We start from the raw sequence: 144,179 nt of genomic DNA, 5'->3' as shown, positions 1-144,179 counted from the left end.
GGGACCTAGAGGCTATGGCCAGGGTGTTCCCACTTGGTCACCCGATGGCCTTGTTGTGGGTTAGTGGCCAGGGCATCTGCCCTGATTTCTGATTTTCAGCCATCGCTTGGTTTTGGCTGCAGATCTGGCTATCAGCAGTGGAAAATGAGTTCCCTTTGGGACTTCTGGTGTCTCTGATCAGTGAGGAGCTCTGCACGGTGGGGCCTCAGAGATTAAGCCTGGCAGCCGGCGAGGTGGGTTGAGGGACTAAGGCAGCCCTTAGGATGTTGTCACCTGCAAGGCCAAGGGATTTCCCTGTAAACAGCCTGACATTTCCAGCACAGATACATGAGGGGAGGCTGACCAGGCTTCTGAAGCTGTCCTCTTTTTTCTTCTTAAATTTTAAATTTTGTATCAGGGTACAGTGGATTTAACAAGGCTGTGGTGGTAGTTTAGACATTAGGTCGTGTCTGACTCTGGGACCCCATGGACTGTAGTCTGCCAGGCTCCTCCTTCCTGTACCTATTCACAAATTTTTAAAAAGCTGTTAATTAGCAAGATAGGATAGTTGCAGGTGAACAGCAAAGAGACTCAACCGTACATACACACGTCTCCATTCTCCCCCAAACTCCCCTCCCATCCAGGCTGCCACATAACATTGGGCAGAGTTCCCTGTGCTATGCAGTAGGTCCTTGGTGGTTATTCATTTTAAACACAGCAGTGTGTACATGTCCATCCCAAACTCCCTAACTATCCCTTCCCATAGCCTTCTCCCCCACCCCCCACCATGGGTAACATTAAGTTCTAAGTTTGCTAAGTCTGTTCTCTTTCGCTGAGTCTCTCCTGTTCTGTAAATAAGTTCATTTGTCTCATTCCTTTTTAGATCCCACATATAAGGGATATCACACAGTACTTCTCTCTGCTTACTGCACTCAGCATGACAGTCTCTAGGGCCATCCACATTCCGCAGCTGTCCCCTTGACACATGGCTCCGACACACGTGACACAGAATTACATCACGGCAACTCTGCCACGAGGACACATGCCTCCGCTCGCTGACGGTGATGCAGGAGGAGGATCCAACTCCCCACCCCGACCTCCTGAAACGAAGCTAATGATCTCATAGGAACGACGGATGTGAAAAATGGTGTTGGCAGAATCGATGGGTTTGATGGCCAGGGAACCCAAAAAGGTCTGAATCCTGCTCACAACCCATCTACTTCCCTGGGGGGCTCTGAGGGTGACGGACACCCTAGGAAGAAGCACTGCTTCCCTGTTAGCTGGACAGGGGTCCTGAAAATTCAGCCTGAGAATCCAGACACCTGGGTGCTACAGAAAACCCCTGCGCTGCTAGTCTCTCCCACCTCTCCACTGCCAAGGCTCAGCCGTATGAGACACCACTGTGGCTGCTTGGAGGGCAGAAGAAATAAGACAAAGATGTCGACTTTTAGCACTTCTATTCAACCTTGTGCATTGAGCAAAAAAGAAAGAAAAATATAATGTGCAAAGAGTTGTTAAGGAAAAAGAAAACTGTTTGCTGTGAAATGAAAAATGTTTGTGTGTGCAGAAAATGCAAAGAAATCTACATACACACACAGAGAGACAAACACAATAGTAGAATTAATATGCAAATTTAGCTCAGTTACAGAGCACATGATCAATTGATAGAAATTATCTTTCTATATACTACCAATTGTTCAACATCATTTGCTGAAGATTATTCTTTCTCCACTGAATTGCCTCTTCATCTTTGTTAAAAATAAATTGATTGTATATGTACACATCTATATTTGAGCTTTCTATTCTGTATAATTGATCTATTTGCTTATCTTGATACCAGTATTGAATGGTTTAAATATCATAGCTTCACAATAACTTTTGAAGTCCAATAGCTTCTCTAACTTTTTCTTTTTAATATTGTTTTGACTATGGGCTTCCTGGATAGCTCAGTTGGTAAAGAATCCACCTGCAATGCAGGAGACCTGGTTCAATTCCTCGATTAGGAAGATCTGCTGGAGAAGGGAGAGGCTACCCACTTCAGTATTCTTGGGGTTCCCTGTGGCTCAGCTGGTAAAGAATCCACCTGCAATGCAGGAGACCCTGGTTTGATTCCTGGGTTGGGAACATCCTCTGGGGAAGGGAACAGCTACCCACTCCAGTATTCTGGCCTGGAGAATTCCATGAACTGTTTAGTCCACGGGGTCTCAAACAGTTGGACATTGAGTGGCTTTCACTTTCACTTTAGACTACGATAGGTTGTTCGCACTTCAATATGGATTTTAGAATCAGCTACAAAAAAAGAGAGTCTACTGTGACTTTCATGGGATTGCACTGAATCTGTAGATCAGTTTGGAGAGAACCAACATTCCTTAACAATATAGAGTCTTCTGTTTCAGGCATATATATCTCTCCTTTTATTTAAATTCATGCAGCAATATTTTGTAGTTTTCAGTGTATAGGTCTCGCATCATAAATCTTGTCAGATGTATACCTAAGTCATTTATACACTTGATGCTATTATAAGTGGTATTTGCTTTCTAAATTTCAATTTTTGATTATTCGTTGTTAGTATGTGGAAATACAATTGACTTTTTACATTGACCTTATGTCCTGCAACCTTGCTAAAGTTCCTTACTAGTTTTAGTAGTTTTATAGATTTTATAGAATTTTCTATAGAAAATCATCTTATCTGCAAACAAAGTTTAACCTCTTCCCTTCTAATCTGGATCCTTTTGTTTCTTTTTTTCTTGCCTTATTGCATTGGCTAGAACTGCCTGTACAATATAGAACAGAGCAGGTAAGAATGGAATTCTTGCTTTGTTTTGAATCTGATGTGAAAGCATTCTTTCACCATTAAGTATGATGTTAACAGTGGGCTTTTTTTTTTCTAGAGGCCCTTTATCAAGTCAAAGAGATTTTTTGAAAATTTCTACCTCATTGAAAATTTTTGTCAGAGTTGGACAGTGGATTTTATCAAATGTATTTTCCGTATCTGTTGAGATGATCATATTTTTTTTATTTTTTACTCAATATAATTGTATTGATTGGTTTTCAAATGTTAAATAATCAATTGCTAGAATAAATCCCACTTGATCATTATCTTATATAGGTAGATAAATTGGAGTTGATGCCTAAACTGTTGTTAAAAATTCTTACATCTATATTAGATGAGTGATATTTGTAGTTGTCCTTTATTATATATCTGTTTTTGGTTTCGTTATTTGAGTAGTGTTAGACTCACAGAACAGGAGAAGGCAATGGCACCCCACTCCAGTACTCTTGCCTGGAAAATCCCATGGATGGAGGAGCCTGGTGGGCTGCAGTTCATGGGGTTGCGACTGAGCAACTTCACTTTCGCTTTTCACTTTCATGCATTGGAGAAGGAAATGGCAACCCACTCCAGTGTTCTTGCCTGGAGAATCCCAGGGATGGCGGAGCCTGATGGGCTGCTGTCTATGGGGTCGCACAGAGTCAGACACGACTGAAGCGACTTAGCAGCAGCAGCAGCAGCAGACTCATAGAACACATTGGGATGTAGTCCATTCTCTTTGATTTCTTTTGGGAAGAGTTGGTGTACAATTGGCATTCTTTTTCCTTAAATATTCACTGGCGCTCACTAGGAAAGTCGTTTGGACCTGGATTTTTCTTTATGGGAAAATGACAGCATCATCCAGAACTTTCTCTTACAGGAAACCAGATCCAAGAGGGTTGCTGTGGTTGCTGCTCTCCCCGCCTCCGCTTCTGCCTGCTTTGGATTGGTTTAAGTCTCCGTCTCACCCCTTTTGTTGGTTTATGATCATAACTCCTTGTTGCGCCATTTTCTCTGTGTCCCCAGGAGTGGGCCCCTGTTTTCCCCAGTCCTGTGAGGTTTACTACGTCTTTAACCCATAGTCGATGAGCCCTACAACAGCCTAAGAGACTTGAAAAATATCCCCCCCCCCAATTTTTATATTTACTCATGTAGTTAACATTTCTGATATCTTTTCTATTTCCCTCATCTCTCTTTTCGGGGAGTTTTATGACACATACATTGAGCTGCCTGAGGTTGCTGTTCAGTTTATCGATGCTCAGTTTCAATTTTCTCTCAGCCTCCTTTGTGTGGTTCATTTTGGGTGTTCCTATTGCTGTGTCTTCAAGTTCACGAATCTTCCTCCAAAGTGTGTAACATTGTATTCATCCCGTCCAGGATATTCTCATTTCAGACATTATAATTTTCATCTCTACTTTGGTCTTTTCCATGCCCCTATTTAACATGTTGTCTTTTTTTTTTTTTAAGCTTCTTAAACATATATAGTTTTAATAATGATTGAAAAATTCTTAACCACTAATTATATCACCTGGGTCACTTCTGGATTAGTGTCAATTGACTTTTCACCTCACAACAGCTCACATTTCTCTTTTTGCATACTTGGTAATTTTTGGTTGGATGCTGGACGTTGTGAAATTTATTTCATTGCATACTGGGTATTTTGTATTCCTGTGAGTTTCCTGAGCTTAGTTCTGGGATCTGGAAGTGATCTTATTTATCTGGGTCTTCCTTCTAAGCTTTGTTAGATAAGAGTGGCATTTTGTTAGGACTCATTTACCCCGACTTCCCTGGTGGCTCAGACAGTAAAGTGTCTGTCTACAATGTGGGAGACCCAGGTTCGATCCCTGGGTTGGGAAGATCCCCTGGAGAAGGAAACGGCAATCCACTCCAGGACTATTGCCTGGAAAATCCCATGGATGGAGGAGCCTGGTAGTCTACAGCCCATGGGGTCGCAAAGAGTCAGACACGACTGAGCGACTTCACTTCACTTCACTTCACTGAGGTAAGACCCTTCTGAGTCTATTATCTAGTGCTAAGTGAATAATGAGGTTTTCCACTTTGGTTGATAGGAACCAGCACGAGTTTATGGCCTGGAGTCCTTGGGACTTTGTCTCTAATCCTTTCATGTTGCTTTTTCTCCAGACACGGGATTTCCTCACACATGTGTGCTGATCAGTGCTTTGTGCCGGAGACACGTGCAGAGTCCAGAATTCTCCCTGCACACCCGTCTTCTCCGGCGCTTCGCCTGGATGCTCCTTTCCGGTGCTGTGACCCGTTACGTTCCCTGGGCAGGAAACCGGGGAGGTTGCAGGATTTACCTCATTTGTTCCTTGAATCTCAGGGGTCACTGTCACTTGCTGTTTGCTGTCAACTGTCTTGAAAAATTGACTGGATTTTTAGTTGTTTCAGAAGGAAGGTATATCTGGTGTTTAGTAATTCGTCTTCCTGGAAATAGACAAAGTCAGCATCCTTGGAAACAAAAAAGAATTCGCGGGCCAGTATCACGCATTTCTACAATTTCTAGAGGAAAAGAACTCGGAAACAACCGAGAATTAGAGGGATCGACTAATTTTTTCGAAAAAGGCATTACGGCAGCAATTTCACAGAAATATAATGACCCATCCAAAAGGACAAGTGATCCTCAAATTTATGAATTCACTCGTAAGTAGCAACTGAAAACCATGACCAATTCAAGGCAATGCTGATGCTCACTGGAGAAAATCTGGCCCTCGTCCAAACTTCAAGAATCCCCACTCTCCTGACAGCTTTGATGCAGTGGAAAGTCTCATGATAGCTACAGATCTCAACAGGGACCTAGGGTTCTCTGTAGATTTCCCCCGTGCTTTCAGTTGGGAATACCTCAGATGGGTAACCTTTTCTAAGGCATTTTCCTCGCATGTGAAGGAAACCTAAGGAATTCTGTGTTGAAGGAAAACTTCCGTTTTTAGATCCACAGACCCTTCTAGAGGATGTTGCCCAGAGGTTTGGGAACTTGGTCCATCGCTCTGGCATCGGTGACCAAGATACAGGTTGAAACAGGTTTACTTTAAAGATGAGTGGTTTTGTCTTCCCCTCTAGTCCTCTGCCCTCTCCTACCCATCAATCTGGTGTTAGTGAAATAAACAGGAGTCGCTGTCGGACAGCATTAATAGACTCACAAGTGGCAACGGGTCACCGTAACATAGGCCCCCATGGTCCTGTTTCCCGTTACCAGGTGGCTAAGCTGAGTGGACTCTGACTGTTCTATTTGTTCTTGACAAAAGTTTAGCGGGTAAGACAAAATAAACATCTTTGATTAAGAATCCAATTGGAAATTCAATTTACTTGCATAGATTAGCTCTATCTGCTCAGGCAAGTTCTTCTTGTGCCCTGATTGACATTAAACGATGAGTAGAGCTGGGGTCCTTTCTCATTCCAAATTCCCTAATCCAATACCTTTGGCACAAAATACTCCTTTATAGAGCTTCCCTGGAGGCTCAGTGGTAAAGAAGCCGCCTGCCAATACAGGAGACGTAGGTTTGATCCCTGGGTCGGGAAGATACCCCAGACAAGAAAATGGCAACCTACTCCAGTATTCTTGCCTGAGAAATCCCATGGACAGAGGAGGCTGGTGGGTTACAGTCCATGGGGCTGCAAAATAGTCGGATACAACTGAGCGACTAAACAACTTTATAGGCAAGAAGAACCACTGCAAAGAGAAATGAGTTTGAGAGGAGTCCAAGGTACATTCTGATTTTATATCCAAGAGTGGATGGACACCATCATGAAAAGGCTGATCTCTACAACAAAAATCAGACTAGAAGCTTCTTCGGGGCAGAGTTTTAATTTCTGTGTATTTGCAGTTTCCAGTTTCAGGCCCAGTGCACTTTGAGAGAGCTGGCTTTAACATGGATGAATGAAAAGCGAAATCTCTCCTTCGTGGGTGCCATTCCACTGGGGAAACGTGTGCAGAGAGGGCATTAGGGGCACCCAGAGGCACTTAGGGACTCATGTGGGTGAACAGCCACCACCCATGGTTTGCACCTTTGAGCGACAGGCACCTGTGGAGCCAGAGTCTCAGACGGCCCACATGTTCCTGCTGCCCCCTAAGACCTTCCAGGACTACAGGGACCCACGTTACAGCTAGAGTCCCAGGATGCAACTTTGAATAACTGATTCTCAGGGCCCGTGACTGAAAATGTGAAGATAAAACATTTACCACAGTTTGACTGTGGTTATTTTTCTTATCCAGTGAACATCTATTGCACAAGCTGACCTATCTCGCATATCTTTTTGAGTTGTAATGCTCTGAGAAACATTTAGCTCTGGGCAGTCAAGCTCATTTGTTTTGGAGTATATAAACAGCTAACAGAGAAGAGCCTCAGAGCTTGCAACAGACTCATTTTAGCTCTTCGATTATTGTCATATACTGAGCACAAGGCTCCTTATGTGCAATAAATGAGAAGTAGGTCAGGTATGGGGAACTCAGGCTGCTGTGCTCAGTCTAATAAGTGAGGAGAATAATACCAGCTTTACACATAACGTCTCATTTAATCCTCAGCAAATCTGGACAAATATATTATCATTGCTCCCCTTTTTAAAAAGCACTCCCCTTTTTATATAGGTGAAACAACTGAGACTCAGAGAGCCTAAGTGATTTGCCTGAAGTCACACAGCTAGGATGGAATTCTAGCCCAGAATTCCTTGTGTCCACACGATCTTAACCAATAAACTCTACTTGCTGGATTGAGTCACTTTCTTCCCATTTTTAGGTCTGAATTCCTTTCTGTATTGAGGATGGAATTGAACAGGACCATTTTCAGCCCCTAAATGCTACGCTTCTTTGAGTCCCACCGGGGCTGGCTTTGCTGCGTGCTAAGGCCACAGGAGGGCCCACCTCCACCCAGAACACACATCTCACAGCCAGCAACACACTTGGTGAGAAGAGGGCCTGTGGCTGGGGCAGTCGGACCCACTGCCCACCAGGAGGAGATGTGACGGGTGCGCCGTCTAACGAGGGCCCGGCCGTGAGACGCACACAGGAAGTAGGACACGTGAGCACATGCTTGTGGACGGTGACCACCAGTGCCACCATCTGCAACACTGGCCACTTGGCTCGAATGTCTCAGAGATGATGTTTATTCCTGTTTCCAGAATGACTCAAGATGAAGAAAGCCGCAGCTGTAGACAGGAGTCGGGTCAGGGGGCGGGTCAGCTGCCCGAAGCCCCAAGGGGAGACGAGGAGCCGGCCTGAGTGCAGCTAGGAGCAACTGCTGCTACTTGATCAAAGAGAGGAGCATGGTTCTCGTGGGTCCGGGACAGGAGGGCTGGTGGCAGAGGTCTGGGCTGCGCTGCAGGTAGAAACTTGCAATTACAGCAGTTTCGTTTCCCTACACTGGGGCACATCTTTGTTCCCTAAAACGCAGAGCATGAAAGCGATTTGAAAGCAAAACAGCCCAGGACTTGAGAATTCTAAGTGCTTCTGAAAATGCCGGGTGGTGACAGCCAGGCTGTTGCATCGGCTCACACGGCTCCTTCTGTCAGCTGCAGCCAGTGATTCAAAATTTGGCACCGCGGCCCTTCCTGCTCCTCCCGCACCCCCCGGGCCAGCTGGAGGGCTCTGGGATGGGCAGATTAGCAAGGGGCGGGGCTGGAGAGGAGCATGGCGGGTGCGAGTTGTGGATTTGGCGGCTCTTACTTGCAGGGAAACTGTAGCCTGGATGGGTGTGTGTGTGTGTGTGTAGCCTGGACAGGTGTGTGTGCATGCATGTGTGCGTGTAAGGCTTGCACCCTCCTGCACCAGGATGAGTCAGGCGGAAGCAGGGGCCACGTATCTTTCAGCCTGAGGCCTGTCCCTCCTCAGGGACTGAGCAGATGAAAGCGTGGCAGGCTGTGCCCAGGTGGGGGGCGCAGGGGGCAGGCACGGGGGCTCACCTGCTTGAGCTGGGCTGCCACAGCTCGTGGGCCTCTCGCCTCTCCCCGGGAAGCCACTGGTGAGACTCCCGGTGATGTGCAGGCACGGCCTAGTGCGCACCTGCTCCGAGAGGCGTGCAGCCTCTGCCTGCTTCTAACTTGGACGGAGGACACGACCAGTTGCAGCTGGGAAGTCTCAGGAGGACAGCTTTGTACCCAGGCCTCTCTGCGTCTGGCCTGTGCCCCCACACGCTTCCCAACGTCACCTGCCGCGGGCCACAGACAGCGAGTCCAGCCCCAAGCAAGCACTGTCCAGGGATGCTGAGAACCTGGGGGCCACTGGGCAGGGTGGGAACCACGGGCCCAGCGACTGCAGTGATGCCTGTGGGGAGCTCCAGCCAGCTTGCACAGAGAGCCAAGAGCCAGGCCCCCAGCTGGGGGACGCTGTGTGGCCCTGGTGTGATCAGTTGGCTCCACGCTCCCTGAACAGCAGCCCTGCCCCAACCCCCCCCCCCCCCGCCCCGTGTCCTCCCCTGCTGGGTTCTGGCTTCAGGTGGGGTGGGAGGTGGGGAAAGGAACTCCTATTTGCTTCTGGAAAGTCATCCTGGGTGGCTTCTGCCCACAGTTCCTGACTCTGCCGCCCTGGCCCGATCGGGGGCTGTGGACAGACAAGGTTGACCCGACCTCTGCCCGCACTGAGCTGAAAATTGGGGGTGCAGGGGGAAGAAGGCATGGAACAGACCAGACAAACCAACAATCCACCCGTTCGACCGATGAGTGATTGTAACTGCGATGTGGGCCTCAAAATGGCAGCAGGGCGGGACACAGTTGAATCTGAGCAGGGCAGGCAGCCCGGGGTGGGGTGGGGGCTGCCGGTGGGGGAAGCAGAAAGATTCAAACTGAGACCTGCAGGGTGAGTGGAGGGCCCAGCAGCAGAGATGAGTGTGGAAGAGCCCTGAGCAGGGAGGGAGGCCCACCGGCTGTTTGAGGAAGAGAGAGTACAGAAGGGCCTGCAGAGGAAGGTGGTGAAGCAAGAGGGGGCGGCTGGGGCAGGCGGGCCTGGATGTGTGACCCGCAGGCCACAGTAAGGATTTCCTTCTCGCACCTTCTCGATAGCAGGGATGGTTGTGAACACCACCGAAAGGAGGATGAGCTCGGCCCACTGCGACGCGGGGCCCGAGGCTCTGGCCAGCCCCCTACACCACCCCACCCCACCCCGCCTGCACAGACTTGCTCTCCGCAGCTGGTGATCCAGGGCCACAAACAATGTGGAGAATCTCCGGCTGGGGTTGTGGGATGGATGGGGTTCTATTTATAAGCACAGAGGGAGGGGCTGAACAATGGAGCCACTGCCTCCTTGGTGGGTCTGTGGCTGACCTCCTGGGGGACTCTGGAAAGCCTCAAAGACAGAGCCCCCCCACGCCACCCCAAGAGACAGCGCAGGAAGGAGGGGATTAGCCGGCCAGAGGGCGTGAGGCCAGCTGCTTCCTCCAGGGTCTGATCACCTTCCTCCGAAAGCGGCTGGCAGGTTCCCATCTGTGGACGGCGTGTGCCAACACGGGCTCAACGGACTCGGCCCCTGCCCCCACCCCGCCTCCCCGGGGGCTGCGGCTTAGACAGGTGATCACGTACAAAGTTGGAGCCAGTAAGCGACTACACGACTGGCAGAGCATTTACCGGAGTCCATATCCGTCGTCGTTCCGTGGGGTGGACGCGATAGGCGTGTGAGGGGCTTGGCAGGGTCCTTGGCACAATTGGGCAGGTTATTTCTTCTAAAAGGAGTCACCAGCTTCAGGAAGAACGATTGTGAGAGCCAGTGATGATGGCCTGGCCTAGCTGAGGGCAGGGGGCTGCGGGGTGGGGCAGGCAGGAAGCACCGCCCGGGGTTCCTTTCTGGCTCCACTGCTACCCACGCTTGGGACTCAGCAGACTGCTTCTTCACTTGGCCTCATTCGTATCTGAAAGGCGTAAGTTACACCTGAAAATGTCCATGAAACACTCAGGACAGGCAGTGCCTGGCAGCCGGTAATCACTGCATGAATTCTCACTCCTGTTATCATCAAATACAAGAGAGGAACGTCTTGGAAACACAACCCTTGGGAAGTAAATAAGCTCTGCTTTTGTCCAGAGACACCCACGACGAAGCAAAGATAAGCTCCAAGGAACCTGGCTCCAGAAGGAAGGTTCCACGGTCACAATGTTTGGGAAATGGAGGACTATTTCATCTTACTGATTTACAAAGCAAATCTGCATATTAAAGACACACACACAGAGTCCTTCAATAGAAAGATCTGTTAAATCTTGTTCTGTTCACTCTTTTCCCCAACTTATCTGACCCATGGAACCCTTTATGTTTTGGATGAATATACAAACTTTCCAGGCTTCCTGGGTGGCGCCTAGTGGTAAAGAACTCGCCTGCCTAATGCGGGAGACATAAGAGACGCAGGTTCAATCCCTGGGTCGGGAAGATCCAGGGAATGGCAACCCACTCCAATATTCATGCCTGGAGAATCTGCTGGACAGAGGAGCCTGGAGGGCTACAGCCTGTGGGGTCACAAAGAGTCGGACACGACTGAAGCGACAGCCCGCAAGCACAGTCTTCCCACAGGAAACATTCTGAAGATAGGGGAGGTTTGGGGGCTAAAACTATTTCAGTCTGATTGCTCCCCCCACCCCACCATGTGAGTGAGGAACAGACAAATCGGAGCGAACCAGGGTAGGAGGAGGAAGGAACTGATGGTAGAAGCTGGGGCCTGGAGGTGCATCCGCCCTGCTCTCCTCTCAGCAGGCGACACCTCCTAACAGAAGGAGCAGAAGTCGGAGAGCCGGCCCGTGCCTGGAAGCGCTGGACAGGGGCTTCATGAGACTGAGTGGGAACCCGGGGCTGATGGAACTGGAGAGGAAAGCATGACAGAGCTGCCTCTCGTCCTCCTCCGGTACTTTGTCTAAAAGTATGACGTGGAGACAAGAGACAGCGGGGGTGAGCGGTGTGGCAGACAGGATGGAGTCGGGGAGGGGGCCCCCTTGCGCCCGTTGAGCGGGGACACTTCACCGAAGCGGCGGTCAGACACTGCCTCCAGGGGAAGGAGCTGACGGCCCACCTGTGCCTTCTCTTCTGAGCAGGTGCCCAAAACGCAGCTGAAACATAAAACTCGGTGCTTCTCATCAGTGATTTCAGAAAGATCCTTTCACCCTGTCGACTCAAAAAATAACATGCAACCTAAAAGTTGAGGGTTCTGCTTTACTTGGTGGAAATTTTTAGGACCTAAGGCCGGGAGGGAGTCTGAATGTCAAGAGTATTTTTGTGAATGAAAGAAAACCAGATAATCCTAGGTTAAGGAATTCAGTGCTTTTCTCTGTATGGGACGAGGCAAGCGTCTGGGCTCCCTGAAATCATCCCTTTCATATGCACCTCAAGCCATCTGGGGCCGGTTTCCTGTGTTTTTCACATTCTGAGCTTCCTCCAGGCTCACTGGAGGGAGTGGCTGCGGTCTGACGGCTGCTAGATGGCAGGTGTTCTTTCCTCCCTGCGTTCCCTCAGGGCTCACCAGCTCACCTTCCCTGGCGGCTGCAATTGCCGGTGACTGTGATGTTCGTTGTCAACTGATACGGCGGGAAATACGCCACTGCTCAGTTCCTCCTTTTGGTCCAGAGTTCGGCCAATATTTGGGAGGCATCTCATGACCAATTTTTGTCCCCCGTGGTGCTGGGAGGCTCATCCTGGGTCAGGCAAGATTCTCACGGATGCGTCACTCCAGGTGTTAATTTTTGGATTAGGCTCATTGGGAGATAATCAAAGGGCTTCCCTGGTGGCTCAGCTGGTAAAGAATCCGCCTGTAATGCAAGAGACCTAGGTTTGATCCCTGAGTTGGGAAGATCCCTTGGAGAAGAAAGTGGCAACCCACTCCAATATTCTTGCCTGGAGAATCCCATGGACAGAGGAGCCTGGCGGACTACAGTCCATGAGGTCACAGAGTCAGACACGACTGAGCGACTAATGTTAAAGCTTCTCTGGATCCTCTATCTACTAACCTATTATGGTCCAGGAGATATTTCCCTTGTTGCTTCTTCCCATATCTAGAATCACACTGTTATAATTATTCTATGTTATACACGTGATCTATTTCCTCAAGATGTTTAGCCATCATTAATTTGGCCAGGGGCCTGGTTACACATCGTGTAACGCAAGAGACAACAATCTTCTGTTTTTTTAAAAAATAATTTTATTTATCTTTGGCGTGCTGGATCTTCACTGCTTCTGCGGGCTTTTCTCTGCTTGTGGAGTGGGGGCTGCTTGCTAGTTGTGGTGCACGAGCTTTTCAATGCAGTGCCTTCTCTTGTTGCAAAGCACAGGATCTAGGGTGTGTGGGCTTCAGCAGTTGTGATCGCTGGGCTCTAGAGCACAGGCTCAATAGTTGTGGTCCACAGGCTCAGCTGCTCTGGGGCACGTGGGATCTTCCTGGATCAGGGATCAAACCCGTGTCTCCTGCATCGGCAGGCAGATTCTTTACCAGTGAGCCACCAGGGAAACCCGACAGCAATCTTATAAAATAGTTCCGGCCAAAATCTTGGCTTTCTCTGTCCACCAAATAAAAAATTATGGAGACAGGGTCTGGAGGAAATAGAAAGATGGCTTTAGTTCTCAGCTGGCTGAAGGGAGAACGCAGCAGGCTAGCGCCTCAAGAACCGTGCCCCTACGACGGGGAATCTGCGGGGATCACACAGATGGGGCTCGCGGTCTGGGGTAAGTGATAGGCGCAAAGCAGTGAGTCTTCATTCTTCTTGCATTGTTTCAAAACGGTTAGAGCTAGCATCAGGTAGGCCGGTACGTGGGTCTGTCTCTGGTTTACGGTATTGCGTCCTTTTTTCTAAAATGCAAAAAGCCACAGCGGTGATCTGCAAAGAAGCGTGGGGAAGGTGAGCACCAGGTACAGGATGTAATCTGCTTAGAGTCAGGGGAGGTCGGTGCAGGATGCAACATGCAGAGCTGGGGGAGGTCGGTGCAGGGTGTAACTCATGCGGAGTTAGGGGCAGTGGGTGCAGGTTAGTTTTGAGAGATACAGAGCACAGATTAGTAACAGTTAAAGTAAAGCCAGGAGTGATCAGCTCTTTCAGGCCCATTTGTTTCTTCTCTAGTCTGCTCACAGTTCTCTTTACTTTCCTTGTTCTCAGGAAAAATTCCACTTCTATTTTTTGCTGCAACAAAATTGTGAGTAATACAGCTAGTAATGTTATTAAAGTTACAAGCAGGGATTTGAGCCATGGGTTTCCAGAGCCAAACCATCTTCCCAAAAGATCACCAAGGTTAGGAAATGGATCACCTCGGGCAGCCATCTGATTTTTCAGATGAGTCATTAAATGTGTTGCATGAGAGGATTTGTCTGGTGTGTAAACGCAACATTCAGTTTGAATTATGGCATAGGTGCCCCCTTGAGATGCTGTGAGGATATCAAGGGCTATTCAATTTTGTAAGACAGCTTTCCTCATCACAGAGACCTCAGAATTTAGCAGGCTAATAGCCTGGTTGCTATCATTTAAAGGCTTCTGAGTGAATTTTGTTAAGGTTTCAATGTGGGAAATTACATCTTCCAATCCTAGCGAAGGCACAAAAATAGCTGCCAAATGATCATACCAGTGGAACACAGATCTCTCAGTTCGTCAGGCTCGGATGGATGGTAAATTTGCTGGAGTTACATGTAAATTTGTACATAAGGGGCCCTGAGCCCAAGGGAATCCGAAAGTACACCTTCCCAGCCACCCAGGGCCACAGATTGGACCCACAGAGCCACTGAGTCCTGTCAGATGCCACCCAGCACATTTCTGGTTGTCTGATCCAACCTGTTCCATACCAATCACTATCTTTACGGGAAATGACATACTGGCATTTTTCACAAGGCGCCCATTCTAATTTTCTAGTGTTATCAGGCTGGTTAGTATGATTTGACTGTTCCCAGCAGAGGGAGGCCTTTAGAGAGCTTACAACAATAGCCTGGTGTTTCAGCCAGACAAATCCATCCCACAGCTGGGGAAGGGTCCCTCCTGAGAGCACAGAATTTACATTTTTTGACTGAAATTTAGCTTGTTGTTCTGATTTAGCTTGAGTAACCTAACGCGAAATTTTGTATTTATGGCCAGGGTCAGAATAGGTGTGTTTGATTGGCCGAGTGAGTGGGTCCCATCTAGTGATATCAATGGTGGCCCAGACAGAACTATAATTCCTTTCTTCTAAAATAAACTAAGAGCCATCCAATCAGAGCCTCGGAGGGGAGAAACCCACCGTGGTAAACCAGGAGTACGGGATGCAGGCAATTGACCACAAACCCAACAATCTGATTTAAAATCTGCATAAGATCATGTCCATTTGATTCATCTGTAAGAGTCCAAGAAACCGAGAAGAAAACGTCACGAACAATCATACAGGTCAGGTCCAGCATCTTGGGGTAGCAGTCTCTTTTTGTCCGGTCCTGGCGTTGGTATTTCTACCTCATTAGGGCGACGTCTTAAAGTGAGTTTGAGGTCAGCAGTTCTTGCTACATACCATTCTGGTTCAGGAGCCCTTTTTAGGTGGGAAATAGGAATTCAAGAATCAATACCCTTCAGCTTTGCTGCACATGAGCTAGTTAAAAGACCCTGACAAGGGCCCTCCCATCTAGATTGGAGGGGGTCCGTTAGATTTGTCTTTTCCAGTACGCACAATCTCCTGGTTGTAAGTCACGTGACATCTGATCTTCATATGAGGACAGATTACTGTGATAAGCTTCAGAAACAAGCTTAGGATGTCCTGCTAATAATTTGATTAAAACTTTGCAATTATGTAATATATCTCCCTTTAGCCACATAGGATCATATAACCCTTCATCCATTCTCACTGGTCTCCCTGTGATAATCTCGAAGGGAGAGAAATGATGTTAGCCAAAAGCAGTGGATCTGAGGTTGGGGAGAGCCAATGGAAGGGTCACAGGATAGGGAAAGGAATAAGCAACCATTATTTTAGCCAACTGAGTTTTATTTGTTCGATTTGCCCTTTCTACTAACCCAGAAGACTGGGGGCGATGGGCACAGTGGGTATGCTGCGTAATAGGCCAAATTTTACAAATTTCCTTAACCATCTGTCCAGTAAAATGAGTCCCTCTGTTGCTGTGTAGTTCTGAGGGGATTCCCCAGATGGGAATCGCTTTTTAAAAGCAGCTTCCTGACTGACTGTGCCGTGGCCCTTCTGCAGGGGAATGCCTCAACCCAGTGTGAAAACACACAGATCATGACAAGAACACCCACATCGTAACAAGAACACACTGATAACCTTGCAAGGGAGGCTTCTGCTCTAAAATCAATCTGCCATACTTCAGAAGGACTTGCAGGTCACGGCAAACCTCTCTGAGAACCACACACGGCCTTTCCTGGGTGATACTTTGGACACAAATCGCATCCTGAATAGACCTTCTGAGCTATGGTAAAGAAAGGCATCCAAAAATATTGTTTACCCCACAACACCATCTTATCTGGGTTCCAAGGAGTTTACTCGTGAATGTATTGTAAAACAGGATACTGGGCTGAAAACAGAAGGACAGGTTTCCCATTTGGCTCTACTCTCTGCTGCAGTTGAAACCTCCCTTCCTTCTGTACACAGGTGTCTTTTTCTTGGCCTGCTACTGTTCTCTGAAACTTGGACAACGTGTTAGTGGGGTTACTGGAGACTGAAAGGGAAAAGGCAGTGGTTAGTTGGCTGTTGATTGCGAGAGAGGCTGCTGTCTCGGTGGCACCATCAGCTGAAGGGTTTCCTTTGGTCTGTGCAGCGTCAGCCTTTCAGTGGCCTGGCATCTTGACGAGAGCAAGGGCGCACGGCAGCAGGATGGCATCTCCCCGCTCTGAGACCTGCTTCCCGTGTTTGATGGGCCGTCCTGAGGGTGCCAGATATCCTGTTGCCAAAGCATACCAAAATCACGTGCCGCTCCCAAACCACAGTGGCTGTCCTTGCAGATACCGGCAGACTTTCCTCTTGCCAACGGACACACCCGGGTCAGTGCTATTAACTCAGCCTGTTGGGTGGAAGAGACATTAGGCAAAGGCCCATTTTCGAGGATGGACACTGGAGACACAAGAGCACAGCCAGCCTGGTATTCTCCCTGAGGTCCTCGTAAATATGAACCGTCAGTGAATAAAATAAGATTAGGATTATTCATCGGACTATCTCCAAAGTCAATCGTAGGAAATAAAAGACTGTTAGTTGCAACAATACAATAGAGCTTTTCCTCATCCAACTTTTCTGAGAGCAAGGTGGCGGGATTAAGCTTGTTACACCTGTGGAGAGTTCTGTTTGGCGAGAGCAGGACAATCTTACGAGAAGTTAATTGACTTGGTGAATAACGCTGTGCGTGAGGAGAGTTTAGTAAGGCTTCCACAAAGTGTGGAACAAAGATAGTGACAGGGTGACTCAGAACTCTCTCTCCTGTGGTTCAACACATCATAGCTGTTGCAGTGACAGCTCAGAGACACGGAGGAAGGCCACTGGCTACCGCATCTAGCTGCAGGCTCTAATATCTACTGGCTGGAAGGAGCCGCCATGCGGTAGGGATAATACCCTAGCGCAGCACTCTGGTTTCCAAGGACAAAGGAAAAAGGGTAAATCCTAATGTGGATGTCCTAAGGCTGGGGCCTTTACCAGGAGGCCCTTAAGGGTCTCCATAGCTTTAGAATGTTCTGTTTCCCAGCAAAGAGCTTCAGTTTGGTCTTGTTTAACTAAATCATAGAATGTTTATGATTTAGTGGAAAAACTTGGAGTCCAGTTCCTGTAGTAGCCTGCAAGGTCTAGAAAGCCTCTCAGTTGCCTTTCTGTTCTCGGGGCAGGGAAGGCCAGCAGGCCCTTTACTCTGTCTAGATCAATTAATAGCCACCCTTAGCTATCACATGTCCTGAATTCTTTACATTAGCCTTGTGAAAGTGTTAGTCACTCAGCTGTGTCTGACTCTTTGAGATCCCATGGACTGTATCCCGCTAGACAACTCTGCCCATGGACTTCTCTAGGCAAGAATACTGGAGTGGGTAGCCATTCCCTTCTCTAGGGGATCGTCCTGACCCAGGGATCAAACCGGGTCTCCTGCGTTGCAGATGGACCCTTTACTGAGCCACCAGGGAAGCCCAGCTGCGGTTTCTCTTGGACCCCGTATGTTCTTTTGAAGCTGACTTCTGGAGCAAGTACAGGGTGTCTTGCTGACTATCTGTTAAGGAATTTGAACACAACAGCGAGTCATCTACATATTGTATCAAGACTGATATATGAGCAAAAGCTAGATCATCTAAATCTGCTTTTAATACCTGAGAAGAGCAAGTGGGGCTTTCAGTGGAGCCCACTGGCATCACAGTCCACGCATAATGCCATTCACTCCAAGTGAAGGCAAAAAAGATACTGATCATCGGGATGTACTGGGATACTGAATAATGCACTTCGGTATGTAGAGATACTATCCCAGAAAAGAAATCACTGTTTTTAGGGATATAGGACAGTAAGGTATGGGGTTAGGTACCACAGAGTGACAAGGAATAAAAATAGCGTTGCTAGATCTCAAATCCTGTGTCAATCTCCAACCTTTGCCATTAGATTTTCTAACTGGCAGGATGGGAGTGTTACCAGGGCTAGTGCAAGGGACAGTGAGCCCTTCCTTAACGGAAGCTGATAATCAAGGGTTTTACTTCCTCTATGGGCTTCCCTAGTGGCTCAGCAGTAAAGAACCCACCTGGCAATGCAGACGTGGGTTCGACCCCTGGGTTGGGAAGATCCCCTGGAGAAGGAAATGGCATCCATTCCAGTATTCTTGCCTAGGAAATCTCATCGACAGAGGAGCCTGGTGGGCTACAGTCCGAGAATTTGGAAGAGTTGGACACAGCTTGGTGACTAAACCACCACCACTAGGGTTCCTGCTATAGCTTCCTGCTTCAAGGGATACTGATGACTTGGGCAGGTGTTATTGTGGTCTAGGGTAATGCTTTAATTACTATGCCAAAGCCTTTGACCGTGTGGATCACAATAAACTGTGGAAAATTCTGAAAGAGATGGGAATACCAGACAACCTGACCTGCCTCTTGAGAAACCTATATTCAGGTCAGGAAGCAACAGTTAGAACTGGACATGGAACAACAGGCTAGGTCCAAATAGGAAAAGGAGTACATCAAGCCTGTATATTGTCACCCTGCTTATTTAACTTATATGCAGAGTTACATCATGAGAAACGCTGGGCTGGAAGAAGCACAAGCTGGAATCAAGATTGTTGGGAGGAATATCAATAACCTCAGATATGCAGATGACACCACCCTTATGGCAGAAAGTGAAGAGCAACTAAAAAGCCTCTTGATGAAAGTGAAAGAGGAGAGTGAAAAAGTTGGCTTAAAGCTCAACATTCAGAAAATGAAGATCATGGCATCTGGTCCCACCATTTCATAGGAAATAGATGGGGAAACAGTGTCAGACTTTATTTTTGGGGGCTCCAAAATCACTGCAGATGGTGACTACAGCCATGAAATTAAAAGACACTTGCTCCTTGGAAGGAAAGTTATGACCAACCCAGATAGCATATTAAAAAGCAGAGACATTACTTTGCCAACAAAGGTCCGTCTAATCAAAGCTATGGTTTTTCCAGTAGTCATGTATCGATGTGAGAGTCGGACTATAAAGAAAGCTGAGCACTGAAGAATTGATGCTTTTGAACTGTGGTGTTGGAGAAGACTCTTGAGAGTCCCTTGGACTGCAAGGAGATCCAACCAGTCCATTCTAAAGGAGATCAGTCCTGGGTGTTCTTTGGAAGGACTGATGCTAAAGCTGAAACTCCAGTAGTTTGGCCACCTCATGCAAAGAGTTGACTCATTGGAAAAGACTCTGCTGCTGGGAGGGATTGGGGGCAGGAGGAGAAGGGGACGACCGAGGATGAGATGGCTGGATGGCATCACCGACTCAATGGACGTGAGTATGCGTGAACGCCGGGAGTTGATGGATAGGGAGGCCTGGCGTGCTGTGATTCACGGGGTTGCAAAGAGTCGGACACGGCTAAGCGACTGAACTGAGCTGCATGTTAATGGTGGTTCTCCCCGTGTCAGCAGGGTCACATGCCTGTAATTCTTTAGGCACTAAGCCTAGCAGTTTTCCTTGCTCTGCATCCCCTTTATCATGGGCTATAAACATTATAAGAAGAGAGAAACCTGATTGATCTTTTACACCTCAAAACATTTCTCCCTTAGGAGTAAAAGAAATCTGGGCGCCATATATTTCTAATGAATCTCTACCTATCAGGTGACTAGGGGTACTTTCTACTGGGAAAAAGGAATGTTTTTGAAGTTCTGCTAAGTTAAACTCTAAAGGTAATGATTTAAAAGCCTTAATGGGTGCACTGGAAATCCCCACTATTTGCACTGAGGTATTCCTCTGGGGGAGGGAGCCTTTGATTTTGGTAGGGTTTAAAACTGAGAAGGTGGCTCCTGTATCTACTGGAGTTTTAATCGTTTCTCCTTGTATATTCATTTCTACTTCCCCAAGGGTGTTAGAAAGGAGGAGGCGGAAGACTCTCCAGGTTTCCTCAGAGCAGTCCTAATTCCTTTTTTCCCCTAATTCTTGTTTCACTTGAAATTCTGGTCTGAAATCTAGTCTGTCCTCGATTTTTAAAAATTTTCTGCAGTCCCTTTTTTAGGTGACCAAGTTGATAACAGTAAAAGGAAACACTAGATTCCTTTATGAGTTACGGATTGGACCAAGAGTTGTTAACCACCGACAGACCTTGATTACTTAATTGGCACAAGTGAAGGTTCACAATTTTTATAGAAGTGTCCTTTTCTTTCTTTTTAGTGGTTTTGAAAAGTTGGTCTGCCAGCATGACAAAGGCATCTGTGGCGGCTCAGAGGGTACATAACACAGAGCACCCTAGACCATGTCCTTTAATCAGAGCAGCCAATTTCTCACCCAAACCTTCTAAAAACCTCTTGATATCAGCTTACATTAAGAAAGAGCCCATCGTGCCTTGCACTAGCCCTGATACACTCCCATTCTGCCAGTAAGAAAACCTAATGGCCAAGGCTGGAGATTTGCACCTGATTTGAGATCTGTCAACGCTATTGTTATTCCTCGTCATTCCGTGGTACTCGATTTCTCACCCTGGACTTGTGACAAAATAAACACGGCCATGAGAACGAGTCTCTTTTGAATGTTCCCTCGGGAGAAAGTATTTACTGTCTCTAAACGTGGAGCACAGACCATCTTTGTGGGAATCACCTGTGAAGCTTGTTGGAAACAGAGGTTCAAAGCTGGGCCAGCACCTCAGGCGGAAATGGACCCACTTGTGTTAGAGCTTCGTTAAGCGGGGATGACCCCTCACCCAGAGTGGTCCCCTATCTGCTAAGCCTAGGGCTGGACAGCCAGGTGGAAGATGCCCCCCATCACAAACCAGATGAGGCTGACGTGAGGATCTATCTAAAATTGTTTACCTGGGATGTAGGGTGAAGTCTGTAGGCTGAAGAGCCACCATTTAATGAGAACCTACTTTGTGCTGGGTGCTCCAGGGGTGGACCCTACTTTCATCCTCACAAAGGCCCCCAAGGTTGGGATTTCACTGCCAAGGGAGACTAAAAGGGAAAACTGGTCCCGGTCCCAGAGCCAGTGAGGGTGAGAGATCAGCCTGCAACGTATACCCTCTCCACAGCGCCAGAAACCTGACTCAGAAACATCTCTGGGGGCTTCCAGAGACGGAAAGGAAGGCTGAAGACAGAACCAGGGTGCTTGTGGGGACAGGGCGGGGTGGGGGGGGATCGGATGGAGGGGCCACCCGCTCAGGTGCTGGGGGTGCTACGGCCACAGCTACACACAAAGGGACTTGGTTCACGCGTCCAGTTTGTGAGCTGGGTTCATCTGGCCCCTGAGAAACTCAATTTCTGGCCTCAATCACTGCAATGCCTTCTGAAGCACCAATTATGAATGAACGACATTTAGGTCTGGAAAAGTCTAGCAAAACACAACCTAGCTCATTAAACTGCCACCCTCCTCTTCCTTCCTGCCTTTCCTGAGTTACACAAGCAGAGATACAAAGCCGGCCTGCTGTGACTGCCCATCTCCTGCTGCCACTGGCCGCTCTGCGAGAGCTGAGGGCACCCCCGTCCTGGGCTTCTTACTGGGGCACGACCCCCCTCCCTCCACCGGCTGCTCTCTGTCTGCCCCTACTTGGGAAAGGCGCAACCCTGCCACCTCCTCCCTGGGCAGGCTGCACTCCCCGCCTGATATCCTGGGAGCTTGGGTTTCAGGGGATGCATGTTGGCTGCGTGTTGAGATGACCCCTGCCACCTACCAGCGAAATCGACCCCAAAAAAGGAACTCGCAGGGGCTCTTACACCAGCCGCGCATTCCTCAGGGCTGCCGCCCTCCGGTGAGTGCAGGACCTTATCTGGCTGAGCACAGCTGATACAGCCTTCTGGAGAGATGTCACATGCCACCTCGATGGGGGATTAAGCAGAGAATTTGAGGTCAAGGGTTTAGGCCAAACCAGCTTCTATTTATAAAAAAGTGCCTCTGGGGGGGAACAGAAGGGCAGGAGATGGCTCTGTGTGGGTGCTGGTCAGCAGGGGGACATGCTGGGGCAGGTCAGCACCTGTCACTCAGTCACACTGCTCCGTGAAAGCCAGGCCTGCCACTGGCCCACCGCCGTGACAAAGGTCCTTTGTCTCAAGATGGCCCCGTTAGGAGCACACGCGCGGGAGGAAAGGACCCTGGGCCAGGCATGTGGACGTCTGGCAACCAGCTCCGTGGCTGAGGGGCCTCCCGCAAGAACAGGTGGAGACGAGCTTTTCAATTCCTCGAGGACCAAAAGGGTCCCCGTGAAAGGACTGAAGTCCAGGCTCTCTGAAGGAGGCAGTTACCCTGTTTAGTGCAACGGACGGATAGACGCTCACTCTTCTTTCACAAACTGCACAGAAAACAGGGGAAGTCACCAGGGACCCAATCCTGCGCTGGGCTCCTGAAACCCAGCGTGCTGCGCCGGCAGACTCCTCTTCTGATGAGCGGCAGGAACTGCTGACCTCAGCCCGAGGCGTCCAGGCCCCATCTCAGTCAGGCTGAACCAGAAGCTGCCGGCCTGGGGCCTGTGGGTCTGCGTCACCCAGAGCCCCTGGCAGAGTTGGGGCCGGCAGGGCAGGCTGTGGCCCCGGCTCCTGGCCGAGGTCTACCCTCCCCACAAGCCCACATTAGCAGCGAGGCCATGCTGGCTGCAATGTGACACACTAAATCGCGTGGAAAACTTTTATTAGAATGTTTCAAAATAAAACTTTCCAGTATACGAAAATCTAAATAATTGTCCCTTTCCACCCTTCCCCTGCTAATGGCCAGGCTGTCCCACTCTGAGCCTGAAAGGTAACATACGCTTCTGCCTGTGCCTGGTGCAAGGCAGTGTCTGTCAGAAACCGCCTAGGGTGTCACAGGCCTAAGAACTAAATACGCCCAGATCTGAAGAACTCTGCCTCACAAGCACTTCAGCAAGACTGAACTCGACCTCCAGGCCACGCTAGCACACGCGTGTGGTGGCCGAGGGCAGCAGCGATGTCGTCGCAGTTCCTGGGCCTACCCAGGTCTGCAAGCACTGCAGTTCACAGACAGGAGCCAAGGGCGGTCAACCACATCACCAGCGCCTGCTGGAATGAAAGCGGTTTCTCAATCGACTGCCCACCTCCTCGCCAGAGCATGAGAATCACTTGTGGGATGCTCAGCGCCCAGAGCCAAGTTGGGAAGAGGGGCTGAGGGCTTCCCAGGGCGGTGCCACCATCGCAGGCCCTGCTGCTTCCATGCTCCTCACAGCCGCCCGCGCTCTGAGGGGCTTGTGCCGCTTCCAAGACTTGGCTAATGCCCGCGTCGGTGAGCTTCTTTCCCTCCAACTAGTCGCCATGCTGGCACGTCGAGGGGCCTGATGCCGAGCAGCAGAAAGAAGTGAAGAAGAGACAGCAAGTCACGGCCTCAGAAAGGCGCTGGCCGGCACGTGACCTCTTCCCCTTGGGGGGCCGTCTGGGAGAAGCGCCAGCCTGGCCACAGCCCACGCCGGACCCTTCTGGAGGCCGCCTCTGCAGAGAGACACTGCTGGCTACCGGCAGGCGGTGCAAGCTCCTCAGAGCCCAGAAATGGGGGACCTTTCTCCCTGCCTGTGACTGGAGGAGGCCCGTACACATTCCGTGTGGATACAGACCGAATAGTTTAATAGCAGGGGGGGACAACCAACACAAAACGCAACGCAGAACACGCAGTCAGGCATCTCTGGAGTTTGGTTTCTGCTGTTTCTTTCAGGGGGTGGTGTATTTCAATGAGAGCATCCAGTTCAGAGGACTGCTGCAGTTTCTCAGAGAAGGGGAGCTGAGAATGCACCGGGTCACAGGGATGGAAAGGAGTGCCAACACCCACTCAGCTTCTCCAGCCACCAAAGCCCTGGACAGACCTGCAAGGAAGCGCCGGGAGAGGCAGGTCAGCTACTGCTCTAGGAAGGGCTCCGGAGCTCATGCAACTGCCTGTGTTCAAAGAGCAGGACTTGGAATTTCCAGTGTCAGGCAGTTCTGCACAGACGCAGAAAGCGAGGACAGAAAAACAGGACTTGGGGATGGGCTTGGAGCCCAGGGCACTTCTGAGAATGAACAGGGAAATAAGGAAAAGCATCTCTCGGGTTCTGCCTTCCAGGCTCTGCTCAGCAGAGGCACCGTCCTCTCTCTTACACATGGCCCAGGAGAAGGCCAGGCCTGGAACCTCCGGCCACATGCCTACTGAGAGCAGCAAGTCCACACAGCCCAAAACCTGCTGCTGAAATGCCATTTCCAGAACAAGATTTTAAACAGGAAAAATAGATACCAAACTGTACAAACAGACCAAAACTACCGTTTTCACATACCGCATAGGCCTCCACCCTTACTTAATGACTCAAAAATGAAGAGCGGTACTTACGAGTTAGAAGATCCAAAGGCGAATCCTGAAAAAGAGGAGAAGGGTGCAGTTAGAACACACAGACACCTGAAAGGCAAAGGTGGTCTCTAGGGCGCCTTGGCCCCCTCCCTGTGTCTCCATAGGAAGCCCTCCTCCCATAAGACGCAGGCCGGGAGGGGGTGGGGGCAGGAAGGGGCGTGGTCTGCTGGCTGTTTCAGGGTCTGTCCCATCTCCACTGTGGCCAGCAGAGGGTCACGGCAGGCCTCCTCTCACTGTTGCTGATGCCACACAAACTCATTTCATCAGGAAAATGTGCTTTTTCTACTTTCCCCATCCACTTGCTCTCTCTTCTCCTTGAGGCCAGAGCAGCTAGACACTCGGTTCGAGGGCCAGCCCTGCTGCTCACTGTCTAGTCCTTTGAGCAAACTGGCCCCTTGCGGTTTCTGTGTCATTTGTAAAATAATAACAATACCTAACTTTTGCATCTCATAAGTGTGCTGCAAAGATATTCTACTATCTGAAGAAGTAGGGTGTCAAATGAAAGACATTTTGTAAAGTTTCTACCTCTTATTTTTACTTTCTTCTATATCTTTTGAGTCTTCTGGTTTAGACTTTTACGTCAAGGTCTAGTTAGAATGGATATTTTTTGGAGTCCTCAAATCTTGAGAGAAAAGTCAAGTCAGCCATTTCTTTATTTGGTAAGAAAGAGCACAGTGTTACAAGTCTAATTAAAACCTAAAAAGAACACTGTGTCTTTCCAGCACTTTCAGCTTTTCAAGTACCAGACTGAATAGCCAGGTAAAATCACTCATTCTTTTGGAGGATCAGGGTAGGGGTGAGGGTTGTCAGACATTTACTGGGGGAACAAAAGGAGAGACCACAGTGTAGGGAGAGGTCAGGCTGCCCACCTCCTCCGCCTGATCCGAAGCCTGAGAATCCGCCGCTCTGGCTCCCAAACCCAGCAGACTGCTGGGACAGCGATCCGAAAGTCGGTGCGTTCTGGCTGGCGAGGGTGCCAAACGACGTGGTGTTGCTGCTGCTCCCGAACCTGCGTCCCGGTGAGAACGGAGACTGCGGTTAGCGTGGCCACACGGTCCCTCTGCTGCCCGACAGCCTCGGCCCCCCTCCCGAGTCTCAGGATGCGCGACATACATGATTCGAAGTGATGAGCTTGGTTTAAACTGGCAGCCTCTCAGAAAAAGTAGGCTAGAGCCCAGAGCAAACCTTTGCCTCAGCTTCGTGAAGAAAAATAAAGGGCTGCAGTACGAAACCCCACTTGTCCAGTGTTTGGGTTTTCCTCTGCTGTCTGGAACTTCCACGTCACTGGTCCTGGGCTAATCTCACCCATGCCTCGGGCCTCTCATACACGGCTCTGGGAAGCCCTCAGGTGTCAGCCAGGGTCAGAGACAGACTCACGACGGGGATCTGAAGAACGGTGATGGGCTCTTTGGGAGATGTCCCACCAAAACTGGTGCTTGATTCTGCTGGACAACTCGGAACTAACCAGCCAGTCAGGATTTATGTGGGCGAGCCCCTGGCCAGGGCAGAACCTGATCCTTTTTTTTGCTAGTGAAGAAAATAGCTGGTTTCAAATAAATAAATAAAAACCTCAAGATTCCCAGTCAACTACAAACCTTCCAGCAACTTTGTAATATCATGTGCTGGGTGGCCACTGCAGAAAATAGTATCTGTCAGAACCTGCCAGAAAACTGGTTTAAGTCGACCCCAACTCTCCTTTCAAAGCTTTCCTTAACTTCGGGTTTCCTGACTTCCTGGGAGCAGCTTAAGAGACCCATCAGTCTCTACATGAAATCCAAGAAGCAATGGATCAACTCGCTCACTTTCCTTGAGACTTGCCAGCATGTCTGCACCAGCCTCTTTCATGGAGAGGTGAGGAGGTAGTGAGCAAGGGCTCCATTTGAGTTTACTTTCGAGACAAAGATGCTCCCGCTTTGCCAGCACTCATCCCATGTGCCCTGACAATGCTCCCAAACGGCCCCGGCCCCACCCGCCAGCTCTGTAGTGTTACAAGTCCCGAGCCAGGGTTGAGGGCTGTGAAAGGCCCAGCAGACAGTAACTTTAGACATCCATACTTCCTTCGAATGAGACACTTTGTAGTCATCACCACATATATTTCACTGGGATTTTGTGATGTGGTGAAGGCTATTTTCTCCTTGGGGTTTTGGTAACCAGACTGAATTTCTGGGGCCCTCTGGAGCAAATCTCTACTATGGCATTTTCAAGTGAGCATATACACCAAGCAGTAAGAGCAGCCTTGAAGGCAGAACGGCCCTGGAGACTCTGCAACGTGTCCAGGGCCCAGACGGTGCCTGTGGAAGCTGGCCCGGGGACTGTGGGTGGGAGTCCTACGCTGGGGGTCTGCAGTGCAGCAGGGGGCTTAAGGAGCTGTCTGCTCAGGGACAGCAATCGCAAGAGAAAAGAATTTGGTAAAAACTGTTCATTCGGAATTTCCTAACACAAGTCACCACACGAGGGGCAATCTTGCAGTAAGGGCAGACTGTTTTTCTTCCTTTAACCAATCCTTTAGTTCTGCTAGGAGAGCAGGGATCTGCCAGACACCTATCAGGGGACAGGAACGCGGCTCATGTCCAGTAAGAACTGGACAGGGTCTGGCCTTATCCCTGTAGAGAACAGGAATCCCGGAGTGACTGGTTTGCGGATTTTGAGGAAGGGAATTTCAGCTTAGTCAAGAAAAGGGGAAACAGAAGAATTTTCTTTTCAAAACAGGAGTACTGGGCCCCAGTGCTTCTGCTGACCCGAGCCTGGGGGCTTCCTCTGGCCTCTCCCGGGGGGCTTACCCGAATCCTCCCGCGCTGGCGGCAGCAGTGCCCTCTCCGAACACTTTGCCTCCCGTCGAGCCCAGAGGGCTTGTAAAGGCTGGGGCTGAACCGAATGCTGGCACCCCTCCAAACCCAGGGGATCCCCCAAAAGTAGGAGGGCTGCCAAACACTGGAGCAGCACCGAAGCCACCTGAGCAAAACAGAGGCAAACAAAGAGAAACAGGGAGAAATAAAGGAGACAGGAAGAGAAGACAATGAGCAGTGAGAAACCAAATCAAAAGAGGAAGAAGGAGAAAGGGGAAAATACATTAGAACTTCAAATTCAAAAAATTATAGCAAAGGGCAACACCCCTTCTATCAGCAAAATAATAAACCCAAACCCAACCAAACCGCCACCCCCTCCATTTCCAGCAGAAGGGTCTGCGGTCCACGTAGGAGCACACCTTGGAGTTCTAAGAACCCAGGAGACCTCATGTTTGTCTGTGAGCTCCCCGGGCTTTCCCAGAGGCAAGCTGGACTCCTCAGCTCCACGTTTTGTGAGATCCAACTGCCATGAAGAACCAGCTTGGCCACATCAGGCCCCCACCTGGCCCCCCTGCCATGTTTTGAGACTCTTCACTGAAAAGTCACATGCAAGAGATTCAATCCCTACCCAGCTGTCAAAATGGTCAGAGTTTATGACTTATCATCACATAGGCAAGGTCTCTAGCTTCACAGAAACACGAATTAGAGGCTCACAGTCCCCTCTCAGGGAGGACCTGCGAGCTGGGTTCCGAGGAGACGCAGCGCCGCGGGGCGCTGGCACTCGGCCAGGAGCTCGTTACTTATTTACAGCCGGATGCCTCTCCGTCTCTCTCAGGAGTCTCCCTCTCCCTGCACAGAAGAATTAACAAAAAGCTCTCTCTCTGCAGTCAGGAACTACTCCTCAATAAAAAAAGGCACACTGTGTTTCTTGTCTGGAGGACGGCTGCTGTATGAATGAGACAGAACCCTCCATCAGTGGGCAAGGCGAGCCCTGAGTCTACCAGCCCATGGGCAGGCTCCCGGCACTGCTGCTCACGTGGACACAGGCCCACAGGGGCGGCACCCATGCAGGTGGCCGCACATGAAGGGCCAGGTGTGCCCGGGGCCACCTCCCCCGACCGGTAGATGCCTGTCAAGTGGCAAGACAGAAGGCCCTTGCCTGACTGTTCTTCCTGGCCCCGAGGAGGATTCCCAAACCCCAAGACTCTGCTGGCATCGTTCTAGGACATTAGCAGAGACACTCGCCGAGCGTCTATTGAACAGAACACAGCAAAACGGTACAAGAGGTGTGCTCTGAAGGGAGAAATGGTGGTCCAGGCCAAGTCAGGAGGTGACTGGACCAGCGAGATGGGGCCCTCATTCTCGCCCAAGTGGAAAGTGAATCCCGGTGTTAGAGGGATCACCCAGGCCTTCTTATTATGAGTGTAATCACCCACAAGCTTCTGCTGCCTGCATCAGGCAAGAGCAAACGCTGGATGTGAAAGGCTGGCAGCTGAACGCCTTAGCTAGCTGCTGCTCTCTGGTTCGGTCATTTGCTCGTTCACCAGGAACAGCAGGAGCACAACTGAGAAGGCGATTTCCGTGCAGGCTCACATTTGGGTCTATAGTCTGTATTTTAAAACCTCGAGTGAAATTCCAAGCCATGATAATGGAGACTGCTGGGTTACAAATATAACAGACTGGAAAACAAAAAGTGCTAAAAAACCCTTGCAGTTGAATTATTTAAGACTGATCATGGATCTGGTTACACTTTCTTCCTGGACACACAGACCTTCACCTAGTACTTTGTACTCAATATTGTTCAGAGTTCCTGGTGGAAGGTGAGTGAAAAATGAGAAGTCACAATGATACAGAAAGTACACTGGATGGAGAGAGGAGATTACACGGGTACACACAACGCCCCAAAACAACGGATCCACCTCACAGCTAGACTAGAGAAGAGACTGAACGGTGATCCGGGCTTCACTGTTGGAGACAGACAGCTCACTCCTGATGCTGAGGGTTCCAATTTTATTAGATGCTGACATTTTCATGATTTTCTTCTCCAAAAGAGACAGGAGTTTAGTACTCAATAAGACATCCGATTTACTGAGGGCCCTCCATGTGCCGGGTACTGTTTACCAGTTTCAATCCTCCCTGTAAACCCGGGACCCTGACTTCACAGGGGAGGACACCGAGGCTCAGAGAAGATGCCCCATGTCTAGAATGAGCCACTGGTGAGCGACAGAGCTTGGATGGGAATAAAGGCAGGGTGACCACACGACCACCCAGCACCTCACCACCACGCTGCCCCCTCCACTGCCACCAAAGCCAGTAACTCCGGCGGCAGAACATGGCGTGACCCAGTGGTCTGGGGCAGCAGGTCACTGTCAGTCTGTTCCACTTCCTGTCCTCTGTTCAAATCATCTCCAGTGGTGTTATTTTTTACTGCAACTGTACTCAAGGGAGGAGGGCTGCTTCTGGAATTTTTTAGAGACCCACCCAAACCCACAATCTGAAATTCCTGGAGTCCTCAATCGAGGTGGTTCCATGGGGCAAGTCATCAAATAGGAAAAACCAGTCTGAAAAGTGGGTGGATGCATTTTCTCTCAGACTGAAAAAATAAAAGGGTCAGTTCTCAACTCAACTGGAACGTGACCCCAGGATAAGGAACAACAGAGAAGACACAAGAGTTGAAGAAAACATGATCAGGTTCCTCAAAAGATAAGTTAAAAGGTCTTGATGATTAATAAACTAAACTATCTTAAAAAAAAAAAAAACTATCTTAGTCAAGTTCTATTTGCCCTGTTAACTGGGACCAAAAGATTTGCAGCCCTTTTGTTTTTAAATCACTCTCTGCAGGAAGTGTTTTTAAATCACTCAAAGCTGCAAAATGCAGCTGTGGTGCTCATTCCTATTCCACTTCAGATTCTAGGAGAGAGCATCAAAAGCTAGCAAAGACTGACCCACGCCAGGCACAGGTCTGAGTACAGGTGCCCAGTGCATTAGGAAACCGCAGTAACTTCAGTTCTGAAAGGTGGGATTCCAGGTACTAATTCGGGGCAGCCACGCTCCCCTGTCAGAGGCATCCAGGCGGCTGCTCCTTCGGGAGGGTCCTTCCTCTGCGATCCCCACACAGAGTCCCCAACACACGCCTGGGGAAGCATCCTGCCTGCTCACCTGTGGGGCATTTGCTTAAACGAACTGCTTGCTCAGCAGGTTAAGGCTCCTTGCCCCCAAAAATCTTTTCACACAATTTTCCACAAGACAAGGGCAGGTATGCAGCCCCTCTGTAGAGCTCAGACACAGAAATAGGATAGATGGGGCAGCTGACAGAGATGAAGGATTTTTTTTTTGCAGGTAAATATATACTGTTCTTTAAAATCTTTAATTGCAAGTATAATAATACATGATTATAAAAAAAAGCCACACAGTTTCCAAATATACATTTTACAAGTGATGCTGGGATAAAAAGTAGTACTGCAATGTTCTTTATCCCTAGGCAGGTATATTCTAAAAGTGAAAATTAATTGTGTTGTATCATTATGCTATGCAAACTGTATACATACAAGAGCATGTGATATAGTTATGTGATTATACTTGATAAAAAGTTAAAAAAAAAGTGACTTGGGTAGGACAAAATGATATAGACATAAGAAATTACACGGACCATCTGTCTTACCCATCACAGGTAATGGGCATCCAAGCAAATATGACTCAGGATGCTTTCCTGTTTATGCTTCAAGTTACAGTCTTATAGGCTCCCTTTGGTTGTTAAATGCAACTGTAAATATCCACAATGTTTTCTTCCCTATGAAGACACTACACTCTGTTAAGGGCTGCATGACATGCATTCTGTGCTTAGTACATCTCCGGAGACAGAGAGCAGTGTCAGGAATGTAGTAGATGCTCAATGAAGAGAATGAATTTGGCGGAAGAGTATCTTCATCTGCATTCCAGTCACCTCCCTCAAGAACCAGCCTGGAGAGCTCTGCTTCCAAAAGTCTATGCATATTACAAACACGTGTAACCATAAGCATAGCAAATAGGCAGAGCAGTACCTGTTTTATTCGGAGTGGAAAACCCAAAGCCTTGGGAGGCCACGCTTCCTCCTCCAGAGCTGAAAGTGCCAGCAGGCTTCTGGTCTCCAAATGATGAGCTGGCAAATCCGCCGAATGTCTTGGCTCCACTGTTTCCGAACAGGTTAGATGTATCTGAAGAGATGAAGAACATGTGTGAGGGAAGTCAGAGGAAGAAAGATGTCCTTATATACTCCTCAAAACAGAGAAGGAAGAAATCTCACTAGGCATTTGGGGAGAAGGGAGTGACAAAGAAGTCTAGGACCCAAGGATGCTGGGTGGCAGTGAGACAGAAACCTCCTCTGATGTGTATGTATCTTCATGACAAGCTTGTAATCATTCCAGTGCCCAGGCTCAGGATTTCCTGATATGATGTTATAGGCACAAAACAAAGGGAGGCAACAGGTTCCAAGGAAGGGCTCTTCTGCAGAAATGCACCTGTGAGCCGACAGGTAGCAGATGTGTCCAACGGGGGGCCCACCCCGCGGCCACACGAGACTCGGCTTCTGAAGAACGGGGCTGGTGTTCATGGATCTTCTCACATGAAGACCAACTTCAAATTTTGTCAAAACTAGAGAAAACAAAGCTAGAGTGAATTCAAACTGGGCACACTGACTTCCAATCCTACTCTTACATGCCTGCCATTGCCGGCTCTGCACAGAGAATGCAGGCAGAATAGGAAAGATCCCGCTGCTCCTCCTTCTGGTTGGATGGAAGCTCGGGATGTTCTGAAGAACATAAGAGGCCAGCAGGACTTCCAGTCTCACTTCCTCTTTCTAAGAGGTTTAGAGTAAGCCCTTGACCTTTCAGATGCTTATATGGTGGGTTGCTCCCTCAGCTGAATTGGCTCCAAGAATTTAAGGAAAAAAGGAATTGAGCTCCTAAAAATCAAGATGGGGGTCAAGTTTTTTGTTGCAGGTACTGCAAATCTGACAGGCAACATATAAACTGCCAAAAGTCAAAAACACGGACGCTCCTGGGGAGTACACACAGCATGCTGTGTAACATGAACTTTTCTTTAACCCTTTACTGGGAGGAGCGGAGAGGGACGACTCACATTTCCCCACCCTGCTGTGATGGGTGTTTTATTACAATGAGCTTGCACCCACAGTAAGGCAGCAAACCGCTCTCTTTAAAGAGGATCACTGCTCAGACACAGGCATGGACAGGAGGCTGCAATGACATGCTCTGGGTGGGTGTGGAGAGCTGACTGCAAGGCACCAAGAGAGACGTACAGACACCTGCATGGGCCAGACAGGTGCTCACAGGGAGGGTGATGGATGGGAGAAGCGTGGAGGGTGACTCTCCAAGACGAGCTGTCTGAAGAGGGGGTCCACCACTAACCTGTCAAGGTCAGGGCCTCTCTTCTTGCTCTGCTGCCAATCCAACCCCAGTGAGATGCAACTCTGTTAACACTTCTGGTTTCAATGCTCTTGATCCACAATCCAGCAAGTGCAGAGCCTCATCTCAGGGACCCAACCATCTCTAATTTCCATGCGCCAGTAACACAGAGCCCCAGACCACGGCATGGTCACCTGCTCTGTAAAACTATTGCTGACAGTCTAAGAGCTTGGCTGTGAGCATGTCAGGCACTGACAGCATGTGTGGGTAGCAAATTCCTTTTCATCACCATCATATATGGTCCCAGGGGGCTACGTATCCCCTAGTGGAGCCTGCAAAATGCCCTCTTGAGCAGTCTGATCCTTTCCTGATCCAAGGTGACTGAGGATTACATTAGATCCCTTCAATGGCGGTGCGTCTGATACTGGAAACAAAAACCAGGCTTCCCCGCCATTCCTTTCATTTGGTATTTCAAGAAGAGAGGGCGATGATTTTCTGACTTTGTTAGTGCTAACAAGGCAAAAATTCCAAGTGTAAGATTAGAGACTAGATCTCCTCTTGGAGAAACCAGAAATACAGAGGTGAAATGATTTTACTGGAACCGTGTTGGAAGACCTGAATTCCGGGGAGGTCAGAGAACATTTACAAGCCTTTGGGCTTCCTTATCTCTTTATCTCTTTAAGACTCCTTGGTCTTTAGGATGTTCAAAGACATTACAGGGGGATAAATGAGTGGTGCAGTCAGCCTTGGCTTAGAAAACGTAATAATTGATGGGAAAGGACTAAGCCTTCCTGAGTCAAGGTTTCCTCACACATAATTCACATGACCCCAGGGGTTACCTGTGTCTTTGGTAGAGTCTCCCGGGAAGAAAGAGAGAAGAAACCTTTGCAGTGTGAACTTCAGGACACAGAACACTCCAGCACCAAGCACCAGTCATCTCCCTAGCTTGTCTTCTGAGATCACTGCATAGTTAGTTCCAATTATTTTTCAGGGCTAAGGAGGGCAGCTCCAGGACTACGCAGCCCAGGGTCTAAATGTCACCAGGGGAGGGGCTGGCCTCCCAGTCTGTGCTCTGATCTATCTGCAGGGGAGCGTGTTCAATGAATGCCATGCAAAGCAGGCATGAGGGCCATCAGACAGGGTGCACAGGGAGGGGTTCCATTCCATGGCGGGGCTGGGAGATCTCAGGAGGCAACACGGTGGATCAGAGCTCTGCACACATGCTTGCATGGAACCCCTCTTACACTACTTAATGGCTGTTACCTCTGGAAGCCCACACCCTCTCTCTGAATCTATATCTTTATTGATAAAATGGGGATGGCCACATCTGAAACTAATGATACCATCCTAATGGCAGAAAGCAAAGAAGAACTAAAGAGCCTCTTGATGAAGGTGAAAGAGGAGAGTGAAAAAGCTGGCTTAAAATTCAACGTTCAAAAAACTAAGATCATGGCATCTGATTCCATCACTTCCTGACAAAGAGATGAGGAAAAAATGGAAACAGTAACAGACTTTATTTTCTTGGGCTCCAAAATCACTGTGAACAGTGACTGCAGCCATAAAATTAAATAAAAGACGCTTGCTCCTTGGAAGAAAAGCTATGACAAACCTAGACAGCATATTAAAAAGCAGAGATTTCATTTCACTGACAAAGGTCCATAGAGTCAAAGCTATGCGTTTCTAGTCGGTCTTGTACAGATGTGAGAGTTGGACCATAAAGAAGGCTGAGTGCAGAAGAATTGATACTTTCGAACTGTGGCGCTGGAGAAGACTCTTGAGAGTTCCTTGGACAGCAAGGAGATCAAACCAGTCAATCCTAAAGGAAATCAACCCTACGGTTTTCAAAAACTGTTATTGTACTCGAGTTCTAAGATCTCTCTGTTTTAGGTTCTAAATTCCTACTAGCAGAACAAAAATTTCTGATTATATAATTTTGCAACTTTAAAGATGTGTGTGTATCTTCACTACAATCTTTCCTTACATATTACTAGATAAACAGTGACATCAAAATAACTGATCTGTCAATATGTGAGTCTCAGGAAAGAGAGTTTTGCTTGTAACTACATGAGCCTCATCATCAAGGAAACCTCTGTCCCATCTGGAGAACATTAGCGCCCGATGCCTTGTTGTTCAGCTGCTCAGGTGTGTCCAGCTCTTTGCCACCCCATGGACTGCAGCATGCCAGGCTCCTCTGTCCTTCACTATCTCCCTGAGTTTGTTCAAACTCATGTTCATTGAGTCAGTGATGCTACCTAACCATCTCATCCTCTGTCGTCCCCTTCTCCTCTTGCCCTCAATCTTTCCCAGCATTGGGGTCTTTCCCAATGAGCGATCATGTAATCATCACACAGATGAGAGAAGCTTCTGGTGGTGCATATTTAATGACAGCAGCTAAGATGAAGATTGACAGGTGCCTGACTTCCCAACTCAGTCTTCATCAGCAACACAATATTGTTTTTTTCAGAAGATTTAAACAAACAAATTTCTTTCATTTCCAATCACGAATAGACAGATCAACAAGGAATTAGCTGAAGAAGAAAGTGCCAGCACAAAGATACAGCTTCGTTTGAAAATAAGACAAAAGTGTAAGAGCTGAGAAATAATGATGGCTTCAACTTTTGTGTGACATTTCTCTACAGTAGCTGTATTTTAAAGCAAATTCAAAGCAAGTCCAACACAAATGAAAATCCAGATGCTCCTCCAAGCACACCCAGCCTGTTCGGCTGCTCTCTTTTATGCTTGTCTGCTTGCATTCACTTCAAGTCATCTCAGTCCTAAGAAACAGAGCAATGTGGGCCTTGCGAGAGACGATGGGAGTAGCTCAGTGCATAGATCCTCTCTCCCTGCAGCTCTGATGTCTTTTCATGGTTATATAGGACATCTCATTAAAAACCCCAAAATGAAAAACAAAATCAAAACAGACCGCACTGCTCTGGGGGAGAGATTTTAAATGGGCCTTCCAGACCTTTCCTCCTTGCTACCCTTGTCACTGAAGCTCTGATACTGCCAGGAGAATGACAATGACATCAGGGGACCCAGAGACCAGGAAAGTTTCTGAACTTACTTGGGGTAGCTGTGGACCCAAAGCCCCCGCTGGCCGAGCTGAATGGGTTTTTGTTGGCTGCATCCTGGCTGGGTTTTCCTCCGAGGCCGCTGAAGAAGCCTCCCCCTCTTCCAGCGTTTCCAGACCCAAACACGCTGCCGCTGGAAGAGGACGACTGCTAGGAGACAAAAGGGACAGGAAGCCAGGGAGGATGAGAGGTCACGGTAAAATGGCAGGCCCCGTCCACAGAGAGCAGCTCACAGCTGTGCAGATGGAATGAGCAAGGGAACACTGGTCAGTGCTGGTGCAGATGTTCTAACGACCAGAGAGGAAGCTGAACTCTGGATGGAATGATCCCTACAACCACACATTCTCAAGTTATTCTACGTTGCCAGTTCTCTGAAAACATCACTTGTGGTAGGTGGGAGCCCGAACAGTTTACCTGCCCTGATTCCTGGGGCAGGGAAACCCAACCCTTGGGAGCTCCCCCAAATGTGAAGGTTTAAATACATTTCTAGGTTATGATGGGCATCACTTATTTTCATTCATCCTGTGTTTGGCTGAACTCATCAGCAACCGACTATCAGTGATTTACACAGTCTTTTCTCCCAATTTGTGCACTTCTATTTCATAATGACTTTCCCAGTGCTGCAGAAATAAGCTTAAATTAGCTCCATTGTTGAAATGACGACCACAGCTGAGTCCTGTCCAAATCTGCAAATCTCACACCCTGAAGGTGCTGCTAATGTAGGCGCCTGCGGACACAGAGCTGGACCCAGCACCACACGTACTTCTGCTGAGGAACTAGCTCTTTAAGGAAGACGGGTGCTAGATTTGAGGGGCCATTAACACTAGTTAGATACGTTACTCGCTGGCTCGTAACGAAGAATACAGTGGGCCAGTAGAGATGGGCTGCTGTGCGCAGGAACCTAACAGGAGCCCCCTTCTGGAGGGGTGCGTAGGTGGAGAGGTGCCGAAGTCCCTCTTCTGTAAGATGGGGAAAATAAACTACTCACCTCCCAACACTGGGTGACATAAATCAGCTGGAAATGTAGTGCCCTTTAGAAAAGTGCCTCAAATGTAGCTGACATGCTCAGAAATGGTTGCTGGTATTTCAACAACCACCAGCCAGCGACTGAGCACTTGCTCTGTGCAGGCACTTTCCTAAGGTCTTTACACGCAATCATTTAATCCCCCAAAGAAGCCAGACCTCTAGCGGGCGGTCCCTGAGACAGGCTCCCAGCGGGCCCCTGCGCTGGGGGGATGCAGTCGCCGCCCGCAGTCTGAACTGCCCGACCAGGACTGGACCGCAGGAAGGGGCCACCGGCGTGCTGCTCCCCTGTGACCCTGCTCACACAGCAGCTAGAAGAACACTTGAAGACAGCAGTCAAGTCGCTCTGCTCCTGCTTACAAACTCTGAAAAGAAACTACGCGCTTTGGCCCCGTCCATCTCTCAGCATCACCCTTTATCCCCCGCCTTCTTTCGTGCCTTGAACAGGACAGGCTCATTTTTATCTGAGGGCAACCTACTTAAGGTACTTGCTTGTCTCCCGCCCCCCCACCCCTGCCCCTTTAAACTTCTTTAAAAACAACAGAAACTGTTTACTACACCCATTTAATGATGACTGATTTTTAAAACTTGGAATGAAATCCAATCATAAGAGCACAGGCTTTGATAACTAGTGAACTGACTTTCAAAGGAATGAAGACATGACAAATATGCATGTGTGTGGAAAACAGAGAATACCAGGTTTCTCAGCTGACTTCCATGGATCCAGCTGAAACAGGAAAATGGCCAATAGATAGACCGTTTTTTGCCCTATAGGAAAGGAAAAAAAAAACCACAACAAAAAGCCCCACAAACCCCAGCAACTTCAGATGGTTCACTCTATTTTAAAAAATATGATTTAAAAAATAATGGCTATCTGTAGAAATGAGTAGAAGTGGGTAACACTTCACTGAAGTGAATGTGAATTGACAGTTAAACTACATCCTCAGAAGTGGGTTAGAATAGCCCATTCATTTTAATTAGAGTAAATAATAATAGTTTTAAGAACTTTAAATTATGGAAGATCTCGAAAGTACCTACTGAGGGGCACAACGAACCCACGTACTCACCACCTAGCTTCACCCATGACTCACAGCCAGCTGAGCATCACCCATAGCCCGATGTTCTGCCCCCGATCCTTGATTAGTATGAAGCAGACATCTTATCATCCCATCCACTGTGTAAAGCTCCAAAACAGAAACCGTAAAAAACTTACCACAACTAAAAAACTAACAGTACATTTACACCATTAAAGAGGGAGTCAGTGTTCAAGATCCAGAATTTAAAAATTGCCAAAAACCCTGAGAATTTCATCCGGCCTCCAGACCCAAGCACCATTTCACAGGAAGGGACAGAGGAACAAGTTAATCAGAAGCTACACCACCGGGATGCAATCAGAACAGGAGTGTGCGATCTTAACAGGACCAACAACCTGCTGTGTTCAACAGCTGTATTCTGAGGAAAAAGAAAAGGAGGACAGACATGGAAGGGCAATCAAAGACCCTGAAGAGACCTATCAACCAGTCTCAGTGAATGAACCTGCCTTGATCCTAAATCAAAGAAACAAATGTAAAAAAAGAGATTTATGAGACTTTCTCAGAAAGGCATTTCCGGACTATTGGACCTAAGTAAGCTTCCCTGAACACTACCACATCATCTTGTTCTCTTCACAGTACTCTTTTGGCTTTTTTTTTTGGCCACGCCACATGGCATGTGGGATCTTAGTTCCTCGACCAGGGACTGAACCTGCACCCTCCACATAGGAAGTGTGGAGTCTTAACCGCTGGACTACCAGAGAAGTTCCTCTCCTCGTAGTGCTTAAAATTATCTGAAATTAAACTCTTAAAGACTGATCCCCCCACGTCCCATCAAAGGTAAGCTCTATGGACACAGCCACTTTTGTCTTTCTTACTCATTACTGAATTCCTGCGTGAATGTTAGTTTTCCCAGTCCTGGTTCTCTACTGCCATTTTAACAACACTAAATCTTTCAATCCATAAATATAAGATGTCCTTCCATTTATTTTGATCATTTTTTATTTCTTGAAATAGTGTTTTCTCGTATTCAGAGTTTTGTGCTTCTGACTGTTTCTGATATTTTACTCCTTTTTGTGATACTGGAAATAGAATTGTTTTCTTAATTTCAACTTCATTTTTGGATGGTGTGTTGCAAATGTATATAAATACAATTAAAATTTTATACGTTGACCTTGCATCCTACAAACTCGCTGGACTCATTTATTACTTCTAGCAGTCCTTTAGTGGATTCCTTTGGGATTTCTCTATATATGATATTATCTGAACATATATAGTTTTACTTCTTCCCTTCCACTCTGGATACCTTTCTTTCATTTTCTTGCCTAACTGACCTGGCTAGAACCAACATATGCTCCTGAGGTCCATCCATGTGGCTGCAGGCCTTGTCCCTCCCTTTTTACTGTTGAGTAGTATTCCATTGTGTGAGGATGACAGGGTCTACTATTCTCCTAATGATGAACATCTGGGCTATCATAAAGCTAGCAACATTCTGACACCAGTCTGCCTGTGAACATATACTTTCATTTCCTTTGGGTAAACACCTAGAATTGCTAACCATAAAAATTAGTGTATATTTAACTTACTGAGAAATTGCCAAATGGTTTTCCAAAGTGATCCCACCATTTTACATTCCCACCAGCAGTGCATTAAGAGATCAAGTTGTTCTACATCTTGTCCACGTTTGGTCTGGCTGGTTCTTCAGTTCAGTTCAGTTGCTCAGTCATGTCCCACTCTTTGCAACCCCATGAACCACAGCATGCCAGGCCTCCCTGTCCATCACCAACTCCCAGAGTCCACCCAAACCCATGTCCATTGAGTGGGTGATGCCATCCAACCATCTCATCCTCTGTTGTCCCTTTTTCCTCCTTCCCTCAATCTTTCCCAGCATCAGGATCTTTTCAAATGAGTCAGCTCTTCGCATGAGGTGGCCAAAGTATTGGAGTTTCAGCTTCAGCATCAGTCCTTCCAATGAACACCCAGGACTGATCTCCTGCCGGGAGCCACCACAGGAGATCCCACCCATGACAAGGTCATGCGGAAGAGATCTGATAAGCAAGGCTTCAGGACTCGATGGACCCCCTACAGAGCAGAGACATCACCTTGCTGACAAAGGTCCATATAGTCAAAGCTATGGTTTTTCCAGTAGTCATGTATGGATGTAGGAGTTGGACCATAAAGAAGGTAGAGCACCAAAAAATTGGTGCTTTCAAATTGTGGTGCTGGAGAAGACTCTTTAGAGTCCCTTGGACAACAAGGAGATCAAACCAGTCAATCCTAAAGGAATTCAACCCTGAATACTCACTGGAAGGACTGATGATGAAGCTGAAGCTTCAATACTTCGGCCACCTGATGCTAAGAGTCGATTCACTGGAAAAGACCCCAATACTGGGAAAGAGTAAGGGAAAAAGGAGAAGGGGCTGTAGAGGATGAAGTGGCTGGATAGCATCACTAACTCAATGGACATGAGTTTGAGCAAATTCAGGAGACGGTGAAAGACAGGGAAGCCTGCCGTGCTACAGTCCAAGGGGTCGCAAAGAGTCGGACACACCTTAGTGACTAAACCTCAAAAAACTTTTCAATTTCTTCTTTTATGGTTTGTGTTTTGTGTTCTAAAAAAATCTCTGTCTTTCTAATTGTTCCTTCACAGTGACATTATTGACATTTTTGGCCACATAATTCTTTGGAGGGCTACAGAATGTCCAGCAGCATCCCTGGCTAAATGACTACAGTAGTAGCCCCACTCATGATGCTCAAACAAGTCTCCAGACACTGTGACTGTGAAATTCCTTTGGGGATGGAAATAGACACCAGTTGAGCAGCACTGATTTACTCCAAGGTAGCAAACTCTTTTTTGCTTTTTTGCTATGGTTGTCATATATTTAATACCTTGTTATTAACTGCACAATACATTATTTCTCTTTATGTCATCAGTCTTTTTTTCTTTAGCTGCTTTAAAAGTTTTCTTTTTGTATTTGGTTTTCAGAAGTTTAACTAAATGTGTTCAAGGGTGGTTTTCTGATATTTACTCTGTTTCAGGGTCACAGAGCTTATTGCATTTGTGGGTTCCAGCTTTTCAACAAAATAAAAAAAGCTTGGCCATTGTCTCTTCAAAAAATTTTCTTCTCTCCCATTCTGTCTCCTCTCCTTCCAGGACTCTTGATGACACATTGCTGAATTGCCTTACACTGTTGTACAGGTTACGAATGTTCTGTCCAGTCTTTTTTTCCATCTCCCTAAGCTTCACGACCAAGATAATCACGATGGTGTGATCACTCGCCTAGAGCCACATCCTGGAATGTGAAGTCAAGTGGGCCTTAGAAAGCATCACTATGAACAAAGCTAGTGGAGGTGATGGAATTCCAGTGGAGCTATTTCAAATCCTGAAAGATGATGCTGTGAAAGTGCTGCACTCAATATGCCAGCAAATTTGGAAAACTCAGCAGAGGCCACACGACTGGAAAAGGTCAGTTTTCATTCCAATCCCAAAGAAAGGCAATGCCAAAGAATGCTCAAACTACCACACAATTGCACTCATCTCACACGCTAGTAAAGTAATGCTCAAAATTCTCCAACCCAGGCTTCAGTAATACGTGAACCATGAACTTCCAGATGTTCAAGCTGGTTTTAGAAAAGGCAGAGGAACCAGAGATCAAATTGCCAACATCTGCTGGGCCATCGAAAAACCAAGAGTTCCAGAAAAACATCTATTTCTGCTTTATTGACTATGCCAACGCCTTTGACTGTGTGGATCACAATAAACTGTGGACAATTCTGAAAGAGATGGGAATACCAGACCACCTGACCTGCCTCTTCAGAAACCTATATGCAGGTCAGGAGGCAACAGTTAGAACTGGACATGGAACAACAGACTGGATCCAAATAGGGAAAGGAGTACGTCAAGGCTGTATATTGTCACCCTGCTTATTTAACTTATATGCAGAGTACATCATGAGAAATGCTGGGCTGGAAGAAGCACAAGCTGGAATCAAGATTGCCAGGAGAAATATCAATAACCTCAGATATTTGGGAACACATGTAAGAATTAAAGATTTTAAAATTAAAAAAAATTAAAAAAAAAAAAATAACCTCAGATATGCAGATGACACTACTCTTATGGCAGAAAGTGAAGAGGAACTAAAAAGCCTCTTGATGAAAGTGAAAGTGGAGAGTGAAAAAGCTGACTTAAAGCTCAACATTCAGAAAACGAAGATCATGGCATCTGGTCCCATCACTTCATGGGAAATAGATGGGGAAACAGTGAAAACAGTGTCAGACTTTCTTTTTTGGGACTCCCAAATCACTGCAGATGGTGACTGCAGCCATGAAATTAAGAGACGCTTACTCCTTGGAAGGAAAGTTATGACCAACCTAGATAGCATATTCAAAAGCAGAGACATGACTTTGCCAACAAAGGTCTGTCTAGTCAAGGCTATGGTTTTACCAGTGGTCATGTATGGATGTGAGAATTGGACTGTGAAGAAAGCTGAGTGCCAAAGAATTGATGCTTTTGAACTGTGGTATTGGAGAAGACTCTTGAGAGTCCCTTGGACTGCAAGGAGATCCAACCAGTCCATTCTGAAGGAGATCAGCCCTGGGATTTCTTTGGAAGGAATGATATTAAAGCTGAAATTCCAGTAGTTTGGCCACCTCATGCGAAGAGTTGACTCATTGGAAAAGACTCTGATGCTGGGAGGGATTGGGGGCAGGAAGAAAAGGGGACAACAGAGGATGAGATGGCTGGACAGTATCACCGACTCGATGGACATGAATCTGAGTGAACTCCATGAGATGGTGATGGACAGGGAGGCCTGGTGTGCTGCGATTCATGGGGGTCACAAGGAGTCGGACCCGACTGAGCGACTGAACTGGACTGAAGCTTCATTTCAGGTAGTTTCTACTGACATGTTTTCAAGTTCATTGTTCTCCTGCAGTATTCCCTCTGCTGTTAAACGAATCATTTTGGATACTGTACTGAAACTTCAGATACGAATTGACTGTTTTCGTAATTTCCATTTCTCTGCTGAGATTCATTATTCAACCATTCTTTTATTTTCCTGTAAATACCTGAGCACAATAGTTATTATACCTGCTTGTTCCAATACGTGGATCATCTGTAGATTATTATTTTATTATTATTATTTTTTTGCTGATTTCTAAAATATGACGGCAGGTCCCTGTTTTTGTTTTACCTCTTTATATGTTACAGAATTTGTTTGTTAGGTACAGTGGACTTAACATAGAAGAACAGTGTTGTGGTGACTGAAGACTGCTAATAATTTCCCCAGAGAGTGAGAGACCACTCTTTTCATCTCTGTCCTAAAGTGAGGAGCTAATGGTTCACAGATTTAGAATGAATTCACCCCAGGTAAGCCCAGCACTGTCTTTGCTTAGGATCTGGGTTGTTTGTTGTGTACGTGCTGGAGCCTGGAGCCAGGAGGCAGCTGAGTTGCAGTGTCATCCTTGGATTAAACAGTTCTAGGGAGCAGGAGGATGCAAGACTGCAAGTTCTTTCTGCTTCACTTCTTTACTCTTAGCAAAGGGTGGGAGGGGTGAGTAGAGCAGTTTTACATTGAACCTGCTAGTCTTTCAGACTCCAGTCTTTTTTAAAGGACTTTATTGGGATATAATGCACGTACTACACAACTCACTGATTTAAAGTATAAAATTCAATGGTTATGGTATATTACATCTAAGTTTTAAAAACTGTGGTAAAATATATATGACATATTTTCTCATATACAGCTGAATGGAATTAATTATGTTCACAATGTTATGAAACAATTAATACTATTTCCAAAATTCTTTCATCACATAACTGAAATTCTATAACCACTAACTCACTCCCTGGTCCCTCCTTCCCCTAGCCCCTGGTATACTCTGATCTACTTTCCAGCTCTATGGATTTACCTATTCTAAATATTTTATATAAGTGGAACCATATAATATTTGTCCTTTTATCTATGGTTAATTTTACTTAACATAATGTATTCACAATTTATCTATCTGTGATGTGATGTGAAGAACAACTTCATTCATTTTGAAGTCCGAATAATATTCCACTGTATGAATATACCATATTTTGGTTACCCAATCACCTACTGATGAACACTGAGCTGTTTCCGTCTTTTGGCTATTGTGAATAATGCTTCAGTGAGCATTGAGGAACAAGTGTCTGAGCACCATTTCTGGCTCATATGACAGAGTTGGACTATAGAGATCAGTCCTGAGTGTTCATTGGAAGGACTGATGTTGAAGCTGAAATTCCAATATTTTGGCCATCTGACGCGAAGAACTGACTCGTCTGAAAAGACCCTGATGTTGGGAAAGATTGAGGGCAGGAGGAGAAGGGGACGACAGAGGATGAGATAGTTGGATGGCATCACCGACTCAACAGACATGAGTTTGAGTAAACTCCGGGAGTTGGTGATGGATGGGGAGGCCTGGCATGCTGCAGTCCATGGGGTTGCAAAGAGTCGGACACGACTGAGTGACTGAACTGAACTGATGACAGTTGCATGTTTAGCTTTTTGAGGAACCTGTTTTACATAACTGCTGTACCATTTTCCGTTTCAACCAGAAATACATGAGGGTTCCAGTCTCTTCATATCTTTGTCAATGTATGTTATTCTTTGGTTTGCTTTTAAATTATAGCCTTCCTAGTGGATGTGGAGTGGTGCCTCATTGTGGTTTTGATTTTCATTTTCCTAACGCTTCTAATACTACTGATTACCTTTCGTGTGTTTATTGGTCTTTCGTTTGCCCTCATTGTTACCAAGATCTTCCTCTGGCTTCTTCTCCAGCCAGTATTCTTCCTTCAGCAAGGCCTGTCTTCCACTCTTCCAAACCCAGTCCTGACAGTTACTCCCAAAGGCTGCTGTACTATCAAGGTCACCTACAACTAACTCCCCTCTCTAGAAATCAAGTCAACAGGCTCTCTGCCATGCCTCGAAAGGCCATATGACAGAGTATATTTTCCAAAGATGGTCACAGTAATATTTCCAGACCTAAATGCTCTTCTAGAGCAAGAGGTGAAGTTTAGTCCCCTCCCCTTGAGCTTGGTGGGACTCTGTGACACAGCCTTGCATAAGAAGATGCAGTATAAATGATGCTTGCAACTTTTGAGGATAGCTTCTGTATGGCTCCCTTTTTCTTGGAATAGTCTTCCTTGGAATCCAGCCACCATGCTGTAAGGAAGCCCAGGCCACATAGAGAAGCCACATGAAGATGCTGTAGCCATGAGTTCCAGTTAAGGTGGGAAATAACCACCAAGCCAATCTCCAGAGAATGCTACTATATTTGGAGGTAATTGATTAAACAGCACTAAATAATTCTAACATTCATAAAACCAGTGTGATAGTCATACTAACTGGATTTTTCTTGGACTTATAAAGAAAATGAAGTTCTATATCCTGGCCAGAATCTACCTTGTATCCTTAAATTCTTCTGAGAATACCCCTATGACCTGAAAATTCATTCATTTTTACAACACTCGTCTTGTGCTACCCATAGTCTGAAGCACTGGGGATACAGTAATGACTATAACAGATAAGGCCCCTGGCCATGATAGAAAAACAAAACAAAACAAAACTGATTTGAATTTCCAGCCTTTCCAATGGGAAACCTAATTTCTGTGAAAGAACATGAACTCGTGGTGGGGTGGGGGGAGTAAGCATTATGGAGTTTATCACAGTATGGGCTTTAAATCTCTTGGCTCAAACTGTGCCTGTGGGAGAGAAAAAAAACTTAGGCCTGTGAAAATCACCCATGCGGCTCTAATGTGTTCATTTTCGCAACCATATTTCACCATGTGGTAACATTCTATTACAGGATAATCTGAGTTCATCTGCCCAATGGTATATCCATAACCATTTGAGTTGCTTCCAGGCTCTAGTTTTTATAACACTGTATCCCAGTGCACAGATGAGTTTCTCTACAGAACAAACTAGGAGTGGAACTGCAGGGCTTTACCCGATCATCCCAGACTATTTTCCCAGGCGATGGTGCCAACGTGCACCGACTAAGAGCACATGTGAGTTCCGCTGCTTTGCATGCTCGCTGGCATTCAGTATTGCTGGGCTTTAAAATGTGTGCTGTCTTCCAGGAGGGTCTCTCTTTGAGGTTTTAGTTTGTGTTACTAATTCAGTTGAATATACTTACGGTCCTCTGGCTATCCTTTTTCAAAAATATTTTTTCTTTTTCTATACTGTGGTAAAATGTATATAAAACTTATCACTTTAAGCTTCCCCTCTCCTATCTGTTCAGGGCATGCAGCAGGCATGGGCACAAGCCAAAAGCCAAGCTCAGATAAACAAGGAGTTGCTCTGTCCCTGGCTGGTATGAGACAGGCACCACCAACCAGGTAGAGTGCACCATTTTAAGCATTTTCCATGTATAATTTAGGCATTAAGTACATTCCACAAAGTTGTGTAACTAACACTATCCTTTTTTAAGAAGTCTCTCGTCCATTTTCTATTGAGTTCACAAATCTTATGTGTTCAGTTCAGTTCAGTCCAGTCGCTCAGTCGTGTCTGAATCTTTGCGACCCCATGAATCGCAGCATGCCACGCCTCCCTGTCCATCACCAGCTCCCGGAGTTCACCCAAACTTATGTCCATCGAGTCAGTGATGCCATCCAGCCATCTTATCCTCTGTCATCCCCTTCTCCTCCTGCCCCCAATCCCTCCCGGGATCAGTCTTTTCCAATGAGTCAACTCTTCGCATGAGGTGGCCAAACTACTGGAGTTTCAGCTTTAGCATCAGTCCTTCCAATGAACACCCAGGGCTGATCTCCTTCAGAATGGACTGGTTGGATCTCCTTGCAGTCCAAGGGACTCTCAAGAGTCTTCTCCAACACCACAGTTCAAAAGCATCAATTCTTTGGCTCTCAGCTCTTCACAGTCCAACTCTCACATCCATACATGACCACAGGAAAAACCATAGCCTTGACTAGACGGACTTTTGTTGGCAAAGTCATGTCTCTGCTTTTGAATATGTTATCTAGGTTGGTCATAACTTTCCTTCCAAGGAGTAAGCGTCTCTTAATTTCATGGCTGCAGTCACCATCTGCAGTGATTTGGGAGCCCCCCCAAAATAAAATCTGATACTGTTTCCACTGTTTCCTCATCTATTTCCCATGAAGTGATGGGACCAGATGCCATGATCTTCGTTTTCTGAATGTTGAGCTTTAAGCCAACTTTTTCACTCTCCACTTTCACTTTCATCAAGAGGCTTTTTAGTTCCTCTTCACTTTCTGCCATAAGAGTAGTGTCATCTGCATATCTGAGGTTATTGATATTTCTCCCGGCAATCTTGATTCCAGCTTGTGCTTCTTCCAGCCCAGTGTTTCTCATGATGTACTCTGCACAGAAGTTCAATAAGCAGGGTGACAATATACAGCCTTGACGTACTCCTTTCCCTATTTGGATCCAGTCTGTTGTTCCATGTCCAGTTCTAACTGTTGCTTCCTGACCTGCATATAGGTTTCTGAAGAGGCAGGTCAGGTGGTCTGGTATTCCCATCTCTTTCAGAATTGTCCACAGTTTATTGTGATCCACACAGTCAAAGGCGTTGGCATAGTCAATAAAGCAGAAATAGATGTTTTTCTGGAACTCTCTTGGTTTTTCGATGGCCCAGCAGATGTTGGCAATTTGATCTCTGGTTCCTCTGCCTTTTCTAAAACCAGCTTGAACATCTGGAAGTTCATGGTTCACGTATTGCTGAAGCCTGGGTTGGAGAATTTTGAGCATTACTTTACTAGCGTGTGAGATAAGTGCAATTGTGTGGTAGTTTGAGCGTTCTTTGACATTGCCTTTCTTTGGGATTGGAATGAAAACTGACCTTTTCCAGTCGTGTGGCCTCTGCTGAGTTTTCCAAATTTGCTGGCATATTGAGTGCAGCACTTTCACAGCATCATCTTTCAGGATTTGAAATAGCTCCACTGGAATTCCATCACCTCCACTAGCTTTGTTCATAGTGATGCTTTCTAAGGCCCACTTGACTTCACATTCCAGGATGTCTGGCTCTAGGCGAGTGATCATACCATCGTGATTATGGGTCATGAAGATCTTTTTTGTACAGTTCTTCTGTGTATTCTTGCCACCTCTTCTTAATAACTTCTGCTTCTGTCAGGTCCATACAATTTCTGTCCTTTATTGAGCCCATCTTTGCATGAAATGTTCCCTTGGTATCTCTAAGTTTCTTGAAGAGATCTCTAGTGTTTCCCATTCTGTTGTTTTCCTGTATTTCTTTGCATTGATCGCTGAGAAGCCTTTCTTATCTCTTCTTGCTATTCTTTGGAATTCTGCATTCAGATGGGTATATCTTTCCTTTTCTCCTTTGCTTTTCACTTCTCTTCTTTTCACAGCTATTTGTAAGACCTCCTCAGACAGCCATTTTACTTTTTTGCATTTCTTTTCCATGGGGATGGTCTTGGTCCCTGTCTCCTGTACAATGTCACAAATCTCCGTCCATAGTTCATCAGGCACTCTATCAGATCTAGTCCCTTAAATCTATTTCTCACTTCCACTGTATAATCATAAGAGATTTGAGTTAGGTCATACCTGAATGGTCTAGTGGTTTTCCCTAGAAACCACTAGGCAACTTTCTTCAATTTAAGTCTGAATTTGGCAATAAGGAGTTCATAATCTGAGCCACAGTCAGCTCCTGGTCTTGTTTTTGCTGCCTGTATAGAGCTTCTCCATCTTTGGCTGCAAAGAATATAATCAATCTGATTATATTCTTCCATCTGGTGATGTCCATGTGTAAAGTCTTCCGCAGTCTGTCGCAGCCAGTGTGCTTCTGCGCTGTCCCAATCTTATATGTAGCGAGCTCAATGAATTTTGGCATAGAAGTGTTTATGATGTTCAACATTTAAGACATCAAACACTGTTAGTACTTTGGGTGGCTCTCCCAGCCCTCACTTTTTATGTCCTAAGACTAACCACCATTCTGATTTTGTAGGTTACTTATCTAGAGTAGATACAGTCTGCTTATCTGGAGTAGATACACAGGTGTTCCATGTATCTAGTTTTGATACCAAAGTGATTCTATGAACCTTCACTCCTGCTGTGAGTGTTTCTATTATAGCTGCTCTGCTTCCTCCCAGGTACTGGGGTACCACCAGCCCTTCAATTTTAGCCATTCTGGTGGGGGTGCAGTTGTCTTTTTTCCTTTTGACTTGTATTGTTTATATCTGAATATGATTACTCTGTTGGTTATATAGGCTACAATTTTCCTATTTCATGGCTTGTTTTACCCCAAAATTAAGAAAGCAGTAATTTTAGTGAGGTCACATTTTCCTTCTGCCTGAAGAATATCCTTTAGAATTTCCTTCAGGTCTGCTAGGCATATATCCTCTCAGGATCTGCCCGAAAAGTGTCTTGATTTCACCTCATTATGTACAGATGTTTTTTTGCTGGGTTCAAAGATTCTGGGTAGATGGGCTATGTCTGGCTTTCACTGCCACCATCGAGAACTCTGCTGTTAGTCCAACCATTGCTGCCTTGAAGGGAACCTGTCCTTTTTCTGAGTGCTTTTAATATTTTATATAGGTAGTTCCACAGTTTCACTATGGCAGGTCTTAGATTCAATTTCCTTTTATACATTCTGCTTGGTATATGCTGGACTTCAGAATCTGTGGGTTACTGTTTGCTGTTGGTTTTAGAAATCTTTTTCTCTTCTAATATCATACATTCTTTTTCTTCTCCTTCTGATTAAATGTACATTAGATTTCCTCTTTCAGCGTTTTTGCTTTCTCTTTTGTATTTTCCATCTTTTATGCTCTCCATGGTGAATTCCAGATAACTTAATCTGACCTTCTAGTTCAAGGGTCCGCAACCTCCAGCCCACGGGCCGAATCTAGCCTGCCGCCTGCTTTTATAAATGAGGCTTCATGGGAAAGTAACCGTGCTCAGTCTCTCCTGTGCAGCCTCTGGCTGCTTTTGTGCCACGAGGGTGGAGTTGAGTAGTTGCGACAGAAGCAGTAAGTAGCTCTCAAAGTCTAAAATGTTTATTATCTGGTCCTTCACAGAGAAAGTTCTCTGATCTGTGATCTAGTATATTACTATTCTCTTCAGCTGGGTCTGATCTGCTGAGTTAAAATTTTAATTGTAACAGTTTTCTCAAAGTTCTATTCGTTTCTTTTTCAAAGCTGCTATGACTCTTGTAATTTCTGATTCTTAACTGGTATTTTCAAGTCTGTCCTTTATTTCTTTGCAACATGTAAAACACAGCTGTTTTATATTCTAGGGAGTCTTTGAAAATGTGTGTCTCATGTTTGTTCTGGCTCTTGATCATAGCTCCTTATTTCCTGCTGTGACGAATTTACGTGTGGGAATCAATGTCCTTAAAAATTACCGGAGGCCTAGAGTTACTCTTCTTCAGTGTAGCCTGTGCTGTTCTGCAAGACGTCTTGGAGACACTGCCGTCCCTGGAGCAGGTCAGGCTGCGTGTTTAGGACAAGACCGGAGAGGTGCAGTCACAGCGGACCATGGCGGGGGCTCTTTCAGCCCTCCCACTTTGCACATGCCTGGGTGAGTGAAGCCTGCCCCTCTGTCCTTTGGGGTTGTTAACACAGGAAGTCCGAGTGCTCTCAGACTAGTAATGCTCTCAGGGCAGAACTGGCTTCTGTACTCCACTCACTTCTACAGGTTCCCATTTCGCCTCTAATAAGGTGTGGTAAAATACCTTGTTAGCTTATAAGTGCTTTCGAATCTATGGTTTATTTGGTTTATCTAGCTATTTTTAGCTGTTTTCCCTGGGGAACTTGAAAATCAGAAGTTCTGTTTCTTTCTGTCAAGAATCACTGACTAGGGCAGAGCCCATCTTCTTAGGAGAAAGGTGAAAAAGAAAATCTCCTACTGAAGACTTGGAAGAAGCATATAACATGGCCACCACTTTCTCCAGCTTCTGGACAAATGTCAATTCTACCTTTAGAAAGTCAGTCATTTCCAATATGTCAGAGCATCTTTCTTCGGAAGGACTCCTTGTGAAGGTACTATGATCTAAAAGCAGCATCTGCCTGCCAATGCAGGGACACAGGTTTGATCCCTGGTCTGGGAAGATACCACATGCCAGGGGGGCAACTAAGCTCATGTGCTGCAACTACTGAGCCTGTGTATCTAGAACCTGTGCTCCGCAACAAGGGAAGCCACTGCAATGAGGAGCCTGCATACTGCAACTAGAGTAGCCCAAGAGCAGCAACAAAGACCCAGTGCAACCAAAAACAAAACAATTAATTACAAATAAATGAATAAAAGCGGTTGGATTGGGGACTTCCCTGGTGGTCCAGCAGCTAAGACTCTGAACTTCTAACACAGGGAGCCCAGGTTCGATCCCTGGTCAGGGAACTAGGTCCCGCACGCTGCAACTAAAGATCCTGCATGCCACAACTAAGACCCGAAGCAACCAAACACATAAACAGATATTTAAAAACAAACAAAAGTAAAAGCAGCTAGCTTTTATAACAGTAAATTTAACCCCTTTGGGTTCTCAGTGTTCTCATCTGTCAAATGGGGATAATGACAGCACTTAGCTTATTCAAGCACTAATGATTTTAAGTCTATGTGGGTACATCACTAAAAACCAGGCCCAGCACACAGATAACCACTAGCTAGACAAACGGAAACAGCTCAGGTCACCAAAAGGAGCTCCTGGACTACACGTTGCTTAGTACAGGGGCCATTTACAATTTCTGTTGCATATTCTTATTATTGTTTAAACAACCACTTAAAAAAAAAAAGGGCCAAGGAGCAGATTTCGCTTAAGGGCCATAGATGCCAATCCCTGGCCTCACAATAGGCAGAAGATTGACAGAAATCAGGCAATGTGCTTTAAAGTGCTGAGAGGACTTTCAAACAAGGATCAACACTGGAGTGATTCTCTCAGATCAGAAGCAGAGACTTTTGTGACCCCAAGGAAGCTACGGAAGGCAGAGCTTGAAAACCTCAGTGTTGTTTGCTGGACACACAACACATTACACCCTCTATACAGGAGCAACGCAAATGGGACTGACCGTGTCGGCCCGAAGAGAGGCAGATACCCACATTACCTGGCCGAAGACTGCTCCACTGGTACTGGCTGCTTGACCGAACAAAGAGCCAGTATTGCTAGACCCAAAACCTATAAAATAAAAGAAAACAGAAGTTTAATTTGAATGAAACTTCTATACATCAAAGTTTTGTTTTTTGGTTTTTAAATGCCATTCAGGTATGTGAAAGTACCTCAGAATAAATCATCTCAAGAGTAAAATCTGTTTCCCTACCAAGGAAATGGAGAAAATTACGGGCAAATAGTTTTGAAACCTTTTTTTTCACTGCTAAAATTTTATAACAGTTAAAAAAAAAGTCTCAAAGCCTCAGGGACTGAATCCTTGTCTCTACTAAACCCCAGGGGGTGGGGGTGAGGACTCTGAGTAGCTTTTCCTTAGACTCATAGCTGCTAAGAAGCGTTTCCAATGACTGACTTAATATCATGAGTATGACTACTCTCTGGTTTCCTCTAATCTCAGCGCCAGATTCTTGCAGAGCTGTTTATCTTCCTTCTAGGTGCTGGGTTGAACGGGGCCTGGGAAACCAGGCAGAACTATATATTGTAGCAGAAGAGCCCCAGACAAGGAGCTAGACAGCAAGAGTTCCATTCTCCATTCCTGCTACCGGCCTAGGTAGGGGAGCTCAGGCAGGCCTCAGTACCTCCACCACAGCTGGAGGAGGCTGTGCAGGCATCTTCCCTCCTAGTTACCACAGGAAGGAAGAGTTTTTCACAGGTTCTCGGTTGTATTGACATAGTTTTGATTGTAGACAAGGATTCTCAAGTTTGACTGCAGAACAAAAGATGCGCTAGAGATAGGGTTAAATATCCTATTCTCTTTTAAGACCCACAAGACCTTCTCTGTGCCTGTGGTTTAGACCAACCTGTCACACTTCCCATCACTCAAACAGGCTGACCAGCCTCTGCACAAGGCATTAGGTGGATCTCAAAACTATCTCGCATCACTGTGTCTTGCATCTAATATTGTAGTGGAACAAACTGGGAGTTCAGCAAATAGTTATTGAAGACAGGAAGGAATAGACTTCCTTTCTAATAAATTATGAGCCAGCTTCACATATATTATCATCAAAGGAATGAACTAGCAGTTATCTGTAACCCTGCCCACCAAGAAATCAATGACCTTTGATTACCTCCTCACCCTCTGAGCCTGACTGCTAAAGAAATGCCTTTCATAAGATAACCATGGAGAAAGGAAGATTAGAAAAGATTTTGGGAGTGTCCCATCTATTGGTTTTTGGAGTAAAAGCAGCTGCTAAGATGGGACATGCAATAGTGAGGATTACATTTTACTTTAAAAAACTGTAAAACTTAAAAGATTTTTTAAAACTTATACTGAAAATAGAAAAAAACAAACCACCAACTTCTCAAATGTCACTATCTGCTCTTCTAGGACACAAGATGGTGTCAGAAGACAATTTAACAAAGGGCTAGGGTGAGGAGCTCTGGAGTCTAGGTCTGGTTCCACCACTGGCACTGAAAGACATTAGACCAGTCACCTCCAGGCTTGACAGTTTTGGACATTATGACCTCTAAAACACCTTCCAAATTTAACGTTTCATACTCATGAGTCATTCATTACTTGCCATGTCTTTAAACTTGTTTTTCTCCCCCATGGAATTGGCACTCTGGTGGAGAACTTGCGGAGAAGCAAGACTGGAGCCAGTGATTAGACCAAAGAAACGCCCAAGGCCGCCAGTGTCCAAGCCCTCTTACAGACTTTCCAGAATCTCGTTTTCCCTCACTTCCTTTTCATTTCCGAAGCAATGCAAACTTGTTGCAAATGTTTCATATACAGAGGACAACCAAGGAAAAATCTCCCGTAAGTTCTTACCTGAAGCTTGACAGAAGCTAAAGCCAGAGGATGACGCTGTTGTGGTGGCAGCCGAGGTGCCACCAAACACGGAGCCTCCCTGCCCAAAGCCAGGACTCTGACCAAAAGCAGGAGGGTTGTTCTGGCCAAAGAGCCCACCTCCGTTGTTGGTAGACGACTGTCCAAATGAGAAGGAGCTGGAGCTACTGGTGCTCGAAGAGGCACCGAAGACATTCCCGCTGGTGGATGTAGGGGTGGAGGACACGGACTGACCAAAAGCAGGCACAGAGCTGAACCCAGGCTGACTGAAGGAAAAGCTGCTTGCGGGGCTGCTGGTTGACTGCCCGAAGGCCGGGGCCTGCCCAAAACCCGGCTGTCCGAAGACCCCTGGGGTGGAGGTGCCAAAGGCAGGGCTGCCGAACCCCGAGCTGCTGACCTGTGGCGCGGCGGCCGCTGTGCTGGCCATGCTGCCCGTCTGCTGCCCAAACAGGCTGGGGGCGGTGCTGGCGGCCACCTGCCCAAACATGGGGGTCGCTGAGGGGGCGCTGGCTGTGTGGCTGCTGAGCTGGCTGAAAGCCGAGCTGGAACTGGCAGCGGGAGGCTGAGTGAAGACAGAGGAGTCAGAAGTGGCCATCCCAAACACTGGGGTCTCCGTGGCTGGGCCTGGAGCAGCGCTGCAAACACCACTGGAGGTGGTGGCAGGTCTGGATGTTTCTGGGGCCACAGGGATGGTGCTTGAGGATCCAGGTGCCGAGATGGTGGCTGGCCCAGGCACAGAGACGGTGGGGCCTGGGGACGGCGCTTCCGTCTTGATGTCTGGGACCCCAGGGGCTGCTGGAGCAGCCTCAGCTGCAGGCACCAGGACACTGGTACTGGCCGCTTCAGTGCTAGGGCTGCTGATGGCAGGCTGGGTGAGAGCAGGCTCTTTCTTCCCAGAGTCGGGAGTTTGAAGCGGAGCCTGGGGAAGCGGGGTTGGTGGCTGCTGCCCCAGGAGGGAGGCAGTTGATGTCGAGGCCTCATTACTGCCTGGCTTCTCGGGCAGAGCCAATGACACAGCTGCTTCTGAGCTTTTACCAGAGCCCGTGGGCAGGGTGGGGGCAGACCCTGAGCTCAGGGGGCTGCCAAACGACAAGGTGGGGAGTGACGTGGGCAGGGGCGTGGCAGTGGACGCCGGGGAGGAGGAGGGTGCTGTGCTGCTTGTCGGTTGGCCTCCGAATGAAAAGCTGGTCTTGCTACCACTGAAAAACAGGCCCCCAAAACTGATAGCCCCAGAGGAGCCCGCACTGGTGAGTGGCAGGTTGCCAAAGACGCCCGTTGAGGAGCTGCTGGGGCTGGGGCTGGCTGCTGCTGTTGGTGCCGCTGCCGAGGTGGCCGCAGAGGTGGTCTCGGGGGGCTCTGCGGGCTTCCCCAGCACCGCAGGGCTGGGAGAACCGAACCCGGAGGGGGCGGTGGGGGTCTTGGTGGGCTGTGCATTGGCACTGGTCACACCTGGGGACAATGCCTTGCTGGCTGGCTTGGTGGGCTCGTCTGCTTGGCCGACCCGCAGTCCTGAGAAACTTCCCAGAGTCTCTCCCGCCAGGGAGCTTGGGAACAGCAGCTCGCCCAGCTTGGATGGTGGCGCCTCCAGCTTGCTAGGAGGGGTGGAGAGAGAGATTCCAGAAGGGGCTGCGGGTCTGCTGCTGTGCGGGGCGGACTCTCCTGGCGTGGCACCAGCCGCTCCTGTGCTAGCTGATGTCATCGTCCCTGAGGAAGGTAAGCTTTCAGGAACGGTCTCATAGAAAGGCTTGCCTCCCCCGCCAAAGGAGAATGCATCGAGCTGGCTTGGCTCTTTGGTGGGGGGTGCTGACAATGGCAAGAAAAAGAAATTAGGAGATGGGTTGGGTGTCACAAAATATGACCGACACCAGCCTCACTGACTTCTCTAAGCCAGAGCCTCTCTCCTCCCTTGACCTCATCAGGACAGCCTGTTCTGACAGCACTGTCCTTGCGCGGGACAGAACGTGTGCTTCTCCGTGGGAACATGAGCACTGAGTCGTCTCAATGAGGTGAGAGGAACGCACGTTCTTTTTATCACCATTAAGTCACAAGAAATACACCTATATCTAGAGTACCTGAAGTTAACCTAGTTGTCCACAAGAGAAACAAAAAGACCTCATGCACATTTCCTCCCGTGTGTGTATCTCAGGAGTAACATTCTCAGCACATGCTAGCCTATGGACCTCTTCTTGACAAGACAAGGAATTGATTCCGTATGGTAGGTTTTCTTTCGCTTCTACGGACAAAGTGTCAATCCACAGGTCATCTTTCTTACCTACAATTCAGGGCTACTTCCTAGTGCCCTCCTCACGGAGTGCTCTCACAGTGGCAGCGTGGTCTGCTGGGCAAGGACATGAGGGGCTGAGGCTGAGGGCTCTGCCACTTGCTGGCTGTGCCACTCTGGAAAAGTTAATTGATTTCTCTGGGCTTCAGTGTCTCCATTTGGAAGACAGATAATAATAGCTATACCTCATAGAGTTGTTGCAAAGATGAAATAAAATGTAGGTAAAGTACTCACAAGGCCTGGTCAAAAAAGTGGTCAACAAAGAAGACTAAAATTTGATATTATAAATGGAAACTGGTCTGTTGCAAGTGCCTGTTGAGGTGTTTAGCTCCATGTGGTTTTAAGAAGTCTAGCTATCACAAACACCTGGGAACACTGTGAAGCCCCTGGTATCTGCAGATAACTTCCAGAAACCCCTCTTTGTATCAGTGATGTTGTACTGAGTTGCTTGTGATTTTGGATTGCTGTCTGTTCTAGTATTAATGAAAACGGTTATGGAATTTCTGTTGTGTTTTATTCCTAATGTATTTCATTTAGGATTTCTGACAATTATTTTGTTCTTGCCAATCTTTTTATACCATTGAGCTGTTTTTCTTTTAGAAAGTGAGACTCGGGAGAGGAGTGGGCCTCAAGGGTATTCTGCCACATCTAAGTGGACAGAACCGTTTAGGAATCACTGCTCCAGACAGAAAAAATAGAATGAAATCAACAACCTTTTAAGTGCTGCACACAGACTGGGTTTAGGATGCCTGGTATGCTTTCAGCTCCCGAATATCCCTCTAGCAGATTTTAAGAGATCCCTTTTTTACCAAAAAATGTTCATCACTTGGGCTGACACACAGAAAAGCACTCATAAAAGTACATGCTGAAGGAAAAGTTGAAAGATGGTCATTGTCTTATTTATTATAGGAAAACCTGGAAAAAGCCTGAACCGTCCACGAGGGGGATGGTTAAATAAATTAGGGCACATCTGCAAGACAAATTATGTAGCCACTAAAAATGACATTTAAACAAGACTCTCATTAATACTGGAAAACTCACAAGGATTGTGTTAAATGAAAAGGTAGAAGCAAAAAATCCCAAAAGGAAATAGAACTGCAATGGTTAAGGGTACAATGTGTAATTCTAGAACATATTACTTTAATAAAAAATATAAACACTTTTATAATAAAAGCTTTCTTTTTAAAACAGAAGTAAATTCAATTACTTTGAACTGAGAACTTGAAGGCACTTAAAAAATACATCTGGTTTCTGACAGGTCCTCAAAGTCTATTAAACATTAAAAACATGTTGGTAGATGTTGGTCTGAGCGTCCCAGCTGGCTCAGTGATAAAGAATTTGCCTGCAATGCAAGAGACTCAGGTTCGATCCCTGGGTTGGAAAAATCCCCAGGAAAAGGAAATGGCAACCAACTCCCAGAAAACCCCATGGACAGCAGGAGTCTGGCAGGCTACAGTCCATGGGGCTGCAAAAGAGCCAGACCCGACTCAGTGACTAAACAACAACAGACGCTGGCAGATCTGCACCAGCGTGCGCGGGACAAGTGTGTCTCCCGATAGGTTATCAAGGAAAGAAACACGAGTTTAGTCTTTCCTTTCTACAGTACTGCGTGTGTGTGTTCAGTCACTCAGGCCTGTCGGACTCCGTGGACTGCAGCCCACCAGGCTCTGTCAATGGAATTTCCCAGGCAAGAATACTGGAGTGGGTTGCCATTTCCTCCTCCAAGGGATCTTCCCAACCCAAGGATTGAACCAGCATCTCTTGCGTTTCCTGCCTTGGCAGGTGGATTCTTTACCATTGCCTATCTCAACCTACAAACTGATACAATTTTGACTTCATTAAAAAAATTTTTTTAAATTATGAAAGTATGATAACACTCTACAGGAAACTGGGAAAATACAGAACAAAGTTACATATAGTTTCACTACATATTATGATTATTAAAAATTGATATAATTTTAAATACCATATGACAAAGATGGAGAAAGAAATTTTAATTTGCGTGTAAACATTCACATTTAAAGCACAGCCTTGCCTTTCTAAAAGCAAACCCTTTCTGAGTTTTTAACTATGAAGACAAAAGTCATTCCCCACAGTTTCTTAAATCCAGCCTATTTCTAATGCATAATATCAACACCAAGTTCACTGCAGATACTTTAAGCAAAATGCAGCAGCAAGTAAAATGTCAACCAACCTGCCTCCCTCAAACCTGCACTTGTTTAGAGGGAAACACGAAAGTGAGGCGACTCAATGCAGAGACTGTACCTTGCGTGGCAGTGAAGTTAGAAGATGGTGTTGGTGTGACTATCCCAAAATTAAAGCCAGTCCTAGGGGGTGGAAGAAAAGAAGTTAAAAATGAACAGACTTAAGGCACAACACTGCCCTTTAACAGTACATTTATAATCCATTCACATAATCTACCCCTAGGGACTTGCAATCTATCGATAAACATCAGCAAGCGCATTGCCTCTGAAGCAGCAGCGCAGAGCTCTCAGAGTGTGGGGGGGAGCGATGTGTGGGTGAGGTGAGAGGGAAGCAGCTAGTGAGGAGGCCTTGGCGGAACAGCCAGGCTTCCCATGGTAGAGGGGGTGGGGACCTATTTCAAGGAAAGTGAAGGAGCACTAGGACTGTGCCTTGGGATGGTGGCCGGAGGGGTTGGCTCGCCTAGTGAGGCGGACGGGATGGGCTAGGTGAGGAGGAGCCTATGACCCACCCAGGGAGCACGTCAGGACAGCGCATGCCACTGGGGGAGACAACAGACAGTATGAAATGGAAGCCACTGTCTCTGCTGTTCGGACAAAACACTTAGTCCTCGGCTGGGAAATTTGGTTCAGAAACTTTAAAAAAAAAATTTTGGTTGCACCAAGTGGCTTGTGGGATCTCACTTCTCCGACCAGGCACTGCACACAGCCCACAGAAATGAAAGCGCTGTAGCTGTACCCTAACCACTAGGCCACCAGGAAAAGTCCCTCAAAAACCTATCTGATTCCTTTCATCTTCTCCTCTCTTTTTGTACATTTTCTTCACCCTGTGAGTGAAGACACTATAAGCAAAGAAGAAAACTCAGCACCAGTTGAGCCAGAATGGAGTACTCATTCTGAGAAAAGTTCAAATAGCAAATTAAAAACTGTTGGATTGGTCAAAAAGTTCATTTGGGCGTTTCTGTAAGATGTTATGGAAAACCCCAAATGAACTTTTTGGCCAACCTGATAAAAAGCCGAGCATATCAAATAGAGTAAGTAACAGTAAAGAGTAGAGTTGGGTTTTTTTTTTAAACTCATCACTGGCTTCATCAAATGGTCCAAGACCACCTAAGATGTGTTAAATATTTTATCATCTTAAAAAAAAAAAAGAAAAGAAAACAAATCACTTTCTTTGTCTCAACCCTGAAGAAATTTGATGTAACAGAGGTAAGCAACTGACCCATGACCCAAACCTCTGTAGGTTATTTTAAAGACGGGAAGAAGAGTATCAGGTTCACAGAAGTAAAGATTAATTAACAGATGCGGTAGCTCCCGGAACTGACCTACTCTCTAAAACTGTGCTCCAAACTACCTTTGGGGAGTAGAAAACTAATGATTTACAGGAAAATATATATGATTTCCCCCTTAAAATTCTATTCTAACACCCTCCTTTCTCGTAATGTGTTAGGCTGAAGGGTATTCAAGAAACAAACTCACAGCAGGGAAAAGAGATTGTGGTCAGTGTGATTCCAGTTACAAAAGCATAAACTGGAAGAGCTTAAGAGGCTTTTCTAGTGGAACTGAATGTGCAACCCTTCACGGTGAAAACAATCTTTGGATGAGTATTTATCTCAGCCACACAGAGACTAACTCCACCCCAAAGAAGAGAGATGCTCTGCCAACTCTCACAGGTTTCATGATGAGTGTTCACAGGATAGTGAAAAGGTACGCCCCCTCCAACGTTAATAAGAACTTCCTTTGGACTGAGGGTTAGAAGACCCTTTTGTTTTTAAAAATAACTCAATTTGACAAGTACAGACATCATCACTTTTAAAAAAATGAAACAGAAATGGACTTCCCCACATCTATATAAAACCCCAATTCTTAAATGGCCACTGTCTTGATTGCTCAGCAGTCTAGTATAATGTGACCTCTCGGGGCAGCGAAGCCAATCCAAGGTCTCACCCAGCCGCCAGATGGTGTCAGAATGAAAAGATCTCGGTGTGATAAACTAGAGCAACCACAGACCCACTACCCAAACAAGGCTTATCCTAAACAACAAAACAAACAAGCCAGTAAGAACACATATAAAACTGAATCGAAAAGGACAAACAGATTTACATTAGGACACTAAGCTACTCCCACTATCATTAAATGTGTCACTGTGGAGATAAGAACTCTGGTTTCATATAAGTATACCCGCTGACTATAAGATTTGGAGAAGCAATCTATAAGGATTCTGTGATCTGCCACAAAATTTAAGTTTATAACTGACCCTGATGAAAATGAGAAAGGCTTGCTGAACTGCCCAACAGTAGACGGGGTAGAAGTCACAGCTGTTTCTATCTTGGTTGCCACTGGTCCTGGAATTATGGGAAAAAAAGAAGAGCATTACAAAAAACCAAACACCATTTTAGTTTAATTCTCTGTGGCACTGAATGCGTAGTGCCACGCAAAGCGCAGCCCCAGGTCACGTGCTTCCTGTAGGTCAGCAGTCAAGGGGAGAGTGAGGACTCGGTCGTGCTCAAGGTCTCTGAATGGGCTCTCTGGCCCTGTCAACTGTCAATTTCAAACCAAGGCATGCCACTTTACCCTTTCCAGGAAAGACATCAAAGTAACTGGAGTGCAGGTCAAATTTAAGGCTTTAAAAGTAGATTCTGCAATTAATGAAATGTGATATATAGCAAAGGAAAAGAAGCTCCAAGGGGAAGCAGGTGGTGTGGAACGTCTCTGAGCAGTGACTTCCCGGCTGCTGCTTTCTCGCCGCGTCTGTTTTTCCAGAGACTTCCTGTATTACTATTAGTTAATAACAGGTCTGCTTCTTTATTTTTTATTACAGAGGTAACACGACTGCTGTCACACAGAGAAGTGTGGAGAGTTACAGTGTAGTCCGTCGTCTCCCCACATCTGGTGTACTGTGGCTGCTCACTAACAGGCTGGGGCAGTACCCACACTCTCCCCACCACCTCTCCCTCTCCTTCTAAAAGGAGAAGGGGGCTGGGGGAATTACACTCGAGAAGCCCAAATCAAACCAACCCAAACAATAAGAAAAAGCATCTTCTGTTTACATGAGTATGGAGTAAAGATTTGCAAAATTATCTAAAACACTACTATAATACAACGTGATGCGGACAAGGATGTCTAATGCAGCCTTACTTATAATTTTGAAAAGTTAAGAACAATCTGAACTATCAGCAGAGTATTGGTAAAAACTGAACAGGGTACAACTGTACAGCGAAGGGATTAAAATGAGACAGGCAGACTTGTACCAGACCTGAAAAGATGAACATGATATTTTCCTGGGGGGAGGGAGGAGAGGGGACAGATTACAGATCAGTATATACAGGATATGGCTATCTTTGTTTAAAGAAACCAATAGATATACATCAAACCCCAAGACACATCAGTTCTTTGAGGGCTGTTATCTCTGGAATAGGGAACTTACAAAATTTTCTACATTATACAGTTCCACACGGTAGACTTTTTGTGGTCCTGTAAATGGCAACCCACTCCAGTGTTCTTATCTGCAGAATCCCAGGGACGGGTGAGCCTGGTGGGCTGCCGTCTATGGGGTTGCACAGAGTCGGACATGACTGAAGTGACTTAGCAGTAGCAGCAGCAACAGTTTTAAAATCAGGAAAACAATGAAGGTGTTTCCATTATTAATTAATAAGGGAATTATTCTATAGAGGTTTCAGAGATGACTTTTTGTTTTCGTTAGAAGTTTTTGCAAACTCTTAAAAAGTGTTTTTCAGAGAAATTTTCCTGCTCAAAAAAAGTCTGTTTCTGGCAAATAGAAACAGAAGGACATCTAGCAATGAGAGCGAATATTTCAGAATCATCATTGAATGATGAATCTTAGAAATTTCTTTCCAAGTCATGCTAACTGCCCCTGAGATGTTCTTGACTCTTAATTTCAAGAGTGACAAAAAACTCTCCAATAAAATCCTTGAAAGAGGTTAGGATATATAACCTTTCAAACTTTCTTCTAAAATATTAGCCAGAAATGGAAACAAACTTCTTAATTTGAATCCTAAATGATTCAAAAGTCTTTGACAACTGCACTAAAATTTCCCTTCTAAGTTAAAGTTTTAGCTCTTAGTCGAGAAGCGCTACATACTGCCTTCTCATGGGAGGCTTATACGATAAAAACTGTGCATTAGTCTGAATTCTAGAATAGAGCATTGGCTACACAATGGTTTTCTTCTGAGTGTAAGGAATATTTACTGAGGATAAACCCAGTATCCAATGAGAAAGCTTCTGACTACAGAGGAAGTTGGGATGACAGCATGACTATGTAGAGATTACGGTAGGCAGGCTACTCATGTGTGAAGTTCAGCATCTCTGACAGAATTTATTAGCTTAAAGACCCACTTGAGAGCATGAATCAAAATAAAAGCTGGAGTTCAGAGCACAGGGAGAATGCTGGGCTGTGGGTGGCACAAGAGCCCTGCAGCAAAAAGTGACGCATGCCGAGTGAAGTGGGCTCTGACAGGGAGCCAGCAGCAGAGGCCTGCATTCAACTAGGCTGGATGCACAGGCACGCTTCTGCATCAGGTGGGCTCAGGCCAGCAAGGATGCCTGGTCAGAGCACTTCATGGTGACTGTAAAAATTAATTTCAGTTAAGAGGCCTGAGTGTTGGAAGCATGTGAAGCTCAGTCTTTCAATACTGGATTACATCCACTTATTGTGCACTATGCTTTGTTGCTCATTCGTGTCTGACTTTGCGAGCCCATGGACTGTAGCCCACCAGGCTCCTCTGTCCATGGGATTCTCCAGGCAAGAGTACTGGAGTGGGTTGCCATGCCCTCCTTCAGGGGATATTCCCAACCCAGGGATCGAATCCAGGTCTCCGTATTGCAGGTGAATTCTTTACTATCTGAACCACCAGGGAGGCTCTCCATTTATCATATTATCGTATATTGTAACGGATCCATTTTACTTTCTATATTTTACTGGCTTTTGAATTATCCTTAAAAACCCAGAGAGTTTTTCTTTCCCTTTAGTAGAAGATATAAGAGTTCAACGTTTGGATCTACTTCTCTCAAAACTTCGATATCCAACAAGGCAGGTCCTCTTTTTAGGAAAAATGTTTAAAGGAAGGCTTTCTCCTACTGCTCTCCTATTTCAGAAGTCTACAGAGCTGCCAAAGGGCACACTGACTTCCTGGAGATTCTACGTCCCCTGAGGCTTTTCAAGTATGTCTTTACGTGATTTTACATTAACTGCCCTTGTGATCTAGAACAATTAAATTCCTCTGTGGAAAATATCTTTCACCTCTTATTTTCACTAAAACAAAAGTGCAAACTGACCTGAAGCTTTATCACCAGATGACAACGGACTGGGTGCTGGTGGGGGCCCAGACGGCTTTAAGGCATTTATCAGCGATCCCTGTAATAGGAGGAAAACATTTACGTGACCCACAAAACAGTCTTTGGAATAAAGGAACACGTAAAATAATGACATAATTTAAAATAAGCAAGCACAAACACTTCTATTCAGTTAAATTTTGTTCTTCAGTTTCAACTTAGGTCAATATGTTTAAATGTGATATCGTCTCAGAGATGGGAATACTCCACAAGCACAAGAAAACAGGGTCCTGCTTGCCGAGCCCGCAGTTCCTCCCGCAGTGCCTAACGCGATGCTCAGCACATGAAAGGCATCAGGGTGTTTGAAACTCAAATGAAGGAAGAAGTAAATGAATGAAATACATCCTGGCTCTCAATTAAACTTATAGTAAGGGTAAGAAGCAAAACCGCCCAACTTATCCATCTCCAGTCAATGCTCTTTCTCTCTTGTTCGTTATGGTTTGTGCCTCACCACGTGTCCTCCAAGGCGAAGATGGAAAGCTCCAAAAGAAAGACCAAACGCTAACTGCTGAAGTGCCATGTTAAGTCAGGGCAAACTACGGAGGAGACAGCCATGTCTGAGAACTCACATTAAGCAAGTTCTGAGGGTCAATCTCAAACACAGTCTAAAATGATCTTTCTAGAGACAGAGTTGAGTAGCAGAGAAACCAGGTTTTCTTAGGGAAAGTTTCAGAGAGGGCTTGATCTGCCTTTCCACCATCTCCTATTATTTTCTTCTGGATTGTTTAGCTGTCTACAATATAACTTATTTTCGTAAGAGACCATGTTTATCAGGCAAGAGCCTGCAGGCAGATATAACAAACATCACTGAAGATTCACAGGCTGAGAAACAAGGATGACAGGAGAAAGCAGAAGACTCTACTCCCTGGAGGCTGATGCCCAAAGGTACAAGGAACAAAGCAGTGGGCAGGGAGAAGCCGGAAGATGGGTTCCAGCCCTGGTTCCCCATCCACTACAGGTGGAAGCCTGTGTCAGCCACTTGAGCCCTGGTTTCTTCATTAGTGAAACGTAGCTGAACATCTGTCTTGTCTATATGGCTGTTGTATGGGTTAACTAAGACAAGATTAAATGAAAGTAAACTTCAACTCCATACAGATACCCTCCCTACAGAGAATTATGACCCAAGATTACCAGATGCAGAATGTCACATGGTCGACAAAGACATCATCGGGTCCTGACTGACCTACTAGGTGAAGACCATCATGAATTGTGGGGAAAGGATCACAGTTCTTTTTCAGAGTTCATTTAAAAGACGTGGGAAAAAAATTTTTAAATAAAATAAAAAATAAACAGTGTGGGGACTTAGTACCAGATTGTCTTCAGTTACAAGGACAGTCACTGCATGTCACATTAGCAAAGCAAAAATCCGCAATTTACCTGCTTCGCTTGGTTAGCAGCCGCTGGGGTCAACACCGGATGAGGCGTTTTGGCTGCAGAGCACGGCACTGAAGAGCTGGAAACACAAAGCACACGCTCAAGAGAAAGGCGAGACTGGGGGAGACTCACACTCAACCCTGAGCTGCCTTTTGTCAAAAAAGTAATACCAGTTCTGGGGTAGAACACAGATGTCTCAGACCCTAATCAAAATCATTTGACATGTTTCTGATTGAACAATCAATTCTTTACATGAAATTTGGGTCTTTAGCATAAAAGTCAAAGCAATGACCTTAAAATGTATCTTCTTCCTGAAATTTTAAGGAAAAAAAGTTACGGATATTCTGAAGTAGATCTTTTTCTTATTTGAAGAGAAAGCTTTCTCCACCTCCTCCCCATCACCCACCACCATTCCAGACCATGTGGGAAATTCCTGATTCTCTTCTCCAAGTCTCAGAAAATGTTCATCAGGATCGATGGGGTGTATGTGATCTTCTCAAAGCAGAGCTCTCAGCTTCTCCTAGCAACTAGCCCCGAGAGCTCACCACATGAGCACACAGGAGAGTTAAAACATACCACAGCTTCGTGCCCAACCTGCACTTTTGCTGTAGTGTCAACGTGAAAAGTGCCTCCTGTCTATGTAGAAAGAGTCCTCGCCATCTTTTGTTATCCCTGAACACAGTGTGCATGGAACTGTTATTTTAATAACTACTTAGTGTTAATTTTGTTGTTGCTGTTGCTTAGTTGCTCAGTTATGTCTGACTCTTTGCGACCCCATGGACTGCCAGGCTCCTCTGTCCATGGGATCTCCCAGGCAAGAATACTGGAGTGGGTTGGCATTTCCTTCCCCAGTGGATCTTCCTGACCCAGGGATTGAACCTGCATCTCCTGCATCTGCAGGCAGATTCTTTACCACTGAACCATCAGGGAAGCCCACTTAGTGTAAATATGTGACGGAAAAAAAATCCCCTGTTCAACCCAAAGCTCTATCCTTGGCTCCTGGGAGCAATTCTTTTCATCAATGTATCTGTCCTCCGTCCAGAGCTCCTCTGACTGGTGGGTATAGCAGTAACAACTATAGCATCTGGTTTTATTTCTCAGAACTTCTGCTTAAGGAGGATTAACAATTTTCCATTAAAAAGTTAACTTGTGAGAGAAAAGACAAAAATAAACCCACGCCTTATGGGAAAAAATTATCAAACATCTTAATAATCTTACAGTTACCTCCGGATGCTCTCTTGGAATAACACGAGAACCTTCCCAAACTTTATTAGATTTAGAGAGAAGGAAAAAAAATGCAATTGTTTTCAATAAAACCCTCTTTATTTTCCTACTGAAGAGAGAAGCAACTACAAATGTGTGCCTCTCTGAAGAAATGCACACCAGTCCCCCAAGATACTTAACCAAGCAGGTACACAGGGACACTCCCCCATCGGCTTACACTCCAACAAGAAAAGGAATGTGTGCATGAGAGGCTGGGACTGAGAAATCCCTGGGCAGACACAGCAGCGTTAGGTGGAAAAATGATTGCAGCTCATGAGAGTCACAAGGGAAATGAAAATCTTTCATGCTTTCTCAAAGATGAGCTAAAAAAAAACTACGAATAAAAATAAAACAGCAATTCACCCAACTTTAGAACATTTATACCTCAAACTTAGTTATGATATGATGGTAAATTAAATCATGCATGAAGCAGACTAAGTGCAATTATTCTTCTGTTTATTTGTGAGAAAGCCATAAATCTCTTGGGTGTCCTAAATCCCCAAACATGCAAAATTAGGATTCACAGTATTTACACACTGGGCTACATGATGACCCAGCAGAGAAATAAATGCTCTTCATGCACTCAGCTAGTAAACGAACTGATTAAATCAGATCCACCATGATCTAACAGACAAGCAGAAAAGGACAGTATACGGCTAAATAAATGTGTTCAAAGACTTGTACATGATCATGAACCAAAACAATGGAAATCAACAGCTAGAAATGTTCAAGAGGAGATGGAAATACCAAACTCGGAATTATCATATTCTGGATGACTGTATTCTACTAGCAGTATGCACCTGAGAAGAGATCATCAGAAATTCATCTGAAATGTTCTGTTCCACAACTGAAAACAGAAATCAAAGGACCACAGGCAGAAAATGGCACTGTAACATATATCTACCTCCATTTCATCAAAAGTATGTGACCATCCTAAATGTTTATGTAACTAACAACAGAACTACAAATAAGGCAGAAAAAAAAGCTAGAACTGAAAGAAAAATAAGCAAATCCATAGCTACACTTGAATATAGCAATACTATTCTCATTAACTGATGGAATAACCAGATAGAAAATTATCATCATCAACCACCTTAATCACTGCACATGGTGACTGAAGCCATGAAATTAAAAGACACTTACTCCTTGGAAGGAAAGATATGACCAACCTAGACAGCATATTCAAAAGCAGAGACATTACTTTGCCAACAAAGGTCCGTCTAGTCAAAGCTATGGTTTTTCCAGTAGTCATGTATGGATGTGAGAGTTGGACTATAAAGAAAGCTGAGCACCGAAGAATGGATGCTTCTGAACTATGGTGTTGGAGAAGACTCTTGAGAATCCCTTGAACCGCAAGGAGATCCAACCAGTCCATCCTAAAGGATATCAGTCCTGAGTGTTCACTGGAAGGACTGATGTTGAAGCTGAAACTTCAATACTTTGGCCACCTGATTTGAAGAGTTGACTCATCTGAAAAGCCTCTGATGCTGGGAAAGATTTATGGCAGGAGGAGAAGGGGACAACAGAGGATGAGATGGTTGGATGGCATCACTGACTCAATGGATAAAACCCAGGAGTTGGTGATGAACAGGGAGGCCTGGCGTACTACGGTCCATGGGGTTGCAAAGAATCAGACAAGACTGAGAGACTGAACTGAACCGAACCACCTTAACTGACATTTATAGAACATGCCACCCAATAAGAGCAGTGGCACAGAACATTTACCAAGATGACTGACATTCTAGATCAAAGATTGGCAAACTAGAAACAAAAGACCAGCTGCCTGCTTTTGTAAAAAAAGCTGAACTGTAACAAAGCCATGCCCATTCATTTACGTTTTGTTTATGGCTGCAATCAGGCTACAACGGCAGAGTTGAGTAGTTGAAGCAGAGACTGTATCTCCCATAAGCTTAAATTATTTACTGTATGGCCCTTAAAAAAGAAAAACCTTGCTGATCCCACTTCTGGGTCATAGAAGAAGTCTCCATAAAACCTAAAGAATTCAAGTCATACAAAACATGTCTAACCATGATGGAATTAAATTAAAAGTCAATAACAAAAAGATATCTAGAAAATGCCCAATTATTTAGAAACTAACACACTTTTAAATATCCCATATGTATACAAAGAACCCAAAATGTTTTGGACTAAATGAAAATGAAAAAAAAACATTCAAAATCTGTGGGAGGTAGCCAAAGCAGTTCTTAGACGGAACTTTATAGCACCAAATGCCTGTGTTGGAAGAGAGCAGCATCAAATCAATGACCTTAGCCTTCACTTTAAGAAACTAGAAGAGTAAATAAAATCCAAAGCAAGCAGGAAAATGAAATAAAGATCAAGTAGGGGAAAAAAAAAAATTCAATGAAGCCAAAAGCTGGCTTGTTTGAGATCAATAAAATTGATAAAACTCTAGTTAGACTGATGAGGTTAAAAAAAAAGACCCAAATTACTATTAAGAGGAAAATAAAATCTATATACATTTAAAGCATGATAATCAGTGACTATTAATGAAAAACATGTCAATAAATTCAACAACTCAAGTGAAATGGATTTCTTGAAACATACAAACTACCAAAGAAGTAGATAAGCTGAACAGTCGTATATGTACTAAAGAAATGGAAACTTCCAAGCCAAAATAACTTCACTGGTGAATTCTACAAATATTTAAAGATGAAATAGTAACCAATCTACAGAAACTCTTAGTGGAAATTGAAGAAGAAGGAACACTTTCTGACTTATTCTATAAGGCTAGTATTACTCTGAAGCTAAAATGGAAGAAAGACATTATAAGAAAAGAACATCTATAGACCAATATCCCTCATTAAGACAGATGCAAAACTATTAACAAAATTTTAGCAAATTGAGTCCAACCATATATGAAAAAGTTGAATACATTATTACTGACGATTGGTTTAACATTAGAAAACCAGTCAGTGTACCAAGACAATTCAAGGGGAAAAAAGGCTTTTTCCAAAAATGGTGCTGTGGCAACTGGGTGGCCTGACTCTTGCGCGACCCCATGGACTGTAGCTCCCCCAGCTCCTCTGTCCACAGGATTTCCCAGGCAAGAACACTGGAGTGAGCTGCCATTTCCTTCTCCAGGGGATCTTCTCAACCCAGGGATGGTACCACGTCTCCTGCACTGGCAGGCGGATTCTTTACCACTGAGCCACCAGACAGGCCCTGGGACAACTGAGTATCCATATGCAAAAGAAAAATATTGGACCACAAATCACAGTATTTACAAAAGTTAGCTCAAAACAGATCAAAGACCTAAATGTAAGGGTTCCAAATATAAAACTTGGAAGAAAACACAGGAGTAAATCTTTATGATCCTGCATGAAGCAATGGTTTCTTAAACATATATCAGACACCAACAGTGCAAGCAATAAAAGAAAAAAATAAATCGAATTTCATCAAAATTAAAAACTGCTGTTTCAAAGGACACCATTAAGAAAGTGAAAACCACACAAAGAATGGGAGAACATATTTGCAAATCATGTATCTGATACGAGACTTGAGTCTAGATCACATAAATAATATGACACCTTGGGACTTCCCTGTTGCTCCTAACACAGGGGTCCCAGGTTCAGTCCCTGGTCAGAGAACTAGATCCCGTATCCTGCAACTAAGAATTTGCATGCTGCAACTAAAAAGAAATCTTCCTCAATGAAGATCAAAAATCCTGTGTGCCTCAACTAAGACCTGGCGCAGCCAAATAAATAAATTAAAATAAATATTAAAAAAAAAGAAAATGACACCTCAACAATTAAGATAAAGAACCCAATTTAAAAACAGGCAAAAGATTTAAAGATATTTCTCTAAAGAAGACACAAATGGCTAATATGCACACAAACAGACATCCAATATCATTAGTCACAGGGAAACACATATCAAAACCACAAGGAGATACCATGTCCATCCATTAGGATAGCTATAATCAAAAAGATGGACAGTAACACATATTAGTGAGGATGTGGGGAAACTGGAACCTCATATATTGCTATTGGGAATGCAAAATGGTACAGCTGCTTTGGAAAAGTTTGAACTACATTTAGCTCAGCAAGTAGACTGCCATATGCTCTAGCAATTCTACTCCTAAAACGTTACCCAGAGTAACTGAGAAGCAGGGACTCAAGGAGAGGGCTGCACAGCAGTGCTCAGTGCAGCACCACGCACAAGAGTCAAGACGGGGAAGCCCCAGACCCGAGTGTGTACTTATAGATGAACGGACGGGCGAAACAGGGCATATGCATACCGCGGAACGTTATTCAGTCATAAAGGGAATGAAACTCTGACATATGCTACGACATGGGCTTTCCTGGTGGTTTAGACAGTAAAGAATCTGCTTCCAGTGCCTGAGACCTGGGTTCGATCTCTGGGTTTGGAAGATCCTCTGGAGAAGGGAATGGCTACCCACTCCAGTATTCTTGCCTGAAGAATTCCATGGACAGAGAAGCCTGGTGGATAACAAACAGTCCATGGGGTCACAAAGAGTCAGACATGACTGAGCAACTAACACTTCACAACATGGATAAATCTTAAAAATTTGAGTGAAATAAGCCAGATATAAAAGGACAAATACTACATATAGAGCAAATTCTTAGCAACAGAAAGTGTATTAGAGGTTACCAGGGACTAGAAGTAAGGCAGAATAAAGGGTTACTATTTAATGGGTACAATCGCTGTATGAGATAATGAAAAAGTTCTGCAACAGATGGGGTGACACTTATACACACTGTAAACATACTTAATGTCTCTGAATTGCACACTTAAAAATGGTTAAAATAATAAATTTTGTTATATATATATTTACCCACAATAAAAAAAGAAATAGCTTCTTAACTGTTCTCCCTTTTTTTATTCTTCACTCCAGCCCTTCTCATCTATTCTAAATATACGAACCAGAAACTTCTTGCTAAACTCACAGGTCAACAAAATGATCTGCATTTATCATAGCTCGTGGAATTTTAGACTACAAAAAGGTGAATTTTACTGTGTGTTAATCATGCCCCAGTATTTTTAAAAATTACTAAAATTGCTTTAAAAAAGCAAATGTTAATTAGATCAGGTTACTCAGCATCCAGTGGTCAGCTAGGTCCTCAACCAGGCTTACCAGATGTTATTGGATTTGTACCCTGGCCCTATCCCACTCTCTTCTCTCCTTTCAGCCACCAGGGGCTGCCTGGCTTCATCCTGAACCTGCCAGACAAGATCTCACTACAGGCCTGGTGCTTGGGGCTTTCATCCTTAGGATATTCATGAGTCTGCTCTCTGGTCTTTATTCAAATGTGAAATGTCAAAAGCCACTGCAAGGCAGAGTATTATCAACATATAAGACAGGAGAATCACCAGTTTTGTGGTGAAAAAAATATGGTCTGGTATTTCTGAGACATGTTAGTCATTAGTCATGTAGGAGAAGCACCTTCTTTGCCTCTATTTAAAACTGCAACCACGTCTGGACTAAAGTCCCTAAACCCCTTTTCTGCTTTAATTTTCTCTGTCATACCTATCCCCTTCTAAAACACTGTATTTAGATGACTCTTACTTGTCATCTGTCTCTCTGTGACTAGGGCAGGGTTTGGGGATTTTGGGGGGCGGGGTCTGTTTTGTTAACTGTGTTATTCTCAGCACCTAGAACAGTGTGTGGCATATACAAAATGCTACTTAAGTATTTGTAGAAAGAACGAAGAAACGAAGGCCAAAATTCCTGAAAGGAATGACGATCTGGGTGTGTTTTGGAAAACAACAAACCAATACAAAATTCCACCACATTTCTCACCTCATTTGGCCCTATTTCCTTCACCCTCCATTTCCTGCCAGAACTCTAGACACACTGGCCTCTCACTTGCCCTCAGACCTGCGCTGCCCTTTCCCAGCTCTGGGCTCTCCCAGCTCCGGCAACCCCTGTTTACAACACTCTTCTTCCACTCTGCCTGGCAACTTCTGGTCGCCTCTCAACTTCCAGCTGAAACATCTTTCCTTCCTAACCTCGTCAGCCCCAGACTTGACCAGACTGCCTCACTGTGAGCATTCTTAGCACCCTGTACCTCTCCTTCATCAAACTCATTATACTACAGTTAAATAACTGATGTGAAATGGGTAGCTTAGTGGCTGTCTTCTTGCTAAAATCTAAGTGTCGTGAAAGTGGGGATTTGGTATATCTTACTGACTACTGGACCCCAAATATCCAGGGCGTTATCATGCTCATGGCAGACATCCCTTAGGAATCTGCTGAATCAAGTGCCTGGGCGCTGGTGAGGAGTCTAAATAGCATGAGTGTGCCCCAAATAAGCCCTCTTCCTGAAAACAGGATGACTGGTCAATATAAGGGGTGAGCGGGGTGAGGCCAGTGAACATAAGCTATACCAGTGGCAGAAACATAGAACCTCATCTTATAATAAATCTCTTTAAGATGTTACTCAGGAGAAGTTAAATGCAAAATTAAATACTTAAAATACACTTAGGAGGGACTTCCCTGGCAGTCCAGGGGTTAAGACTCTCTCTGTTTCCACTGCAGGAAGCATGGGTTCCACCGTGGTCAGGGAACTAAGATCCCATAAAGGCTCGAGGTGCCACCAAAAACAAAAACAAAACAAGCAAAAACAAAAAACACTCAGGAAACTACTGCTTAACAGAATCTGAAAGTAATTTTATAATGAGTATAATTCCCTCTCAAGCTTTCTTATTGGAGAAGGTGGTAAATACCAATTTCCACTTACCAACTGTGCTTAGATTCACCTATTATTCAACAAGGTATTAAAAAGAAACAACATTCCAGGTGCCATGCTGGGCATACAAGTTTAATAATAACCAGAGTCCAATTCTGCGGAGAAAAGAAGAGTTTCTTCAACTCTTTTTAAACTCCTATGTCTATTTTTCTTAAGTCAGAAAAAAGGGCAAACTCAGAATTGCTCCTTTAACAAAGCTCATATCAATGATTAGCTCAGATGAATCACTGGAGGAAAACACTGCCTGAGATAAGATAAAGGAGATCATCAAGAGGTGCTTCTCACATATTGTGAGAACAGCTAAAATATTCCAGACCATGTTTCTTTCACCATTAAGCTGGCTTTTCCTGTCTTATGTAAGATTCTGCCTTGCGGTGGCTTTTCCTTGCCTACCCTACACTAGGAATCTGGCTATAATTCCCAAACTCGAATGCATAGTTCTTTCCCTTGAGATGTTCACAACAACCACAAATGCCATCTTGGTCTGAACAGCATACCAAAGCTTCAAGGTCACTATAAGATAGGAAAGCTAGGCTTGTTTTTGGCTGTTAGTATGGCCCTGAGATAACTAAGAACTTCCTGGCAGTGTTGATAAATGGACCAATGTGGAGAAAAGAGAAGGCCAGTGGACTAGTGAAGCAGGGCCACTTGATAAAGCCAAAACCGAACCAGGAGCAGACCTAGGGTGGGGGAGGAGCGGGCTAACGTGAACTGGAAAAAACACAGGGTTAGCGGCTGTTCTTCTCGCAGCTGGACTGGTCACAGGCACCAGACACTAACCCCCTGAATGACCCTGGTCCTCACGATCTCTACATTCAAACTGAGGATACAGCCCTCAACTCTTCCCCGAGCCACACTGCACAGCTCTTGGCTACAAAATACTTGGTAGCAACAGGACACCGGCATGTTCTATGAACCGTGCTGCCCACAACAGTGGGAGGGAGTCAATGCCTTGAATTCTAAACACAGATTCACACTTAAAAGTCAGTTCTGGCAGCAATGATCCAGCTCTTAGATGTGGCATGGGGAGAAACTGGAAGTCTCCAAACAGAGCTTCTGCCTTTTAAACCACTGCTTTTTCATACAAGCAATATGAGAAACTTAAACAAACAGGAATGCCTGGAGAGGGGAAGTAAGGGAGGAGAGACCATCATTGGGTTTTTAGAATCAACAGTCTGCGTTAGAGTTGAAGTGTCAACTCAGGAGCCCCCAAAATAAATCAAACCCTCCACCTTACCTGACTTAATAACTGTAACGTGTACCACATGCAGACTTACATACAGCAAACAGCACACTGAGTATGTAACACCAAGACTTTGGAAGTTTATGAGGCAACTGTTACTACCAGTTGGAGAGGACAATTTCCTGAAAGCCCAACTGTGTGCCTGAGATTAGCTGTCCATTCCGCTCCTCTGATAACCTGAAGTTGTGCAGGAAAGTCACACTGGAACAATAGCACTGCTGCTCCCTGCAGGCAGTTCTACGCTACTGCAGAATAATTCATTGGCTGAAACACACTACTGAAGCAGTAACATACCCCATGGTTGCGGAGGGGGCTGTAGCATTATTCTTCAGTTCCTGCACATTTACCACTTGAGGGACATTCTTCAAAGTTGATTCAGTCAACGTACTGACAGCTATTTAAATAGAGAAGAGAAAGGCACGTTAATTGCAATACAAGATCAAAATTCTAGCCAGGTCTAATGAATAACTAGGACACAAGCAGAATGCAAACTTATTATATAAAGGAAATTTAGGTGGTTCTGCAGCACTGTGTTCAATGGAACACCTGGCCTACGCCCTTCATAAAGATTATCCAATGAAGCTTTGTGCAATTTAATCAAGTGTACTAGTTCAGAAAAAAGGAATTCACCAGCCAGCTTTTATAGAGCAGAGCTGAGATACCTGCCATATTGGCTTGTCCTGGAAAAGGGCAGGAGCTAGAGGATTACCAGTGTTTCTGCCTCCACCATGCATTCATTCATTCAACCACTCTTTCACATGAGCTTATTATTGTCAGACTCTGTTAGGTGCTCGGAATACAAAAAATGTCTAAAATACAGTGTCTTCTTTAAAGAAGTTCATGCTTTAGTGAGATAGACACAGTGAATAAAATATGAAAAATGGAGCTTGAACCAAAATGGAGGAGGAGGCCAAGCAGGCCTGAATTAAGGAAAGGTACCAGGGACTGATGTGGCACTTACTCACCTGTCTTAGGCTCATCAGCTTTCATACCTTTTTTATATGTGTCTTATAATTTATAAATAACTATTAAGGCCTAAGCAAAGCTCTTGGATCTTCTCCAACTATTTTGGGGTGGTTGGACTTGTAGCCCAGGTAGGATGGTGGCTCTACGGCAGCTCACTCCAGCCCCTCCTTCAGGGAGTCGCCAGGGATGCCCTGCTTATGACTGCACGTAGTTCATCCTTGACACTCACAGGTGCCCACACCTTCGAAACCTGTTTTTGAATAATGTCTTCTGAAATGATCACACCACCTCCTGCTGAGAATGGACTAATCCTAAATCCTGGTAGACTTGAAGCTGATAAATAATCAATCAGCTTGATTTTGGATCTGTTCAGTACAATGCTAAGATTCTGCTTGGTCCGACTAATATTTAAAACATCAAGGAATTCTTATATTTTTCAGAATGCTCAAAAGTACCTTAAAAAGTTCTGTTGTTTTTTCTCTTTCATATCTGTTTTAGGTGTCTTAGTAAGGGTTTTAATCTGAACTTTCCCTAGAGATCTATTATCATCTAATGGCAAGTATTTTTGGCTAAATCAAACCACCATGTCTTTTCCATCTTTTAAAATTTTAGTGTAAATTGGCATATGTTCTAAGCAGGTATAAAACTAAAAAAATTCATTCAGCTAAAACAAAAATATGATTTATAGCCAAGTTTCTCACTCTTAGCACTACTGACGTTCTGGGGATAGATAATCCTTTGTTGTAGGGTTCTCTTGTGCTTTTGGGAGTTTCTTTGCAGCATTACTGGCCTCTACCCACTACAGGCCAGCACCACTGCCAACTGTTGGAGGGGAAGCAGGCAGAGTAAAAGAGCCTCTGGTTGAGAAGCACTGGCTTGTAAAAACTGATTAACTGAATTCCAAGGCAAATTACCTAGAAATCTTGATGTAGAAGATTATGGAGAGCCACAAACCACTGACAAAATGCAGGAGCTGATTAGCTCCTTAGAGCTTCAGGTTTCCAGGTTAAAACTGCAATCTTAAGAAAAAGCTGTACTTCAATACAAAGAACACAGGATTGGAGTCTGGGCTTTGTTGCGTATCGGTTGGTGACCTTTGCCTCTCGAAACCGAGCATTACTCAAAAGCAAAACGGGCACATGTACACTCATTGCACAGGGTGGCTTGGATCCTTAAAATACTACGAGACAACTCTAACATTATTAGGTGATCTAACAGCAAAGATTAATTCTGGGGCTTAAAGCAGACATTATTAAAAAATAGGGATGAATCCTTATTATGTTGCATCTAAAAAGAAATGATGCAAATGAACTTAACATGGTAGATCTTATACAGCCCTTTAAGGGCAAGTTCCCAACTGAGTCTGCCCTCTCAGAACTCTCCCCCAAAAGGCGCGAGCTGTCACATCAGTCCTCTTTCCTGAAAGGCAGTGAAGGGCCCGCTGTTTCTTGGCCGCTGTGTCCTGGCCTGTGGCTCAGAAAGCTCAGCATCAGCCCCTGTACCGGTGCTTTTACCTGGCGCCTGACTGGCCATCTGCCGTCTCAGTGCTGCTGCAGCGGCCGCCTGGGGGGCAGAGATGGGGTGGGAAGGGCCAGGTGCACCATGCTTCACGGTTTTTGTTGCGAGCATGGTGCTATCAGCTCCTTGGGGAATAATTTTGCTAGCAGGTGTAGACACTGAGGGAAAAAGTAAAGTTAAGTGAGACAGTGGGTCAGAACAGAAGCACACACAAAAATTAAAAGGGTAAATTCTCCATGTTAGGTTGCAGGGAAAATGCGAAGATTTAAAATCCTTAAGCATTAACAGAAAATACTGGCAAACTGACAGGTTGGCACTTTTATCTTTCAAAGATGCTGTATGCTATTTGTCTGCCCACTTCTACTGGCGAAAATATGTTATATGATCATTTCCTCTGACACTGAGTGAGATATAACTTCTATGCCCATACAAAGCAATGAATAGTTAGCTCTCCTCTCACAAATCTCTCCATTCTAGTACCTCATGCCTACGTTGGTCTACTTAGGAGTCACTTCAGTACAAAATCCTGAGCCTCTGAGCTGAAGATCTAACAGCCCAACATAGGTCCTGTCAGCAAGCCATCAGAGATAACGAGCACCATGGCTGGTGAGCCCTGAGACAGGACATGGCTTCAAGCTGAAATGAGCCGAGGTCAGAAGGGCACACGCTGTCCTCCACGTAACGAGCAACACTGTGAGCCTTGCAGCGCCTCCTCTTCCTCACAGTGCCCTACCAACCACTTTCAAGGGGAAAATATCTCTTGACTCTGTCTGTAATTTCTAAAAGATTAGCAGAAATGGGCTAGAACCCACAACTTCTGCGTGTGCTAGTAATAAAACCCAGCCACAGTTCCTTCATGAATTAGGAACCTCTTAGGGAAAAGATTGTTTCCGGTCTCACTGTTTACTTACTTGAAGTTCCCATCATACCCTGCGAACCATGAATCAGGTGAGATTTAGCAAAAGGAGTTGCCTGGGGTAAGAGACTGGGCTGGATGGAAGGTGTTCGAACCACAGGAGCGTGCCGGGGGACCTGGACCACTGCGTCGTCATCCTTACAGGATGTCCGTGTGTCTTCACTCTCCAGAGACTGGGAAATGGATGACGTTGAGCTGGCTTCATCCAAGTCTTCATAATACCTCTGAGACAGGAAGGCCGACCGAGACAGGCTGGCTACAGAGCCCAAAACAAAACACAACTGAGACAATTCGAGTCCAAAAAGCTATGTAATTTTCACTGTTGCTAGAGAACTATCCAATTTGTAAAGCGACTTAATTATTACTTATTTTAAGTGGAAGCAGCTGCGGCTGAACATGAACAAAGATAGCCTTTGCTCAAATGGGTTTTGCAAAACTGAGCTGTATAGGACGAGAACATTTTGACTGTTAGGCAAAAAAATGTCAGGTGGGACACAGGATGCACACTGGTGTAAAAGCAGGACGTTCACGGGCAATAACGCCACCTCAGAAAAGCAACAAACTCCCACAGAGTGAACAAGCAGTCACATTGGTGTCCCTGCTTTCCAGCAACAAACTTCTAAGAACAGGCCTAATACAAACTGGAGAAGACATCATATCCTCAGTCCCAAGGATCTCAAACAATGCCAGGTAAATCCAATGCTTCTTTTGAATGAGACAATTAGTTTAAAAAAAAAAAAAATCACTAAAATCAATTCTCACTTTCCCTGTTTTGCTCCTTCCATAAACTGTAAGGTAAGGCTTTATGCCATGTTACTTTCTACCATGAATTTCAGAAGTCATGTTACTATCTGTGTATTGGAAACACCAAAACCAAGCAAAAAACAGCCCTCTCGCCTCCTCAAGTTATTTAAAAGTATTGCTAATACTTACTGACTTATGTGTCCTATGGGCACATCACTCTGCAAGATTTTACGTATCATAATGCGAGTGTAACATGGGCTTCCCTGGTGACTCACTCAGTAAGGAATCTGCCTGCAACGCAGGAGACCCAGGTTCGATCCCTGGGTCGGGAAGATCCCCTAGAGAAGGAAATGGCTACCCACTCCAGTATTCTTGCCTGGAAAATTCCATGATCAGAGGAACCTGGTCCGCTGTATAGTTCATGGGGGTGCAAAGAGTCAAACACAACTGAGCAACTAACGCTTTCACTTTTTTCAAACATAATATAAACAATTGCAAGTGAAAACCACGCATGGGGACTTCCCTCGCAGCCATAGCCAAAAGAATTTTTTAAATTAAAAAACGTTGTACTAGGGCTACTGCTAGGTGGCAATGTCAGTTTGGTAGCCACCAGCCATGTGTGGTTATTCAGATGAAAAACAAATGAAAAATTTGACCTCTAAGTTATACCATCCCCCTTAAAGCACCCAATGGCCACCAGTTAACTGCTGTATTGGACAGTACAGATCCAACATCACAATCACGGCAGGAAGTTCTACCGGACAGCGCTGTACCAGTGTTTCGAGGCAAGTCAGTGTGCAGCACAGTCCCTCAGCAAGTCCATTCATAACTACCTGCGCCTGCACGTTCTATGTCTGCATCTCTCATTAGAGTAGCCACTAGTCACGCGTGCCTACTGAGCATGTCTTTTTTCAAATGCAGCCTTACTCAAAATCCGACACAAATCAGAAAAGTAAAGCTTTTCCAGCTAAAGCGAAGGCTAGGACCCCTGGAACCAGTTCAGCGTCCCCCCAAATCCTTGGCAATCACTGTCACAGAACCTGAGGACTATGGAAAACACAGTGAGAAAGCCAAAACTACCACCTCGAGTTGACTATGCATAAGCTTCTTCTTAATCCCATATTCAGACGGATGACAGATTCTAGAGACACTTCCTCTATCTCCCATTAAGAACCAAAGGAAAACACACACAGACGCACACACACACAAACCCCATCCTACTCCCACACAATGTACTATACAGTTTATCCTAAAAATTCAGGACCGGGTTCCTCTACCTGGAGCAGTGGATCTCACTGGGGGGGTCTTCCTCTTGGCCAAGAAATTTCTCAGTTGTGCCTGTTTCACGGGGGACAGTTTAGCTGCAAGAAATTCGTGAACCCATGAATGCTTAAAACTTGGTTTTTAAGGTCAATAGATGAAAGAGAACAGAGTTTAAAGACTGGGGAGAATGCATTTACCTGGTACTTTAGGCAACGGTTTGGGGTGAGACTCTAGAGTCGTTTTCAACAAAGCATTGCGCAGGCTTTCAAGGTCACTGTCAAAACTGAAAGAGGACAATGTTACGTATGAACCAACTATGACCTGAGAAATTGGGACTCATGGTAATGGTGATGGTACATTATCCTCCCAAATACAAAGGCAAGAGATGAGAGCATCCTGAAAAGGAAATGGAAAATCTGACCAAACAATGAATTAACCCAAAAGGAAAATGATCAGTCTCACTATCACATCCCACCCCAGAGCAAACCCAACCCCAATAGGGCTCTAGAAGGAAGGGCAATTAAAATCTATACATTCAGGCTAAAGGCAGTTACCACTTTGGTAACTTTAGGGGTAAACTGTCTAAGGCAGGGTCTGAAATCTCCACACTTGCAAAATGACAACTCTGAGTTTCCAGACAAGTTGATCAACCTAATCCTGACAGCTAATTTTCAATTGAACAATAATGCTATGACTACAGTACCAGCTATTATCTATCGAGGGCCTGTTTCATCAGGCACACTGCTAGGTACTTTAAAGACTTAAACCCTCCAGTAACCCCATGAGGTGCACATTGTTAGTTCCCTGCGTGCACGCATGCTCAGTCATGCCCAGCTCTTTCGCAATCCCACAGACTGTAGTCTGGCAGGCTCCTCTGCCCATGGGATTGTCCAGGCAAGAATACTGGAGTCGGTTGCCATTTCCTTTCTCAGGGGCTCTTCTTGACTCAGGGATCGAACCTGCGTCTCCTGCATTGGCAGGGGGATTCTTTACCATTGAGCTACTTGAGAAGGCTATTGTTAGCCCCACTTTTTGGCAGAGGGAAAAAGGATCAGAGAGGGTGAGGAATCTGACCACGATCACAAAGATGAAAGACAGCAGAGTCACTTTCAAACCCACATCTCAACTACTCTGCGACTAGTCCACTTTGCTCTGTGTATTTATTCGCTCATCCCACCTCATTTACTAAGCGCACGTGGCATTAATAGACGTGTTCTCCTGCACACCTGTGTGTGGTGCTCTGGGAGGGAACATCCAAGGGAAGGCTCCAATGGGAGGTCTGGTTGTAAAGTCGGAGCTGCTGGAGACTATCCACCAGGTGATTCAGCCTCTTCCTCTGTTGGTTGATGATTTCCTGGTTGTTGGCAAGAGTATTAAATAGTGTCTCTCGTTCTGGCACAAGCAGGCGCCTGTTTAGACCAAGGAGGAAAGAACTGTATAAGAATGATTCAAATAAAAGAAATTTCTACTGGAAAGAAAAAAAAAAGGACTGTAACAGTGAAAATAATAAAATGAAGAACCACTAGTGGGAAAGAAACAGCAAGACGTTACTAAGAGGGACTTTTTTGGTGGTCCAGTCATTTAGAATCCACCAGCCAATGCAGGAGACAAGGGTTCGATTCCTGGTCCGAGAAGATTCCATGTGCCATGGAGCAACGAAACCTGTGCTCCGTAACAAGAGGAGCCACCTCAGTGAGAAGCCTGAGCACAACTAGAAAGTAGCTCCCACTGTCCACAACTAGAGACAGCCTGTGTGCAGCAATGAAGACCTAGCATAGCCAAAAAACAAACTAGTCAATTTAAAAAAAAAGCATGTCTTCAGAGTGCCGTCAAGAAACAGAGGACAGCACATGACTTGGCAGCAGGGGGTCCCCTACCCAAAAGAATTAAAAGGAGAAGAGGACAATGGTCCCTTTCTTTCTGGTGACAAGGTCATTAGCTCAACATATATTTTTAAAAGGCATTTCAGTGGGGTTCCAGATAACATTTGGAGAAGGGTCTAAAAGAGAGACGTGCCAGCAAACCGTATTGATTTAAGAATCAGAACTCCGCAGAAAGGAAACTTAAAAAAGGACATTAAGTATAAACAGAAAATCCATGGGGTTGTTTAAAGGAGAAGAAAGCCTGGCTTTTCTTGTTAGCCTCACGCACTTTTTAAAAAGTCAACGTATTAATTAGACAAGAGTATTCCAACTGTCAAGCCAAGCAGAACGTTCATGCTGTCAGGTCAAGCCATTCTCTCACTTGGGGAGGAACATGAATTTAGCAACAAGGGAGTGCACTCTGAAACCTCTTAGAAAGGGGCCAGGCTGCCCCAGGGACAAGGGCTCCAGGGCACAGAATCTGCCCCTGCCAGTGTTGGGAAGATCAATTTTCACCTCTGTCTTACCACATCTATGCTCTGAGGTTCCGCAGGTTAGGGACAAAGCCTTTCTCCACACTGTACAATATCATGTATTAAATTCTGTTTACTGAATTTTAAACACATTCTACCCCTGCCCCTGACACAACACTCAGGCTGCCCTACTTAAGTCTGTGACCTCACAGTTTCATAAACAAATAAACAGATCATTTCCTGGTTTATTTCCTTACAAGGCTAATCACACTGATCAAGTGTAGGTGTTTCAGAAATCTAGCATTTGGAGGGCTGACCTATTTTTCACATCATCTTATTGCTTTCACAATGTACTGCATTCTATTCCTTCTGGAAAACACAAGGCATCAAACCAAACATCCATGGACAGAAGATCACAAGAGAAGGTTTTCCTCTATGTTATCATTCCTCTCATCCTTTTAGTTATCCAAACTAATTAGCAATGTTTCCTTCAAAAGAAAATCTGGAATATACAGGAAAGTGTAAAAGAAAAACCCCTCTGAATCCCATCTTACAGCTATAAGTGAGTATTCTGATAGATTTATTACCAGCCTTTTTTTTTACATTAGACTTCCACACTGAGGTCATCTAGTATGACTTCATGTCTTAACTTTTTCATTTCTTATATGCTGTACCTAATAATTACAGTTACACAATTATATATTTTGTATATTTCATGTAAAACAGAAAAGATATTTAACATGATTTTTTGAGAATATGAGATTCAACGGATACCCAGTACTTTGTTTAAGAGAAAAATGTGGTCAGATTTAGCTACTCTTAACTTTTGCATAACTAGGCTGAATCCAATTTTTCACTCTCATAAACCGTGCTGTAAATTCTTTTATGTATTATTGTGAGCAATGTTATTATTCCATAGAATTTCTTGATGTATAATGACTGTGTCAAAGAGAAAGAACCTGTGTAGGGTTTTCGGAAACATTTCTAGATGATCTTTTTAAAAGGCCACAGCACTATCAAGATGGTGGGTGAGAGATCTCGCTCACTTTTGTTTTTTCTTTTGTTCCAGATGCCGATCCCACTCCAAGTCTAGAACATCATTCACATCTTGGACAGCAAATTTCACATACTGATGAAGGCGCCGGATTTCCTACAAGAAAAAAATGAAATGGCAAAATGACTCGGTTTTCTAGTAGTTTGCAGGAATGTGTCTCAAAACAGTTAAAATGACTTTGAAGTCTTTTCAAACTGAGAACCACGAGGAATAAGGAAAACATAACAGGTTTTAACATAATCGTTAGATGGAGAAGGAAATGGCAACCCACTCCATCATTCTTGCCTGGAAAATCCCATGGACAGAGGAGTCTGGTGGGCTACAATCCATGGGGTCACAAAAGAGTCAGACACAACTTAGCGACTAAATAACAACAAATAATCATTAGAATGTTAGAGAAACCCAACCTTTAAAGTGTGTGACAGAGAGATAGTGTTAAGAAAAGGGAAACAGAAAGGGTGTGTCAGCCCAGGGGCTCTAGGGAACCGATGTTCTGGCTTAGTTCTCATTTTTCAGCTCTTATAAAGTATCTCCACGTGGCCTAGGAATTTTCCACTGTACTCTGCTACTCCAACAGTACACCCATTTAGATTTTGCTCTCCCACCCATGAAATTAACTGTAATACAGACAAAATTATCCTACGAAACAGCACTGAAAATAATTCTGCACCTATCTATTCACAGAATAGAACACATAAGTCATCTCACCAGCGGGGGAAAAGTCATTTCTCAAAAACAAAGAGTAGTATCAGTACTAGAAATGGAATTTTCCATTATTAAAAGTCTTACCTATTAATTCATTTTAGGCCTTCAATAATTTTCTTTAAATTCTGATCTAGTGTTAACCTTTATGGCGCCATAACTTAACTCTCAAAAATTAAAATAGAGCATTCTACTAATGAAAATGAAGCATTCCATTAAATGTGTATACAAATGAAGATGAAGTGCTATACATTGGGAAATACTTTTACATCTGTACCAAGATCTTATTGTGTTTAACTGTATTTTCAAAATTATTCTTGGACAAGGGTATGTGCCCTAACTGAAAATGACAATGTCACTTAAAAGAGAGTCAGGCTTATTCTAGGAAGCAGCAGTAACCTTAGCATCAAATACAAATTTCAACTCAGTACTCTGTGACTACAGGGAGGCCCTTTACTGCGGACATTTCAAAAGTGACCGTATCTCTGCATGAACTCATGCTGTTTCTTCTGAATGCCCTCCCAAACTTGTTTACCAGGAAAACAACTCCTTTTCTTTTAAGGCCAATAAATAGCTGTTACATTAATAATTATTATTATTCCTGATTTGATTTCTAAATATATCTTTTCAACAGCTACTTTCTACCAAGCTTCAGTTCAGTTCAGTTTAGTCGCTCAGTCGTGTCCGACTCTGCGACCCCATGAATCGCAGCACGCCAGGCCTCCCTGTCCATCACCAACTCCCGGAGTTCACTCAGACTCGCGTCCATCAAGTCCGTGATGCCATCCAGCCATCTCATCCTCTGTTGTCCCCTTCTCCTCCTGCCCCCAATCCCTCCCAGCATCAGAGTCTTTTCCAATGAGTCAACTCTTCACATGAGGTGCCCAAACTACTGGAGTTTCAGCTTAAGATTTAATGAAAAATTATGTTTTTGTTGATCCAAAAAACCTCAAGGGGGAAAGTGCTGTCTTCTTTGTTGTAGTCAAGGAGGTATATATGAAGTGGGTTAGCGCTCAGAGGAAATGAGCAACTTTGTCTGGGCAGTCCTGCAAACCCGGACCTTCTAGAGGAGTGTGCCCGTCTAGGTGTCTGTTTTCGGCAGCTCTGGTGAGGTTCTCCTACCTGGAGTTGAGCTTCACTCCTGGGGTCCAGCGGCCTCTTGTAGAGCAAGTGCAGATATGCGGAGTCACGGTTCCTCTCATTCTGTTCTCTGGCTTCTTCGACACCAGCAAAGCCCTCCAGTAAAGTTGTCTTCAGGGTACTTATATCTCCATGAAGAGACTAGAAAAGGTACAAGGATGGGCTGATACAAAAGTGGTATTTCTGAGAAATAAACCTTTCTTGCTAGATCAAGGTGGTGCTTCTCAAATATTTAACAAGATGAACATCTGAACAGAGCCAAAAGTGATTTCACTGCTTGGAAAGAAAGATACTAACATTAATTTTTTTGTTTTTCCCTTTTTCATTACAAAAATACAACTTTGATGATCAGAAACGGAGGAAATAAAAATAAAAATACTGGTAATCCTTCCGTCTAAAGATGATCACTGGGATTTCTCTGGCAGTTCGGTGGTAAGGAAGGGCCTTGGTGTTTTCACCGTCAAGGGTGTGGGTTCAATCCCTGGTCAGGGAACTAAGATCCCGCATGTTGCAGGGTGTAGTCGAAAAATAAAGAATAAAGAAATGAATAAATAAAGATGATCACTGCTAAAACCTTGGAGAATTCTCCTCTTTTTTTTAACTTTTAAAATTTTTATTGAAGTACAGTTGATTTAAAATGTTTCAAATGTACAGCAAAGTGATTCAGTTTAACATATATATACACACACACATATACTTCTTTTTCCGATTCTTTTCCATCATGGGTTATTATTAATACAAGACATTGAATACAGGTCCCTGTGCTATATGGTGGGTCCTTGCGGTCTATCTATTTGATATACAGAGTGTGTATCTCTTAATCCCAAATTCCCAATTTATCCTTCCCCCACCCTTGAGAACTTTCCTGTTTCCAAGCATGATATTTAAGACAAGAACTCTGGAGTCAGGCAGTCTGAACTGGGATCCTGGCACTATCACTCAGTAACTGGGTGACTTTGGGAAAACACTTCATCTCTCTAAGCCTAGGTTTCCTGTTCTTGCAAAACAGAAAGAATAATAGTGCCTACCACACAGAAAAGCTGTGATGATTCATTGAGATAATATTGAGACACCTGGCACATAGTAAAGAGTAATAATAGAAACACAGGGGTCTCCCCTGGTGGTCTAGTGGCCAAGAGCTCTCAATGCTGGGGCCTGGGTTTGATCCCTGGTTGGGGAACTAGATCCCACATGCCACAACTAAGACCCTGTACAGCCAAAAAAAAAAAGTAACACAGTAAATAATACAGTGAACAGCAAACATTTGTTATTTTTATATTGTGTATGCTCTTGAGCATCCTGCTTTTTTCTTAAACTTAACACTTTATAACCTAACAATTGACTATAAAAGACAGTAAGTTTTCCCTTGTAAATGACCCACAATATCTTCATTAAAGTTTGCTTTTATACCAAGAAAAAAAGCTAGTAAACTTTCAAATATACCTAAACTAAACTAACAACTAGAATAAACTTTAATGGAATACCTTGTGCCAATGGGATACAAAGTACTTATTGCATTTTCCACATGAAAAAACTAAAACATAGAGCTGCTAGAATAACTTGCACAATGTCACATAGTTTCTTGTTCAATATCCATGGGAAATCACATGGACCAAAGTCCATAGGGTCATAAAGAGTCAGACACGACTTAGTGACTAAAACAAGAGGTACGGTTTGAAGTCAGGCATTCCTGGGTAAACCACTCATCCACATAAAAAACACTACCAGTGGTCCTTTAAGAGAGAAAATATATATGCCCATGGAGTATCAGGATGACAATGTCTAACTTACGAATAGTATCAAAAACACAAACCTCTGTGGTCTCTTTAATCTCCAAGAGAAAGGTGTGTAGGTCATCTGATTCTGTTCGCAGCATCTTCATCTCCTCAGATGTGCCCACCTGGAAACAGGCTTTGGACGTTCGGGCTTTCAACTCTTCCAGCTCCTTCTGAAAGTGAGCGATCTGTCAAGGCCACAAATGAGGAGACGACTCAGTCTGAATGGTGTGGCAGGCCTGTCACGGCTTCTGGGCCCTCTAACAGCACAGACTCCCAGGACACGCCAAGGCTCAATGCCAGAATAAAATAGTCACATAGGAGTCAGCACCCAGAGCCATTCAAGTCTCGCCATCAGAGCTATTTCTGGGAAAAATCTGCAGGAACAGATTTACCTCCTCCCCAATTCCAGCCATCACAGGATCTGACTCTTTCCACTGGTGTCCCTGCTTTTCTGTAACAGGAGGCTGAAGTGATTTTGGCTGAAACGAAAGGGAAAGGTTTAAAAATGCATCCCATACCCCAGGCAAGATGTTACGAGCAATGGCTTCCTGGAGTAGGTGGCTCAGTGTCTGTTGCAGGTGCAGCACTCTCACAATACCGTGACCGTTCCCCCATTCGGTCTTTTGAACCCATATTTGGTGGGCACCGTCTCGGTATGAGGCGTGTCCTAGACAGTGGAGATGGAGGTAGACGAGGCAGATGAGGTCCCTACTCTCGCGGAGCTCACCTTCCACTGGGACGAGACAGAATAAGAAGTAGACAAATCTTAAGTAATTGCAGCAAGTGATAAGTGATGTGAAAAAAATGAACAGGAACATAGAGAGAGAATAAAAATGAAAACACCGCTTCAGATGAGACGGCCCAAAAGCCTTCACTGAGCATTGTCTCTGCACTGAGATATGAAGTAAGGGAGAAAGCTATGGCTTTTAGGTAAGCACCTCCAGGCAGCAAGAAAAGCAAGTGCAGAAAAAACTTTGGCAAGTTCAGGGCAAAAGTGAATGTGGGCACATGAAGTCAGGCAGGGAGTCGGGGGCAGGCAGAGGGAGGTCATGTAAGACTATACCAAGGAGTCTGGATTTTATTCTGTGTTGGTAAACTACTAGTGGAGTTTTAGGAGAGTTGAAACTGTTCTGTGGTTTATGATATTAGAAGAGTCCTCCTGCTATTCAACAGAGCAAGGATGACAGTGACAGGCAGGAGAAAAAACAGAGTGGTCAGGAGGCTACTGAGGGTAGAGAAGATAATGGCCTGAAATTCGGTATCAGCAGGGACAGAGATGTGGATTTATGACAAATAACACATCACAGAGCAAAGCTGGCAAGACCTCTGCTAGCATGGACCAGAGCAGGTGCTATTGCAGAGAGGAATCCAGGATGACTTCCGGATTAGGAGCTGGAGCAAACTGCCAGGTTAGTGCTTTTCAAGATGGGACTACCAGAACAGGACAGGTTCCTAGAAAATACAGATCAAGAATTCTGCTTTGGGACTTCCTTGGGGGTCCAGTGGTGAAGACTCTGTGCTCCCAATGCAGGGGGCCTGGGTTTGATCCCTAGTCAGGGAGTTAGATCCCACAAGCCCCAACTTAGGAGTTCACATGCTGCAACTAAGACCCAGCACAACCAAATAAATAAATAATGGGGAAAAAAAAAGAGTTCTGCTTTAGAGACATTATAACTTGAGAGGATGTTCAAGTGATTTGTTACCTACACCAATGAACATACAGAAGAGTTTTTAGATTGCATAAGCATTCAGTAGAACAGCTTTATTTAATAAATGCCATGTGTCACGTGTTATGCCAAAAGCTACAGCTGAAAACTGGGCATTTACTGTGAAGCCTGTACAGGTATGTGCTGGGGCGGGGAAGGAAGCAGACTGGGAGAGAAACAGAAGGAAAAGACATGACTCCTGTTCTGAAGGCACTCAAATAATCAAGTGGGAAATGGACAGAAAATTCTCTTTAAACTATAAAAATAAACTGAGATGATAGACTGTAGATCTAATATGAAAAGTAAAATAATAAAACTTTTAGGAAAATATCTTTTTGACCTTCGAACAGGAAATTATTTTCAAAACAGAACACAAAAAGTACTCATCTTAAAAAAATAATTAAATTACATTAAAATTAAGCACTTGGCATCAAAAGACACCTCAAGGGGAGGTAAAGGCAATTCAGAGCCTGAGAAAGTATCTGCATTATATATATGTGTTTACACATGCATATGCATATCCAATAAGGAATGAACTCTTACAAGTCAATAAGAAAAAAACAACCCAATGGAAAAATAGGTAAAAGACTCGCACAGACACCACTGAAAAGATGATAGTCAGAAGAAAAAAAGCTCAATTTTACTAGTCATCTGTGAAATATTAATTAAAACCACAAAATACAACAACAATAAAAATGTAAACTACAAGACTAGTGAGGATGTGCAGCTGAACTCAAATACGCCTGGTGGGAATGTACTAAAAAGGAATACATGCATATTCTATGACCTAACAATTCCACTCCTAGAAATGCATACACATATTCACCCAAAGACGTCAACTGGTGTGGTTATAACAACACGATTCACAATGACTTCAACCTGGAAACTACTCAAATGTCTGTCAAGGGTGGGATGAAACTTGTAGTAAGAGTCGCCCAGTGAATTCCAGACAGCAACGACGACATGGAAAAACCTCACATATACAACACTAAGCCAAACAGCCAGATACAAGAATGTATACTGTATCATTCCATTTTACAGAAGATACTCACAGGCTAAACTAAGCTATGCTATTAGAAATCATGATAGTGAGACCCCTTTGGCAAGGGTAATGTCTAGAAGGGCTCACAGGAGGGGGGACTCAGGGACTCCAGTATGGTCTGTTTCTTGTTCTGGGTGCTGGTTACCAAGGTGTATGCCAGCAAATTTGGAAAACTCAGCAGTGGCCACAGGATTGGAAAAGGTCAGTTTTCATTCCAATTCCAAATAAAGGAAATGCAAAAGAATGCTCAAACTACCGCACAATTGCACTCATCTCACATGCTAGTTAAAGTAATGCTCAAAATTCTCCAAGCCAGGCTTCAGCAATATGTGAACCGTGAACTCCCTGATGTTCAAGCTGGTTTTAGAAAAGGCAGAGGAACCAGAGATCAAATTGCCAACATCCGCTGGATCATGGAAAAAGGAAGAGAGTTCCAGAAAAACATCTACTTCTGCTTTATTGACTATACCAACGCCTTTGACTGTGTGGATCACAATAAACTGTGGACAATTCTGAAAGAGATGGGAATACCAGACCACCTGACCTGTCTCTTGAGAAATCTGTATGCAGGTCAGGAAGCAACAGTTATAACTGGACAGGGAACAACAGACTGGTTCCAAATAGGAAAAGGAGTATGTCAAGGCTGTATATTGTCACCCTGCTTATTTAACTTATATGCAGAGTACATCATGAGAAACGCTGGGCTGGAAGAAGCACAAGCTGGAATCAAGATTGCTGGGAGAAATATCAATAACCTCAGATATGCAGATGACACCACCCTTATGGCAGAAAGTGAAGAGGAACTAAAAAGCCTCTTGATGAAAGTGAAAGAGAAGAGTGAAAAAGTTGGCTTAAAGCTCAACATTCAGAAAACGAAGATCATGGCATTTGGTCCCATCACTTCATGGGAAATAGATGGGGAAACAGTGGAAACAGGGTCAGACTTTATTTTTTGGGGCTCCCAAATCACTGCAGATGGTGACTGCAGCCATGAAATTAAAAGATGCTTACTCCTTGGAAGAAAAGTTATGACCAACCTAGAGAGCATATTCAAAAGCAGAGACGTTACTTTGCCGACTAAGGTCCGTCTAGTCAAGGCTATGGTTTTTCCTGTGGTCATGTATGGATGTGAGAGTTGGACTGTGAAGAAGGCTGAGCGCCGAAGAATTGATGCTTTTAAACTGTGGTGTTGGAGAAGACTGGGATTTCTTTCAACCCTGGGATTTCTTTGGAAGGAATGATGCTAAAGCTGAAACTCCAGTACTTTGGCCAACTCATGCGAAGAGTTGACTCATTGGATAAGACTCTGATGCTGGGAGGGATTGGGGGCAGGAGGAGAAGGGGACGACCGAGGATGAGATGGCTGGATGGCATCACGGACTCGATGGACGTGAGTCTGAGTGAACTCCGGGAGTTGGTGATGGACAGGGAGCCCTGGCGTGCTGCGACTCATGGGGTCACAAAGAGTCGGACACGCCTGAGCGCCTGGACTGGACTCAGCTGGTGACAACTCACCCAGGTGGGTGTGTCACCTGTATCCTCCTTCCCACTATGTGTGCTCCATGTTAGCAAAAAATTAAATAAAATAACCCAAGTCGTAATGGAAAGGCAGAAAAAAAAGAGGGCAGTGGGAGATTTCTTGATTACTTTGGGAATAACAGAAAAAGATCAGGTGGTATACTACAGTCTTCAGAAATGAATAGGATTCCACAAATGGAATATAGCATGGATAAGCTCAGGAATCAGCAGAGAAAACAACCCTAAGATTCTAGGGTTGCATTAAATGGCTTTTATGAGCAGACATTACAAACATTCATAGCTCCCACTTTGGTACTTCCCATCACATAGTCCGAAATACTTTTGCTGTGAAATCAAAAACCAAAAAAAAACTCACTTTATAAACATGTATGCGTGGGGCAGTAAATTAATAAACACAGTGTTGCAGGCTGAGTTTAAACATACCTGAGGAGAGCCTGACTTAGTCACTGGAGGGGTTATCCTAGGTGATTTCTGGACCATTGAGGGCACCGGACTTGGACTGCCCTGAGCAGCTCTCCCTGTAAGAACAAGAGGTCAGTCAAAACAAACAGTATTCATTCCCATTATTTCTTTCAGAATGAATATCCTTTCCTCAAATCTAATAAAATAAGTTTTTCACTGTCCCTGGCCTCCATTTATGATCTTGGTTACCAAAAGAGATATCCACGGTTTCCAAATACCTAAAAAACACATATAACATTTTAAAACAGGAAGCTCCCTTGTAAAGCAGGTAAACTGGAGTGTCTCTAATAACAGGTATGTGCACTGGTGTCCAGGCCCAGGAGGCATAACACTCAGCCCCTCCCTAATGCTCACAGAGGTGCCTGATGACCTCTGGGAACTGGGGACAAAGTTTAAAGACCATGAGAACAACAATTCTCATCACCTAGGAAGAACTCACAGGGCCTTCGGGACCCTCCTGGAATCCTCTAGGACAAGTCTGTTGCACATGAGAATCACCTAGGAGCTTTTAACAGAGAAGGCAATGGCACCCTACTCCAGTACTCTTGCCTGGAAAACCCCATGGACGGAGGAGCCTGGAAGGCTGCAGTCCATGGGGTCGCTAAGGGTCAGACACAACTGAGCGACTTCACTTTCACTTTTTACTTTCATGCATTGGAGAAGGAAATGGCAACCCACTCCAGTGTTCTTGCCTGCAGAATCCCAGGGACGGGGGAGCCTGGTGGGCTGCCATCTATGGGGTCGCACAGAGTCGGACACGACTGAAGTGACTTAGCAGTACGAGCGTTTTAAAAACAAATATACCAAAAACTTGTATTCAAGCCTCATCTCAAGAGAACCAGATTAAACGGTGAGAGAGGGGACTCCCCTAGTGGGTCTAGAGTACAATCCAATGATCCAGGAGCCACCAAACTGTTAAGAATTAAATAAGAGCAATGGCGGTAGGGAGATGTGGGTGGTGAGCAGCAGACAGGGAGAAAGTGTGTGTGGTGTGGTACACTTTTTCTACCCTAAACTATAAAGAGATATGAAAAGACAAAAGGCTTGTTAACTCTTTCGGTCATAGACAGGTACTTTCCAGAATCTGGTGAAAAGTCCCAGAATGAGATAACTTTGACAAATGCTACAAGGCAGTCCTTGATCAGCAGCTAAGAGAGAAGATTTCAGGAATTTATACAGCTCAATGCTTGCTCAGGATCTACCAAGATAAAATTATTCCTGACACTCAAATACCAAATGGCTATGCAAGTACATCTGGCTGGGTATTATCGCTGGCATGAGCAAACAACTAACTTAAAAACAGAGACATATCTGACAGACGCCACCACAACTGTGAGCAAGACGACGTCGCTTACGTCTGGACAAAAGGAAGTCACGGGATGTGGCACACACATCCACCACGTGGTATCACCGCTCAAAATGTGTCAGGTAAGTTTCACTGTGTGGAAACTCTCAAGTCCTAATTGGAGGACAGTCCACAAAACTACTGGCCTGATCTCACCAACGTTAATGCCGAGGAAGACAAAAACGATAAAAGACTGCTTGAGACCAACGAGACAAAATCGGAACATAACGTGTAGTCCTTGAGTGGCTTCTAGAAAAACAAAGGGGGAAAACAAAGCTGTAGGAACATTACAGGAACAACACTGGAAATGGGAATCGGGCTACAGGCTGAATTACTGTTAAATTTCTTTAGTGTAATAATGTATTGAGTGCCCTTGTTTTTAGGCGAGAGACACTGAAGTTCTTAGGGGTGAAGTGTTTCATATCTGTGATTAACTTTCAAATGTTTTAGAAAAAATTTACATTAAAAAAGAAAGACACAGGACTTCCCTGGTGGCGCAGTGGTTCAGAATCCGCCTGCCAATGCAGGGGACAAGAGTTCCATTCCTGGTCCGGGAAGATTCCAGATGCTGTGGAGCAACTAAATCCACAACTTCCGAGCCCGTGTGCCGCAACTTCCGAGCCCGTGTGCCACAACTTCCGAGCCCATGTGCTGCAACTACTGGCGCCCGCGTGCCCTAGAGCCTGTGCTCTGCTGCAAGAGAGGCCTCAGCCTCTGAGGGCTGAAGGAAGAGAAAGACAGGCTGGATGCATTTGCTCATGGAGCTGTATAATGCACTTCAACCTGGAGAGAACCACTATCATGACGTTTATTTTAAAAATCTGCTTAAGGTAGGGCTGAGTGTGAAAATCCAGGGCAGTCACCAGAGGAAATATGCAGAAAGCCTCTGCAGGTTCTTTATCGTCTATGTGTCTTCAAGACTTACTTGGTGACTGACCTGCATGGAGAGCAAGCTCTATGTGAAGATAAATGCCCCACAAGACAGAGACAAGCACTGAAGCCATTATGAATCTTTCCAAACCGGAGTACAAAAGCCACTGGACTTCAGTGTGAGTTACAGGAAGCAAGAAAAAGGAATCCAGTCCAGCTATGTTGGCTAGGATTTTTAAATAACTTGGAGAAATGCTAATCTGGGAATTCAGGACTGAGCTTTGAAGCTGTTTGCTTAAAATCATACCTGATGCCGATGGAGTGACTGAGGACTTGGATGGCAAGGAACTGGATGATGCCGAGAGGGGTGTGGGGTGGCTGAGAGGTCCAGAGGAAGCTGGCTTGGAGGCCGAGGAGAAGGGCAGCATCGAGGCTGTGCTCTGTGAGCTGTGAACAGGAGCCGAGGTGGCTGCAGCCGTGAACCTGAAAACGGCAGCCCAAGTGGGTCAGAACAGCCTGCTGCTGTGGGATTATTCGCAACAGTCATGAATGATCATCAAAAGGTAACTTCCTAGACTCTTCTGCCTTTAGGAAGTGCAAGGAAAGTGAAAGGAAAGTGAAGTTGCTCAGTCGTGTCCGACTCTTTGCGACCCCATGGACTGCAGCCTACCAGACTCCTCTGTCCATGGGATTTTCCAGGCAATAGTATTGGAGTGGATTGCCATTTCCTTCTCCAGGGGAGCTTCCCAACCCAGGGATCAAACCCAGGTCTCTCGCATTGTAGACAGATGCTTTACTGTCTGAGCCACCAGGGAAGTCCAAATGTGCAAATGTTTAGCTATTTCCTGGGGCCTCCCCAGTGGCTCAGAGGTTAAAGCGTCTGCCTGGAATGTGGGAGACCTGGGTTCGATCCCTGGGTTGGGAAGATCCCCTGGAGAAGGAAATGGCAACCCACTCCAGTACTCTTGCCTGGAGAATCCCATGGAGGGAGGAGCCTGGTAGGCTACTAGTCTATGGGGTCGCAAAGAGTCGGACACGACTGGGTGACTTCACTTTCACTTTAGCTATTTCTTACAAAAGGTGAAGGCTGCATGGAAACATTAATCATCTGCTTATTTGGAATGAAAATATCAAATACATACTTAACATGATGACAAAACTAAGTTTACCATGATATAAAACATTTACTGTCTAGCCTATCAGGCTGAGTGAAAAAAGCAGGTGGGACTCAATGGACTTCGGAGAGTTTAGTATCCTCCCTTTGTCATGGAAATTACTGAGGGATGATCATCTCTGGGGAAGGAGAATGGAAGATGAGAGCAGGTTACTATCTCTGAGATGCTGACGGTCTACTAGGAAGGCGAAGTAAGTTTCACCTAAAAGAGTAAATGTCTGTAAACAATATAAGTATACAGCATCAGATGACTAGTGAAATAAATCACGGTGTTACACAATGGAATACTAGGCAACCTTCAGAATGAAGTGGCTGCATGACAGTTTAGTATCGACAATGACATTGGCTGGCATCCCCTCCACAGTAACAAGGGAAGATACAGAAAAGTGGAGGGGGAAGCTGGTAGTATTTACACTCAATGGCAATTATGCGAAAGGGTACAGGTATAAGGGATACTTCTCTCAAAAGGCTTATATTCTGGTGGTGAGAACAAAACAAGCAGGTACAGAAGTGAAAAAATAAGATCACATAGGGCTTCCCTGGTGGTCCAGTGGTTAAGAATCTGCCTTCCAATGTGGGGAACTTAGATCTCTGGTCAGAGAACTAAGATCCCACATGTAAGTGAAAAACAAGTGATATGTCTACCTGTCAAACTTGAAGTGTTACTTACTTTTCGCTAAGGTTGACCTTGACTGCAGGAGCTGACGGTGGGAAGGTGGGCTTCATTCCCATATTTGGAGCTGACACACTTGGCATTGGCGTGCTTTCCAGGGCAGGCTTAAAACCCGATGATCCAAAGGAGAATGAAGCAGCTGAGGGGGTCATGGGAGAGGCCACAGGCGTGGGCGCGAGGGAGGCTTGAGAAGGAGGAGCAAAAGAGAAGGGCGATGCGCCAGAGGCCAGGGCTGCTTTGGCACCGTCAGAGCCACTGGAACTCGGAGGAGCCTCCCCAGGGACAGAACCAGAGGACTTCAAAGATGAAGAACCAAAGGAGAACACAGCAGAAGGCAGAGAGAAGGTGGAGGTGGGGGCAGCCTGTGATGAAGGTAGAATAGAGGCAGGCGCCGCGGCAGCTGGTACATCAGGCTTCTGCGGGGCCTGCGGGGAGGTGGGGGTAGTAGGAATACTTCCTGCAATGAAACACAGGGAGGAAAAAGGAAGAGACAAGTTAATGCCGTGACAGTGGAGGTCCACATCACAGGAAGCAAGTGGAAAAGGGCTGGTGGAAGAATGAGGCCAGAAATAATTGGTCCTCATTCCAAAAGTTGTGGGGAGAAGAAATGAGAGCTGATGTTGAACTTTCCAGAGCAAACATTCCATATGGCAAGATATCTAAAACTTTGAAGGAAAAAGAAAATGCAGAAAGACATCAGACTAACGGGACTTCATAAACACCAACTTGAGTAATACAGAAAAAACACACTTCTCGATGTCACAGTGAAAAGTAAGTCATTCTGCAATATTTTATTATCAGGAAAAAACTTTAACTCAGACCTACGCCTCTTAATAGTCACTAAAACAACTCCAGTTTAATCAAAGATATATCTCCTTTGTTTTGAGATATACAAAAGGATATATGTAACTGTATCTCAAAACAAAGGTGGCAAAAAGTGAATTAAGTCCGAGTGTCTAACAACCCGATAAACCAAAAAGTGACCCCCAAAATCATAAGATAAAGATTTGACTAAGTACAAAAACTGGCATACAACCAAAAGGTATACTAGAAAAGAATCTGCAGCAAATGACAAGTAACATGTTTTATTTTTTAAATAAAAATTGAGATTTAAAAACCTTTTGAGGAGTTCTCTGGTGGTCCAGTGGTTGAGTCTGCCTGCCGGTGCGGGGCAAATGGGTTCGATCCCTAGTCCGGGAAGATTCGACATGCCTTGGGGCAACTAACCCCATGCGCCACAACAACTGAAGCCCTGGTGCCCTACAGTCTGGGCTCCACAACAAAAGAAGTCACCACAATGAGAAACCCGTGCACCGTAACAAAGAGCAGCACCCGCTCACCACAACTGGAGAAAACCCCACGCAGCAGTGAAGACCTGGTACAGTCAAAAATTAACCAATTAAAAAAAACAAAAATATAAAAGCAACAACAAAATGTGGAGGACTTTAAATTTTTCATTTATTTATTTCTTAAATTTTTGGCCATGCCTTGAAGCATGTGAGATCTTAGTTCCCTCACCAGGGATCGAACCCACACCTCCAGTATTGGAAGCAGAGTCCCAACCATTGGAACACCAGGGAAGTCCTGAGACTTTAACAGATAAACGCTGGGAATCTAATTCACAGGAAGAAAATACATACATTCCCTCTAGTCAGAGAAACACAAATTAAATGAGGCATACTTTGGTTCTCTAAATTATCAAAATATAGATACATATAATACCCTAGGTGTGAAAGGGTAAAATAAACCTAAAACTTTTTGTTACCAGGTACCTAATTTAGCAATCTTCGAGAAACATTAAGTCTCAAAAAAATCATAAAAAATGGACCTTGTAATCCCAATTCTAAGAATAATGCCGATGAAATAACTTAAAAAGTAAAAAAGATATTTAATACAACCCAATGATAAAATATATTCAACAGAATATTAAACATTCTTAAATAAATCATAAGAATTGCACAAGAACCTGGAAAACACTTAAAATTTAAATAAATGAACTGCATATCAATTGTGTATATAATATGATCACAACTATGAAGATGTTTATGAAAAAACACTGGAAGAGAATACCATAAAAGGCAAGTTTAAATTTTTTTCTATTTTCCAAACTTTCTATAAACAAGCTAGTTCTCTAAATTCCCCAAAATTATTCTCCAAATAACTAAGAAAGCAATATTTTTCAATCAAAATATTTATAGGTCTTGGTTCTTTCAAACTGTCAGAGATGACAGTTTATGCTCACTGTATCTAAAAGAATGAAATACTTAGGATACAACCATGAAAATGCTGGGCTTCCTAGGTGGCACTAGTGGTAAAAAACCTGCTGACAATCAGGAGACACAAGAGATGCAGGTTCGATTTATGGGTCGGGAAAAACCCCCTGCAGGAGGGCAGAGCAACCCACTCCAGTGTTCTTGCCTGGAGAATCTCCAAGGACAGAGAAGCCTGGTGGGCTACAGTCCATAGGGTCTCAAAGAGTCAGACATGACTGAAGTGATTTAGCACATAAAAATGCCACTTTCTGAAAATAGAGAACCCCAAGTAAATGTTCACTTCTTTGAAAGTATAAATACAAGTAAATCTATTACTACTTCCTGGGGCTTCCCTGGTGGTTCAGTGGAAAAGAATCCACCTGGCAATGCAGGGGGTGCAGGTCCAATCCTTGATTGGGGAACTAAGATCTCACATACTACAGAGTAACTAAGCCCATGTGCCTCAACTAGAGAGACCGTGGGCTGCAACGGAAGCTTTCACAGGCCACAATAAAGAGCGGAAGCAGTCAAACAAGTATTTAAAAAGAAAGAAAGAAAGAAAAAGAAACAAACATCATTCCCCAGGCTCCTGACTTCACAGGGCACACTGCTTATTATATATGGACCCAGAAACTGAGTGTAGGGAGTTCATGGGACGCAGGACCACTTAAAGGGAAGAAAACAACTCAAGAGTACACACTGTGTTGAGGAGATTTTCCAACATAACAGCATGGATACAGTCTATGCAAGGCACCTAGTATATTACTTAAGGTCACACTGACAGTTGATAGGAGCCCAAGTATCCAAGTGGCTCTATTTATGATGTATAATTCACTCTGCACTGGGAAGCAGTGCGATAAGACACTCTTAAGTGTTCTCAACCATACCCAAACCCACTGGTCCACGTATTTCTTACAAGATACAGAATTGGTTACACTATGAGCTTTAAAAACTATATTAGAAGAGAAAAAGCTTACTAGTTATATATTCACAGAATTCAAAAAGAGAAATACTAGTGAAATTCTAAAATATGAAACAATGCCCTTCTAAAAAGTTTATTTTGTTCTCACAGGTGACTGTCATTGAGAAAATGCTGAAAATGCAGACTGGCATTTATATGCATGCATTTATGGACATAAAGAATATGTACCAAAATGTTGACTGGCTATTGCTTGATGACTAATGGGCTCTAAAGTGTTTTTGTATTTTTCATTCAATTTTCCTCCAATAAGCATGTATTACTTAAGCAATACCTTCGGGGGTCGGGGGGGTGGGTGTGGGGGGAGGAACTAAAGAAAATTAAATACAAAGAGAAAAGAATATTTCCATGTTCTCACCACGCAGCAGTAGCCACTATCTACATTTTAGTATCTCACAAGTAGTTTTTTAATGTATATATTTTTCTCATTAAAAAAAGAAACCATAGTGCTCTTTCATGCCATGTTCTGCCCTTTCTCTGTTAATAAATATAACATTTTTAACTGTTACATGACACTTCACTGTTTAGACGTACAATCACTTAACCAATTTCTCACATTAAACATGTTGGGTTTCAGATCATATAATATGGGGTCTCACAACAGGGTACTGTCAGTAAATTACCTAATGGGATCCATCGGGTTGAGCTTCCTTTTTCTCTAAAGTAAAGGTTGGTGAATAAAGCTTGAGGATGAGACATAGCAAGTGTGTGCATGTGTTCAAGGGGAAGACTGGTCCTCCCTTGAAGAGACAGACTGGCTGACAGCGATAACACTTTGCGACCTCGCAGCGCTCATCCCAGCAGACACTCCTGTTCGAGCCTGCAGGACCCCCTCTCAGCCACAACTGGGGTGGGGGGGCGGTGGAGGTACACACCTGATGACTTGGGTTGCCGCTCTCCTTCCAACGAGAGCCGCTCTGGTGTCCTGAGGAGGGACCTTACGCCAGGATTTTGATTGATCATGTAAAAAGGACAAAGCACACCATCTGTTGAAAGTAACATAAGCACTGGAGCAGGTGGAAGAGTCTTCTCCTCATCTGTTAAAAAAGAAAACCAAGGTAATAGAAGGGCCAAGTCAATGGAAGGGCCCCTGCGTGGGAGGTGAAGACAGCCTGACGTGCAAGGGGTTTCACTGGACTCTTCCGCATACAAGCCGCAGTTGGTTCGCTTTGACTTGGAGCTGAACAGCCCTTATGAATCGGCCCTTTAAAGCAGAGCTGTGATCAGACAGCCAGTGTACTGCCAGCTGCACAAACACCAGCAGCTGTGCAGTGGCTCTGACTCTCCCAAAGCTCTGATTTTTATGTGTGTCCCGGTGTCAGGGAGACAGGTTCAGCATTCCCCCGACCAACACAGGAGTCTCCAGGAAAAATGACAGAGGAGACTCTTGGGGAAAACACACAGAAGGATGCAGAAAAGTGAGTCCAATTACTTTACAGTTGAATGATAAGCATGTATTTTGTCAATTAAATCTTCGTTAGAATCAAAAGTAAAGTGAACCAGACCAAACAGTCTGGTCAGAGAAAGGACAAGGAACTCAGTGGTGCCTGACATAGACACCTCTCTAAAATAACGCACATAGTATATGCCTTTTTAAAAATATATACATACATTCCCAGTTTTATTCACATAAAACTGACAAATAAAAATTGCTATGTACTTAAGGTGTCTAACATGATTTGAAGGACACACATACTGTGAAATGACTACCACAGTCAAGCTAATAAACACATCGATTGTGTGTGTAGTAAAAACTTGTTAAAAAGTTTTTATTGGAACAGAGCTGATTGACAACACTGCATTAGTTTCTGCTGTATGGCAAAGTGAATCAGTCATATATATTGTACACACACACATCCACTTTTTTAGATTGTTTTCCCATTTGGTCATTATAGAGTATTGAGCAGAGTTCCCTATGCTGGTAATTAGTAATGTCGAGCACCTTTTCATATACGTTGGCCATCTGTATGCTTTCTTTAGAAAAATGTCTATTCAGGTCCTCTGCCCATTTCCTAATCAGGTTATTTATTTCGCTTTGCTATTGAGTTGCATGGGTTCCTTATATATTTTGGGTATTACCCCTTATCAGATATACTTTGTTCCACTCCATTCTGCTGCCTTTTCATTATACTGTCTCCTTGGCTCTTTTTAAAATTCTTTACACAAGTGTTACAGGTTGCACCCCACTTACAGTTACTGCCAGACACTGGCCGCGTGCACTGCCTCCCTGCAGCCTGTCTCGCACCCAGCGGTCTGTGCCTCCTGCTCCCCCTCTCCTATGATGCCCCTCCCCGCTTCCCTCTCCCTACTTGCAGCCAGTAGCTTGCTCTCTGGATCCGTGAGAAAAAATATGTCGTTTCTCACGTTCACATTTCACGGGACTGCAGCCCTGCCAAGACTCAGCAGGGGAGAAGACAGACTCAGAGCACATGCTCGGGCCCCATTTGGAAGTCTGTACTTGAGGCCTCCAATTTCTTATCCAAGCCATGGAACCGAGTATTGGGATACACCACCTGCCTGGGAGGCCCTGGGAAACCGGGAGGGGCCAAGAAACAAGGCTACGAAGTCGGTGTTGTGTATTCCAGCCACATTCTTACACACACAGAGACACACAGAGTGTGTGGCCTTGGTCAGTGAATATCCACTCAAATCAGACGGGTGTGGTATAGTGCACTCTGTCTCACTCTTTACACAGACACGCTACGACAAGCTGAAAGTGCACGGCAGAGAAAGTTCCATCAGGAAAATGTAGAGCTGGATTTGAATATTAACCATGATGGGAAGAAGACTATTTCTGCACGTAGCTTAGCTATGACAGACTATACTTACTGATGGTAATTTCCACTTGGTTAGTGTAATCTATGGCAACTCCCATGGGCAAGGAATCATCACTCTTGTCTGTCACAGGCAGTTCAGCTCGACTAGAATCCTCCAGCAGCCAAGATTCCCAGCTATTCTGGAAAAAAGAACAAGTAGAAGAAGATACAGCGTTGGTTAGAGCTTTTTCCAGCACTGTTCAAATAGGAGAGGAGAAAAAGGGAACTCACTTGGTTTAATATTGCATTCCCTGGGACTCTAAAATCTGGAAACATAGTCTAAAAGCTATGAACCCCGCAGGAAGCAAGCGGTTCCTTTTCCAAGTCTTTCCATCTGTTCCTGGTGTACAAAGCTCCTGTCTGGTGAATAAATATCACTATCACGAACATTCTCTGACGTGTCCTCCACCACATCCGAGTGGACTCCTGACACAGTGGGACCATCTGACAGCCGTGTGGAGCCAGCCAGCAGCTACTCTGAGGGATCTGCACGGGGACCAGGAGCGCCAGGTGACAACGGCTGCGGCCGCGAGCACATAGCCTAGAAAGCTGCTGGACACGCCCCGTGCTCACTCGACCACAGAGGCAGAGATTTTGTCTTCCTAGTTCTCAGTGTGTTTCCTCCAATGGTCAATCTTCCTGCCACCGGATTTCTTGAGAAGCCACCACATCTTTCCAAGAAACTCCCCTTTGGCTCATGTTTGCTTGAGTGGGATCTGTTCCCTCCAACAAATGACTCCTGGTTTTTAAAAATCACAGACATTTTGTCCAACGTTCAATGCTGACCAAAACTGGGCAGCATGAATTAAAGGAGGAATAATGCTCAACGAGAGACAGAAAAACAAAAAAACTGTTGAGGAAAGAAAACAATTGTGATCCAAGCCTTAGGCATGAAGTGAACAGTCACATTCACAACAACGTTAGTAAATGAAACAGGTTCCAACTTTGAAAAACAATCGGCAATACAACAATACACAAAACAAAGAAGGCTTGCTAATCACTACAGGGCAAAATACAACCAACATCAGCTTTGATTTTGTGGAATATGAGATGCAGGTGACAAAAGCTTAAAGGTGGGCATGGAGGAGGTGTGCTAAAGGCAAGGGTGGGTACTGAGATGGTCCTCTCACAGCTCGGAAGATCATGAGAGATGGTACATGGTAAAACCGTAAGAATTGAAAGTAAAAATGATCACTTACAGTTCAAAGGTAACAAGTAGAAGAGACTAAAACAGTGCTCTAATCCTATTGAAAGGAAGGACGGGAGTCTAAAGGCCACACGTGAGCTAAACCCTCATTTGCATCATGGCCAATAATTTAAAGTTCACAACTGATAACCAGTGATGCAATAAATTATTATTTCGGGATAAGGAGATAACCATTAAGAGAGAGAGACCACGAGTTAAAAATGGTCTCTTTCAGAGAACAGGACAGACCAGGACAGGATGGGAAGGGCTGCTATTTCACGTATAAGCCCTTTTCCACTACTTGACTTTTCAACCATGAACATAAATTACTTTGATAAAAAGCAAAAATCAGAGTGTTTTTTAATGTGTGAATACATAAAATACTTGTGCTATCAGGAGATTGTTACTGAAGTTAATCCTAAGAGCAGCAAATCAAGAGTGCTGAACTCTGAGAGCTAAGCACTTATGGTGGGCCATCGTGCCACTCAAGAGAAGGGTGGATAAATGCTGAATGACTGAAGAGGCACAGGATGCACAGAACATTTTCAAACTCCAGGTAGACTTTTCAAAAGGGAAAGTTTTCGGCTGAGGAGCTGTGTCTCCCGTGTAGTCTCTCTGCATAAGGGGAGTGTACCATGACAACCTCAGCCCACTCTGGCCTGCAAGGAGCACAAAGCAAAAGAAGGAAGATGGGGGCTTGTCTACACAGATGCTTTTAGCTTTCTGGTGGTTTTCCAAACAAAGTATTTCTCAAGAGTCACAGTTTGGTTTGACTTGCATGTCTCTCTTCCATAATCAAGGATGGGTTATAGTTAACTGAATAGAAGAGGCAGATTCAAGTAATAAGGAGAAAATAAAGACAATTAAACAGAATAAAGCAGAAAAAGGCTCCTACACACCCAGGTACACTTGTATTGGAATACATTCAATTACGACTATGGGTATGAGGTATTCATGCAGGGTGGAAACAAACAGAGGGCTTTGGCCAACACTGAAGGAACTGCTGAATCCAGCACCCAAGTTTGTCCAACACAATACCCAAGCCATTTGGTCCACAGCTTTTTTAAGCTGTGCTCTCATCCAGAAACTCAATAAAAGGAGTGTGACTTCAGCTAAATCTTAACCTCACAGTTAAACCCCTCCAAAATCTCTCTCAGAACAACATCACATAAAAGTGACAAAAGAGAAACATTTACCTGGCTGCTTTGTCGCGCGAGGATGCTGACTTCTGTGGAAGCTGCGGATGCTGCCAGCACTAAATCCCTTCAAGGAATAAAACCGGAAGACCGTTAAATTCAAACGGCAACAGCTGTACCTTGACTTGAGTCAGTGGTGACACCTACAAAGCTTCCCTAGATGTCAAGGAGAAAGGCGAGCTTTTCTACCTCGTTGAAGGTAAGAAGATTTTGGACGTAAAGCTTTACTTTTTAGTTCACAGGGCAGAGCCCTGGAGACTCAGCCAACTGTCTCCTAACTTAAGACAAAGGGGAGACACTACAGAATCAGTTCAGATCCCAATAAATATACCACTCTAAACAGAGAATAACCTAACTGAAGCAAGAGAAACTTTGTTTCAAGAAATCCATCTTTCAAAGGGACACTTCAGCTCAGAGGGAAACTTTTAATATGTTCCTTACATATCTGTATTTTCTTAAGTCATCAGTGAACTTATTGAGAAAATGGGATTTTTAAGTTTAGTGTGTATTCGAGCTATATAATTCAAGACTGGGGAAACAGATGTAGTAGTCAGAAAGGCATTATCCAACATGAGCTGAATATATGGTTAGGGCATCTCCAACCTCTATTCTCCTCTCTTACAGAGAGGAGACAGAACAAGCAGGACAAAATGACCCAGGTGTGCCCTCCCTCGTCCACAGCTCACCACTCTTCAACGAAGCTGAGGTAGTAATGATGCTGCCTCTCGGTACAGCTGCCATAGCAGGGCTCCATGAAGTTCATAAACACCTCAGGGTGCTTTTCCTCTTTTTTCTACATTGAACAGAATGAAAAAAAAAAAAATCTCATGGGTGATTTTTCTTTAATCCTACAAAGTTAAGAATCTCAAAAGATAAAATCCTTTAAGTTTTATGAAAAAATATTCTAAAAAAATAAAAAAAGAAAATACATAGACACACTAGAAAGACAACACTGAGCAATACAAAGAACAGAAACGTTGGCCATGGAGATTACTCAACTTCTCTGACAATGTTTTCCCCTCTGTATGATGGACCTACACCTAAAGGAAATCAATCCTGAATGTTCACTGGAGGGACTGATTGTGAAGTTGAAGCACCACTACTCTGGTCCCCTATGCAAAGAGCCAACTCACTAGAAAAGACCCTCATGCTGGGAAAGATCGAAGGCAGGAGGAGAAGGGGACAACAGAGGATTAGATGGTTGGATGGCATCACCAACTCAACGGACATGAGTTTGAGCAAGCTTCAGGAGATGGTGAAGGACAGGGAAGCCTGGCATGCTGCAGTCCAAGCAGTCGCAGAGAGTCGGACACGACTCAGCAACTGAATAGCAACAACAAATGATGGACCTAAAAAAATCTACATCAAAGGCTGTTTTAACTGAGATATGAAAGGATATGTAGAAAGTTTCTAATCCAGGACATGGAACATAAACAGTACTCAGCAAATGCTAGTGTTAACATTATCCCTGGGAATAGAAAATCTTAATCTTGAAATAAGGCACCTTAACAAACTTATTTTTAAAATTTGACATTGTCAGGAACCCAAAAGAGTTAATAAAAAGGAGGCACTTTTTTCTCATATCAGATTGGCAAAGATTAAAAGTGGTACCACTGCATATTGACACACTTTGTTGTTCAGTCGTTGAATAAGTGAATGAATTTTGAAAATCAAGATATTTTCTTGCTTTTCTAAAATGACTTCATCAGATTAACACCTATCACAACTCACAGTTCACAACTTAAAATTTTAGGATTTTTTTTCACCATATGGCTCAACAATAGAACGTGCTCTAAGTGGACACCACCATTTTGGTCCTCAGGCCCCTAGTGCAGCATTAAAAAAATCTCACACCTCAAGTGGTACCACTGCCAGTAAGGAAAGGAGAGAGATGCCTAAAGCCTCTAACTTTATTAGAAGACTTATATAATTCTCAAATAATCAAGACACCCCTTTCACACACATACCGGGAGCAGAGCCATCACCACATCTGGAGCCGTTTCCAAGGTCCCATCCGCCGCGGCATACACTATGGTGAATTCATATGTGCCGATCCACAGAACGTCCAGAACTGAAAGACACACATCCTAATAAACCATCTTTGTGCTTGGAATAACCCCTGTACATTATAAATTATCAGCTCATAGATAAACAAATATCCAACTACTATAGCTTTTAAAAAGATCCAGACTTCACTAAACGTAATTCACAAAGATTCAAAAAGCTCAAATTCATTCCAGAGTGGTATTTTACCCCCAGCAGATGATAATCAAAGCAAATAATGAAGAGTTCTAATTAAAAAAAAAAAGTCAGGATCCATTTAACGTCATTTACCAAGTGACACAGGTATCTACTAGAGAATTACTGTTACGGTGACTTAATTGTGTATGTATGCTGTGCTCAGTTATGTAGCCGTGTTCAACTCCTTGCCGCCCACGGACTGTAGACCACCAGACTTCTCTGTCCATGGGATTTCTAGGCAAGAAGACTAGAGTGGGTTGCCATTTCCTTCTCCAGAGGATCGTCCCGTCCCAGGGATCGAGACCTAATTAGCTAACTGAAACAGTGTTTTCACACAAGAGGCACCAGCACTTTCCTGAGCCGGTATGCAGGCCTCACATGGTCTAACATTTCTGCACCACAGACAGTGCCTCATTAGATGTTAGCCCAGTAAGAAAAGCAGATGCGTCGTTACCTCTGACGGGATGGTCTGCCTCATAAAATGGAGGACAAGGAATGACTTTCTTTTCCTGCAAAGTCTGAAAGAGATTTGAAAAAACCAGTGTCAAACAAAACAATCCCCAGACTGCAAATCCAACAACTGTATTGTCGTTTTACAGGCCAATGCCCTAAAAGAACATGGACCAAATTTCATGTAATGACTTTCTGTGCTGATAAAGAAGAAACTGAACCTGAACCTGAAGCCTGTCCCACCACATTCACCACTCTGTACCCTGCAGAGAACAGGAGGGATACATAGCAGCACAGGCCTTGGCACTGCCCGCTAGCCTCTCCTTCTCAACCAGGGGTGATCAGACATACACAGATTCTCTGCCGATTTATACTGAAGAGTACTCAGGAATATTATCTCTGGAAGACCACAGGAAAAGGATAACAGAGTGGGCACGCGACAGCTCTTTCCTACATTCTCTTGGGTACAGACAGATTTGTTGCAATGAACATAAACTATATTTCAATAGGAAAAAACAGCAGAGATACTACCAAACCAACCCCAAAACAGTTACTTGATAAAAATGCTCTGAAGCCCAAGGCAAGACTTACAGGAAGATACTGGACCACAGTTCCATTCTGTTTCCCCACAGCCAGCTGCTTTCCTTTGGGGCTCCAGCACACTGGGTAAAGAAGAAAATACTACCAATTAGAAACTGAAGAAAATGGAGCAAAACGTGAGATATGTACCAAAACAGCCATGTAATCACCACTTCAGGCTTCCCTGGGGGCTTAGCGGTAAAAGATCCACCTGCCAATGCAGGAGGTGTAGGCTTGATCCCTGGGTCAAGAAGATCTCTTGGAGAAGGAAATGGCCACCTACTCCAGTATCCTTGCCTGGGAAATCCCATGGACAGAGGAGCCTGGCGCACTGCAGTCCATGGGGTCGCAAAAGAGTCCGACGTGACTTAGCGACTAAATGGCAACAATTACCACTTTGTGTTCCTCTTTCTGTCAGTCCATGGAAGACTGTGGGATCATCCTTACTTGGCAAAGTAAAAAAAGAAACATCATGTCGATGACACAATCGAATTGTGATTTGTTACTGGGCCATTGAACCAGTTGCTAAAAAGGCTTTTTCAATGGAGTATTGCCCAGAAAGCTGTAAAGTGCAGAAAACTCCAGTTTTTAGATAAATCAAGGAGGATAGAAAAGGTTTTCAAATATCAAGAAATCTTTCTCTTGCTTCTATCGGATATTTTCTAATGTTTTCCCCCTAAGGTACAAATGACTGTTTCAGAGTCTGATCTTTTAGGTCAAAATAATTATTTCAACAACACAGTTCTAAACCAAACATTTCTATACCCAAACATTTCACCAGAAAACCCAAGCACACTGAAGGTAAATCATGTGTGCTGTGTGGCTTCAAGGACAGTAACTACACAAATAAAATATACTCTCTCCACTTCTACCAAAAAACAAGTATGACAAAGAGCCCTATTTGCTTTTTTCCTCAGAGATTAATTTTTAAATAGATGACCATTACCGTATGTTAAAGAGTAAAAGACGTTATTACTCACCAGACGTTACTCCTACTGTGGAAGGAAGGGTCGCACACACTTTCACTGTCTCTGTGACTTGTAGGACTGCAATGCTGCCGTCAGCCAGACAAACTGCCACCATGGAGGAGACTGTAGGGTTCCACTTCATGTCAATCACCAAGCCTCCTGCATCTTTTAAGAGCTTATGATATGCAAACGGACGCTTCTGCTGTTTAGCCTTTTAAAACAAATGCCCAGAGGCAAAAATTAACAGATAAATACAGAGACATTCAATGGTCCAAGAAAATTATTGAATATGCAAGTTTTCTCAAATTACAGTTCACTTTTCCCCATGACCATGAAAAAAAACTGTAGCCCTATACAACAGTCTATTTGTTACAGAAAATTTTAACATAATTTTGAAAATGGCCATCGATTATTGTAGCATACTCAGAGGGACTCTCAACAGGGACTACACAAATGCAAAATAATGGATAAAGAGCATATGCGAAATAAAAACGGAGACTCTGCTTCTTAATAGTGGTGGGTCCTTGAATTTTAGAGAGTGCTCATCTTAAAATACTGCGCTTATTTTAATTGGTACGCAGAAGCCCCAGCAGGCTTCAAAGTTCCAAAATTGCCTCAGTGAAAGATTTGTTGTAGAAGGCTAATGAAAGATTAATGATATAAAAGGTGCTTCAATATGTATGATTGAGTCCCTTCACCATTCACCTGAAACTATCACAACATTGCTCATCAGCTATACCCCAAAACAAAATTAAATGTTTAATTTAAAAATTAAGAAAAAAAAGAGGGACCACCTGAGACCAGATTAAAGGCGTGCAGGCCCTGCACACAGGCTAATCTTCCATCAGCAACCCCGCTGTTGAGCCATTGCTGCGAAACTCCTTGCCAAAGCCTCTGGGCTTGAGGCGCGGTTTCGGGGCACGAGCCTGCTGCATCCCCCTTTCCCCAGGAGAGGAATAAAGAAATTCCTTTCTACTTAAAAAAAAAAGTGCCTCAAACACACCCCCCCCACCCCGCCCCCCGCCCAAGTACTGCTGGACTCTTGGTTACTTAAACTCTTTGGGCCTGTTTCTCCATCTCTGAGATGAAGACCATGATACCGAGTGTATGAGGCAAGTATAAAGCCAAGAGGGGCGGGCATGGATGAAAACAAGGCATGCAAAGCGCCAGCACAGGGCCTGGCACGCAGTCAATCTCAACACTCAATCTCACTGACGATTACCACTACTATACAGCCTGGAATGGAAGAGCACTGCGGTGGGAGGCCAGAGACCCAGTATGCAGGAACTTCTGACACTGTCTACTAACTCTGCGGCCTCAGGCAAGTCACTTAGGGTCCCTGGGCTCTGGCTGTCTCAAGTGTAAATGAGAAATGACAGCACCCTGGGGCAGATGGTATTACAAAATAATTTCTTGAAGTCCCTATTATCACAAAGATCTTGATTTATGATTCCATAACTAAGGACCTCTTAAAAACCCGAATTCAAATCTAGAAAAAGAATTCAAAGGTCAACCAGGAACTTCTAGGTTATGATTCAACACCAGGCACTCTCCTTAGGTCTCTAGAGTTTGCCGGCAGCTTACCTCATTTGAGAATGTGCGAACATCAAAAAAAGCAATAATAGAACCATATTCACTGGACATCATGCACACGGACAGTGTGAGGTTATCACAGCTCAAGGCCAGGTGATGTATTGGGAATTTCATAGGAACCAGCAAGCTTTGAACTTTATCAACTGAAAACCAAAAAACACAGAGCAGAAAATGGAATGTTTGAAGCATAAGCCACAAACTCTCTCTATTCAGGTCTATGTGACATCATTCTTGCATCTACATAAACGTACGCACGCACACCCGGACACCAAGTTGTGCAGAAGAACTGCAGCTTTCTTATAGATGGCTAATGCAGCAGTGAGTGTTGTAGAGACTCTCCCTCATACGGCCTGGGGAAACCAACTGTGGCCAGAGCCCTGGCTGAATATAGTCCTGTACCATATTTCTGCAACAATGCTCCAAACAGTACACATTCCCCTTTGTTTGGATGATGCTATTGTGACAACTAAAAGGCCATGCAGCAAAGTTCTTCTCCTACAGAGCCAGAACCCAAGTTGAACTGAACAACGAAAAAAACGTGTGGCACAATGGTAAGCCGTTCTTCCCTCTGAGTTCAGAGGAACAAGTCACCAGAAGAGAAATACAAAGGAGCAGAGAGAACACCCAGGAAGGCGTCCAGCAGCCCATCTAGCACTTCCTCTTCTTGGGGGTCAACCTCAGGACTAACAGTAGTTTTGCTATGTAAAACTTGGGAAGCAGATGACATTAGCACTTCACTATGCTCCTCTCTCTATCATGCAACAGAAACCAAGGAACTTACCTATTTTATTAGGATCATCTCCAGGTTTATTCTGAATAAGAAGATTTTTAGTAGAAAAAACGTGCAATCCACTGGCTCCACCAGCAAAGACCAGGCCGTATTTGTTGGACACAGAAAGCAGACTCGAGCGTTCCTTGGGCAACTCCTCAGGAGAATCAAAGATTCTCACTTTCTTCAGTGCTCTAAACTGAAAATCCTATGGCGCAGGGTCAAAACAAGATCAATTCAGGACAAACAGGACGTTAGATTACCTGTCATATTCTGGTACAGCAAAATATATATTACCCTAAGAATAAAGACTGTGTGGCCGGTTTGACCCCTGGGTGGGGCAGATCCCCTGGAGGAGGCAATGCCAACTCACTCCAATATCCTTGCCTGGAAGATTCTATGGAAAGAGGAGCCTGTCCATGGACTTGCAAAAGTTGGATGCAACTGAGCATGCACACGTTAAGTTGTACTATACATATTTTTTTCCCTTCAATTCTAAATCTATCTTTAAATCAAGGTTTTAGTGAAAAGAATGTAAATTTCCTTTTGCTTACACTCTAAAAGACATAAAAACCAAAGACAGCCTTTCTCAGCCTTCATTTGTGTACCTTTATGGTGTTTCCTATGGCTTCCCTTGTGGCTCAGGTGGTAAAGAATCTCCCTGCTATGCGGGAGACCTGGGTTTGATCCCTGGGTTGGGAAGATCCCCTGGAGAAGGGACAGGCTACCCACTCCAGTATTTTGGCCTGGAGAATTCCATGGACTATATATAGTCCACAGGGTCGCAAAGAGTTGGACACGACTGAGCGACTTTCACTACACTACACTACATGGTGTTTTTTACAGGATCCCCACATACTAATTCCCTTGGATGTGATATTTAAACATATTTGGTAAAACAGTAACTGAAATAATCTTAATTCCAACTGTGTATGGTGATCAGAAATCCACATGGATTTCCAGATGAAACCATAGTTCAGTTCAGTTCAGTCTCTCAGCGACCCCATGGACTGCAGCATGCCAGGCTTCCCTGTCCGTCACCAACTCCCAGAGCTTCCTCAAACTCATGTCCATTGAGTCAGTGATGCCACCCAACCATCTCATCCTCTGTCGCCCCCTTTTCTCCTGCCCTCAGTCTTTCCCTGCATCAGGGTCTTTTCCAAAGAGTCAGTCGCATCAGGTGGCCAAAGAATTGGAGCCTCAGCTTCAGCATCAGTTCTTCCAATAAATGTTCAGGACTGATTTCCTTTAGGATGGACTGGTTTGATCTCCTTGCTGTCCAAGGGACTCTCAAGAGTCTTCTCCAGCACCATAAAGTTTTCAGTTTTTTGTTAATTCTCATCCTGATAACCTCTGGGTCTTGGTAATCAGAAACTCAATGGGAGACCACCATTTTCTGAGTCTGTGGTTCTAAAACCTTTTTATCCTTCTGCCCCAACCTACATGAGGAACAGGGCACACTCTCATTGGGTTGGTCACCCTTGGCAGAGATTCTTAAGAAGAGACTTCTACTCTTAACATGGTATGGATTACTACTTCCTAATGTATTTCAGTGAGTTGTTGTCCAAATGCCTAAAATCTTCCCATGACTTATTAATATTTCCTTTCTATGGACATGAGTGTGAGCAAGCTCTGGGAGTTGGTGATGGACAGGGAAGCCTGGCAGTGCCGCAGTCCATAGGGTCGAAGAGTTGGACATGCTGGAGCGACTGAACTAAGCTGAGATTTGGATCATCTGGTCCTCTCAAGTTTCCTGACTTCAGGAGGATTTCCAGTGCCAAAAACGGACCTCCAAATCTAGTTAATTAAAGGATTTGTGGGCTTCCGTGGTGGCTCAGATGGTAAAGAATCTGCCTGCAAAGCGGCAGACATGGGTTTAATTCCTGAGTCAGAAAGATCCCCTGGAGGAGGGCTTGGCAACCCACTCCAGCACTCTTGCCTGAGAATCCCATGGACAGAGGAATCCGGGGGGGCTACAGTCCATGGGGTCCCAAGGAGTCGGAAACGACTAAACACAACAAAAGCGCCTGTAGGATAAGGGATGATCCCTGCTCTGCGTTAAGCAAGCCTGGGTTACAGGCTTGAACTAGTTCAGCGACAGAGAGAGAATCTCTCCTCTGCTCACAACAACCTAGATTTCAGTCCGCCTGTCAAGGGCGGCTTTGGCTAAGTTAACTTTCCGAGCCTCTATTTGCTCCTCTACTTAACAAGTACTTCCTAGGGTCGCTGTGATAGTTACCAATGCCTGGCATGCAAGTAAACGCTCAATAAACAACAGTTATTCCCATACTCCGACGACCACATTAAAGTAACCACGATAACTCAGGAGGCTCCCACAAGACCAGCAGGGGACGCGGAAAGTACATTCCGTGGGGCTTTCACGCCGGCTGCACGGCAGAGCGCTCCAGGACGCTCTGGAGACAAGAACTTGCATCGCCTCACACCGTTCAGTCAGGAGGCGGGGCAGCGGACACCCCGCGCTTCCCGGGTCAGGGAGGCGCCAAGGCAATACCAGGATTAAGGAAGGGTGGGAGGCCCTGGCCAACACCTGACCTTCATCTCCCGCTCAGGGATCACGGCATCCATTTCGTCTCCCATCGCGCGGCCCTCAGTTGGTGAAAGGAGCCCCCACCGCCGCCGTCCGCGGCCTGGCCCACACAGCCCAGGTCTTTCCGAGGCCAACTTCCTCCCCTCAGAGCTTGCGACGAGATGCACAACTCGTACTTCCGGCGCGCTTCTGGTGACGGCACGCATTTCGGCCCGCGGCGTGGCTGAGGAAGGCTGAGGCGACCTTCTGAAGTCGCGCGGCCGCCTCCTGGCCACCGCCTCCCATTGGCCGGCTCGGAAGAGGAGGAGGCGTGGCCTGGCAGTCACTGCGCCTGCGCCCGGCTGCTCCCAGGCCGCCGCTGTCGTCTGCAGGTGGCGTGGGCTCGCCTCGTGTGGGTTTCCTTTAGTCGGTAGTGCAAGCGCCAGATATCCACGCTCGTTTCGTTGAGGCGTCACAGTAATCTTTGGATGTAGGTGGTTATTAATACTTTCGATTTCAAAGATGTTAGGAACTTGAGAAATATTTCCAAGGAGCAGCTCCTGAGAAAGGCTTTGGACGGGGTGTGGAAGGAAAAGGTGTTCAGAAAATTGATGGGACGGGGCCTCTCCCCTGGTGTTTCTGAAGGCTGAAAGGGGAGATTAAAGGGCCCCAGCGATCAGCTTTGTTTACTCCTTTTAAGGTAGTCATTTCTGGAGCAAGAGCCAGTGAAAGTGAAAGTCTCTCAGTCGTGTCTGACTCTTTGCGACCCCATGGACTATACAGTCCATGGAATTCTCCAGGCCAGAATACTGCAGTGGGTAGCGTTTCTCTTCTCCAGGGGATCTTTCCAACCCAAGGATTGAACCCAGGTCTTCCGCATTGCAAGCGGTCTCTTTACCAGCTGAGCCATGTGTAATTGAATCTTCAAGACGTCCTAGTCACCTAGGGATTATCATTGCCATTTAATTGATGAGGCAACTGGAAGCACAGGGAAGTCAAGAAGATTCCCAAGTTCCCCTCAGTCAAAAAGTGGTGAAGGCCTGATTAGAATTCAGCATGTCTGGATATGCTGATTGCCAACTGTTACACAGTCCAAAGGAGAGATTTTTGTAGTGGAATATTATAGACACTCTAGGACACAGATTCTTAATTTGGATCACATGGGTCAGCTCCAGGGGGTGTATTGTGCTGCTTACTATTTGGTTTTCAGCAAACTGCTTATCTCCTCCAAGCCTGCTTCTCATTTTTCAAGCAAGGCTGATACACTAGAACCTTACTCATGGGGTTGCTGTATGCAGTAAAGGAAATTCAGTGTCTAACAGCCTGGTACACAGATACAGTCATTCACTTTGTCACTATATGAGCTAGCTCTTCTGAATTTCCTGAGTGTCAGAGCCATCCCCAGAATACACCAGTCAAGACATGGATAAGTTTGTATGTTTTATTTCCAGTCTGTAGAGATGATATCCAGTATCACACACACTCACACACACACACACACACACACACACACATACTGCATCCACCTGAACTTGCCCGACACACTCCTTCCTTTTGAATGGCAGGGACAAAGCCATACTTGGCAGTCCCCAAGTTGCTGGTTACATTAGTTAGATTTGGTCTTTCAGAAAGAAGGCAGCTGACATCTAAGAAGCTGAGCCCTTAGCCAAAGAAGTAAGAGTCCTATAGCTAATAACCACAGTCTGAAATACATGCAGACCTCCCTTTCCAGGAACCACTCTTGAGACTCTCTCCCTTCAGGAGCTGCATTCCAAGAAATGATGAAGGAACTGGTGGGGTTTCCCAGGACACTCCCCATCCAATGAGAGAACCCTTTCCTGCTCTTTCGAAAAGCTGAAAACACACCCACTTGCTCTCCTCCCTTAAAGAGGCTTCCTGCAATCTTGTAAAGTGTGTAACCACTGCACTAAGCCTAGATGGGTCTGCCCTCCTGTCTGAGTGAGGTACAGATACACTATGATGAATGGTCAAGGAAGGCATTTCCTTGCTCAAACGTCTCAGCCTGTCCCAGAAAGGAGAGGCAGTGGGAAGGGGAGGAGATAGACACTTGCTCAGCTAAGGATCTCGGGGGTGGGAGCAGGGGAGGAGATGTGGGGGGTGGGGGGTGAGAGTTTGCATTTACAGGGAGGAATGTTTTGCTGGGGTTTAAACTTCAACTAGGCTCATGCATTTAAAGTACCTCCTTAGACTGAAGATCACCCAGTCATGGCCGAATAATCTTGTTCCTGAACTGGTCAAGACCAGTGGATTAATCCAACCTGGCCATTTCCCCACCCCCTACCTGCTCCACTTCCTCAAAAACTGTCGTCAAGTCAGCTCCTTGGGTCCTTGATTATGGGTCAAAGGAGCCATGGGGAGCTCACACTGGCTCCAGCCTCCAACAGCCCCCAGACCTTCCCACTTGAAGTTTTTCAAAGTCTTCTGCAGGACTCTTGCCCAGTCTTGGGCCCAGTTAGGCCCTTAGGATTGCAATGCAGTCACCTCATAGCTTCCTCTTTCCCAACATTCATCACCAGGGTCTGAATTCCCCACTAGACTCTAAGTCTGTCCTTTTCAGTACTGGCCGGTAACAGGTGCTTATAAACATGTGCAATGGATGAGTGCATCTAAGTCCTGAGTGGGCAGGGGAAGGGACTACAGAATACAGGTGGGGTCAAGGCTGAGGGCCCTGCTGATCCTGCCTCAGAGGCACTAGGAAGGGTGAATCCTGGCCCAGGGCCCTCCCCGAGGGTTGACCTAGGAGACTGCCCCTCCCTGTCCCTTCCCTTGTTTTCATCACTGACCCAGAGCAGAGATGAGGCAGGGGCAGAGGGTATCTGAACACCCAGGCCCCAGTCCAGATCCCCCATCTCCAGATAAACCCCTGACCTTGGACAAGGCACTTAATCCCTGTGGGTCACCACAGTTTTGTCACCTGTGAACTGAGAGGCCTGCCCCAGCTAACCCACAGGGTGGCTCAGGGCTCTAAAACTCTAGTCCGTAATAAAAAACACAGGTGACCCTGATCCAATTCCCAGGCTCAAGGTTTTGAGTGATTTGGAAACAGAGAGATGAACCAGAGAGACAGTGGGCACAGCACATGTCAGGACAAAGTGGGGTGGGGGTGGAGGCTTAAAGCTTGTAATAGGTTGTCAATAAATATCTGTTGAGTGGCTGAGTGAATGAATGAAGAACGAATGAATGAATGGTGTACGGAAGGTGTGAAGGCAAATGAGGAAGCAGAGTCAGGTTTCAAGCAGATCAGGCAACCTATTTCTCAGGTCCTGGCTTAACAGTGGTGTGCTGCCTCTCTTTGCCATGAGCACTGAAGTCCTCGCCCGCCTACCCTATCGCCCTCAACATCCTCCCTGAAAGGTGGGACTAGACTGAGCTGAACCCCTCCCCAAGGCCCCAGGATCCCCTCCACCTCTGAAGCCCCAGCAAGCATCAGGGGGTGCTGCAGCCTCCTTCTGAGCTGCCTGTAAAGGTGTGGCCAGGGGCAAGATTAGAGGATTCCTCTGGAAACTTCTGGAAGGGCTCACGTTGCCAAGCCCCTCTCCTTGTCTCCTTCTGTCACCTCACTGAGAATAAGACAAGGCGTGGACGGCGGGAGACCAGCCGGGGAGGTGGGACCCTGCGTGGCCACATCCTAGCACACCCAAGATCCCTGTCTGAGGAAACCCTAACGAGACCTTACAGCCTTATCCCAACTCCAGGGTCTTCTAAAAGTGGGCTGAGGTCTTCACCAGGGCCAGGCCAGGATGCCAGGACTCAGCTCAAAGACCTGGAAGGACAAAGAGTGCCAGCTTCACGTGTGGGAATCACAGGCTCTGGTCTCCCTGTCCTGGCCCTGTTCTGTCTGGTTTTTGGTTTAATGTCAGCCCTTCTCCACAGGGAGGGGAGACGCAAGGAAAAAGAGAGGGAGGCGATCTGGACTCCCCAACCCAGGGCCCCTTTAAGGCAGATCATTTGTGCTATACAAAGAGATCACTGATTCTGCTGAAGAAAAAACAAACACACGACGACCAAACAAAACGAATAAGAGGTCACAGTGAGTCACGAAGGGTGAGGTCAGGAGGGAGGAAGAGAGTGGGGAGGGCGAGGCAGATCCAGGCAGGGGTCCTCAGGGCAGGCTGGCGATGTCTCTCTCTGGAGGGGGCCCGGCTGGCTTGGGGCTGCCCTCATTGGCTTTTCCTTCGAACATCATGACTCTGGTTTGGAAGTGGTGAGAAAAAAAAAAGAAAACAACACAAAACAGGATTAGAACTCTTTTCCTCGTCCAGGGAAAGATCATCCCGGCCCTCACATCTGCAGGGACCACCACAGAATGCCTTTGCATCCTCTCTCCAGGGGGATTTCCCCAGAAGCCTCTGCAGGCAGATGGTCCCATTTTACAGAGGAGAACACAGGTGCCAAGGGGCAATGTGACTCAGAGCCACACAGGCAGAATGAGATTCCAGACCTCAGACTTCTGGGTCATGTGCCTCCCCCGACCATGCTGCCTGGAGGAGGCAGGGCTAGTCTGCGCTGTGGGTCTGCTCAAAACCCAGATCTTCAAAAATCTCCCACTGCTCTGACAGTAAAGTCTGGGGAGCAGAGGGTGGGGGTTCAAGGTATAGCCTCAGGAAGGAATCCCAGCCCTACTCCTTCCCAGCTGGTGCCACAAGCAAGACACTCAACACATGCTCAGTGTTTCCAACTAAATGTGATGATGCCAAAAGTGCTCACATCCTAGAGCTGTCCCAAGCGACAGTGTTCTCCTCCCTCTGGTCTCCCTCCCTGGGTAGACTCCTTCAGGCCCCTGGCTTTGAATCCCATCCAAGGTTCGATCGTCCACAAAGGGCCTCTGAGCACCAGACCTGCACAGCCAGCGCCCTCCTCAACCTCTCCCCTTGTGTGTCTAGGGGCACTTCCAAGTCAATACATCAAAACTGAGCTCAAGTCCCACCTGCCCCCTGCTCTTCTCTCAAAGCAAACTGCACCATCACTCAGTCAGCTCAGAACCCAGACCTTACAACCATCAGACTCCTTGTTTTCCTTTAAACCTGGAAGCAACCCTGCCAGCTCTAACTCCAAGATCACCCCCGACTCCAACAGCCCCTGCCTACCTGCACTTCAGCCCCTCCAGGCTGAGCACCTCATTTCTTACTTGCACAAGTGCGTGAGCCTCCTAACGACCTGCCTGCAGCCACTCTTCCTCCAGTGCAGTCAGGGAGACCTTTTAAAAGTCAGCTCCATGGGACTTCCCTAGTGGTGCAGTGGATGAGAATCTGCCTGCCAATGCGGGGGAACGCGAGTTCATTCCCTGGTCTGGGAAGATTCCACAGGCCGCAGGGCTACTATGCCTGGGCTCCACAACTACTGAGCCTGTGCTCTGGAGCCCATGAGCTGCAACTCCTGAGCCTGCATGGTGCAACTGCTGAAGCCTGTGTGCTCTAGGGCCCAAGAGCTGCAACTGCTGAAGCCCGCGTGCCTCAAGCCTGTGCTCTGCAACAAGAGAAGCCACTGCAATGAGAAGCCCGCACACTGCAACGAAGAGTAGCCCCCGCTCACTGCAGCTGGAGAAAGCCTGCATGCAGCAACGAAGACCCAGCACAGCCAAAAATAAATAAGCAAATAATGCTAAATCAACCGTGGACTACAAGGCCCCACATCGTCTGGCCCCTGCCCATCTCTGCAGACTCACCCTTCACTCAGTGTCCTCCAGGCACACAGGCCTTGTTAGGCTTTATGCTATTCCTTGAGCATCAAAGCACGGCTGTGCCACAGGGCCTTTGCACGTGCAGCTTCCCCCACCTCATCTCTTCACATCCCCCTCACGCAGGGCCCTGGTCAAACGTCACCTCACTGAGATCCTCCCTCTCCACTACCCCACCTCTTTCTAGTCCTCTTGCCCACTTTATTTTTCTGTGTGCTGCCCTATTGCAACCTGGTGTTTGGGGGTTTTGCCTTGTTTTTGTCTGTCTCCTGTCATTAGAATGTAAGTAATTCATGAGTCCCCAGCACCAAGCCTAATTCCTGGCACAGAGGTGGTGCTCAATAAATATTTACTGAATTCATAAATGACAAATCTAAGGAGTCAACGTGCAGACTGGGGCCCAATACAGAGTAAATATCCACTGAATCTTAGATGTATTTTAATAGCATCATCACTCCTATTGCTACCACCTAGCCATTCAGGTGCGGTGTGATCTCACCTGTATGGTCTTCCTACCACACCTCCTGATCATCCCGCCCCACACTAAACGCTCTGACCAGCCTGAAACCCATGGGCTCATGAGCAGGTCACTCAGCTTTACTCTTTGTAAAGTGAGACAGGTATATTTTACATTAGTACATTTGAAGTTAATCTTACACAAACACACCACTGTATATAAAACAGATAAACAACAAGGATTTACTGTATAGCGTAGAGAACTATATTCAATATTTCATAATAACCCCTAATGGAAAAGAATCTGAAAATATATATATACATACTGGGCTTCCAAGAGGGCACCAGTGGTAAAGAAACCGCCTGCCAATGCAGGAGACCCAAGAGATGTGGGTTCAATCCTTGGGTTGGGAAAATTCCCTGAAGGAGGGCACAGCAACCCACTCCAGTGTTCTTGCCTGGAGAATCCCATGGTCAGAGGAGCCTGGTCGGCTACAGTCCACAGGGTTCCAAAGCGACACGACTGAAGTGACTTAACATGCATGCATGCACGCACAAACATGTATAACTGAATCACTTTGCTATAAACCTGAAACTTACTCAATATCATAAATCAACTGTTTCAATTTTTTTAAATTAATCTTATAAAATTCAAGCAAGGGTCCTTTACAGTCTGAACAAATACTGTGGGACTCTCAAAGGAATTTCTCTGCTGCTCTCCAGTGGGGAAGTACATGCAAACTGGGATTTTGGTTACCACACACTAGGCGCTTGCCATCAGCCAGGTGCTGGACTCCTCATATGTATTAGCTCATTAACCCTCAGGACAACACTTCATGCAAGATACATAAGATCATCTCTATCTTACAGGTGAAGGAACTGAGGCTCAGGGGCAGAAAATAATATTCCCAAAGTCATTTCAGTAGCAAGAAGTAGCGTCAAGAGGAACTTCCCTGGTGGTCCAATGGTTAAGAATCTATCTTCCAGGATAGGGGATATAGGTTCAATCCCTGGTCGGGGAACTAAGCCACATGCCGTGGTGTGATGAAGCCTGCATGCCACAACTAGAGAAGCAACAAAGGACTCGTGCTGCAACAAAGACCCACTGTAGCCAAAAATATATATATTTTTTAAGAAGCAGAATTGAAAAAAAAAGAAACAGCATCAAGATTGAACACTACCGACCTTTTGAGCTGGGTTTTGGCTCTAGATTATGCTCACAACAATCTGTGGGGTAGCAGAGTCATTTTACAAAGGAGGAAGCTGAGGGTGAGAAGGTCTCAGCTGTGCAGTTATCATCATCGTCATCACCATCACCGTTGCCGCCTACCGAGCCCTGATTTCGCTAGGTTCTGCTATGGGCTCATTTTGCGGGCAAGGTACTTATTAACGGGACCATTTGATAGATGAGACATCAGGTTCAGCGAAGTTAAGAACCTTGCCCAGTGAGTCAGAGAAATAAATTACCTCCTGGCCGGGGACTGGCTCAGGTGCCGAGCCATGAACCTCTCCACACACAGTGACTCTGCCTCCAGAGACCCCAGGAGAGGCACGAGGTACTCACAGCTTAAGGACCGCCGAGCGTTTCCCCAGCATCATGTTCACGAAGTCTCGGTAGGAGATGGTGTCGCTGACCCCGCCTGTCACCTCCGAGATCATCTTCTTCATCTCCAAGTGGGTCTTGGGGACCCCAAGCTTCTCCATCATCCTCTTCAAAGACATTAGATCTGCCAGAGGACAAGCAGATCTGTTAAGTGGGGACAGGCTGCTGGGCCAAGTTGGGAAGCTCCCAGGTGGCACCCCATGCCCAGAAGAAGCCGGCAGGATGGCCCCTCCCTGGAGACTGCAGGCAATGACTTTTCTCTTCTTGGGAGAATAAGCCCATCACACCCTCCCTGCCCTCTTCAGAGGCAGTATGGACTAGGGGTTAGGGACATGGGCTTCTAAAGTCAGGCAGATTTGGGTTGGAATCCAGCTCTGCTATTCTTGGCTGTGGGATGTGGGGCAAACTCCTTAACCTCTCTGAACCTCCTGCCATCAGTGATCAAATAGTCAATGGGATCGTGTGGAGTGAGGATGCACAGGATGCCCCTGACACACAGCTTCTCTTCATTCTATCTTTTCTCTGCGGCTGCCTGAGGTTCAGGTGACCATGAGTCCACTGCTCCAGCCACCCGGGAAATTGAGTCCAGCGAAGTAGGATCAGAGAGTCGGCCTGACCCATGCATCAGAAATCGCTTCCCCGGGTGCTGGCTGCCAGCTTCTCCCCGACCTGCCTCTCCCACCCCACAGTCCCAGGCTCCACCTTGCTGGAAGGGAGAGGGGGCCCAGAACAGCCTACAGAGCAAGAAAGCCAACAAATGATCCAAATTCAAGAAAAACAAGGGAGGCACCCCGAGCAGCTGCTGCCTCTGACCTCCTGGCTCCCAAGATCTGAGGCAATTTCCTTCGGATTGTTCCATGAACAATGGGTCAGCAAACAGCGGAGTGAGGGTAGGGCGGGGGCCAATTTTAGGGCCGGGGGGTGGGGGCGGTGGACCAGCTCCCCGGAGAGGCAGCGTGGGCCACACTGATGTCAAACCGAGGTGCCAGGATGTCCAGGACATTTCAATGAAAGCTGGACAACGCTCTACAGGAAGGAGTGAACCGTTCCCCACACGCTGTGGGCCAAACTAAATTGGCAAGACCTTTCCAGATGGCAACTTGGCAAGATGCTTCAAAAGCCTTTAACCCAGAATGCCTAATTCCTGAGATTTACTCTAAAGAAATAATCAGCAGTGTGGACAGGGATTGACGTACAAAGACGTCCTTCATGGGATTACCAGTAAGACTTAAAACCAGACATCGTCTGCAAGGGCGATGCTAAGGTGTCGGGTGAATAAATCATAGTCCATCCCCACAATGGAATATTATGCAGCCATTAATTATAGTTCAAAAAAATGAATCATATGTCAAAATACAAACAAGATATTATTTTTAAAAAAAGGTTCTGAAGTGGTGTAAAACTGCTTGTGATTAGCACAAAGAATGGAAGGAAGCTATTGGGGTTGGGGTTGTGGTGATGTATTTTGGGAGGTGGGGTTGTGGTGACGTATTTTGTCCCTGTGCTTTTGCGGTGATTTCCAAACCATTTTATAGTGATGATGTATTAATTTAATAACCCCCTATTTTTAAAGAGGTTTCCCTGGCGGTTCAGATGGTAAAGAATCTGCCTGCAATGCAGGAGACCCGGCTTCAATCCCTGGGTGGGGAAGATCCCCTGGAGAAGGGAATGACAACTGAATTCTCCAGTATTCTTGTCTGGAGAATCCCATGGACAAAGGAGCCTGGCAGGCTACAGTCCATGGGGTCGCAAAGAGTCAGACGTGACTGAATGACGAACACTTTCACATTTCATTTTTAAAGAAAACAGGATAAAAATATTCAAAAAGGAGAAAAACGAGAGAAGACAGAGGAGGAGGAGAAATGCTGGAAGGAGGGTTCACTGGGAAACCACAGGCTGGTGAGGCAGGAGGACTCTCTGACCTGCCACCCCCGACCCGCCACCCCCGACCCATCAAACTGCCTCCCCTCCCCCGGCCCAGCACCTCTGGGGTCTCACTTACCAATCTCGCCCTCATTGTTCAGGTCAAACTCCATGTACTTCTCTGGAAATCACAGAGCAAAAACTGGCATTAGCAGGGCCCCAGTGACTCCCCTGGGGGGTAACTGCCTGGGTCTTCAAGGAGCCCACACCAGCCTCCTCACCCCACTTGGGGGGCTCGATGCAAGTCCTGCCATTTAGGCTGTTGTCTCTGGAGAAAGGGTTCACCCCACTGCACCTTTTGACAGCAGGCGAGGTGGAGAAAGATGCCCAGGGTCCACTCTGACCCTCTGCCACGATGGGCAGCTGCTTTCCCCCAGACCCCCAGCAGTGCGGGCTGGCCGCATCCCAACCATCTGTGAAGAGACTGAAATAAATACCCGGCTCCGGGGAGGCGGATCTGCAGGATTTGGGAAGCAGATCTTGGGGGCAGGAATTGGTGAGTTCAGAGCATCTCAGGTGATTCAGATGGGCAGCTGGGTGAGAGAACCTCCAAGCTAGGAAGTCCCCACAGTTCTGATCTTTTGTAGGCGGCTCATGGGTTTCACTGAGAACCTGATGCTGTCTTGGGACAAATGCTCATGCAGCTGCCCTTAACCGCAACGTGCCATGTACAGTGCCCCGGGGTCCCCGGACACTCCCTGCAAACCTCACTACAGACTTGGAGTTCGACCTCCCGGATCAAGGGGTCGAAAGAATGAGCCTGGTATCTCCTGAGAAGGCAGTGTGTGCAGGGAAGTCCTGTGGCCTTGGGCAGGTCGCCCCTGCCACAGGAGGGCGGAACCTTCGGGGTCTCTTCTGCACTGAGCAGCCAGCATGAGACAGCCAAGATCCTCCCAGTGACCTGCAAGGCCCCGTGACCTTCACAAGCGTCTGCCCTCCAGACTGCAGGCCTGCCCCTCCCCTTCGATGCCCCCCATCCCACCCTGCTCCCCCCAGGAGCATGTTACGGCTCCGGGCCCATCTCCCACATGCTCCTGCTTTAGCCTTGCCACCCCTCTGCCTGGAATGCCCCTCCAGGAATTCTCAGGGCCTTTCCTTTTGCTTTCAGGGGCCTCCAGCCTTTCTAACTGGGCCCCGTCACCCCCACAAAGCACCTGCTATCATCTGACACACTTTCTACTCCCGTGCTCTCTCTTCACCACCCTTCCCCCACAAGGACACGGGCTCCTTTGGCCAGGGGGCCGCCCTGTGTGTGTGTTCCTTGTGCCCCCCAGGTCCCAAATGGCCTGGTGCCTAGTAGGGCTCATTCGGAGATAAAATGAGTGAGTGATTTAAAACTTCCACATTCCCTTCACTTCCGAGGTATCTTCCTGTGGTCCCAGGATGGACCCCATCCTACATCCCAATGAGGACTAGGAGCGTGGAGCCCCCTGGGACCTCTATCCCTCCTCTCAGAGCCACCTCTGAAGAGTGACCCTGTTAGCATTCAGGGAGAAGGAAAGAGACCGGCCACTCTGCATTGGCACAGGGAAGGGAGGGGCAGAAGGACCTGCCAGGGCGAGAGTGTCTGTCTTCTACTTCTTTGCCTTCTTTCTTCTTTTTTTCTTTCTTTATGATGTAAAAAGCACCAATTGTGTAATGGTTAAGAGCAGAGGCTTTGGAGTAAGACCAATACGGGTTCAAGCCCCAACTCTGCCAGTAGTGAGCTGTGTGACCGCAGGCAAATGACACCACCTCTCTGAGCCTGAGTTTCTTCATCTGTACCATCTCCTCGCGGCTTGGATTGGGCTGAGGCGGGGAGATCTGCAACCCTGAGCACAAGGTCAGCGCTCAGCACACGCTCAGCCGTTGGTGTCCTGCCTCAAGGACGGCTGAGCTATAAGCAGTCCAAGGAGCACTGGCCAGCTCTCTGCCCTGGAGCAGTGAGGATGCCCACAATGCCATGTTCGAGTGGTCCCCCAGCGCGCCCAGGGCTCCCACACCCAGAGTGCATCTCCTGGGCACCAAAGGTGGGTCTGTCCGGCTCCTTCTGTGCACAGCTCCTCTCCTTTCAAGCCGCTGGCTGGGAACCAAGCACCAGGGCCCAGAACAGAGGGACCTTTCTGCCGCCCCCGCCCCGCGCGGGCTCCTGGGCCCTGTTTTCTTTTCATCCTGTGCTGCTGGGGATTCAATGGGCAGAAACTCTGCCCCCTGCCCCACTGTGGCGACACAAACGTCCATTCTCCGCAGGGGCTCCCGAGACGCTCCACCGCGGAGGAGGGGAGGCAAGCGCGGCGACAAAGAGCTGATTGTGTCCTGGGGCCCCGGGAGCGAGCAGGGCGGGCCTGGGCAGCAGTGGGCAGGAGCCAACCTGAGCCACGCTGGGCAGCGGAGGGGAGAGAGGGCCAGGGCGGGCCCGGGGCCTGCGGGCGAGGGGTGTCCCCGGGGCTGGACACCCTGTCTCATAGTCCGCCTGGAAGTGGGGTGTTTTGGATGAAACCGGGGTGCAGCCTGGCCCTGTGGGTGAGGAACGCTATGTGTGTGAGGGCAAGGGGGGCCACCCAGCTCTCCTGGGGATGGGGGGCAGCCAGCCCCAGCTCACCTTTAAAGGCTGCGAGCTTTTCCGGCAGGTTCTCTTCATCACTGAACTTTTGGTCGCAGAGGAACTCCTATGGAGGAAGAGGACAGCGGGGAGCAGGCGGTCAGCAGGCAAAGCTCACCAACACACAGGCCCCCTGCCCGGTGCCGCCCTTCCCGCCAGGTGGCTGGGCTTGGCCGGACTGGGCGGGAGGGTTCGGGGTTTATCTTGGCCTCCTATCAACCCTCAGGGGCAGACCTGCACAGTCCAGCCCGTGGGTAGGAAGTTTGTTTAGCAGCTGGCGGTGAGGCCCAGTGGTTCTGCTCTGGAAGACAAAGCACCTTCAGTCAGCCTCTGAAGTAGGGGCACAGGGACCTGGGCTTCCCCTCTGGGCACCCAGGAAGCTTCAAGTTCCACAAAGCCGTGAGCTGCAAAGGCAAATCACGTGGTTCCAGCATGAACTCCTTAAGTAGGCGATCCTGAGCTAACTGACCCCTCTTTGAATCTCTCTCGCTTTATCTGCCAAATGGGTATAACTATTGGAGATCCAACCAATCCATTCTGAAGGAGATCAGCCCTGGGATTTCTTTGGAAGGAATGATGCTAAAGCTGAAACTCCAGTACTTTGGCCACCTCATGCGAAGAGTTGACTCATTGGAAAAGACTCTGATGCTGGGAGGGATTGGGGGCAGGAGGAGAAGGGGACGACAGAGGATGAGATGGCTGGATGGCGTCACGGACTCGATGGACGTGAGTCTGAGTGAACTCCGGGAGTTGGTGATGGGCAGGGGGGCCTGGCGTGCTGCGATTCATGGGGTCGCAAAGAGTTGGACACGACTGAGCGACTGAACTGAACTGAACTGATCGTCAACTTCTTCTTGTCTGCGAATCCAAGGAGAGTATATATATGAATCTTGGCAGCTCAATAAACAATAGCTGTTTATTATTATTATTATTACTCTCTCTCCAGAAGTCATTTACCCTCCCACCTGTGTCCTCATCTGTAAAACAGGGTCTGCCTTCCCCTCAGATGCTTCAAGAAACTCAACTGAGCCCTTTCAGAACCAGATGGGGTTGAAGGGAGATGGAGTAGGATTAAATAACAGTCCCAGAATGAAGCACCTGCCCACACGTTCACTCTGGATCTCCTAGTGAGCCCAGAAGGTAGCTATAATTACTATTCTCATTTTACAGATGTGGAAACTGAGGCTTACAGAGCCAGAGCTTCAGCTCAGTTCTGTCTGACTTACAGCATGCACCTTTAATCCCAACACTTAAAAATGGGCAGTGAGCAGGTATTCACCTGACTTTAAAACAAAAACTAACAGTTAGCACCTGCTAGGCTGGGAACAGTGGCAGGTGTCTTACTTGAAACTGTAAGTGTTACTTGTCCAGTCATGTCCAACTCTTTGTGACCCCATGGACTGTAACCCGCCAGGCTCCTCTGTCCATGAGATTCTCCAGACAAGAATACTGGAGTGGGTTGCCGTTGCCTTCTCCAGGGGATCTTCCTGACCCGGGGATCGAACTCAGGTCTCCTGTGTCTTACCTCCCTCGTTGCTCATCTTCAAGTGGCCCTGGAACCTGCATTCAGATGAGGAAGCAGAGGGTGCGCTCCCGTCGTGGCACCAGAGTTTGCAGAATTTCCCCTCTACTTCCCTGGACCTTGCTTTTCTCACTGAGCCGCATGGACATGCCTGTGACTCCATCCTTTCATTATTTCAACAGTTTTGGAGGGACCACAGGGTACACTGCTCTGTTCTAGGTATCCTGCGAGCAGGTGAGACCAAGGAGGGTAAGACAAGGTCCTTATCGTAAAATTACAGGAAGTCCCTGTTTAACATGATGTTAGAGGACCTCCCTGGCAGTCTAGTGGTTAAGACTCCACGCGTCCATGCAGAGGGCTCAGGTTCCATCCCTGTCCGAACACGTGCCATGCAGTGTGGCCAAAAACATTAAAATAAAGTAAAATGTTAAATATTATCTAGGCCTAACTAATACACAGTTTGAAGCTCCCCTCTGCTCTTACCTAATCCAATTTCTCTCCCTTCCCAGAGGTAATCACGATACTGAACTTGGGTTTCTACCATTCTCTTGAATGTTTTTCCTGTTATGACTAGGCCAACTACTATTGAAAAATACATCTTACAAATTAATTTGGAGGAGTTTACAAAATTCTAATTTAAAATTTTGGAACGTCCCATATAAATATATACTTGTAGTTCAATAAATGATCTTTAAGTGAAAAAAAAAATTATCTGGGCCAATCATTCAACCTGTTTCTGTTAATTCCTGCCATCATTTCCTGCTAAATGATGAGCAAGTCTATACTTACACATCTCCTAGGACAGGGAACTCACTACCTCTCCAGCCAGTCTTTGTAAATGCAATGTAGAATGGAAGAATGACAAGCACCTTAGTTAGGATAAAGCTCTCTGGGTTTGGATCTCAGCCTCCTCCTTACTAGCTGCAAAATGGGCACACAGGTACCCACCTCCTTAGGCACCTACCCCTCAGTGGAGACAACCCTGGGTGGGTAGTTAGCACCAGGCTCAAACGTCCCTGCTCAGTAAACAAGAGGTACAACTCTGTGTGGGGCAGCATCTGATCCCTTCGAGGGTTCAAGTTCCTCCCTACTAACTCAGAACCCTTTGACAGAGTAGGAGGCACCCCCCTCCACCGCCCTGCCAATGTGGCTTCTCTCACTGGGTCAGGGGGCCTCTGATTGCTCCTTTGCTTTCAGCAGACACTATGTGATCCCACTCAGTTCTCACAGCCACCGTTACTTGAGTTTGCAGGTCAGAATAGGACCAAGGTGGTCAATATATTACACGTCCAAGGTACCCAGGCAAGGTGAAAGCTCAAGGTTGGTTTGGAACCCGCATCTATCGGACCCCAGGGCCCGTGGCTCCAGCAGCTGAGTAGGTGGGGGGCAGCCCCGGGGCCCATGGGGTCCAGCTGGCTCAGCCGCAGCCTCACTTGGAGCCTCATTACCACGCACCACGCACAGCCTTGCCTGCACTTGGCTCCGCTGAGCTGGAACCTTCCCCTGCAGCCTGGGAGACTGCCCTCCTGTCGGCTGGCTCTGTCTGTCCATCCCTTCCTCTTGGCTTCTTCTCGTAGCTCTAGTTCTTCTCCTCTGCACCCCCCCCCCCCCCGCCCCGCCCTGCCGACCGAAAGCAGGACAATTAATTGTCTGTGACCCTGTGCCAACCAGGCACCTCCTGGGGTCACAGATGCCACATCTGTCTGGCAGAGGTACAAACCAGCCAGGGGTTCCCAGCCTTTGGGGTAAAGCAGAAACATTAAAAAAAAAATAGGGGGAAATGCGAATATAGGGCGTCCAAGATTTTATTTTGCCAAGTCGAGTCTTTAAACAATGACCATTGACGGTTGCCATGAGTTCAGAAAAGGATATTTCATAAAAGAAGGAAGTTCACAATCTCTGAATTTTTAAGTGGAATCCATTTAGGCTACTCACCACACTGTGCCTGTGACCCCTTCACTTGATCATGTTAGGAAGCACAAGAGCACAGGCGAAGCCCAACATCTGAGATCCTCTGGGGAGAGACCTGGGGGCCCTCCGAACTCCCCTGTTCTTTCTGGTTGACCAGAAATCCTGCACCATCCTGGAGCCTGTCTGTAATGTATGCTGACCACCTCTGAAACAGGAGGGAAGGGGGCAGGGGATGACTCTAAAAGAATGATACAGCCTGAGTACGCAACACAGACTGATTAGAACCAAATAGGTCCAAGACGGTGGCCGAGGGGACCTCCACTAGACCGGGAGCCTCAGCTTTAAAGGGCAAAAAGTGGGCGGTAGACCAGTTCCTGGAAATCCCCACCCCTGCCCCCAAATAGCTGAAATATTCCTCCCACTCATTAGCCTACGAAATTACCCAGCTCTATAAAAACTGACAACCCCGTACCGTGCCGAAGCTCTCGCTCTCTGAGATGGCCCACACTCTCTGTGGAGTGTGTTTCTCTCTAAGTAAATCCACTTCTTACCTATCACTTCGTCTCTCATTGAATTCTTTCTGTGATGAGACATGGAGAACCTGAGCTTCATTAAGTCCTGAGACCAAGTGTGTGATCTTAGTTAAAAGACTGTGGGTTCAAGACCCAGTCTGAGTTTCAAGGTTTCACCTCTATGGATTCCAGACGGATGGGGGTCAAGGGGTAGGACTCCATCCCGGAGCTTGGAGACAAATCAGACCTGAAGGCAAGAGCTCAGCCTGAACTGCGGGGTGCTTAATAGCCACACCCCTCTCTGGACCTGACCCTGGGCCTGGCTCTCAGCAGGCAGCCCTAGGTGTCCAAGACTATTGTCTGTTCACAGATAAAGCCAATTTCCTCCTTAGCACTGATCACCATCTAACATGCTATTTCACTTCTGCCCTCTACATCCCAGCTCTCACCCCCAGAGTGGGTGCCTCAGCAATCCTGCCTCCTTTCTCTGCTTCCCCCATGCCAGGTGCGCTCCCACCACGGGATGGCAGCTGTGTCCCCTGCCTGGAGCGCACATAGCTGCATGTCACCTCCTTCTGGTCTTTACTCAACTGTCACCCTCTCAATGCCACACAGCCTCCTGGAGACCCCACCCCACTTCCGATCCACCTTAAGATAACACTTTGCATTCCACGGTGAGTTATCTCTTAACACGACTTACAGTGTAATTGCTTATTGAGGGTGTTGTCCATTAGCTGTCTGCCCCTGCTGGGTTCTACTCTGTAGGTGCTCAGTCAATACTGGGTTGGCCAAAAAGTGGTTTTCCTATAATAAAACCTAAATGAACTTTTTGGCCAATATTTGCAGGAAGTGTCAATGAACTGAGAGACTCAGGGAGGATAAACAACTTGCTCATCAAGGTAATCTTTTCATACTGTTCATGAGGTTCTCAAGGCAAGAATGCTGCAGTGGTTTGCCATTCCCTTCTCCAGCTATGAGAAACCTAGACAGCGTATTAAAAAGCAGAGCCATCACTTTCCCAACAAAGGTCTGTCTAGTCAAAGCTACGGTTTTCAGTAGTTATGTATGGATGTGAAAGTTGGACCATAAAGAAGTCTGAGCACCGAAGAACTGATGCTTTTGAACTATGGTGCTGGACCCTTGACAGTCCCTTGGACTGCAAGGAGATCCAACCAGTCCATCCTAAGGGAGATCAGTCTTGGGTGTTCATTGGAAGGACTGATGCTGAAGCTGAACTCCAATACTTTGGCCACTTGATGCGAAAAGCCAACTCATTGGAAAAGACCCTGATGCTGGGAAAGATTGAGGGCAGGAGGAGAAAGGCGACAGAGGATGAGATGGGTGTATGGCATCGACGCAATGGACATGAGTTTGAGCAAACCCTGGGAGATGGTGGAGGACAGGGAAGCCTCGAGTGCTGCAGTCTCTGGGCTCGCAGTCGGACACGACTGAACAACATCAAGGCAGCACAGCTGGCAAGTGGCTGAGCTGGGATCCAACTCCACAGCAGAGGCTCGGGTTCCCTCCCCGAGCAGAGGTGAGGAGGAGAAGGAAGGAAGTGGCAGTGGGTGCTGGAAGAATGCTATGAGAAGGCAGGTTCTTGGTAACAGGTTCTAGGGGGATGTGTTTACTGTCTCTGCCCCACGGATGCCTAGCACCTGGCAATTCCTAACATATAGTAGGTGCTCAATTAATGTGAGCATTGAGTGAACAGGGAGGACTGCATTCAGCCCAGGAAGACTGTCTCCACCCTCCCTCCTGAAATGGAAAGGGCAGCTTTGCAAAAGCATGTTTATGCATATGACAGAGGCTCGAGAGGACTGAGATTGGAATGACATTTTCCCTCAGTGATAAATGCTTGAGCCATAGGGCAACTATGGGTGGGAGAAGCAGCTGACCTGTTTATGGGCGGGTGGGCAGCCCATGCTGACCTCGGGCTTGGGGCAGCTGTGTGGACCATGCCTTTGGCAGGGGCGTGGGGAGGCGGAAAGGCGGGAGGCAGGAACAGGAGCTCTATTGGCTGGGCTGCCAGCTCCCACCCCACCTCGGAGCTTTGGATTCCTGGTCCCTGTTCATGCACAGCCCACAGCTTCCTCCCTCCAGACTCCTCCCCCTACATCATTGCCCAGCCTCAGGGCACAGCCATGCCCACTGGGTGGGTGCCTTCTCCAGACCCCAGCAGCCCCTGCCCTAGCTCTGGGCCCCCAGGTGGAGGAGACAGAACTAGAAGGTCACCTTAGATGTCTGAAGAAAAAGAAAGAAACTGGAGGAGGAAATGGCAGCCCACTCCAGTATTCTTGCCTGGAGAATTTCCATGGACAGAGGAGCCTGGAGGGCTGTAGTTCATGGGGTCGCAAGAGTCAGACACAATTGAGCGACTAAACCACCACCACCAAAAACAGAAACAAGAGGGCGAGCTGGAGTCAGAATGCCTAGGTTTGAACGCCCTGAGTGCCGCGGGGAAAAGACTTCATTTGTCTGGGCCTCAGTTTCCTCATCTCTGCAGGCTCCGTCACTCAGTCGTGTCCAACTCTTTGCGACCCCAAGGACTGAAGCCCACCAGGCTCCTCTGTCCACCCCATACAAGAATACTGGGGTAGGGTACCATTCTCTTCCCTGGGGGATCCTACCGACCCAGGGGTCAAACCCAAGTCTGCTTGGCAGGAGAATTCTTTATCATTGTGCCACCTGGGAAGGAGAAAAATAGTTACCTCATAGGCTTGTCCTGAGTATTACAGTAGGTAGGTAAATATACCTAAAGTGCTTAACTCAGCGCCTGGCACTTGGTAAACGTTAAATTAATGTTAGCAATTTATTATTATCCTGGCATGCTGCAGTTCATGGGGTTGCACGATTTAGTTACTGAACAACAATTTATTATTATCATTTAACATTTCTATACATTCAATCCACTTATAACCCCCAGCTCATCATCCAGACCATCATCAACTATTAAACAGATTAGGAAGGAAACCCCCTCCCTCAATTCAGGCCGGTTATAGTTGCCCTTTCCCTTCTCCGGGTGTCCTCATCTCCCAGATAGGACAACGGAAGTCCAGAGAGATTGCTCAGCTTACTCAAGATCACAGTGTTTTCACAATGCAAGGTCTATCTGCCTTCACCATCCCAGCTCCCTCCCTGCGCCTTACAAGTCCTGGCCACGGTTTCCGGGCAAAGAAGGTCAATACTGGGATTTGGGCAGTATTTCTTCTTGGGCAGCTACAGAAAGAGGTTATTCCAGAGGCCAGGGAACCACTCTATAGCCCTCTAGGGGGTTGAGAAGGGGCGTGTGTGCAGACGTTTCATTCTAGTCCCATCCCCCACTCCCACTCCAACCCACTGTCCCCACAGACCAGTTTTTCAGGCTGTCAGAGCATCCAGGTATGAAGGGTTCAGGGGCCCGCTGGGCTCTGAGAGTGGACCGTCTAGAGCCCTTGGGTGCTTGGTCAGTTCCTAACAAAGGACCAGGAAATGCGAGCTGGAAAGAGCCTGGGGTTGAAAACAAGAAGCCATGAGCCAGGAGGTCACTGCCCGTGGCCCGGACTCCCAGAGGTGGCAGAGCTGCTCCAACATCCACCCAGTCACAGAATCCAGAAGGGACTCCTCAGAGATCCAGCTGGTCCTCTTTGTCAACACCTGGGGAAACTGAGGCCTCAGAGGGCAAGGTCTTGACCAAACCATCTTTCCTCTAGCAAGTGCAGGGCGTGCTCGGCAGAGGGATGGGGAAGGGAGCTTGACTTGGATTGCTTGGGCTCAAATCCCAGTTCCAGCACTTACTAGCTCTGTGGCCCAGGGCAACTTGCTTTACAACTCTGGGCCTCAGTTTCCTTATCTGTGAAATGGAACCATAATAACAGAACCTCCTCACTGGGTTGGTATAAAGATTAAATGAGTGAACAGTATAGAAAAATCCTCACTTCTAGTATACTTACTGTGTATATGCTTAGTCACTCAGTCATGTCTGATTCTTTGCGCATGTCATGGACTGTGGCCCCCCCAGGCTCCTCCGTCCATGAGATTCTCCAGGTAAGAATACTGGAGTGGGTTGCCATTCCCTTCTCCAGGGGTTCTTTCTGACCCAGGGATTGAACCTGGGTCTCCTGCATTGCAGGCAGATTCTTTACTGTCTGAGCCACCAGGGAAGCCCAGTATATTTACTAAAGGTTAGCAGTTATCACTGTGTGTTTGGATCACCCAAACTCAAGCCACACCAAGAGAGTGTGTAGCGGAAGGGCAGAGAAGAGGCCCACCCATGACTCTGTCTCACATTGTGCCATCAAGTCCTCCTGGTGAGCCTTGACCCCTGGTCACTCCTCCTCCTCCAGGGCAAACTTGGCTCTGTCCTTGGATACCAGGCTGAGCTGGTAGTAATGGGCCATCCACAGAGGACAGAGTGCACTCATCTCAGACCCCAGGGATGGTGCCCGCAGATGTGTGGGCTCACTGTTGCTTCTCTTGGTCATCTATACTCTCTGATGCACACCAGTCTCCCCCTGAGAGCTCATGCCCAGAAGGGGCTGTTTCCTGAGCCAGCAGGGGTTGGCAGCCCCAGGATGCTGTGTCCTGGCCTCCTGATCCTCGCCATCTGCCTGTCCCACCCCCGGACCCCACGTAACTCCCTTTCTGGGCTGGTACCTCTAGCACCTGCTCCCGGATGCTCGCTCCCGGCCCTCCAGGCGTGTCTTTATGTATTAGCTGCAGCAGAATTTTAGGGCAGGCAGATATCACCATCTTGGAGGCCATCCAAGGGGCCGGTGGCCGAAGGCCTGGGAGAAAACCCCAAGGACAGGTGGTACCATGCCTGGCCCTGTGGCCTCTGACGTAGCCCACAGGCTCTTAAAGGGCCAGAGCCAGGTCACGGATGCCCGGCCTGGGGCCTGGCGTGTAGCAGGTGCCTGTAATGTGCACCCGCGAGGACAACAGGCTCACATTCCCCACGGCGGCTCTGGGGCCTCATCTGGACACAGTGTGCTCGCCAATAGACGGGGCAGCTGGAGAAAAACACCCCACCGCCTGCCCGAATGAAGCAGACCCTGCAGAAATTCCATCTCCGGCTTCCTGTGACGTGGCCAAACTAAGGTCGAGAGGGGCAGGACCTGCAGGGACACTGAATCCTCAGAGGCTCACGTGGTTGCTTATCACCATCTCCCTTATAATATATTAAGGAAGAGCAAGAGATACGGGTGCCCGGCGATGCCAGCTGGGCATTCACCTGGGCAGGGGACAGGGTAGCACTGCCAGTCCACAGGACAAGAGACACACCTGTGCAGTGCCAGGCCAGGGCTCAGAGGCCTCCCGCTGCTGGAGGAGGGGCCAGGGAGAAGCACCCCCTGGGCAGAGCTACCCGGCCTGCCGTGCCCAGTTCCTGGCGCAGGTGGCACGTGGGCTCTGACTAACCATCAGGCACCAAAATGCTACAGGGAATGCCAAGTGCCCTTCATTCGACGCTGGAGGGCTGAGAGGGCGGGATGGTAGCCAGAGATCCTTATCCACGTAAGCAAGAGAGGCCTGTGTCATAGTGAGGCCACAGCCACCTGGTGGACAGGGGCCAGGCCGAGCCATGGGCAGCGTTGGGAGACAGAATCCCGACTCTGTCACTTCCTGGCTGGGTGGCTTTGGGCAGGTGACTTCACCTGGCTGAGCCTCTGTTTCCTCATCTCTAAACTGGGTGGCCAAGTAATCCTTGTCTCACGAGGATGTTTACAGACTCTTGCTGGGCATCCACCTCATCCGGCGTTCCACTGAGAGGAGTCAGTGAGATGAGGCGCGCTAAGCACCAGGCCTGGAGCGAAAGCACAATGCAAGCTATTTTGTAAATGAGCCTCTGGCCTCTGGCTGGTGCAAGCCGCAACTCTCACCACCCTCCAGGCTCCTCCTGCTCCATCCCATGGCTAAGGACACTCTGAGGGGCACCCGCCCAGTCCTGTGGCTTCCCTTGGTTCCTGCAAGAAGCTGGAGAGAATCTGTCCTGTTGCCATATAAGGCCGGGTCTGGCTGACCCGGGGTCACCTGTCATGCCATCAGGGTGCGGGGAATGTCAGCTATGTAAGGGGGTAGGAGGTCCTGCTGGCTCCAGTGATGCAGAGAATGCGCACGCACAAGCACACACATACAGATACACACACAGACATACACACACAGACACACACAGAGACACACACACACAGACACACACATAGGCACACACACATACACAGACAGACACACATACACAGACACATACATAGACATACACACAGAGATATACACAGGCACAGACACATACACACAGAGACACACACACATACACACACACAGACACACACAGAGACATACACACACACAGACACACACAGACACACATACAGACATACACACACAGACACACACAGAGACATACACACACACAGACACACACACACAGATACACACATAGGCACACACACATACACAGACAGACACACATACACAGACACACACATAAACATACACACAGAGATATACACACATACACACACACAGATACACACAGGCACACACACAGACATACACACACACAGAGACACAGACACAGACACACAAATATATACACACACACACAGACGTACACACACACAGACACACACACAGACACACACACACACAGACATACACACACACAGACATACACACACACACAGACACACACACACACAGACACACACACACAGACACACAGAGACATACACACACAGACACACACAGAGACACAGACACACACATACACACACACAGACACATACACACACAGACACACACATAGGCACACACACATACACACACACACATAGACATACACACAGAGGTATACACAGACACAGACACACACACACAGAGACATACACACAGACACACACAAAGACACACACAGAGACATACACACACACAGACACAGACATAGACATACACACAGAGGTATACACAGACACAGACACACACACACAGAGACATACACACAGAGACACACAGAGACATACACACACACAGACACATACACACAGACACACACACACAGACACACACACATAGACACACAGATATACACAGACACACACAGAGACATACACACACACAGACACACACATATACACACAGATACAGACACACAGATATACACAGACACACACACACACAGACACACAGAGACGTACACACACACAGACACACTCACACACAGACACACACATAGGCACACACACATACACAGACAGACACACATACACAGACACACACATAGACATACAGGGATATACACAGACACAGACACATACACACAGAGACATACACACATACACACACATACACACACAGACACAGATACACACACACACACAGAGACGTACACACACAGACACACACACACAGACACACACACACAGACACACACAGAGACATACACACACACAGACACACACACACACATAGGCACACACACATACACAGACACACACATAGACATACACACAGAGATATACACAGACACAGACACATACACACAGAGACATACACACATACACACACACAGACACACACAGACACACAGATATACACAGACACACAGACACACAGAGACTACACACACACACACACACACACACACACAGATATACACAGACACAGAGTGGGGATGCCCACAAGGGAGCCCCAGCCAAGCTCAGAGATGGAGAAGAAAGGCTGGGGTCAAGTGTGGCCACTTGTGTGTGTGTGCATGCTCAGTTGCTTCGGCTGTGTCCGGACTGTCGCCCGCCAGGCTCCTCTGTCCATGGGATTGTCCAGGCAAGAATATTGGAGTGGATTGCCATTCCCTCCTCCAGGGGATCTTCCCAATCCAGGGACTGAACCCGAGTCTCCTGCATTCCAGGCAAATTCTTTACCCTCTGAGCCACCTGGGGAGCCTCATGTGGCTGTTTAAACCCAGGTAGTATATTCAGCCCCTCTGAATCTCGCCTCATGCAATATGGGAACAGACACTCACAGGGTTGGAGTGAGGATCCAATAAGATAATGTCCCAAGCACGCCTGGCAAACTGCCCAGCACATGCCAAGTGCGCAGAAAATGACAGCAAAAACTAGAGTGAAACCCCAAAAAGTGCATTTTCATACAGCTCTACAGGGACCTCTGGGTCCACCCAAATCTCCTTCTCTTTTGACTCCTGAATCCCTTATCATAACAATAGCCAAGAGTGAGCTCCCCTGCTGCCCTCTGGAAACTGGCCCATCCCAGGGAGGAGAAAGGCCGCAGGGAAACTGTTGGCCCAGAGAAGCCCCCAGAGCTCGTCGCCAGGCCAGGCTCTGCCCCAGGCAGCAGGCACAGCAATGCCCAAACACATACAGTGAGTCATGAAGCTCTGACCTTCATGCCTTCCAGCTTCCAAAGGGCCACTGGGCAGCTGCTCAGCCCAGCACCCCAAAAACCCGACTTCAGTGGAGCAATGAAGCTACACCCCAAAAGCAGGCAATCTGCGCTGCCAATACGGGTCCCTGACTCATTGGAAAAGACCCTGATTGGGGGATAGACTGAGGGCAGGAGGTGAAGGGGGTGACAGAGGATGAGACTGCTGGATAGCATCATAGACTCAAGGGACATGAATTTGAGCAAAACTCTGAGAGACAGTGAAGGAGAGGGAAGCTTGGCGTGCTGCCATCCATGGGGTCATAAAGAGTGAGACACAACTGAGCGACTGAACAACAACAAGAATCCATCCACCCTAGGGAACCTCCACCGCGGCCATGGCCATGTGCGAAATGGACGCAGACCTTCAGACGCAGTGACTCCCCGAGAGTCTGCAAGGAGCTTCAGTCTGATCATCTCTAGTGACAATCGTTGTAGGGACCGGGAACAGAGCAGGCATCTCTGCTCCCAGTTCAGGAAGGGGAAGATAAGATTCTGCCAGACAAAGGGGTCTGGTTCAGGATGAACAGCCAGCCTATCTCAGACCTTGCCCCTGGTTTCCACTCCTGCACCTTGTAGTCCCAAACAAACCAATGATAACAATCAAGACAGCAGGCAGCTCTCCTGTGTACTCTACATAGATTACCTCAGCTGAAAAATCACAACAAACATACTACCATTATCTCAAGAGGCTTGCCCAAGGTCACAGAGCCAGTGAACACCCCCCTCCACCCATGACTCTCAACTATGGTGGGACAAACTTGCTGCTGTGGTAGGGAACAGCTCAAGCTTCTAGTTTCATCCTGGTGCCTCCTTCCTTGGGAGCCCAGAGCCTAGATCCCAGCAGCCCAGCGTGGGCTCCCACAGTGGATCTCAGAATAGCATCCAGGCAGGGAAAGGACACTAGACCAGAAGTTCTGCCACTGGCCTCTGTGAAGCCTTGGCCAGTGGCTTGCCCTCTCTGGGCGTAGGGGTCCCAAGGTGGTTAGACATAGCCCTCTCTCGTTCACCATCTCCAATCTCAGTGCTGTCCAGACTGGCCCCTGAGAGCCACAGTCCCTCCCTTTTCTGAGCCAAGTCAGCACACCTCCCAGAACAGCCCTGTAGCCTCACCCCCACCCCATGTAGTCGCCCCATCCCCCACGGGCAGGGTTGGCATGGAAAGTCCCACACACTCTCAGCTCCGCTGGTCTGTCCAACTATAGTCACCTCTCTCCCATCTCCAGCTGTCTCTGGCTCGGGGTCCTCTGGCTGTGGGTGGATTCAACTGGCTTGGAACCCGGCCGGCTGAGTGGCCCAGGGGGCTGTATGAGGTCAGGGTTCCAGGCTCCCGTCCAGAGGGCAAAAGCAGCCAACACCAAGGCTGGGCCAGCTGCGACGGGACCTGAGAGGGAGCCCAGCAGCCTGGACCCCTGAGAGTCCCAGCCAGACGTCCAGGTCCGGACATCCAGCTGCGCTCAAGAAGGCACCAAGAGGCCAGGCGTAGGATGATGACAAGGGGGCCAGAGTTTAACCTGGTGGGACCCTGGGGTCTCCAGAGCCCTCCAAGGGTTTCCTACTGGTGGAGTGAAACCAGGCAGGCTGCCTATTCTAGACAGTCCATGGAAATCAGACTGCAAGCCCCGGGTGAGGGTTAATACTACATTTGTGCCACAGCCCTCGGACCCGCCTCCACACGGCCTCCCCCCAGGACCCCGCGGACCCTCACCGCTGTCCACTTGGGACTCTGAGCCGCACTTGGATCTTGGATGCCCAGCAGCCCAAGGGAACCAGCAGGGGAAATGTCCAGCCTTGTTTCAGTGGGCATGACTCTGCCACCAGTTAGAAACCTGGGACATCCTCCTCAAGAAGTCATCCAAATATCACCCATGGAGGTCTTCTCTCCTGCCGGGCCAGGTGCTGGACCAATCACAAGACGTTCCTTCCCTTACTGAGCCCTTCGGGGGACCCAGGCTCTTCGAGGAGAGGTCCTTGCTACGGACCGCAGAACTGGGACATGGTGGAGACCCGATCTGAGCCCAGCGCTTGTGGTGCTGCCTTCGAGTTCTGGCCAATCCGAGCAGGCCCGACAGTTTTCCCTTTCTTCCAGAGTTTAAATGTAGTCTTTAAGCAAAGGTCTAAAACGTCCCATTGTGTGTCTGGCAAGAGCCGGAAGGATTTCTTTATAGAAATCCACCAGGACCAGGATGAAAAGCATCAAGTATCTAAGGCAACCTTTCCTAAAAGCGCTGGAGTGAGAAGGAGTTGAGGGAGTGGGGGAACCAGCCAGGAGGCCAACATTTTCTGGGGGGCGAGATCACTGGCCTGTGAGTCTGGAGCCCGGGGTCCTAACAGCAGCCTGACCCAGACTTGCTGTGCCACCTTGGGCCGCTACCTCACCTCTCTGAGCCTCTCTTCCCTCCCCCGCTGTAAAACAGGGGACAACTCAGACATCGGGGGGCCCTTCCAGTGCCAAGTCCCTGCGCCAGATCCCAGGCCAGCTCCGGGGGGGCCCAGGGCGGGTGAACTGGGCTGGCATCAGAGCTCCAGAGAGGGCCCCACCTCCCTAGTCTGAGAGGAACAACTTGCAACCCGAGACCAGAGGGAGGTGGAGGGGCTGGAGGGGGACCTACCTGGAGACGCGGAGACAGGGCTGGAGGGAGGAAATTGGGGAAAGCCGGGGAGAAGGAGGGGGGTTGATTTTGCAGCCAGCACAGCCTCGCAGACGGAGGTGGGACCACACCCCACGGGGCGCTGGGAGATTTGGGGGCGACTGGCAAGCTGCCCTGGGGGGCAGCGTGGAGCTGGAAAAGCGAAGGCAGCGGCGCGCGCTTACCCGGTTGATCTCGGCCAGCCTCCTCTCCTGCCGGGCTTTGAGCAAACCGAAGGCTTTCCCTCCTGGAGGAGACAAAGAGGCGGCCGGGGAAGCCGGGGGGTCTCTCTCCGGGCCGCGCGCCCTCGGCCCGCGCCCACTCCCCGCGCGCCGCAGACCCCACCGAGCGCCCCGCGCGCACAGGTGGCGGGCGGGGGCCACCGGGCGCGGGCCGGGGGGGTGGCGGAGGCGCGGGCCGGCGGGCAGGGGGCGGGGCAGGGGCGCGGGCCGGCGGGGGGACCGCGATGCCTACCTTGGAACCTGTTGCTGAGCGCGACCGACATGGTGAGCACACGGCTCCCGCCGGCTCGGGGCTTCGCGGCCGGCAGCGAGGGACGAGGAGGAGGGGCGGGCGCCTGGTCCGAGCTCGCGCGGCGTGTGGCGGCGGGACCGAGGGGCGGAGGGATGGCGCGGGCGGCGGGACACTCCCCTCCCCCCTCCCTCCCCGCCCGGCCCGCCCCGCTTCCCCTCCCCTCTGCTCCCCGCCGCCGGCATCAAAGCGGCTATTATGCGGGACTGCGAGCCCGCCGGCCGGCCCCTCTGCTGCAGGACGCGGAAAATGCTCCGCGCGGGGGCCTCCCGGGAGCGCCTCCCTCTCGCTTCGTCCCCGGGACCTCTTCCAGTCCGTTCCCGTTCAGGCCGCGGTTTACCGTTGAACGGACGGGGACGACCTTAGTACTCACTTCGTGGAATGACTCTGAGGATCCATCCAATGCAGGTCCCAGTTGCCGGGAGTTGAACTCTCCTTTCGCCTTTTGCGCAGCACGTACTTTCAGAAAGGCAGGCCCAACGTTCCCCAACTTTCCTCTTAACTCTTGAAAGATGTACACGCTTGTAGCTTGCTGAGAAAACGCAAAACGACAAAGTGTCTCTGGTATCACCAACACTTGAAATCAATTAGAACGAGTTGGTGTTTTGTTTATAAAACCTTTTCCTTGATCACTCACTGGCACCAATGCAGGATATATGTGTTACATCATTTAATCCTCAAAACTTTGTGAAATAGGACTCCACCGCTCCACGTTATAGAGAAGTCAGAAAGTTGGAGCCTGGAGTACAAGTCCACCAGGATGATAAACCAAGCCTCTAGTTTCTGAAACAGCAGGTCTCAAGAACTGGAAGAAAGTGAAAAGTGGTTAGTCCCTCAATCGTGTGCAACTCTTTGCGACCCCATGGACAGTAGCCCTCCAGGCTCCTCTGTCCATGGAATTCTCCAGGCAAGAATATTGCAATGAATAGCCATTCCCATCTCGGGGGGATCTTCCTAACCCAGGGATTGAACCTGAGTCTCCTGAATTGCAGGCAGATTCTTTACCGTGGAGACACCAGGGAATCCCCAGTGGCCCTCCTAACAATTAATTATGCATGGGTCACAGCACTGACAGGGACTAGGATAGGCGAACAGCATACCTGGTCACCACTTCCCACCCACAAGCCCACTGAGTGAGCAGGTCCCTGGGGACTGGGTGCAGAAAGCCTCCATTTTCACCCCTAGGATTGAAGTCCTGGGGCCAGCTGGTTCTCTTTTTTTTCTGCTGCTGCCTCTGAGGAGGGAAGTGGCTAGGCTGTCCCAAAGGAGAGGACTACACAGGTGGAGATTGGTGGAGACGGGACAACCCAAGGTGGAGATTGATGCCAGGGCAGCAGGTCCCACCTCCCCAGCACAGCCAGTTATTCTCCATAGGCCCATTTACCCCTACCTAGGGTTTGGATATAGGCCAGCTGTGTGACCTTGGTCAAGGTATTTGACCTCTCTGAGCCTCAGTCTCCTGGTCTGCAGAATGGAGGAAACAATGCTTCTCACCCAGCTGGGGCTATTATAAATTTTATTACCATGAGGGTGGTTTAAGCAGGTATAAATTATAACCCTGGGTTAAAAGGAGATACTCTGTCTGGACGCCAGAGAAGAGAGCGGACTTAGAATGTTTATTGTTTTAGTCGCTAAGTCCTGTCCAACTCTTTTTCGACGCCATGGTCTAGCCCACCAGGATCCTCTTTCCGTGGGGATTTCCCAGGCAAGAATACTGGAGTGGGTTGCCATTTCCTTCTCCAGGGCATCTTCCCAACCCAGGGATCGAACCCGCATCTCGTGCACGGTAGGCGGGTTCTTTACCACTGAGCCACTAGGGAAGCCCCAAAGTACAGGCCCGTCCCTGGGTGGGCCCGAACCAGCAACCTTTCGGTTAACATCCAAACTTAGAATGGGGCCCTGATCATGCACTTCCTGATCGAGGCTCAGACAGCTGTTTGCCCTGGGTGTTGGGCTGGTTGGTTCTGCAGGGCAGAGGCTGCCCTGTCGTCCACTGCTCAGCTGCTGGGCTGCATGCCTAGCCAGATGTTCAGCAACTGCCGCATTCCACCCAGCCACAGCCCCACCTCTGGGGCCAGAGAACAGCTCTCCACACCAGGCACGCCTGGACTGCATGAGTCACGAGATGTCAGGCCTGAGGTACGTCACCACGGAGCAGAGAACAAGCCTGTTCTCCACCCGTCGGGGATGCTGGGACAGGGCTTTGCTGAGCCCCCTATGGCTTGGGCAGATAAAAGTGGAATGCCAAGAGCAGGCATCAGAGCAGCTGTGTGCCTCTGTCAGCCAGGAAGAGGGGCTGGGGGGCATCAGACCCTGCCCTAGAGGTCTTCAAAGAACCCCTATCTCCTTGGCACCACTTACACAGGCATCAATCATCCAACTCTCGGGAGAGTAAAACCCTCCTGCTTTGGCCTCCCCACCCAGATCTACCTGGTCCCTCCTCGGGTCACTGTTGTCACCATGTCACCCCGCACCCCGCCAACCCTGGCCTCGGCTTTTGGTTTCTCCATGGAGGAGCACACCTCTTCCCTGAACGCTGTCCCCTAGAGGTTGGCAGAGATGGGAGATGCACAGCCCAGCTCTCATTACGGCCTTGGGCCCAGAAAGGAAGTGTCAAGGTGCCAGTCGCTCAGTTGTGTCCGACTCTTGCGACCCGATGATACTGTAGCCTGCCGGTATTCTCCAGGCAAGAATACTGGAATGGGTTGCCATTCCCTTCTCCAGCGGATCTTCCTGACCCAGGGATTGAACCTGGGTCTCCTGCACTGAAGGCAGATTCTTTACCATCTGAGCCACCAGGGAAGCCCAGAGAGATCCTTGTTATTCTGACCAGGAGTAGGGGAATCTGGTTGAGCTGGGTTGGTCTCTCATGGAAAGCTGGAATCAGGACAGTTTCTAGCCTGTCTCTGCTAAGCATCTGACCTGATGACAAGTTAACAGAGGGGCCACAGTGGGTCTGGGTGGAGGCAGTAGGGGTAGTGAGGACATTCTCTTCCATCAAAGCACAGAAAAAGCAAAGAAAGCTGCTTTGTGGAGAGAAAAAAAGTAAACAGAGAGAGAGCAGAGGCAGAGAACAAGGGGAAAGACAGAAAGGAGGGGATAGGTAAGCCTCCGGCCCCTGGCCACAAACGCCCCTTTTCTGCTTAAACCAGAGCAGGAGGGGGTGGTCCTTGTGGTCAACAGCCCTGACTGAGCATGCGCCAGAATCCCACCCTCAACCTGGGTTCCCAGAGTGACCCGTGCAGGCCAGGCCCCCACCCTGCAAATGCTGGGCTGCTGCCCACTCTCCTGCCTGAAATGTTCCCTGCTGTCTCCCCACCCTTTGAGGC

At 46.7% G+C, this 144,179-nt stretch overlaps 2 protein-coding genes and 1 non-coding gene across 6 annotated transcripts; all 3 read right to left on the bottom strand.

Moving 5' to 3' along the window:
• Window positions 1-23,959: 23,959 nt before the first annotated feature.
• On the bottom strand, window positions 23,960-113,229 carry NUP214 (nucleoporin 214). Of its 4 annotated transcripts, none has more exons than XM_052647938.1 (36): window positions 113,101-113,229; window positions 110,560-110,755; window positions 109,770-109,921; window positions 108,198-108,396; window positions 107,230-107,300; window positions 106,643-106,706; window positions 105,915-106,018; window positions 104,634-104,740; window positions 103,948-104,014; window positions 101,579-101,705; window positions 99,625-99,786; window positions 95,516-95,975; window positions 93,979-94,154; window positions 91,418-91,512; window positions 87,100-87,186; window positions 86,743-86,892; window positions 84,912-85,070; window positions 83,080-83,183; window positions 80,925-81,107; window positions 79,896-79,981; window positions 79,713-79,796; window positions 77,687-77,947; window positions 76,772-76,933; window positions 74,586-74,685; window positions 65,058-65,133; window positions 63,624-63,702; window positions 60,586-60,673; window positions 58,375-58,454; window positions 53,829-55,649; window positions 51,999-52,069; window positions 35,888-36,044; window positions 31,465-31,617; window positions 27,419-27,590; window positions 25,508-25,647; window positions 24,621-24,645; window positions 23,960-24,123 (listed from the first exon to the last, which is right to left on the bottom strand). In XM_052647938.1, the coding sequence occupies exons 1-36, from the start codon at window positions 113,143-113,145 to the stop codon at window positions 24,090-24,092; spliced, it is 6,297 nt and encodes a 2,098-aa protein (XP_052503898.1). In that variant the 5' UTR covers window positions 113,146-113,229; the 3' UTR covers window positions 23,960-24,089. The 4 variants fall into 4 exon arrangements, with proteins under 4 accessions (XP_052503898.1, XP_052503897.1, XP_052503899.1 ...); XM_052647937.1 differs by having other exon boundaries at window positions 58,393-58,454; XM_052647939.1 differs by having other exon boundaries at window positions 35,888-36,041; window positions 58,393-58,454.
• On the bottom strand, window positions 46,202-46,334 carry LOC128057097 (small nucleolar RNA SNORA48). Its single transcript, XR_008200278.1, has one exon. It is a non-coding gene; the product is annotated as a small nucleolar RNA SNORA48 (small nucleolar RNA).
• A 1,272-nt stretch (window positions 113,230-114,501) lies between the features above and the next one.
• On the bottom strand, window positions 114,502-140,901 carry AIF1L (allograft inflammatory factor 1 like). Its single transcript, XM_052648043.1, has 6 exons — window positions 140,794-140,901; window positions 140,505-140,566; window positions 125,336-125,402; window positions 122,834-122,875; window positions 120,793-120,955; window positions 114,502-117,285 (listed from the first exon to the last, which is right to left on the bottom strand). Exons 1-6 carry the CDS (start codon window positions 140,822-140,824, stop codon window positions 117,198-117,200), a joined length of 453 nt encoding a protein of 150 aa, XP_052504003.1. The 5' UTR covers window positions 140,825-140,901; the 3' UTR covers window positions 114,502-117,197.
• Between the last annotated feature and the right edge of the window lie 3,278 nt (window positions 140,902-144,179).

This window comes from Budorcas taxicolor, chromosome 11 (genome assembly GCF_023091745.1).
Source record: "Budorcas taxicolor isolate Tak-1 chromosome 11, Takin1.1, whole genome shotgun sequence".
Classification (NCBI taxonomy): Eukaryota; Metazoa; Chordata; class Mammalia; order Artiodactyla; family Bovidae; genus Budorcas; species Budorcas taxicolor.
The sequence above is the reverse complement of the archived record's forward strand: the minus strand, read 5'-3'. Positions and strand labels throughout refer to the sequence as shown.

Coding starts and splice junctions, on each gene's coding strand:
- NUP214 (XM_052647938.1), bottom strand. CDS start 113,145: ATGGGAGACGAAATGGATGCCGTGATCCCTGAGCGGGAGATGAAG. Junction 79,797..79,895: donor ACCGTTGCCTAAAGTACCAG/GTAAATGCATTC, acceptor AATTTCTTGCAG/CTAAACTGTCCCCCGTGAAA. Junction 63,703..65,057: donor CTGCTAACCAAGCGAAGCAG/GTAAATTGCGGA, acceptor CTCCTATTACAG/GGATCGCTGATAAATGCCTT.
- AIF1L (XM_052648043.1), bottom strand. CDS start 140,824: ATGTCGGTCGCGCTCAGCAACAGGTTCCAAG. Junction 125,403..140,504: donor GGCTGGCCGAGATCAACCGG/GTAAGCGCGCGC, acceptor CTTCCTCCATAG/GAGTTCCTCTGCGACCAAAA. Junction 117,286..120,792: donor CGCTCGGCGGTCCTTAAGCT/GTGAGTACCTCG, acceptor CTTCCAAACCAG/AGTCATGATGTTCGAAGGAA.